The sequence below is a fragment of the Lacerta agilis genome, chromosome 17 (genome assembly GCF_009819535.1).
Source record: "Lacerta agilis isolate rLacAgi1 chromosome 17, rLacAgi1.pri, whole genome shotgun sequence".
NCBI classification, from domain to species: Eukaryota; Metazoa; Chordata; class Lepidosauria; order Squamata; family Lacertidae; genus Lacerta; species Lacerta agilis.
Genome location: NC_046328.1, coordinates 39875603 through 40013674, shown reverse-complemented (window position 1 = coordinate 40013674; position 138072 = coordinate 39875603). Strand labels below are relative to the sequence as shown.

The window sequence follows — 138072 nt, the reverse complement described above, 5'->3', positions numbered from 1 at the left end:
AGCCCCGCGTAGAGCGAGTTGCAATAATCAAGTCTGGAGGTGACCGTCGCATGGATCACTGTGGCCAGATCAGGGCGAGAGAGGTAGGGGGCCAACTGCCTAATACGGCGGAGATGGAAAAATTCCACCTTTGCTGTGGCTGTAACCTGCGCCTCCATAGAAATTGAGGCATCAAAGGTTACACCCAAACTCCTGACAGAAGGCACTGTCACTAATTGCACCCCAGCAAGAGATGGGAGTTGCCCCCCCAACCCCATGTCGTCTCGACCCAGCCAGAGGACCTCTGTCTTCGAAGGGTTTAACTTCAACTGGCTCCCACGCATCCATACAGCCACAGCCTCCAAGCACCTGGTCAGTGTGTCCGGGACCGAGTCAGGGCAGCCTTCCATCAATAGATAAAGAAGAAGAAGAAGAAGAAGAAGAGTTTGGATTTGATATCCCGCTTTTCACTACCCGAAGGAGTCTCAAAGCGGCTAACATTCTCCTTTCCCTTCCTCCCCCACAACAAACACTCTGTGAGGTGAGTGGGGCTGAGAGACTTCAGAGAAGTGTGACAAGCCCAAGGTCACCCAGCAGCTGCATGTGGAGGAGTGGAGACGCGAACCCGGTTCCCCAGATAACGAGTCTACCGCTCTTAACCACTACACCACACTGGCTCTCTAAAGCTGGGTGTCATCAGCATATTGATGACAGCCCAGCCCGAAGCTCCAGACAATCTGGGCGAGAGGGCGCATAAAGATATTAAAAAGCATCGGGGAAAGGATTGCGCCCTGCGGAACTCCACACACCAAGGAGTGTCTGACCTCCCTAGTGCCACTCCCTCCCTAGCGCCACTCTCTGTCCCCGGTCTGAGATAAAGGAGCGCAGCCATAGTCGGACTGTGCCCTGAATCCCCACGTCGGCAAGACGGTGGTCCAAAGGATCGTGGTCGACCATATCAAAGGCTGCTGATAAATCTAAAAGGATCAGCAGGCCCGATCCGCCTCGATCCAGCTGCCTACGGAGATCATCCATTAGCGCCACCAAAGCTGTCTCGGTCCCATAACCAGGGCGGAAGCCGGACTGGAATGGATCCAGAGCCAATGTTTCATCCAGAGATCCGCTAAGCTGTTCAGCGACCGCTCTCTCAATTACCATACCCAGGTATGGAAGATTCGAAACCGGGCGGTAATTGGATAGATCTAAAGGATCTAGAGATGTTTTCTTTAAGAGCGGACGCACCACTGCCTCCTTCAGCTCCCGTGGGAAAGTCCGTGTGCCAAGGGACAAGTTGATGATGTCACCTCGTCTGGACACGCTCTAATCAGCCAAGACAGGCACGGGTCAAGGGGGCAAGTGGTGGGCCTTCCAGCTCGGAGGAGTCCGTCTACATCGGCAGGGAGCATCACTGGCCCCACAAGCAGCACCTACCTGGGACAACTCTTGTGTCAAAGGCAGGGACAGCCCTGCCCTGGGAGAAAGGATGGCTTACCTTGGCTGGAGCCTGGCCACCAAAGCCCTGCAGCTGGTGAAACTGAGGCACAGAGGGACTAAGGCAGGAACTTGCCTGCAGTGTAGAGCTCCACCTTTGGGTTGAGGCACCAGACTTGGGGCAGGTGACTAAAGCCTTGAGTCATAGAACAGCTTTGTGGTTTAGGCAACCTGCAATGGAGTCAGCCCAAGGAAGGTACTGCTGTGAATGTTGCCCACCATCCCAAATCTTGCAAAAGCAAAATTCCTGGGGGTCCCAGGTGCTCACCTAGGTTCATGTTCCTGTTGGGAATTCAGGCACGTCAGAGACTGTAGTGTTTTAAGATGTACGGTTTATTTTACACCTATATGCACCCAGGTCTAGATGGAGAAAGAGAGTTCACAGCATTACATCTCAAGAGGGACTCGTTCCTCCCAGCAGCGCAGCACTAGAGTCCAAGGCAACCTGGACTTTTCCAATACGCAGTGACTGCAGCTAGGATTTTGCTAGCACAAAGGTGGAAACAAGAAGAATTACCGACGAAGGAAGAATGGACAGTGAAACTGATGGAATATGCAGAACTGGACAAAATGACGGGAAGAATCCGGGAACAGCGGGACCAGAAATTCATCAAAGACTGGTTAAAGTTTACGAATTATTTAAAAGACAATTTACAATTGAATATGCTAATAGGACTTCAAGAAGTTTTGTAGTTAATGTGTAGAAATATTATTGTAAGTATGGTAGTTAGAGTAAGCAGGAATTTTATGATAATGTAAGCAATGGTTGATTAAAGAAGTATATAATACTAAGATATAATTTTGAAAGCCATGTGGAAGGACTGAGGGAAGTCATGGCTATGTCAGCCAAAATTGAAAAATGTATGAGATGTATGTTGGATTTGTTTTGTAGTAGTATAGTATAAAAAATAATAAAAAACTATTTATAAAAAAAGAGTCCAAGGCAACCGGCATGCCCCCTCTGTGCCTCAGCCTGCCAAGATGGCTCTGGCCAGCACGCCTCTGCCTCCCCTCCTGGCACCTCCTTTCTCCTTCCCAAGAACCTTTGCCAAGTGTCTGCTCACCTTCTCCAAACCTCTCTTTTAATAGGGAAACCTTTTTCCTGTGTCACACCATGCCCCCCATCACCTTGGGAACCTCCCAAATATCCTGTCTCTGTCCACTCCTTGGAGCAGGGGGAAGGATACCGTTTTGCATTGCCAATGGCCTTCAATGGCCCAGTGTCTGGTTCCCCATTGTTTCTCAGTGGCTCTTCACCTAACTAGACTGGCCAGGCAGGTTTGCATAAGCTAACCCTGGAATTTCTTGTCTGGCACAGTTCTGCAGTTTATATTTTCCATTCATATCCCAAATATTATCCAAATGCTACCATTTATTAATTTCTACCGTTCACTGACAGACTCCAGATCTATGACAGTGTTGTCTCACTTGGTTCGCCGGGTGCCCCTTCCGGGATGCCCAAAAGCAGAGCCTGAGGGCTCTCCCTGCCAGGGATGCCCAGCATCTACCATTCAGAAGCACTGAGGGACTCCAAGGTCATTCAGTCAGATCTCCTGCCAAAACTGCTGTTGGCCAGGCAAATGTCAGGCAGGAAATGTGCACAATTTATTTCAAGTGCAGAATTTGGGGTTTTCCACCCTGCAACCAGAGAGTCAGAGATCAAAATCTTGAAGCATCAGAGAGCAGGGCAGAATTGGGGAGAGACCCTGAATCCCTGGGAGCCTTTAGGGGAGGGGCATGCTGTGGTCACCCCAGCCCCATCTGCCTCTTGGGGTCCAGGGTTCTGACCCACTCATTGCCCACAAAGCCCCTGCTCCTCTCAGGTTGCCTCTTGCTTCACTCTGCCACAGCTACCATAGTCAATCAACCCTGCTCTCTCTCCACCCCCCTTCTGCTGTGAGCATCTGTTTCAGGGCAGACCGAAATACCCAGGAAACTTGACTCAGCCCAGGGGAGCAGCTCTCAAGCTTCCCTGCTATGGGCAGGCAGGGCCCAAACAAATCTTTTTCTCTGTGACCCCCATCTCTGCCATCCCTGCCCCTGAATCTGTGCGGCAAAGAAGAGTCAGCAATGGATGAGCCTAGAGTGGGGTCAAGTTTCCGAGATCATCCCTTCATGCTTGCGATGTTGATAGATGACACTCAAACCTCAGAGGCGGCTGCAGATGCCAAAGGAGCTGTGAGCCTCTGCCAAATGGGATCAAGTGGAAATCAAAAGGAAATGCCCTCTCAGAGCCCCCTTGAACACGCATGGGGAGGGAGAGGAGGCAGTGGTGTGCAGGGGAGATATCATCACTCATGGATATTGATAGGAAGAAGCAGCCAGAGATCAGCTCCAAGGGAGGAAGGCAGCAGCACTGGAGAAACCACAATAGAAAGAAATGCCTTTTTCAGCCTTCTTAGAATCATAGAATTGCAGAGTTTGAAGGGACCCAGAGGGTTATTGAGTTCAACCCGCCACAATGCAGGAATCTAAACTAAAGCATCCATGGCAGATGGCCATCCAACCTCTTGGGGGTTATCTAGATTGACAGGTGACCAATCAAGGACTCAACTTTCTGTAAAACACCATCTCTTTCTGTGACATGTTGTGATGTTTGTACTTTGTAATATGCTTTTGAGAGTGGATCATTGTGGGGAAACTGTACTTTTAAAAGAAGCTGCACCCTTTGTCCAGGGCTTCTTCATCTTTTGCTGTTTTAGAAGTAGAAAGCTTGTTGCCAACAATAAAGATCAGGCATACTGAGCTACCTTGTTTTCATATACCTAGTTGCAGCTTCTTACTTTGCTGTGACTGACAAGGGGACTGTGCAGAATCACGAGTCCTTTGGGCGAGAGGAGTGGACTGTAGCAGCCATCCCTGCATTCTTTAACACTGTCAACATCCTTCTTAAATTGCAGTGCCCAGAATTAGACACAGTATTCCAGGTGTGGCCTGACCAAGTCAGAATGATGCAGTACTATTACTTCCCTAGATCTGGACACTAGACTTCTGTTGATGCTGCCTAGAACAGCATTCACCTTTTTTGCTGCTGCATCACCCTGTGGACTCATGTTAAGTTTGTGGTCCACTAAGACCCCTAGATCCTTTTCACACGTATTACTGGCCAGATATTCCCCATCTTAAATTGGTACAGCTGGTTATTTCTGCCTAAGTGTAGAGCCTTCCATTTGTCCCTGTTGAAATCCCAAAGCCTAGAACTGGGTTGTGACTCGTGACTAAGTGTCAGAGCACCTGCCTCGCAGGCAGAAATTTCCAGGGTAAGTCCCAGGATCAGTGAATCATAGAACCGTAGGGTTGGAAGGGACCTCAGGGGTCAACTAACTTAACCCCCGCAATGCAGGAATCACAGCCAAAGAACCCCTGGCCATCCAGCCTCTATTTTTTAGTTTATTTATTTCATAAAATTTATACAATGCTTGATTGTAAACAACAACAACAACAACCTCAAAGAGGTTTACAAAACGATTAAACAATAAAATTATTGGTAGTAACTGTTAAGAACAAGTATCTGAAACATTCAGCTATTTAAAAGTGTTTCCCTTCTGGAGGCTCTCCTCTCCTCCTGTCCTGGAGTAGGGGGTCTGTCTCTGGAGGTGGGTCTTGTCCCCCCCATCCTCCTGGGGTGCCAGGCCTTGCCCAGGTCATCAAGCCCAGCCACGGATGGTACCAGGAGGCCCAGAGGCCAGAATGGAATGATGAGTGGCCTCTGACAGGGCACTCCTCTGTCAGGGCATTTCCTCTGCGTCCTCTCTGCTCTCAGTTGAACCCCAATCATATAACATATGTGGCCTTGACTGCCTATATGTGAGTAGCGGGGGGGGGGGGGCACACAGGTTTATTTTGTAGAGGAGAGTCCCCTGATTGAAGGGCTATCCAACCTAAGTCTGATTTAGATTTTTGTGTGTGGGGAGCTTAGAAGGCAGGCTGCAGGGGGATGAGTAGCCTAGAAGTTCCCTGGGCAAACAGGGGCCATGTTATGTACTGAACAATAGAATCCAGAATGCAGCAGTCTGATTGGTCCGCAGGAGCCACCCAATCCAGCTCCTGGAGGAAGTGAATCCGCAACCTGATTGGTCTACAGGAGTAGCCCGGAATTAGCCAATCACGTGGGGCCCATTGTGTAAATAATGTATATATAGCAGACGTTTTGGGGAATGAAGAAGAATAGTTTGGATTTGATATCCCGCTTTTCACTACCCGAAGGAGTCTCAACACAACAAACACTCTGTGAGGTGAGTGGGGCTGAGAGACTTCAAAGAAGTGTGACTAGCCCAAGGTCACCCAGCAGCTGCATGTGGAGGAGTGGAGACACGAACCCGGTTCCCCAGATTACCAGTCTACCGTTCTTAACCACTACACCACACTGGCTCTCCTTGCTACTATGAGCTGAATAAAGAGCATGAAATTCACACTTGACTCCGAGTATATTTCAGGCCAGGTCCCCCACCCCCACCCCAGGTGGCTGCATTGCAGGTGGAGGGGCCTAGCAGCTGCCTCCATGGTGGGCTCCTCTAAAAGGAGCTACCTTAGCAGATCTCGAATGAGGTCAACGCAAACTGAATCAAAGCAGCACAAAACGTTTCAAGCAGGGCAGAGAATTTCAGTGGGGCTGTGAATGTAACAACAAAAGAAAGGGGGAAAGACTCTGAGCTGCCATTCCTGTGAAAATGCTCAGTGCATGCTGGAGATGCAAAGAGGTTGAGGGAACATTCTTTCATATGTGGTGGACTTGTAAAAGGGTAAGAGTATTCGGAAATGATCCATAAAGTACTTTCCCCAAAAAACCAGTCCTTTCTGTTGGGAATAATTCAGACTGAAATTCCCAGGTGCCAAAAAAGGTTATTTATGTGATAACGGAGGTTTTTCAAGGGTTTGGCTTGGACAAAACGAGGCACAGGCTAGGAGATGGAGCAAAACAGCAGCCAGTAGGCTTGGCCTTTATTGAAAGGAAAATACGGTCGCGACCGGTCCTCCACCCACCCAAAGAAGCAAGATGGAAGCCCCGAACAGGAAGGTATTGCGGCCTGTGTTTTGTTAGCCCCAAAATGGACAACGAGCGAGGTCCTAACCAAAGAAGAGTGGCAACTTAAGTTGACAGAATATGCGCAGCTTGCAGACTTAACATATAGAATAAGAGAACAAGAAGAACATATGTTTAGAGAAGAAAGACTGGAAAACGTTTATTGAATATATGGGAAATAACTATGTACAGCTGAAAACGCTGGCAGCATTAAGATAAATTCAACAGTGTAAATAACCCCCCCCCACACACACACACCCTTTGCATCCAGGCTTTGGCATTGGAGTTGCTCCCCTTCATTTCCAGCCTCTCTTGTCCATCTCTTGTGCAGGGGGTGGGTCTTCTTTTCTTCCCCCTCCTACACACACCCGTGGTCACTCTGGCCATGCCCCGTGGACAAGGCTAATGTGCTCAGGAGCTGAAGTTATTAATGTCTCCCAATATGACAAGGGCTGGGAGGGGGAGAGGAAAGTTATTGATTGTCATGTCAGAGGAGTCGATAGAAATTCCACAGGGAGGGGGGGGCAAGATCATGGCTGTTTCCATTTCAGAGCCACCACCTCCACCACCCGGCTGCCCAAGCTGCCTTTCCTGGCCACCCTTTCCAGGCTGCCTCTAGGCCAGCAAAGTATGCCATTGCAGGGTAGTGCCCCTGCACGGCTCCGACTGTCCACAGAGACACCCCACCCCCCAGCCAGCCTCTGCTGAAGATTTTTCCATCTTTCTGGCTTGGAAAACCTGGATAGACACAAACACACAGGATGTTGCTGTCATCTCCTTCCTGGAAGTGAAATGGCAAATGAGCAGGGGGGGGGGTTGGGGGTTGATAGTACAGTACTGCTAATGCACTAATTGGCAAGAGGGCTGGAAAATGGCTTTGTGAGGGGTGATTGTTTGCTTTCAGTTGCAGTTGGCACTTGGCAAGCTGAGCTGTGTGTGGCGGGGTGGAGGTTTCTCCAACCCAGAGACTGCTTCTCTTCCACAAGTGGTTCTGCAGGGAGGGGAGGAGTTTCACCCCACATTGCAGAGACGGCTTCATAGGCCCCCAACTCCTGTCCCAGGCGTGCACTTTGGGCAACATGGAAGCAGGGGGCATGTGGAAGAGCAGGGTCTTACCTGTGGTGGCCACCCAGTTTGGGGCCCAAATGGCTCATAGAGACCACAGAAACCACAGGCAGCTAAAATCCATGACTTGGCCCAAAACATTTCATTCTATTTACTTATTGCATTTCTACCCCCCACTTTTCCTCCAAGGAGCTCAAGGTGGTGTCTGTGGCTCTCTCTCTCTCTCTCTCTCTCTCTCTCTCTCTCTCTCTCTCCACTCCCCATTGAATCCCCTGGGTGGTAGGAGAGGCTAAGAGAGGCAGTGACTGGTCACACCCTGTAAGCTTCATGGGGAAGTAATAGGATTCGAATCCTGCTGTCTTCCAAGTCCAACTCCAAGCTGTACGTGTTTTACCAGTTTCTCTCTGCTGGAAAGCCCAAACACACCTTTTCATGCTAGGACCACTTTTAAAAAGTCCTGCTGCACCTTCCAAACACAATTCCAACCTTCATCCATCTGCACCCCCTCCCACCCCCCAACAAACCCACTGGTGGTGCCCTGTGGATCAGTCCCTGCCTGGGGGGGGGGGGTCTGCAAAGACATTCAAAAGGGGAAGCATGTGTTTGTGTTGGGGGCCTTCCTGAAGGGCCTCCCTTGAGAAGCCTCTGCAAAGCTCAGCTGCTGCTGCCACCAGTACAAGATGACACCCCCATCCATCACAGGCTCCCCCTGCAGTCAAGGGGGGGGGCAGATTGTGACCTCCATCCAGGCCAGACAGCTCCTGAGCAAGTGGCCATGGGGCAAGTAGCCCTCTTCTCCCCCTCCAGCCCTCTGGGCCACAGGCTGTCTGTGGTTGCCCAGTTGGGGGGGGGGGGAGAGAGATAGGAGAGCAGGTCGGTCTCTGCACTGCAAGAGGAGGGCTGGGGGCGGGGTGGATCCTAAGACTGCCTCCTCAAAGCCTAATGGAGAAGACAACGAAAAGTGTGAGTGGCCCACCTGGCAGGGCTGGAAGTGGGATACCTGGAGGAAGCAGAGGTGAGTGTTTCTGTGAGTTTGGGGACCCCAAGTGGTTGGGGAAGGGGCGTTGGCACTTCTTCAGCCAGTAATATTGAGCTCCACTCATCCGTGCAGTTTTGCTGTGGATGCTTCCCGTCCCAAGGGTCAACAGGGCACGATCAGCCTCGGGGCTGCGCTCATAAGAACTTCGAAAGTGTCTGCCAGCCTTCTCTTCTCACGCTGGCCGACCAGATGCCCATTATGGGAAACCCGCAAGCAGGATCCGAGCACGGTTACAGGGTCGCGACCGGCGCGGCCACACGGAGCGCCCTGCAGGGGGCGCCACAGCAACGCTTTACAACGGAGAAGCGGCAGAGGCAGACGGGGGGGGGCGGGGGCACCGCTGAAATCTGAGAGCTCAAAGTCCGCCATGGTCTCCCCCTTGTGGTTTCCAGCAACTGGCATTCGACCCGACTGTGGAGGCAGACCACAGCCATCTCTCCTTCTCCATGGGCTGTTGGTCTCATTCCCTTCCAAAGCCATCCCAGTTTGAGACGCGGCGGCGTTTCCCTTCCGCTTATGGCGGGTTGAGCGCGCCACCTGGTGGCCAAGCAGGGGCTCCGCTCCCGTCGCTTTCCGGATTCCGGTCCCGTGTTTGACGGTGCGAGGGACTCAGACGTGCTTGGTTTCAGCAGAGTCCCTGGTTTTCAAGGGAGAAGTGGAAGTGGCGGGGTGGGAAGAAGCCTCGAGGGGTCCATTGTCCCCATGGTGGACTCGGCAATAACTGTTTGCATTGTGTTACTTTGGTATTTCGTTGCATTTATCTTATTGTAACTAGTATTTAAGACGGTTCTGCAGTAAAACTTTGAAACTCGTTCTTCTGGGGGAAAAAATTCATTTCTACACAAGATCTGGATGAGGGATTTCTCTGAACTCCAACAATCGGATATTTTGGGATCCATATAGAGGTGCAAAACCCAGAGCTTATCATCCCATTTCTTAGTGTTTAAACAACTTTCTTTCTTTCTTTCTTTTTAAAAATGCCCCTTAATTAAACAGTTGGTGCATTTCAAAAATAACTTTCTCTCTCTTCCGCCGTCCCCCCCCCGCTCCCCGCGTCTTTCGCCCTCAGTTCCTTCCAGCACAAGCCTCCCTAGGCATTTGTTTCAGTTTCTTTGCAATTCTCCCCTTTCGCCTGCCTGGCAGCAAGGAGCCCCGTCCCCAGAAAAGAGAGAAGGGGGCGAGAGGCCCCAATCCTGGCACGGTGTCGTGTGAAAAGGGACTTTTAAAAAGAAGACGCATGCCATGCAATGATGCAAGCATCAAAGAAGGTGCTCCATCCTTTTCGTCTTGGGGTTCACGGGGGAGGAGCCCCCATCACCCTTTTGAGAGACAGATTACTCCCAGCAGCCCTGTAGGGTAGGCTTCCTTAGGGCCTTTGAAGTTTGGTTTGGTGGGGGTGGGAGGCGTACTAGCAACGCTTTTCTTTAATGCTTTATTAAGATTAAAAAGAAGTAACAAAGAAAGGGGTTATCCAGAAGAGAGAAATGAAAATGGTAATATTTGTTACATCACATCACATTACATTCTTCTTGAGTTTCTAGTGACTTCCTGTCACCCCATCATGTACCTACAACTTAGTCTATCTAGCGCACTGTTTAGTTTCATTTTCTTTTGTTAATTTTCATCAATATTATATTCTCTTATTATCCATCATGCCACAGAATTCATTCTAGGCCAGCCACTGACGTCATGTTATTACAGTAATCCTTGATATATTTTTAATACACGTCCCATTTCCTAGTAAATGTTTGATTAGTGTGACTTCTCAGTTTTTCTGTCATTTTTGCCAACTTGGCATATTCCAACAGTTTACTTTGCCACCAGCAAAGATAAGCGTGGCAGAAAAGACCAAAGGCAGTGGAGGCAACTTTTTCACTCTGTCCCGCCCCAAACAAACCCCTATGGGGTGTTGGGTCCCAGGGTGGTGGTCTGTATATGCTCAAAGGCACGCCATGCAAATCCAGTTACAGAGCTATAAAAAGAGAAAAGGGAGCTGCCTGTAGGAAGAAAGCGTGGCCTGCACTGCAGGGCTGCCGTGAGCCCCCTACCGCCACTCCATCTTTCAGCCACATGCACCAAGCTGCCTTAGGGGCAAAATGAGAGTGGACTACACCATGTGCTGTTGTAAACTCTTCTCAGCCGCAATCCTCCAAACAGCAATAGAGCATCATAATACAAGGGGTCTACACAACAGGGTTGTTCTATGTTACTCCCTCTTCCTGGCCACTGTGCAGTACAGAGAGCAGACTACACGGCAGGGCTGTTGTAGTCCACTGTCGCCCTCTGCACCTTAAAAAAAGTTGAATAATAATAATAATAATTTTTATTTATACCCCGCCCTTCCCCGCCAAACCAGGCTCAAGGCAGCTAACACCAATAAAATCACAACAAAAACATAAAACAATTCATTAAAAATACAGATTAAAATACAAGTTAAAATTTAATTTAGACTGCAGCCTCATTTTTAAGTAGCCCACCAATCACACCAAAAGAATGAAACATCAGGGTTAAACTGAAACCAGCCCAAAGGCCAGATGGAACAGCTCCGTCTTGCAGGCCCTGCGGAAAGATGCCAAATCCCGCAGGGCCCTGGTCTCTTGTCGCAGACTGTTCCACCAAGTCGGGGCCAGTACTGAGAAGGCCCTGGCCCTAGTTGAAGCCAACCTAGCATCCTTGTGGCTCAGGACCTCCAAAAAGTTATTATTTGAGGACCTTAAGGTCCTACCCGGGACATACCAGGAGAGGCGGTTCCTTAGGTACGAGGGTCCTAAGCCGCATAGGGCTTTAAAGGTCAAAACCAGCACCTTAAACCTGACCCTGTACTCCACCAGGAGCCAGTGCAGCTGGTAAAGCACTGGAAGAATGTGGTCCTGCGGCAAAGACCCCGTGAGGAGCCTCGCTGCAGCATTCTGCACCCGCTGGAGTTTCTGGGGCAGCTTCAGGGGCAGCCCCGCGTAGAGCGAGTTGCAATAATTAAGTCTGGAGGTGACCGTCACATGGATCACTGTGGCCAGATCAGGGCGAGAGAGGTAGGGGGCCAACTGCCTAATACGGCGGAGATGGGAAAATGCCACCTTTGCTGTGCCTGTAACCTGCGCCTCCATGGAAAGTGAGGCGTCAAAGGTTACACCCAAACTCCTGACAGAAGGCGCTGGCACTAATTGCGCCCCTGCAAGAGATGGGAGTTGGCCCCCCGACCCCATGTCGTCTCAACCCAGCCAGAGGACCTCTGCCTTTGAAGGATTTAACTTCCACCCGCTAAGCTGTTCAGCAACCGCTTTCTCAATTACCTTACCCAGGAAGATTCGAAACCGGGAGGTACCGGGTAATTGGAGAGATCTAAAGGATCTAGGGATATTTTTTTTAAGAGCAGATGCACCACTGCCTCCTTCAGCTCCTGTGGGAAAGTCCCCACACAAAGTAAAAGGCAAGTAAGGAAAAAAGGCAGGGTTTGATTTGATTTAATATTTGTATTTCGTTCATCCAAAAACAAATGTTGAGCTCAAAGTGTTTCACAATAATCACAAACAGCATTATTGAAATCTCTAACATAAAACACAGTATATGAATATAAATAAGACAAACAATGACAAATTCATTTTAAAAAATTGATGCAATGCAATAATGTCACAATAATGTCCTCTCTTTGGTGCTGCCTTTTTGTTTGCAGGGAGGGTGGACACGACAGCCAGTTGCCCAGCTGGTTCAATTTCACAGGTGGGGAAAACTGAGGCTGCTCAGAGCCTGCCACTCTTTTTTTTTTTTAAAAAATTTTTTTATTCATTTTATAAGATTAATGACTATTACATAATAAAACATAAACATAATAAAACATGAAAAATACAGAAATTCAAAAAAAGAAAAGAAAAAGAAAAAATGAAAAACAGAAAAAAGAAAACAGTATATACTTCTTATAATCACATAACTTAATTCTTAACATCAGTAGATGACTTCCCCCAATCCCCTCCCCATCTGAATTTCATTTCCTAATCTACTTTGGCAGTTTCCAAGGGCTAACATCTTATCCAATATTTTCTTCTAGAACATCTATATTTAACCTATTTCCTAAAAATATTGCGAAAAACCTATAGCTACTTCCTTAGGCAATATTAGATATTACAATAGTTTTTCAAATAAACTTTAAATTCCTTCCAATCTTCCTCCACCATCTCTTCTCCTTGATTGCGGAGTCTCCCAGTCAGTTTGGCAAGTTCCATAAAGTCTAACATCTTCATTTGCCATTCGTCTATAGTTGGTAAATCTTGACTCTTCCAGTTTTTTGCAAGTTGTAGCCTCGCAGCAGTTGTGGCATACTGAAAGAATGTTACCAGTAAGTCTTTTTTAGGGATTTCCTCTCCTACTTTTGCCAGTAAAAAGGCTTCTGGTTTCTTAATAAAAGTGGCTTTCAACACTTTTTTCATTTCATTATAAATCTTTTCCCAGAAGTCTTTTACCTTAGGGCACGTCCACCACATGTGGTAAAAGGTCCCTTCTTTTCCTTACATTTCCAACATTTGTTATCAGATGTGCGATACATTTTTGCAAGTTTTACAGGTGTTAAATACCATCTATACATCATTTTCATTATATTTTCTCTCAAAACAGTACATGCAGTAAACTTAATTCCCTTTTCCCACAATTTCTCCCAGTCTTTAAGCATAATGTTGTGCCCGACATCCTTAGCCCATCCTATCATTACAGATTTCACTTGTTCATCCTTCGTATGCCATTCCAACAATAAATTATACATCTTGGAAATATTTTTACTCTTTGTATCCAACAATTCTGTTTCCAATTTGGATTTTTCTGATTGAAAACCAGTATTTTTATTATCCACTTTAAACATTTCATTGATCTGATGATATTGCAACCAGTCATTTAAATTGTCTTTAAGCTGTTCATAAGACTTTAATTTAAAATTATTATCAACTTCCATCAAAAGGTCACTGTATTTCAGCCACTTGGTTTCCATATTTAACCTTTTGTGGGCCTTTGCCTCTAATGGTGAAATCCACCTAGGTGTTTTTCTTTCTAATAAATCTTTATACCTAATCCATACATTAAACAATGATTTTCTGATTATATAGTTTTTAAAACCACTGTGGGCCTTTATATTATAATACCACAGAGCCTGCCACTTTTCCCCCAGGCAACCTGTGATGGCTCTGACCAAGACCCTCCCTGCACCTCCTGCTCCCCCCTCTACTCTGGTCTTGAGCCCCACCAGCCTCCGTGGTCCCCTTTGCTCCTCCCTCATCTCTCAATGATTTCAGTTTCCTCCAGAGATTCTGTTTGGTGCTGATGTTTTAAGAACGCTTTTCAAAAAATCAACAGACCAGTATAATCCAAGAAGCAGCCCCCACTCCGGGGCCAGCGTTCGAAACTCCTATTGTTTTAGGTGCGTTTTGTGACAGGGGATTTCATTAGCGCAGTTTCTGAGCTCTGGGCGCAGTACTGCGCCTAAGATTTCAGATTAAAACTGCAGAGTGGAAGGAAAGGAGGACCTTTTTCTGCCTCCCCGCTTCTAGCTACTCTCTGAAGAATAGAGAAGAGTCCTTCTTAAGAATATTAGGGGAGTGGGCAGGAGAAGAACTAGACCATGCATAGCTGTCAACCTTTCCCCTTTTTGTGGGAAATTCCCTTATAGCATTGGGAAACAGCAGGGAGGGGTGACAGCTATGGACCATGTGAAAAAGGAACATAAGACTTTAGCTGCAGTTCATTCATTTTCAACTTTGTATTCTTGTTATAAAAAAGCGTGCCTAGACATGCCATTGTCGCACCCATAACCTAGGTTTAAGGTGCCATTTAGCTCCTAGCTTTCATATCTGAGGTCCCTCTGCTCAGAAGGTCCTGGGAAGTTTCTGATGACAGAGCAAAACTGAAGCTGATTCCTCTTTTCCCACCGACCCCCATCGCTGTCATGCTAGCCTTGGGGCCACCTCAGATGGTGGTTCAGACAGTGCTGAGGAGGGGCTGGCCGGGAGCTGTTTTCTCAGTGCATATTTTGTGTGTTCCAAACAATCTTGTTCTCTTGCCAAGAAAAAAAGCATGTTTTTATTATTCCTCTCCAAGCGCTCTGCTGAGTTTCCTTGTCAAAACTTCCTGAGGGCCGACAGCAGATCCCAGCCCCTTCCTGCCTTTCCTCCCTCCCTCCCTCCCTCTCTCCCTCCCATCTCACACTTCATCTTCTCTCACTCCCACTGAACCCCCAGAGCCAAACAGATCGGGCTGGGGAGAAAGAGGCAGCTGGGGGGGGGGGTCTCGCCTGTCCTATTCTGGCTAGAAACAGAGTGGCAGCTCTGAGTCTGGTTTCCTTTGCCCTCCTTGCATTGATAGGTTCTTGTAGAGGAGGAGGAGGAGGAGGATTCTCTGGCAGACCCTTGGCAAGAACCAGGTAAGTCCCAGGTGGGCCGGGCGCTTTGCAGGTAACCAGGGGTCCTGGCAGCTTCTCTCCTGGGCCAGCCAAGGCCACACGCTGCCAGGCCAGGGCACTGGAAGAAGGAGCTTTGGGCTGGATGGGAAGGCCTTGCAGCTTGGCCAGAGTGGCCTTGCGAGCACCAGAGGCTGGCCTTGGCTACCCTAGGAGGCCAAGAATGGTGACAGTTTCCCCTCCCAGGATGAGGTGGCAGGCCCAGGATCTTCTGTGGTGCGGAAAGCTGTGCCTGGTGGCAACATGCAGAGGGGCAACGGGAGCCCTCTAGGCTCTGGCAGTCATGTGCACAACTGACAGGCACTCTCTCCAGGATACTGATCTAAAAGTTTCTGCTAATGGTTCCTGCTTTCAAAGTTGCTTAGGCTTATCAATCCAAGCTGGATGAGAGGGGGGTTGTGCTCCTCTGAATGGGGGGAACTGGTGGAATTTGCTTTGTGTGCTGTGTCCATCCTTTTTGGGGGGTTGGCTGTCTAAATGCACTCCAGAAGCCCTTACAGTTTTGCCTCCCCCGTATCTCATGTTTTAATTGATTGCATGGGTAGCAGCCCCAACAAGGGTGGGCCGAGGGGTGGGTGGGCAAGACAAGGGTGGGAGCTTTGCTCCGGGGTCTTGCTTGCCTGTGGCTGTCTAGCATTTCCCAAGTATGTGCTGTCTTCTTCCTAAATTGAGACAGGGACTGGTTGGTTCCTCTTGCAGGAGCTGGTTCCTTCAGGCCACTAGGTGAGCTTGACCAGGAGACTCTCTCCAGGGGTGGCAGCAGGTGGAGGGGCTTGCTTTTGAAACCACCCACTTGAGTGTGCTGAGGAGACCTCCCAGAAGAGCAACTGGAGGTGGCCCAGGAATGAGCATGGAGAGAACAAGACGACTGGAAGAGGAAAGTCTCAGCTCTAGCGATGGGGGGGATTGTCCTCCCTGTAGCTTCTGTCCCGTGACTTCTCCCTGCTCCTTCTGTTGTCAGGCGCTTGGGCATGTGGGCGCCCTCTGGGGGTTGTGGAGCCTTCCAAGAGTATCTTCTCTTCCTCCTCCTATCTGCCAGGCCAGCAAAGGAAGTGCATCACTGTGGGCATTTGTGGGTGGGTGGAGGAGTCCCCCACTTTCCCTGACAGGATGGGACAGGAAGGTGGGGTGGGGGCAAAAGCTGCTTCACTGGCACTGTGTGCCAGAAAGTTCCTTTTCAAGGAGAGATGCCACTTTTTAGTGCCATTTTCTGAGTCTTTGGCCTGGTGGATAGAAGGGGTGTCCTCTCTGCCTCTGCCCTTCCCCCTCCTCCATTGTTGCTCCTCCCCCTCCCCCATGCCCACACAGTCACTGCCTTTAAGGTGCTGCTGGGACCCCAGGGCCTTTCCTGCTGCTGCTGCTGCTTCTGCTTCCCCTTCTCTTGCCCTGTGCAGGAGAACTGCATGCACTGCCTTAAATCTCAGGTGGCCTGCTCCTGTCAGGGGATTTGTAGCTGGTTGACTGACCAAACTCAGAGTACTCATTAATGGTTCCTTGTCATCCCTGGAAAAAAGTGACAAGTGGGGTGCTGCAGGGTTCTGCCCTGGGCCCGTTGTTGTTCAACGTCTTTATAAATGACTTGGATTAAGGAATTGAGGGGAAGCTCGTCAAATTTGCAGATGACACCAAACTGGGAGGGGTAGCTAATGCCGCAGAAGACAGAAACAAAATTAAAAATCACCAGAATTAAAAAAAAAAAAAAAAGCTAATGCTATTCTAGGCTGCATCAACAGAAGTCTAGTGTCCAGATCAAGGGAAGTAATAGTCCCCTTTATTCTGCCTTGGTCAGACCAGACTTGGAATACTGTGTCCAATTCTGGGCACCACAATTTAAGAAGGATGTTGACAAGCTGGAAGGTGTGCAGAGGAGGGCAACCAAGAGGATCAAGGGTCTGGAAACGAAGCCTTAGGAGGAACAGTTGAAGGAGCTGGGTATGCTTAGCCTGGAAAAGAGGAGACTGAGAGGAGCTAGGAGAGCCATCTTCAACAAGGGCTGTCACATGGAGGAGGGAACATGCTTGTTTTCTCTTGCTCTGGAGGGGAGGACTCAAACCAATAGATTCAAGTTACAAGAAAGGAGATTCTGACTAAACACCAGGAAGAACTTTCTGACAGTAAGAGCTGTTTGGCAGTGGAACAGACTCCCAGGAGAGGTGGTGGACTCTCCTTCCTTGGAGGCTTTTAAGCGAAGGGTGGATGGCCATGTGGCATGGATGCTCCAGCTGAGATTCCTGCATTGCAGGGGTTGGACTAGATGACCCTTGAGGCCCCTTCCAACATTAAGATTCTATGATTCTGCCCCCGCCCTGGTCTTGGGCATCCTGGCCAGAGGCGGGTCGTGAGGCATCTCCTGGCAGCCAGTTGTCCTTTTGTTGAGCCGTGCTGTTGCCTTTCATGCGATCTCTCTTCTGCTGTTGACACTCGGTTGCTCACCATCCACTTGCTCATTTCCTATAAACAGGAAAATGGAGATGAGGGTCATGTGTGTTTTCCAAGTAAACAGCAGCTTCCTATCTCTGGGCGGGTGATGGAAGGGGTAGGAAATGGAGGGAGGGAGGGAGGGAGAGTGTGTAGGGGGAGCAGCAGGTGAATCCTGTGTAAGGCACTTGGAATCACCAAAGTCAGAGGAGTCAGGGCAGAAATGTGGTAACCCAGCAGCCCAGACTGATGCCTGTGTCCAGCCCCTGCTCCAAACACCTTTTGCCTCCTGGGGTGGCAGAGGCCCCACAGCTGGATTGGCTCTTGCCCTCAGGCCTTGTCTCCACATGTCTAGCCGAAATCTGCCCTTCTTGCCTCTTGGCCCCCCAGGAGATGCCCTGTGAAGGGCTTTCGTTTGCATGTGTGGGGCGTGGTGAGTGGTGCTTTGGACTTGGCCCGTTCCCAGATCCCAGGACTTTTGCTCATTCCCTTCTCCTGGGGCTTTTGGCTAATAAAGAAGAGATGTCTGATGCCGTGAGGTCCCTCTGGGCCTTGTCCTGCTGCTGAAGGCCAAAGGAGGGGTGCATGGAGGGGGGATTCTCAGTGGTGGGACCAAAACTGAGGCTGGCAGCTGTGTCCCCTCCACCGCAGCATTTAGAGCAAACTCGCAGATTCCCCTTCCAGCCTTCCTCATAAAAACTGAAGGCACTTCAGGGGACAGGCAAGAAGTCTTTGCCTGCTATTCTCCTCTCTCTCTTCCTTCCCACAATGACAAGGAAACCCAGGCCCCTGATCCTGAAAGGGTCTCCCTGTGGATGCTCACCAGAGCTTGAGCTATTGCCGGAAGCCTTTTGGTTGGAGGGGGAAACTTCAAGGGGGCCTGATCCTGCCCATTCCTTTCCCTCCTGGCACCTCCCAAAGGCACAGGCCACCATGGGGCTCAGCAGGGGCCTGTGCAGGCATCCCCAGCCATGCAATGGAGTTGGACTTGTTTAGTAGCTGGCTGGCAAGAAGGGCTTATGAAGTGGCACCAAGCCCCGAGGGTGAGGTGGCTCAAGGGTCAATCCTGCCTTTGCATCACTGCTTGGAAATGGGTCTTTCGCTTTCAGTGGTGCCTCCCAAAGACAGGGTCCTCAAAGGCAGCTGTCTCCCCTTCCCCTCAGCTTTCGGTCCATGAAACATCCTTCTTTGAATGTTGAATCAGAGGCGTAGATATAGATATACTCCCCACAGGTAAAGAAGGGAATGGGGACCCCCAGGTGGAAAGCTTCTAGTGGAATCAGATGTATGCTTGTGCCTCAATATTGCATGACTTATTTTGAACAGGGGTTTATCTTCCATGGGATGGTAATGGACAGGAGGGAGAGAGCAGCTGTTTACGTGGGTTCTGCATTGTATGAAATGGAAGCCTGCCTGGCTGCTCAAGGCTCCTTTCCTAGAGAGCCAGCCTGTGTGAGATCTGCCTCTGCCTGCCTCAGTCCACGTGCTCAGCAGATATGCAGCGTTCCTGGAAATGTGTTCCCTTGCAGGCATTTCCTGGCCACCCTCTGGCAGTGGAGCTCTGTCCCAAACTGTGCTTCCTGCAATGAAGTCATAGTGACAAAGAAGTGTGGCCTTGACGCAAGTGTGGCAAAGTCAGAGCAGAGCAGTCAGCAGCAGGTGGGGCTCTTGATGAGCTTCCCCCATGAGTGATGGGGAAGAGATAAGCAGCCCAGAACTTGGGGGGCACATTCTCAGGCTACAGTGGTGGCAGCTAGAGGGGCTCTGGGGACCCCTCTCTGCCTGAGGCCCTGGAGACTCATTGTGGGCAAGAGACACATACCTTCATCACTTTTCTCTCTCCTTTCCCTGATGATGATGATGATTTTATTATTTTTACCCTGTCCATTTGGATGGGTTTCCCCAGCCACTCTGGATGGTTTACAGCACATTAAAAACTGTAAAACATTAGACATAAAAAAAATTCCGATACAGGATTGCCTTCAGATGTCTTCTAAAAGTCAGACAGTTGTTTATTTCCTTGACATCTGATGGGAGAGCGTCCTTCTGCCATGAGGACCTGCCTCTTGCTGGTCTTTGCTTTATCTCCTGCAGTTCTCTCTCACTGGCTGCTAGAGTCACAAGGACGGCCAGTCTGGCCTTCCCTGTTCTTTGGTCACAGCCAGACAGAGGGGGTGGCTTGGCTGGCTTGGCTTGGCAAGGAGCGCGTGGTGAGGGAAGCAGGAAGAGCGTGCCCTGCCCAGCCGCTTGGGACAGGCCTTCAGAGTGAGGCCGTTCTCCTCTCAACACGTTTCTTCTGCTCTGACACTGTATGCTTGACCCTGACTCTTCAGCAAGCCAGGTTTTGCTGCAGCCCTGTCCCAGAGACCCCTCCAAGTTTTTGCAGGAGGAGAGAGTCCAGCTTTTCCTGCCCAACTGACTTTGGGCTTAGAGTTCTTTGATATCCAAATTTGCTTCCTGTTGTCTTGAACCTGTGGCCACAGGAGCCCTCTTCTCTGCCATATACTAAACGCATACCCTCCAACATTTCTCCAGTGAAAATAGGGACGTCCTATTCAATAGTAGTAGTAGTAGTAGTAGTAGTAGTAGTAGTAGTAATTGTTGTTGTTATTTTACTGTTTCTACCCCGCCCATCTGACTGGGTTGCCCCAGCCACTGTGGATGGCTTCCATCTTATATATATGCGTAACAAAACATTAACTTTTTTTTTAAACCATTCCCTATACAGGGCTGCCTTCAGATGTCTTCTAAAGGTTGCATAGTTACTTCATTCCACACACTCCAATATTTCTCAGATGAAAAGAGGGACATGCTATCATGCACTTCAACATTTTCCTGATTAAAATAGGGATGTCCTAAGGAAAAGTAAGACCACCTGGGATCAAATCAGAAATCAGGACAGCTTCTGTAAATCCAGGACTGTCCCTGGAAAATAGGGACACTTGGAGGGTCTGTAAGCTAAATGAGATGACATTCTGTCATTCTCGCTTGTGAATCCTGGGCTTCATTAATGCACATTTTTAAAAATAGGATTGGCTCCAAACAGTGCTTTTTTCTTTAAAAAAATGTTTTCGGGTACTTTCATTTTCCTGCTCATATTGAAATGTTGTTGTTGTTGTTGTTGTTGTTGTTGTTGTTGTTCAGTCATTCAGTTGTGTCTGACTGTTCGTGACCCCATGGACCAGAGCATGCCAGGCACCCCTATCCTCCACCGCCTCCCACAGTTTGGCCAAACTCATACCAGTATTTCATATTGAAATACTGCCCCTCAATGAGGCCAAACTTAGATTCACAAAATGTTTAGGGGTATGCATCCCCCTGCGTCCTCCCCCCCCAAAAAAAAGCACTGGCTCCAAGTAATATTAGGAGTGGGGGGGGGGAAGAATCATCTTATTTAGGATGAAAGCTGGGTGTCTGTTCTCTTAACTGAAAACTTCTACATTATTGGGGATTTGGAACCTTCTGCTTTTGCTGACTTCAGGCAAACAGGGCTGTGTTTCAGTTTTTTGTTTCAGATTTTTTGCCTGTTAAATTCATCTGGCTGCCTGGTGCCCTCCCTCAGGCTGGCAGCGCCATTCCTGTGGTTTGGAGCTCATCTCTTCAGCATTAAGATGAGCGACACAAAGGCGACAAGTGGGGGCGAAGGGAGGGTCTTCCTCTGAAGCATCAGTTAAGGAAGGCAGAAAGGTCCTTTTCAGGAATATGCAGCACCACGGCTGTCACACACACTCTGAGGAGCCTGGCACCAGTGCCTGTGCTTCTTCCCACTGCCGGCACACAGTGGCATGGAAGGGCGGGTGCTGGCAGGAGTTCCCTGGCTCTGAGCTGCCCAGGCCAGTCTGCTGACTGGCTGCAATTGGCAGGGGGCCTGTGGACTCCTGGGAGCCTCTGGCCGCTGGGCTTACCTGAGGGAACAGGCCTCTTGGGATCTGCCTCTGTCCCAGCTTAGGGAGAATGTTCAACTCTGGGATGCAATGGCCACATTGCAGGGGGTTGACTAGATGACCCTGGGGGTCCCTTCCAACTCTACAATTCTGTGGTCCTCTCTAAATCTAGCCTGCATGAGTGCAGGATGCTTTGGGGCTGGGCTGGTCTGTAGCGTAGGAGTTAAGCAGCTGCATTCAATTTGCTGGGTCTCTCAATTGGGGCAGCAGGCCAGCTGATCCACAAGCATTAAGGATGTCCCCGTGGGCCTTCAAGGAATGTTCTTGCTTGGAGATCCACCCTAGCCAGGGAAGCTGGGAAGTTCTGGCATCGCTGGGCTCTGACTGTGTGGGGGGGGGGCCCTCCTGGCAGGTTCCCTGCTTCCCACGCAGTGACAATTTAGCCGTAATTCAATTCAATTTAGCCGTAATTCAAGCCAACTTCTCTTCCCTCTCCACCCCATCTCACCACCACCACCAGGGCTGGGTGAGAGGCTCCCCAGACACCCTGCAGGCTGTTTTTTCCAGGCCAGCCAAGCGCCACCTCAATGCCCTCCAGGCCTCCCCTTCCCACTCTCCCCCTCAACTTTCCTCCTCTTCCCAGGTGTGTTGCTTCCTTTGAGCTGAGCAGGCAACTCTGCTTGGCAGAACCGGGCTCACCACCAAGGAAGCAAAAGCCCCCCTTTGCAGGCTTCTGGCACTACTTGGGGAATCACATTCTGGAATTTTTTCTCCCACAGGGGAGCAGCACCTCCCTCTTAACGCAGGGGCATACGAAGGGGGGCGGGGGCCCCCGGGCAGCACCCTGCTAGGGGTGACACTTTGGGAGGTAGCCCCAGCCCCTGGGCTTTTTTTTTTTTTAAAAAAAGGCTCTTTTCGGCACTGCTGGGGTGGAGCCGCAGGGGCGGCCAGCAAGGAGGGGTATCACCCCCCCTCGCTGCCTGATCCTGCAGCCCCGCCCCGGCAGCGCCGAAAATAGTCCCCCCCCTTCCAGCGGCACAGCTCGGTATGGAGGCAAGGGGCGGGCCAGCGAGGAGGGGTGCCACCCCGGGGGGTAGGTGGGGTGTTGCGTCGCGTCACATGCGTCATGACATCATGACGCACGCATGCGCCGCGATGCCCCGCCCCCAGGGGTGCCTCTTGGCTTCCTGCCCCGGGCAGCCAAGGGGCTAGAAGCGCCCCTATCTTAATGCCAAACAACATTCCCCTCTCTGGAGTGGGGTCTTGGGCAAGCAGTAGTCCCCGCTCAGTCCAGGCCTTTGCTTGTTGTTGTTGTTGTTCAGTTGTTCAGTTGTGTCTGACTCTTCGTGACCCCATGGACCAGAGCACGCCAGGCACCCCTATCCTCTATCCTTTGCTTGTAGTCCTGTACAAAATGAGCCTTTTTGTCTAAGGCCAAAACGAAAGGCCATAGTTGGGTGAGGAAGAGCTGCAGGGTGACAGTCCATAAGACCCTCCTGCCTCCCCATTCGGGCCCCACAGGTGACCTTTCGGCAGCTAACTCAGCAGTCACGGTGCTGTGTGGAAGTCTTGGCCTGGCTTCAGCGCACCCTGACATTTTTGTCTTTCAGGGCAACTCAAGAGCAGGCAGGGATGGGACAGCCCCATTTCTGGCCATCTTCTTCCTGGCGATTCCAAGCCACAAGGAAAGCTGCAGCGCTGGTGTCCTTGGCACAGCTGGGAAAGCGGCACAGTTAGGCAGCCCCTCTTTCCCACGCAGTGACCTCCAGCTGGTACTGGGATGGGGAAGCTCCAGGGGTCATTTCCTGTTTCCAGTCGGTTGCAGAAGGAACTAGAGAAATGCGCACCACAAACATTAATGGGAGGGGTATTTAAAAAGCCACAACAGGGTCTGATGCAGTCCAGATGTGGGCCTTGAAAGGGCAAGGCAGAGCTCAACTGCAGAGCTTCCAAGAAAGACTCTTGCAGCCACTGAATTTATTTCAGAACCTGGACCAGCCTCTGCGGAGTCTTAGCCACTTTGGACCTGCTTTGGGGGTCCCTCAGTCTCATCTTCTCTGGCTCCTGTGACGGGCATCTGGTTGGCCACTGTGAGGACAGGCTGGTGGGTCGAATTGGCTGCAGCTGCTCTTCTTAAGGTCTTCTTGCTACTAGATGCCGTCTCCGACTTCTTGTGTTGCATTGGCTGCAGCTTGCGTCATTCTGCCTCCGTCCCCCCTGCAGAGGGTCGGTCTGCAGGAAGCGTCTCTCAGGGTCTTCCTTGGCAGACTGTGATGCCCATGTCGAGGGAGGCAGAGTCAAGTTGCTCCTCACAATCAAGGGCCGGAACAGGAAAATCTTCCCGTCTTCCTAGATCTTTGGTGGGGCCGCTCCTCTCTATGTGCCTTTGGGGCTGCTGTAGCCGCAGGAATCTCGTTCTGTTCGTGAAGGCAATGCGGGGGCCGCATACAGGCAGGCTGAGCCCCTCCAGGGCCTGGACAAGCCCTGGAACGCCTGTGTGGGGTTCCAGCCAAGCTTCAGGGTGGGTCCAGCCACAGCCGGCCAGGAGCGCCTAGAAACCCCCAACCCCCCATCGGGAATCCACCCCCACCTGCCTCCCGCTCTCCATAAGCAACTTTTGGAGCTTTGCAAGGGCTGGGGGCTGGGAATGTAGCCTCCCACCAAGGGCGTCCCCTTCCCTCCTCCTCCATGGGTGGTCCCAGCACAGGAGGGGGGGAAGCAGAGGCTGGATTTGAATCTTCTACACAAAAGCAGGAGGAGCCCTCTGGTCTGATCGGATCCTGGATGTGTTTTCAAGGAATGTCCCCCCCCTCCCGCCCCGATTCTCTGTGGTGGAGTATACGTTGCCCAGCGAGGCAGGGGTGGAAGAAGAGGGCAGGGGGGCGGTCCGCCCCATGTGTCTTCGCTGAGGGGGTGACATTTGCCGCGCCACCCACCTGCGACTCCCAAGCCTACCCCAAGCCATCAGGGGAAGGGGGGAGCTGTGCGTTCCACCCCCCTCGGGAGCGTGCCCACCCTGGGCAATGCGGGCTTATGCTCTGCTGCTGCAGCGAGGGTCCTCCCTTGTGCCACTTGGGGGCTCTGGGCCATGCAGTCACCCCTTGAGCAGCCTCACCTCCCCCCTTCTGACCTAGGTCTTGGGCAATATTTTGAGCATCAATTCCCTGCCATAAGAACCAACTCCTAGGAGCCAAAGGGGATTCAGCTCCCCCAATAAAATATTTGATAGGCATTGCAATTCAAATAGTGTGTGTGCATCATGTCATGTGATCACTTGTGCAGGGCGGGGCTTACCTGCCCCCCCCCCATTTTATTCGAGTTGGCACCCGTGGTCCCTGCTGTCATTTGGCTGGCAGCTCTGTAATGCTTGTGAATGGTCCTGGATTCAATCCCTGGGAGCATCATCTCCCTCCCGCCGCTGCTCAAAAAACACACGGGCAGTGGCATTGCAATGGGGGGGGGGCGCGGTGCATTCCCGGTGGCAAGGTGCCGCCCCGCCACAGCACCGCGAGCAGCCATTGCACCCCTGCAGCCACATGTAGAGGATCCCGCCCCTCCCCAGCTCACTGCAAGCGGCTCCCACTTTGCCGCTTTACAGTGAGCCAGGGAGGGAGGAGGAGGACGGACCGGAGCCATGGCTCCCAAGAGGGCGCAGCTTTGCCAGTGCCCCGGCAAAGCGGTGGGGGGGGGGGTGACAAAAAAATATAATCCGCACCGGGTACCACCTGGGCTTGCTACGTCCCTGCATGGCGGGGGGGGGGGGGGCTTTCTTTTTCCTCCCTGGTTTCACAATTTCTGGACATATCCCCTCTCCAAAAAAGGCCTTCCCAGCTCAGATCCTGGAGTGGGTGGGGCTAACTGTGCAGAGCACCTTTGGGTGTTCCTAAGGGTCTCCTCCTATGCCACCCCACCCCACTTCCAGCATCAGGAGGACGAGGGATGAGGGAGGGGGGCACAAAGGCAAAAGCTTGCTCAGCAAATAACCCAGGAGAATTGCTGCCAAAGGGAGGGGGGCTTAGGGCAGCCACTTAGGGCGGCGGGTGAGCAGGTGCAAGTAACCCGTTCACAGCTGAGACCTGCTGACACCTCTCCTAACTGCAACAGAAGACCCTTTTTTCCTGTTTGACAGACCAAGGTAGTAAGTTTCCAGGAACTTAAAAACCCCTCCAATGTTTAACAGTGAGATAAAATGGAGTGTCTCTCTCTGTGTCTCTTTCTCACACATACACAAACACACATAGTGTTAATAGTGGAGGAGTCTTTCCTTTCATTTTTTAAAAATTTAATTTGTTCTAATAGAGTAACTGAAATCGTCTCTAAGCAGTGTGCAAGTTGTTGTTGTTGTTGTTGTTGTTTAGTCATTTAGTCATGTCCGACTCTTCGTGACCCCATGGACCAGAGCACGCCAGGCACTCCTGTCTTCCGCTGCTTCCCACAGTTTGGGCAGTGTGCAAGTAATTCAATGCAAAAAAAGAAAACCCAGTTAAAACGATGAAGTCAGAATTCAGTTTAAATTCCCGCTGGAATGGAGGGGGGGGTGAGGTCTACTGCAGGTGCCAGACGATCAACAGGGAGAGTGGGCCTGCCTGACCTCAACTAGCGCATCTGAGCCATTGGGGGTGGGGGGCCTGGGGGTGACAGTGGCCCCTAATGACCAGCTCATTGGCAGCAATGGCTGCTGCTGCCAGCTCGCTCTCCTTGTTCCCATAAACGAGAGGTGCTGCAGCCATCAGGGTGGCAAAAGGGCGCGTGAAGGAGACCCAAGAAACACGCTTTCCCCTGATGGCAGAACCTGTCCAGCTCAGGGCCGGTCGGGAAGGAGGCACGGGCAGGTGTTTGCAGTGCTGCCGCCGAAGGCTTGGCTGACCAAAAGACAAGCCACTGAGAAGCAGCAGCACTCAGGGCGTCTGGAGAAAGTCTGCTCAGCCTCCTTCAATGTGTTTGCATGGTTGAGGGGGACAACACAGAGACTCCTGGGCTCCTGGCGCAGCTTGCATTCCGGTTTGGAAAACAGGCTTTTGCAGGAAACGAGCAATCGGCTCAGAGATGAGCAGCTGCCGCATCAGGAGCCTGTGCTGCTGTGGAGGATGGATTTGCCATAGGGAGAGAGTGGCCCCATAACAGAGGCAGAGAGTCTGCCCAGCACAAGGCCAGGAAGGGGCTTCCCGCGTCCTGGGATGGGCTCAGCGAGTGGGATCTCTGTGGGAGAAATGTTTGGCAGGAGGTGAGATGCGAAGGAGCCATGAAGTTCCCCTCCAAGCCTGCTGCACTTTTCCTGTGTGTGGGTGGCTGCAGCTGGCCTGAAAGGTGTCCCTGAAGAAATGGGGTTTGGAGGGGCCATTCTGCTGCAGAATAAATGCCCTGCCCAGCAACCCCATCCTCGGAGAACATGGAGAGATGGAACTGCTTGGCTCCAGGGCTCATCTTGCCACCTGGGCATCTAGAGGTGGCCCCGGCTGGAGGTGAGACAGGAAATCCTTCTCTCTGTTCGCTTCCCGTTTTCACTGGGGGCTTCCTGTGTTTATCTCCGAGCTGGACAGCTAGCATTGGCATTGAGGGGTGGGGGCTTTAGAGGGCATCAAGGGAAATGTGGGAAGTTCTTCTTTTAGAACAGAACAGATGAGGGCAGCAATCCAGGGAATAATGTATGTTGCTTGGAAGAGTCAGGGGGCAACTTTTGCAGAGACCCAACATCACCAACCTCTTCACCTCTCTGCCGAGGGTCATCTAGTCTCCCCCTGCAATGAAGGATTCTCAGCCAAATCATGCACAACCGATGGCCATCCAACCTCTGAGTCTGAAGTTGCACTCATTTGTTTTAATTAAACAATTGGATTCGATGTGAAGCTGCTGGCTGGGCTGGACTTGGGAGGTGTGCAGAAATGTTCCTGGAGCTGAGTAGCTCACTGCAGGTGCAAAAGGAGTTTATCCTCCACCTGCCAGCATCCGGCATCAGCACAAGTAGCCTGATGGCCACAGGGAGGGAGCAGAGGAGGAGGATCTGTTGTCTCTCTGGATGTGGGGCAGGAATACCGGTATCTTCAGTACCCAAAATGTTTCTTTGTTTGGCCCTTCCTCAGTTTTGTGTTGCCTTGGCAACAGAGCATTCAGCACACTTGCAAGGCTGTATTTAGCCTTGATCAATCTCTCGTGCCAGATACAAGATAATTGTGACAGATGACTTTCCCCCTTTGGAACACGGTCCGCAGAGCCAAACGTGGGCCGTGGGGCACCAGCCCTGCCTCTCCTGGGCTGCCCCTCACTTCAGAGGCCAGGGCTGGAAGCTGAATTGTCAGGCAGCTTCCCTTGGATGGTGTTTGGGGGGAGGAGAAGGGTCTCTGGAGGCCCCTCCTGTCTCATCGCGACTGACCTGCCCTCCGCCCTCCTCCTCCTCAGGATGATTCAGTACTCCATTCTCTTGCTGTGGATGCGACTGGATTGGGGCCTCTTGCTCAGTCCCAGCGACCCCAACGTGTGCAGCTACTGGGAAAGGTGAGGAACTAGGGAGATTTGGAGTGTTTGTCTGGAAGGCATCAGGAAGTGGGTGGGAATGAGGATCACATGGCAGAGGGATCATGCGACTTATAATCACAGCCCAAATGCTGTTGTTGTTATTAAAATTTCTATACCGCCCTTCACCCAAGGCTCACAGGGCAGTTTACGATATATGATATACCAGTATATACGAGATGTGTGTATACAGATACACACACATACAACCTCCCAGAGGAGGCTGGGGAAGTGGGCCACATACAGAAGAACCTCTCTAGGAAGTTTAGGAACGCCCTGTGTACTAGCCCTGCGCTTGTCTATGAAAACATGCATTTCTGATTTGGCTGCAAACCCCATGGAAGGGACCCAAATGGTCCTCTAGTCCAACCGCACACAATGCACCAACCTCAGTTAAATAATCCTTGCCCATGAGACAAAAGTCTCAGGGCTTTTCTTTCAGCCCAGCCACCCCAAGGCCGCCACCCCTCTTCTTCTGGGGCTTCCACTGCATTTCAATGCCATTTGAGTAAAGATCTGAAATAAATCAGAGGTAAAAGGGTGCCTCCCTTTTCTTCTCAGGAGTAGAAATCTAAACAGAGCAAGTGTTTTGCAGGTGTTTATTTAAATGTGGTTGGGGAGCTTGTTTTTGCCTGTGAACTGTGGATCTGCTTCCGCTGAGTTCTCAGTGGCCCCTGGAGGATTCCCTTTCTCCTCCTTCTCCTCTCGCAGCTTCACAACCCCCTCCAAGGAGTCCTACGTGCAGCCCTACTCCCAGGCCTTCGAGGAGCCTTGCGACGGCTCGTGGCCCTTCGCCAAGACCTGCACTCGCCACAAGTAAGAGCCCAGCTCCTCCTTGTATTTTGCATTTCTCCAGCAGGGGAAGCAGAGTGGGCAACTGCAGGTGCTGGGTGCTGGCCTCAGGTCTCCTGGGTGAGCCAGGGGCCTATCCGCCTGGGAGGTGGGAGGGCGGGGATGCCGCGGGTGGGGAGGGGGCTGTCTTGCGGTGATAAGGCCTTGTGCCAGCTTAATGCATGGAGAGGTGGCCAGGCCAGGCTCCGATCTGAGGTTCCATGGCTTAAGCTTGATCCTTGCAGCAGGGAGTTCCAGAGGTCTACTCTGGTCAAGCGGGCAGGCCCAGCTGCAAGTGAGAGCAGGGAGATCTTCGCATTGAGGGCTTCCCCCTTCTGCAGCAGGGCTGTTGCCTCTCCCAGTCGCCCTTTGGCAATATCTCCCCCCCCGGGGGGGGGGACATCAGGAGGAAGGGAAGGAGAAGGAGGCGGGCAGCAACTTCCTTGGACCCTGGCTGCAGCAGCCCACCCTGCAAAGTAGGCCAGGCCCTGACCCCTTGGCCTCCTGCAGGGTTCTCTACAAGGCAGCCTATCGGCAAGGCGTGAAGATCGACTACAGGAGGCGCCATCACTGTTGCAATGGCTACTACGAGAGCGAGGAGCGCTGCGTCCGTGAGTCTGTCCGTCCATCCATCCCCCCCCACCCCCACCCCGGCCCAGCAGCCAACCCTTTTGCATAGGGAGGAAGGAAGGGGAGCAGCAGCAGAAGTTGCCGTGGGGGTGTGGGGGTCCCCAAATCAAACTCTGCCTTTGTGCCAACCTTCCACCTGTCCTGGCATAAACCAAAGAGGGGAGGGGGCCAAGCAGCAGGTGGGGGGGGTCGGCCATGGAGTCTTTGAGGCTGGTCCCCTGCAAGGGGTGGTTGGGAGGGGAGGGGAGGGGGCTCTGCTTGCTTTGGCAAGCCACAAAGGGGTGGGGTCTTTGTTTGTGGGCCTCCCTCCCTCCCTCCTGCTGCAGACCTCCTGACCATCCGGGTGGGGCCCTCCCCCCCCCCCCCGCTGCCTGAAGCCCCCTCCTTCCTCCACAAATGACTGGTCTCCCCCTGCCCTGCTTGACCAGCTCCCTCCTAGCCTCCCTGAGGTCCAAGAGGAGCTGCTTTTCCAGCAGCTGCCTGCAGACCTCAGAGCAGGCAGGATGTGTCCCTGACCCTGCACCTCCTCTCCCCACCCCACCCTGCAGCTAGCTGCGCCCAGGAGTGCGTCCACGGGAGGTGTGTGGCTCCGAACCAATGCCAGTGTGCCGATGGCTGGAAAGGCCCCGACTGCTCCAACGGTGAGTCTCCACGAGGCCTTTCCTTTGCTGCTGCAGAGCGAGGGCTGCCTGCTCATCCCCACCTGCTGCCCCTCTCAGAGGCTCCGGTGGTCACAGCAAGGCTTGGACTGCGATGGAGGAACCAGGCACCTCCCCACCCCATGCACATAAAGGGATGGGGGGCAGTGATGCCTCTCGGGTGGAGGTTGTGGGGCTCGCAGCTGTGAGCCTGGCAGGAGTGGCCAAGTGGGTCCTGTTTCCGCTGCACCATCCTGAGGCAACAGAGGGGCCTCTTCCTCCAAAGGTCGCGGAGGCAGCCGGTTCCCAGGCATCCCTCTGGGCCTGGAGTTGAAAGCAGGTCACTGGCTGGGAAACAAGCACTTCAGAGGGAACCAGGGGCGGGCGGAGAGCAGGGGCTGCCTGCAAAGGGGGCTGCAGGGGGGAGGATCCTGCCTAGGCTAGCAGCAGAGCCAGTCAGACGGGGACTGGCCTCAGTCCGGCTGCCACTGCTGTTGCTCCTCTGGGGCAAAGCCACAGCCCTAGAGTCTCTTCGCCCCACCCCCCCTTTGGGCTTCCTGGGAAAAAGAGAAGGGGCTTTTCATTTATTTATTTTTAACAGTTTATTATTACAATATCTTCCATACATTATGATATATCATACATAATACACAATTCATAGCATTTGCCCTTTCATCCCACCACCAAACCCACCCTTCTTACTTCCCTCCACTTCCAATCCAGTTTCCTTTAATTCTCTATTTTTGTAGAATATTTGTAAACATATGTGCATTCAGTTACTTCTTACAACTTATTATTTGCTCTTGACATGATGTAAAGAAGGGGCTTTTCATGGCTGGGGGGGGGGCGTGTTGGGAGCCTCAACTTCCCCTCCTCAGTGAGGGGAGCCGGCAGCCACCAAGGCAGTTGCGAACAAGATGAGGGGTCTGTCTGTCAGGCAGCAGCCTTGGGGTGTGACACACACTGCTTTCACCCTCCACCAGAAACCCTCACCCTGCTGTCCTCTGGGTGTTTGAGGGGGGGGGCCTGCCAAGCTCCTCATGTGCCTGCAGGAAGTCCCAAGTCCAGGCCCCGCTGGCAGCATTTCCAGGGATCTGGATCAGGCCAATGAGCACCCACCTAGTCCAGCATCCCCCCGGGGCCACCGGCTAGATGCCCCAATAGGAAGCCCCCCCCCCACAGCAGGACATGAAAGCAGCAGCTGAAGCTGGCTAGCTGCTCCCTCAGGGTCACCTCTGGCCTCCTCCCAGCAGAAATTATTATTTCTGAAGGCAGCCCTGTACAATGAAGTTTTCGGTGTCTGAGGTTTTATTATATGTTTTTAGTATTTTGTTGAGGGGCAACGCAGTCAGATGGGTGGCATGTAATTTTTATTTTTATTTTAAATATTATTAGGGCCTTGTGTGGGAAGACCCTCCCAACACTCACCCAGCTGGTGGGGTACCCCCATTTTGTGTGGCCACCCAGAGTTCTTGGCCATCCTTTGGTTGGTGCAGTCTGCCCTGAACCCCCCTTGCCTTTCCTCAGCTGCTCTCCCTTCTTCTTCTTCTTCCTCTTCCTCCTCCCCCTCCAGGGTGCAACCGCCTGTCCTGGGGGCCAGACTGCCAGCAACCCTGTGGGTGCCTGAACGGAGGCAGCTGCCACCCCCTGACTGGGGCCTGCCTTTGCCCACCAGGCTACAAGGGCCCCTCCTGCGAGGAGCCCTGCCACCCAGGTACCTACGGCCAGGGCTGCCAGCTGCGCTGCCACTGCGAAAATGGCGCCGAGTGCGACACGGAGACAGGGGCCTGCCTGTGCGCCCCAGGATTCAGTGGCCCACAGTGAGTAGCACCTCGGGGATGCAGGGTGGGCAGACAAAAGAGCTGGGGGGGGGCTGTAGACCTCTGGTGAACTGGGCTGAGGGCCATTGTGGTCTGGAGCTGGGTTCGAATCTCAGCTCAGGGCAAAACTTTGAATGAGTTTCTGAGAGTTGCTGTAAAGGTGTCTCTGGTGGCTCCTCCAAGATGTGCCTCTCTCTGCTGCCTCATCTCCCCGGGGGGGGGGGGGAGCAGAGGAGGACATTTCCTGGGCAAGGCCTATTCTCCCCCCCCCCTTCAGTGGCCACTTCCAGAAAGGCCTCTCCCCCCTCCCGAGACCCCCTGTGGAGGCCCAGCCAATGCCCACCCACCTCCCAGGCGCCCTGTGAGGGTCTGGGGTGCTGATTCTGGCTGCAAAAGACCAGCTTAACATGAGGAGCTGTGCAGGCAGGAGAGTGTTGGCTGCTGTTGCCCTGAAACCAGCATTTCCTGGGATGGCCCCTGGGCAGGACATGGGATGGAAGCAGCCATGGGCAACGGGGTGTGCCTGTCTGGTCTGACAGCGACCACCAGCTTGCATTCAATGAGAACCATGTCTTCCCACTTGGCTGCCTTGGGTGCTTCTCTCTGGGGCAGCTGCAAAGGGTGTGCCATGTAGTATGTTTTGGCCCAGCTCACTTGCTTTCCCGTAGCACATGTGGCTTGGCTCACTTTCCTGAGCAATCTATAGATTTCATAGGCTCCTGAGCATAAGATGAGCCTGCAGTTGGATCAGGCCACAGAGGGCCCATCTAGCCCAGCCTCCTGTCCTCACCGTGGCCAACCAGGTGCCTGATATGGGCGCCCCCAAGCAGGATCTGACAGCAGCGCCCCTCCTGGTGGCTGCTCCTCTGAGGCTGGAGCTTGGTGTTTCCAGGGTGGCTGAGGGGAAAGGTCCTTGCCAGCTGAGCCTCACCCTTCCTCATCTCTTGCAGCTGCGAGCAGCCCTGCCAAAACGACACCAGCGGCTTCCAGTGCCCAGCCCTGTGCCCTTGCCAGAACGGGGGCATCTGCCACCCCCCTGAGACCAGCAAGTGCGCCTGCCCTCCAGGGTGGATGGTACGTTTATGTGTGTGTGAGAGAGAGGAGGTGCCTGGGGCAGTTGTGGTTCCAGGCCCCTGTGTCTTGGGGGGGGGGGGTTCAGTAAGAGCTCCGTCTCTCTCTTCTCCCCAAAGATGTGGGGCAAGCGCAACCCCCAACCAGAGCATTATGGGATTATAGGATGGGGATGGGGGGAGTGGGCCTGCGCTGTCCGTCCAGCCACTGACCTGAGTGCCCACCTGCTCATTTGCCACCACAGGTGAGGAGAACACAGGGCTCTGCCTTTTCAGCTGAGCCCAACCCTGAGCGATGTGGGTTTCGCAGGGGGGTTGGGGCAGCATCCATTGCAACTTACTTTTGCTGCCTGTGGGAGGTGGGATTTCCTCCTGCCCCCTTGCTGCAGGGCAGGTGAGGGCCCTGGGCTTTCTGGCCTCACTTCCCCCCAGTTTGTATATTCCTTCTTTGCTTAGGGTGTGGCGAGAAATGCTCTGCAGCTCCAAAGCGACCACCTCCTTCCTCATCTCCAGCTATCACCCTCTTTCATTGCAGGCCACCTGCCTTCTCCCCCCCCCCCCGCAAGAGGGTCCTCAGGGACCCTTGAACTGTCCCTGCAGGGAGGCTTTTGGGGGTCAGGAGGAGAGCCCCCCTCTTTCTCTGTGCGCCCCATTGAGAGAGTCATTCCTGCTTCGACAGAGTCAAGCCCAGGCATGATTTCATTTATTTTATTATTACTTTTGCATCCCGCCTTTCCTCCAAGGGGCTCTCTCTCTCTCCCCATTTACCCCCCCCCCAACAACCCTGTGAGGTAGGTTAGGCTGAGAGGTGGTGACCGACCCAAGGTCATGCCCAGTGAGCTTCATGGCTGGGGTGGGGGAACTGAACTCTGGCTTCCCCCCAATCCCAGTCCAGTGCGCTAACCACTACACCACACTGTGCCATTAGGTGCCCCAGGGCTCCATCCAGGCAGGGAGTTGGTCTTGTGGATGAGCAGGATTGATCCTTGGGGGGCAGGGTTTGTGCTTGGCGCCACTGTGATCGGGGCTCTCTCTCTGCCCCCCCCCTCTCCATGCAGGGTACCATCTGCTCCTTCCGCTGCCCCGAAGGGCGCTTTGGCTCCAGCTGCCAAGGGGAGTGCAGGTGCCACAACGGAGGCCTCTGCAACCAGGAATCTGGGCAGTGCCAGTGTGCGCCAGGCTACACTGGGGAAAGGTGAGTAGACTCCATCATTTTGAGTACCAGGAAAAGGGCAGCAAAGGAAATAAAGGCATCTTTAGAAAACCCACTTACTGTTGACATTTCACAGCAGTTGATGGTAGAACAAGCAAAATCTCTTCAAGAGATGAGTGAAATTAGAAATGATATTAAAAATGATACGGACAGTTTGGATTTTAAAAATGACCAAAAAAATTGGCAAGACTAGAAGGAACAGTTAATAAAATAGAAGAAAGGATTATTCTGTTGTCTGGAGAAATGAGGTAACTAAATGATAGTGAAAACTTTGTTTTTGTTGTTGTTTTTTTAAAAGAATTTATTGGTATTTCCACATTAAACACAAAATACAAACCTACAAACTACAAAAAATACAAATACAAATATAAAAACACTACAATTACAACTAATAAAAACAAAGAAAAACTTATACATACCTAACAATACACGAACACTGGAACACACGATAGTGAAAACTTTGGAAAGTAAAAGTGAAGTAATACACAGAGAGAGGGAAATATATTTGGATAATTTGGCATTAATGGAGCTGAGAGAAAAGAGTTAAGGATACTGACAAGCTTGAACGTGTCCAGAAGAGGGCAACCAAAATGGTCAAAGCCCTGGAAACGATGCCTTAGGAGGAATGGCTTAGGGAGCTGGGTATGTTTAGCCTGGAGAAGAGAAGGTTATGATAGCCATGTTCAAAGATATAAAAGGATGTCATCTAGAGGAGGGAGAAAGGTTGTTTTCTGCTGTTCCAGAGAAGCGGACGCGGAGCAATGGATTCAAACTACAAGAAAGAAGATTCCACCTAAACATTAGGAAGAACTTCCTGACAGTGAGAGCTGTTGGCAGTGGAATTTGCTGCCAAGGAGTGTGGTGGAGTCTCCTTCTTTGGAGGTCTTTAAGTGGAGGCTTGACAGCCATCTGTCAGGAATGCTTTGATGGTGTTTCCTGCTTGGCAGGGGGTTGGACTGGATGGCCCTTGGGGTCTCTTCCAACTCTATGATTCTACCTAAAATTTAGGAGGGTGAAGACATTGGGGACAAAGTTATTAATTGCTTTGCATCCTTTTTTGGGGTGGGAGTGGATGATCCTGAGGCAGAAATAAACAAAACCTACAGAATTAATACAAATTCGAATGGGAAATGGAGAAATTCAAATGGGAAATGGAAGAAATGCTAACGGATGAGAATGAAGGAATGGAATTGGGAGCTGTAGGTTAACATTGAAATGAAGCCAAAACTTTTCCTTCTAGGAGTAATGGATATATAATTAGAAGGACCATGGAACATTATTTCAATATATGACCACAGCAGCGAGACTTTTATTTGCACAAAGATAGAAAGATTCATCATTACCGAGGAATGGTTGCTAAAATTATTGGACTTGGCTGAGATGTCAAATCTGATGTGTTTAATTAGAGAAAAATAATTGTTGGTATTTACTAAAGACTGGAAATCCCTTTTGGACTTTTTGCATGAAAAAGAAAATGAACTTATGATATCTGGATCTGAGAATTGAATAGTTGGGTGGATGTTCTTAATAACTTTCTATATATAGCAGAAAAACAAAGAATCAGAAGTTTTCCTTTTATTCTTTCCCCCTTTTCTTTCTTCTCTCCCCCCCCCCTTTTCTGTTCCTCTTTTTGGCTTGTGTTTATATTTTATTTCATCTTTGGGATTCTAAAAAGATATTGGATATTAGCTTTTGTATATCTTTTTTCGACTTTAATAAAACCTATGGGAAATAAAAAAAAATTATGATGGGAAGACAAGGGATACCTAAGTAGCAGACTGTACAAGGGTCTCTGTCAGGGGGTGGGCCAAGGCGAGTGGGGAACTGGTGCCCCTGGATGCCCAGCAGCCCCTCCCCTGGACAGGCTGGCCCCACGTGGCCCCTTCTTCTGCCTCCCCAGCCCCTCCTCCCGGGGCCTTTGGTGGGTCTTCACCCTGCTGTGCGGCTTAGCAGCTGCAGCCCCAGTTGGTGAGTATTTGTGGAGGAAGCCAGTTGGGCCCCCCCTTGGCGAGTGGATCTTTCCCCCTGGGTGAGTAAAGGATGCAGCCTGGAGGGGAAGGAAACTCTGCTCTCTGCCAGCTTTTTAATGCAGACAATGGAGGAGAAAAATTAAGCCCCTGATGGGTTTCCCATCTAAGTCAGAGGAAGGGGGAGGCCAGGGGATGCAGGGGGCTTCAGGCACACCTGGGGGGCATTTATAGCACCCCCATGGAGCCTGCCTTAGCCCCATTCATGGCAAAAGAGGCTGAGCTGAGGGGCTCCTTTCTCCTGGGCACCTTCCCTGCACCAGCAAACATTCCCATTTCAGGAAATTAAATTGTTATCCTTAACACCCCATGTCTCTTTCTCCCCATACTCTCAGGTGCCGCGAGAAGTGCCCCATCGGCCGCTACGGGCAGGACTGCAGGCAGGAGTGCGACTGCGCCAACGGCGGGCTCTGCTTCCACATCAACGGAGCCTGCCTCTGCGAAGCCGGTTTCGTGGGCAGCCGCTGCGAGGAGCAAAAGTGCCTGCCAGGTCTCCACGGCCTCTCCTGCAACCTGCCCTGCTTCTGCCACCCACGCCACACACAGAGGTAGGCAGGCAGGTGCCCCCCTCTCTCCTTTTGGTCACCTGCAAACCGGAAGCCTAGAATGAGACTTCTAGGGGGGAAGGAAGCTACGGAAACTCCCCTCGCCCCCCCCTGCCCTCTTTATTTTTACAGAGGCTGCCTGATCTCTCTTTGCCCAGCCCTCCTTCCAGGGGTGTAGCGAGCGGCTTTCCAGGGCGGCAAAGCGGGGGCACCCCCCTAGCGCGCGCACGGCGTGACATCACGGCGCGCGCGCACAGCATCCCAGGTGGACTTACCGTGCCACCGCCGCCACACGGTCGGAAGGGGTGCCGGCCGCTTGCGCCCGCCATCTTGGGTGGACTGCGCATGTCCATCCAAGATGGCAGGCGCGAGTGGCTGGCACCCCTTCCGTGCAGCGGCACGGCAAGTTTTAAGGCTGCAGTGCGCAAACACACGCGCTGCAGCCTCAAAAGTTGCCATGCGCCAGCAGCGCCAATCGCAGGGGCGGGGCGCCGCCCCAAGTGTCACCCCCCCGGGGCGGTACCCAGGGTGGACTGCCCCCCGCCCCCTTGCTCCGCCCTTGCCTCCTCCAACAGCAAGGTCCCACCTGAGTCCTACTGCTCTGCCCCCTGCCACTGGGGTCCCTGCGGGAGATGGGCTTCTCCACTGATCTGTCCCCATTTGGCAGATGGGGAAGATTTGCCTTTTGCCCCCCTTGCCCCCCACAAAGCCCTTCTTCTCTGGGCCTCCCCCCCCCCCCGGCCTCCAGGCTCAGAGAAGATAGCAGCTGTCGAGGGAAGATGTCCGGGAGCAGCCACCATCTCCTTGTTTGCCCCCCAGCTGCCACCCACTCTCTGGAGAATGCACCTGCAAGCCGGGATGGGCAGGACTCTTCTGCAACGAGACCTGCCCCCCTGGGAACCATGGCTTTGGCTGCCAGGAGCCCTGTTTGTGCCTGAACGGAGGGACCTGCGACGGCGAGACGGGGCTCTGCGCTTGCCCGCCAGGCTACATGGTGAGTCCCCCTTGGAGGTCCCTGGGTTTCCGTCCTAGGCTACATCTAGCAAGGGCAGGAAAGGGTTGTGCCCCACTGGCAAGCAGAGCCTGCTGCGGCTTTCTTGGATCGTGTATTTGAAGGGGAGGGCAGGGGCGGAGGAAGCCTCCTCGGTACCTGGGGTGGCAACCGGAGGCACCCCTGGGGGCGGGGCATTGTGACGTCGTGTTGTGACGTCGCGACGCAACGTCACTGCGGCTCCACCCTGGCAGCGGGAGAAAAAGCCCTTTTAAAAAAAGCAAAGCAAAAGCAAGCAGCTTGCTTGCCTTGGCTTTTCTTTTTTTAAAAGGGCATTTTTTGCCGCCCGCAGGGGCAAGGGGCGGGGCAGGCCAGTGAGGATGGGGTGTCACCCTTGTGACAAGCGTGACACCCCTCCTCCTCGCTGGCCGCCCCGGCAGCTCTGTTCCGGCAGCGGGGAGAAAAGCCCTTTAATAATAATAAAAAAAAGGAAAGCAGGCGCCGGCGTCTGGCTAAGCAAGCAAGGAAGCCAGCCACTGCCCGCCGAGCCATGCTTTCGGTTCCTCCAATCGCGGGGGGCGGTGCCCCCCACCCCGAGTGTCACCCCCCACCCCAGGATGCTGCCCGGGGCGGCCCGCCCCCCTCACTACGCCCCTGGGAGAGGGTGTGACAAATTGGAACTGCAAGTAAAATCGCTCTCCTAACCCATGGCCTGATGGCCGCTCTGAAGGCCCCGTGGGCTTGCATTGCCAGGTGGGACAGGCAGGTAACAATTGGGGGGGGGGGGTGTCTCAAAATATTTAAAGGTCCATTTGCAGGAGAGAGAAACTTGGGCATCCTGCTAGGGGGTCTCACCCCTGGTTCTGTGCTGGAATATTTTCCTCCCCTTGCCGCCAGTGTTAAAGGAAAACTCCTGGCTCACTTGGATTTACCAGACAAAGACACCACCAGCTAAGAGAATTGGAGCAAAACAGCAGCCTGTAGGCCTGATTTTTATTCAAGGAACTGTTGCAACAGGACTTCCAACTACCACATGGAAGAAGCAGAAAGAAGCCCCAAACAAAGGATGGCTCCCTGTTTTATAAGTTTCCCCTTTTACCCACAACACCCTGAGTGAAACATCACACATACATCACATACACAGCTATGTCATAATCTGGGTGGGGTCTTCTGGCATAAACCTGAGCATCAGGTTTGCCCCCATCCCTCCCTTGACCTCCACCTCACACCCATTAAGTAAAACAAAAGGTGAGTATGTCAAGTTAAGCACACCCCTTTATCTTGACCAAGATCCTAATAAACTGAAGTTGGGTTTCTGTTGTTTCTGGAATGGCTACCTTTGTCTGGCACTCAGAGGCCAGGATGCCAGTGATTATCACCCGGGCAAAGAGGCTGCTGAGTACCATGGTCTCAGGCTTGAGGGATTATGGCTGCCGACATCCCAGACTCCCCTCTTGGTAGCCATTTCCTTCATGAACAGAACCAAGTTGGAATGGTGCAGATCCAATACTGACTTTCTGAAGTTTTCCAATATATACTGGTAGGTACATTTATCAGTGAACTGTTGTCTTTTGTGATGTGCAGCAGAGGCCCTTTGAATAGAGACAGGAAGAAACTGTGTGATGAAGTGTTTTGTGGGAACATTTGCAGGAGTGATTGTGTTGAGTTTGGTAGTCGGGGGGGGGGGGTGGTATGATGTCTGCTGGAGGGGCAACCCCCCAACCTTTCCATAAATTCAGGTAACACCAGAAAGGAAAGAGGTGCATTGGGGGGATTGTCCCCCGCAGCTGTGCATGGCCCCCTCTTTCCCCTCACGCCCATCTTGTGCCCTCAGGGTGCCCACTGCTCCAGCCACTGCCCTCCTGAAACCTTTGGGGTTAACTGCTCCCTGCCTTGCACCTGCCACAACGCCCTCGCCTGCTCTCCCATTGACGGGACCTGTGTCTGCAAGGAAGGTAGGAAAGGTTGTGGGGAGACATGGGGAGCGGGGAGGCAGCAGGCTATGGGAACCCGCCCTTAGGGATCCCTTGAGGTCATCCAGAGTTATTTCCCTTGGCCAGGCTTGGCATGTTCTGCTGGTGCAAAGCATAAGGAGGGGGCAGAAAATCCAAGCTCAACTTTGGCCTCCAAGGTGCATTTCTGAGTGTACCTCTTTTCTCCCTCTCTCCCCCTCCCTGTCTTGGGCACCTTGTTTTCTGCCAATTTTGCCTCCCCAGGTTGGCAAGGCGCAGACTGCTCCTTCCCCTGCCCCGCAGGCACCTGGGGCGCTGCTTGCAACGAGACCTGCCGCTGCGCCAACGGAGCTTCTTGCAGCCCGGTCAGTGGGGCGTGCGCATGCGCGGCAGGCTGGCATGGCCGCCAGTGTGAGGAGCCCTGCCCGGTAGGTGGCTCTTGGGGAAGGGGGGGGGGTAAGGAGCAGGGTTAAGCTGCCACCAATATATACACAGATTCCTTTGAGGGGCTGCTGTGGCTGTCCCAGGAGAGGCACTGAGTGGGGGGCTCCACTTCCTTTTCCAGGTACCCCCACCCCACCATGTGGGCAGTTTCCCCTCCCCTCAACTTGGGGTATTGGAGCTGGGCATTGCCCTGCTTCCGGCAAATGGATTGTAGCGGGGTGGGCAATGGCCCCTGGCTGCCAGCTCCTTGTGTGCCCAGTCGGGGTGATCCAGGATCCGCCTCTGACCTGTCTCAGTGCAGAGCTGGGAGTGGCCCCCTATGGAGTGGCCTCCTGCCTTGGCATCTGGGCGGCTGGAAGAGGGCTATACCTCCTGTGCATGAGACGGCTTGCCTGGCGGGTGGGGGAGCAGGGACCTGCCAGAGTTGTGTAGGGGATGGTGGCGGGAAGTCCCTCCTTTCCAAATCCAGGGGTGGCCAGCTAAGAGGGATACAACCACTGGTGCCTTCCTGTCCACTGCATGGCTGAGCAAGCCCCCCTCTCTCTCCCTCCTTCCCCCAGGAAGGCTTCTACGGCCTCAGCTGCAGCAGCAGGTGCTCCTGCCAGAACGCAGAACGCTGTGATCCTGTTCTGGGGCAGTGCCACTGCCTACCTGGGTGGACAGGTGAGCAGGGGCGGGGCTCTGTAAATCTCCCACCTGCCGTGGGTCCTGGGCTGGAGAGGGTTAGGGGTTGTCAGGCAAGGCTGGGGTTCCAGCCTCCTGTGAGTTGCCTAAGGGCAAGGCAGGCCTGCTGGAGCAACCCTTCCTTTCAGGGTGATCTGAAAGTGGGGGATATTGACATCAGTCCCTTGTCATGGTCAGATCGCTTCCTGTTGAGATTGAGGCTTTCAGCACCTTTTCACCTTTGCAGAGGTGCGCAGGGTGCAGACCCCTATGGGGACCTTCCACCCTCGGAGGCTGATGGAACCAGTGGGTTTCCAGACAGCTCAGGGGGATTTTCCATGACTGGGGCTCCTGTTGAAGCCCTGGCTGGAATGTGGAATATCCTGATAGGCAGCTCAAATGCTAGTGGAGGGAAAGTCTGGTGAAATGCAACTGAACACTGGTGAGGGAGCCTCCCGAGCGAGCGGCAAGGAGAGCAGCAAAGGCCTCCTCACTCGGCTGACGCGCAGGGATTTCTTACAATCTGGCCTGACGAAGGTGGCAGAGTCTGCGGGATCTCACTGTGACTTGTTTGCGAAGCCTTTTCAGTGTAAAATCTCTTGGCTCCACCAGAATCTTGACTCTGCTGTTAAAGCAGATGAATCTCATGGGGTGTCCAGAGCACAGTCTAGCCCTGTTGTGATGGATGAGTTTCAGTTAGTAAGACTTGAAAATGTGGAGAAGGTACTTGGACTGGTCAGAGTGACCACTTGCCCTCTGGACCCTTGCCCCTCTTGGCTCATAAAAAAGGTGGTTTGGAAACTTCAGCTGGGGCAGAAGTTGGTGGTCAGGCTAAACTACCCTGTGCTCCTCAGCTGAGGGGCAGTATAGAAATTCAGTAAAATCATAAATATATACATTTCCCCCCAAGCTTTGCTTGCTAAACCATGACTTGCATTTCCTTCAGTGCCTCAAAAAAGCAATTGTCCTAAGGCCATGTGATGATGATGATGATGATGATGATGATTGTAATTAATAATACTAATAATACTAATAATAGCCTAAAGGTCTGTCACAGGGAAGATGAAACAAGCTTGTTTTCTGCTGCTCCAGAGGGGAGAACCTGAACCAATGGATTCAAAATGCAAGACAGGAGTTTCCAACTAAATATTAGGAATTACTTTTAGTTCTCCACTGACATAAGATAATTATGTGGTTACTGATCTATTAAATCAGTCTGGAGATCAGAGTGATCATGGAGAACCTCAAATGTTTTGATGAAGGCTGTTTCCTGCTGTCTGCGCCTGGGGGCTTGGGCAAGGGCTAAAAGATCTGGCAAGCTGAAGAGCATCCGACACCACGTAAGCACCCTTCGTGGGTGGAAAGATTGGCATCCTCTCTTAATAAATTGTGGGACAAGAAAAATGGCAAATTAGAGATTTATCTGTCTGCTGGTGAAAATCTACAATCGGAAAACTGGTAATAGCCGTTTTCTGTCTCTACAAAGAAGAAAGGGGAAACTGGTTGTTAATGTGTCTAAGGCAGGCTGCAGCACTACTATGGGTAAAAGAATGGATAACATTAAAGAACCCCAAACTATTAGATCTTGAAGGATTTGACGACAGGTTTAGCTGGCACTCCTATTTGTTATATGATAAAGTCAAGGTCCACAGGTTTTTTTTAGTTACAGGTTTTTTTAAATCATCTAGTAAGAAAATCACTTTATAACACCTGGCTAAAGTATAGAGGAATATTGGAACCCAAGATACCCCTGTGGACTTCGCCAGTGGAAATAATTACGGTCAAAAAAACAAATATGGAGGGAAGATGGGCCACGTATGAAATGCTATTAGAGAAAAAACAAGAGGATTGGTCTTTGAAAAAATATGAAGTGATAAAAGAACACCTGGCTGACTGGTTGCAATACTTTCAAATCCACCAAAGATTTATCATAGATAAAAATACAGGTCTGGCTAAAGAAAAATCTAAATTTGAAAAGGAATTGATACAAAGTAAAGGCAGATACATTTCACGCATATACAATCTTTTGTTAGAATGGGATCTTAAGGAGGAAGAGGTGAAATCCGTAATGGTGAAATGGGCCCAAGATTTGGGCCATAACATCATGATGGATCAATGGGAAAGGCTTTGGCGGGTAGATATAAAGTTTACAGCATGTTACAGCCTCAGAGAGAATATATTAAAGATGATGTACAGGTGGCACCATATGCCAGAGAAATTAGCTAAAATGTACAGGAATAGATCTCCACTGTGCTGGAGATGTGAGAAAGAAAATGGATCGTATATGCATATGTGGTGGTATTGTCCGGAGGTTAGTGTTTTTTGGAACAACGTATACGAAGAATTGAAGAAACTATTAAAATGTACATTTAGGAAAAAACCAGAACTATTTCTATTAAGTATGGTGCCAATAGAACTCAAAGAACCAAAAAGGATATTAATTTTATATGGCATAACAGCTGCCAGGATACTACTAATAGCCAGAAATTGGAAAAACAAAGAGTTACCAAAAATTTTGGATTGGCAGATATTAATGGTGGAATATGTACAACTAGCGAAGAGTACTGGAAGAATAAGAGGACAAACGAGACAAAAAGTCCATAAAGAATGGAAATTATTTAAGGAGTATTTGGTAAATAATGGCGTAGGTAGTTTCCATACAGCAGATCTAGACTGAGCCCAATGGAAAATTAAGATAAATTAAGAGATTTTTAAAAAGAATAAAATAAAATTGAATAAATGTGCGATAATGTAGAAAAAAGAGTTATATACAGCAAGATTAATTGGAAGTCATTTTTTATTTTTTTGTGAAGATGCGGAACCGATTGTAAGTTATGTATAATATGTAGATTTTTCTTCCTTTCTGTTAATTGTTTTGTGTTGTCTTGTCTTGTTTTGAGTTGCTTGATGTTTGTCAATTTTTTTTTAGTGTTATTTGTATTTTTTTTAAATAATAATAAATACTTATTTAAAAAAAAATAAAGTGTCTAAGGCAGAGTGAAAAGCCTGATTGGGGGTGTTGGGCTGGATGATCCTTGGCATCCCACCCAACTCTACAATTCTGATGCTAGTCTAAGGCTATGATCATGCCTCTAGGATTCCCTCCCTGCTGTCAGCCACTCGCAGTTGCCTGCCAGACCGTGGGTGGTGCTGAGCTGCTTCCTGGTCCTTTCACCCCCAGGCCCCAATTGCAGCCAGGAGTGCCCAGGCGGCCTGTGGGGGCCCAACTGCAGCCAGCTGTGTCTCTGCAAGAACGGGGCCACCTGCTCCCCCAAGGATGGGAGCTGTGACTGCCCCCCGGGCTTCCGGGGTGCCACTTGCCAGCGCCGTAAGTAAGCTAGCCAGCCTACCAAGAGAGCAAGCCCAGTGGCAGGGGAGGGGGGTGTCAGAGGGGCTGAGTCTTGGTGGGCCCTTGGAGGCCAATGCCCAAGGTGGCCCTGGCTGCCTGGGCAGACTGCCTTCCCCACGGGGACAGGTGGAGGGAAGCCCAAGAAGTCTGCTGCTCTGGCACTGAGCTCCCTCTCCCACCCCACAGCCTGTCAGCCAGGGCGTTATGGCAAGAAATGCTCTGTGCCCTGCAAGTGTGCCAACCACTCCATCTGCCACCCTGTGGACGGTTTGTGTGATTGCCCTCTTGGCTGGACGGGCAGTGACTGCTCTGAACGTGAGTTATCCACTTGTTGGAAGGGGACAATGCGGAGAGAAAGGGGCACACGGCCAGTCCTGGGCACAATCCTCTTGCTGGCTGCTGTGCCCCAAGGGAGGGTGCCTCTGCCACTTGGCTGTGGAGGAGGAGGACCTACCTCTGCCTACATTTCAAATGACGGGCGACCCACCCGCTGCCTCTGTGCCTGCTCTGCTTTCTCCACAGGCTGCCCTGCAGGGTTCTTTGGTGCCAGCTGCACCCAGCGGTGCCAGTGTTGGTGGGAGGCCCCCTGCGAGCCGGACTCCGGGAGGTGCCTGTGCCCCTCTGGCTACACTGGAGCCCACTGTGAGACCCGTAAGTACGAAGAGGCCCCCGCTTCCCCCTCCCGCTCCCATGGGGTGAAAGGGGCTCTCAACTGCGAGGAGGAGAAGAATGCTTCAGCTGTGATTCCTGCATTACAGGGTGGGAGGTTTGGACTGGATGAGCCTTGGAGATCCCTTCCAATGCCAAAGCTCTATGGTTGGAGGAGGAGGAGGAGGAAGAAGGGGGGTGGCAGGTCAAAGTGCCCATAGGGCATCCACCACAATAGACTTTTGTGAGCAGAGACAGGTGCAGAGAGACTGAAATGGCTCTGCTCAGGTGGGGAGGTGAGAAGATCTCCTCCTCTCTGCCAGTCTCTAAATGGTGGAGGGTAGGTGGTTCCCTCTGAACTCCGGAGCAGAGCAGCTCTTGGAAGGGGGGAGCAAAGCAAGCTGGTCAGGTCAGAAAAAGTACTCTTGGCTTGTCCACCCTCTTCAAGAGATGGGGGTCCCCATTTCTGGCAAGAAGGTGCCACTCTCCTGCCTCCATGTGCAGGGACACTCGACCCGCCCCCCCTGACCATGGTTCCCGCCATTCCTGCTGGCAACCCCTCCCCGGGGGCCGTGATGGGCATCGTCACCCTGGCTGTCCTGCTGGTGGGCGTGCTAGTGGCCTTCCTCTGCTACCGGCACTGGCAGAAGGACAAGGAACATCGCCACATGGCTGTGGCCTACACCACAGCGAGGATGGATGCCTCAGAGTACGCCGTGCCAGGTGAGTGCCAGGCGCTCTCTTCATGCCACCCTCTCAAAGCAAGACTCAAGTCAGTCAGTTATTTGGAGAACTTTCTGACAGGAAGAGCTGCTCGACAGTGGAACGGACTCCCTTGGAAGGTGAAGAGGTCTCCTTGGAGGTTTTTAAGCAGAGGTTGGGCAGTCACCTGCCAGGATGGCCAGTTTTGTAGGGGGTTGGACTAGTTGGCACTTGGGATCCCTTCCAACTCTGCTATTCTGTGATTCAACTCTTCAGTATCTATGAAATTGGGCTGGGTGGGAGAATGGTGAGGGCGGTGAATTTCCAGAGCATGGGGGGCTTTTGTACTGACCTGTCTCCATCTGCCTTTCTGCCTAGACGTCCCTCCCAGCTGCACCCACTACTACTCCAACCCCAGCTACCACACCCTGTCGCCCTGCTGCCCCAGCCTCCCCTGCCCCAGCCCCCCTGAGCAGCCTGGCTCCAGCAAGGTAAGGATCTCTCCCGAGAGACAGTGCAGCACCAGCACCACTGGGGGCTGGCCGTGGCCTTGGGCCTTTCACCTGGCGAGGGTGGGGGGGTATTCATTATGCAGTAGGCCCACAACTTACATGGGGGCTACATTCTGGGGGGTTGTGCACAAAGGCAAAATCGCACAAAGTCAGGAAGACCCCTGGAAGGGACATGGCTCCTTGATGAGATCTCAGGCGGCCCTTTTTCAACTGCTCTCTCCCTACTTTGCATTCATTCATTCATTCATTTATTCCTGGACCACTCACACAAAGCTGCCATTTCGTAAGTAAATCACACGTTAAGTTGTGGGTCTACTGTAATTTACAGCATAGGATTACAAAATTGTCAGGAAGTTTATTGTGCTGTCATATGTGCGCTTTTAGAGTTTGAAAATAATGAAAAGCATGTATACATTTCCTCTCCCATTTCGGAGAGGTGCACAGGGATCAGGCTCTTTGCTGCAGGAGGGAGAACTTCCACAGTGGTGGCGGGCATCAGTTTCCTCCTTTTTTGCTGCACAAAAAGTCCGCTCACCAGTCTGGGCACCTGTGTGGAAACCAAAACCCAAGTAGCTGTAATGTTTGTCTTCTTCTGATTTGCACCCCTGGAGGGAGCCAGTTGTGGTGCCAAGTGTGGCTTCTGCAGAGTACAATTTTGGTCGCTTGCAAACCGCAGCTGGCATGGGACGGTTCCATGTTGCTGAGCCCCACTTGACTGTGGTCAGTAATAAAGACAAACACTTTCCGAGGTAGGTTTTAAACAGGGAGATGTGCCTGGAGCGCAGAAGCCAAGTGCTTAAACATGGACCCGGAAAGGGAGCCCCATAACAAGCCCCACCCCAAGGCAGGAATATCATCTGCCAGGCCCTTGCCCATTCCACCCCTAGCCTTCGCAGATGTCTTGGATAAAGAATCTTAATTGTTGGAGAGAAACTTTTGTTCAAGTTAGGGTCCCACGCGGCCTGGCGCCAGGGTGACTCTGCCTCTTTTCTTCCCTCTCCCCAGCTGATCAGCAGTACAAAGAGCCTAGAGCGAGACTGGCTGGGAGTGTGTGGGGCTGACTGCAATGCCACGCTGCCCGCTGACTGGAAGCACCACAGGGCCACTCCAGCGGAGCCAGGTGAGGCTGCGGCATCTGCCCACTGCTCCGCAACGAACACTGGGCTGAGGCAAAGAGACTCATCTGTGCCCATCCCTCAGGAACACGGCCACTTTTCCTCAAAGCACCCGGCGCCTGTCCCCATCCCCCTCCTGGTCAGTTTGCCGCTCCTGTAGAGACCCTTCCCCAAAGGGCAGCCACCCCAGCACACATTTCTCCCTAAGGGTTTTTGTCTTTCCTGCAAACCTGGAGGCCTCCCTGGAAATGGGGGAGCAACGAATGTTCCAGAACCGCCATCAGCAACTTGATGGACCCCAAATGGCAGCAGGTGTCGCTGTGAGCCTTCACATGAGTCTGTTTCCTCCATCAGCTAGTCAGGGTGTCCTCTCCTCCACCCCACCCCGTCTTATTGCTGCTTCACATGCGCTATGCCAGGTCTGAACCCCACTGATAGGTTCTCAGGCTCAGTCCCAGTGAGCTTCACCCAACAGAATCCCCCCCCCTCCTGGACTCTGTTTCCTTTTCTGCAGGAGGCCCCCAGATGGACCGCAGCTACAGCTACACTAACGGACTTGGAAGGTATTACAGTAAAGGTAAGACAGCATTGCCTGCCTGGGGAGGGCAGAGCATAGCCATCCTGGGGAGTAGTCACTGAGAGCCCTCTCCTCCACAAATTTGTCTTATCCTTCATCCATGTTGGTGGTTCTCACCTCCTCCTGTGGGAGGGACTTCCACTGCAAGAGGAAACTCTTTTATCTGTCCTGCATCATTTTATAAACTCCAATCATCTCTCCACCTCCACCTCCTCCTCCTTTCTCTAAACTGAAAAGCCCCAAATGCTGCAACCTTCCCTCATAGGGGGGTCGCTCCAACCCCTGGATCGTTCTGGTGGCCCCTTTCTGGCCTCACTTCTGCTTGGGGCCAGGGCAGGCCTGGTGCCACCAAGTCCTGGGCGGGGTCTGCGGCTGCCATTGCAGGGGGCCCGTGGTACTGCTCAAAGCCCCTCCCTAACCCCTCCACCCTCCTCCCCTTCCAGGCTACGCCAAGGAGGAGACCTTGTACCGACGGAGCGACAGTTCCCTGAGCAGCGAGAACCCCTATGCCACCATCAAGGACCTGCCCGTCCTCACAGGGAAGCAGCCCTCGGAGGGAAGCTACATGGAGATGAAGTCCCCCGTCAAGCGCGAGATGTCCTATGCCGAGATCGGCCTCTTTGAGGAGGCTGCCCAGAGCCTGGAGGAGGAGGAAAAGGAGGAGGCAGGAGGTATTGGGGGGGGGGGGGCGTTTTATGGCTCACATTTCCCTTCCTGTTTGGTGCCAAGGGATGCAGCTCAATGCCTGGCACTTCCAGACTGGGCAGAGAGGGACTCCCTGCCTGGACTCCTGGAGAGCTGCGGCTGCCAGTCAGTGTAGACAAGCCTGAGATGGGCTGTTGGTCTGATTCAGCAGATGGCAGCTTCCTCCGTTCCTCAACATTTCCATTTTTGCAACTGGGCCGAGGTTCCCCGTGCCCTCACTTTGCGCCCTCCTCTGTGTCCTGTGGAAACGCTGACCTCCTCCTTCCTCTCCCTTCCCATTCCAGGCAGCTGCTCGGCTGGCGCAGGAGGAATCTCTTCACATGCAGCCTCCACCATTCCCCCCAACCACTACGACTCCCCCAAAAACAGCCACATCCCTGCCCACTACGACGTGCCCCCGGTCAGGCACTACCCACCATCGCCCCCCCTTTGCAGGCAGGACCGGTGAGGAGGGCCAGAGCCCCCTGCCCCCCGCCTTCTCAGGGAAGGACTGAGTTCCAACCGGCTCAGCAGCAGCAGGACCTTCATCCCTCCCGACACCAGCAGGCTTCCTCGCAGCTGCCAGGGGGGCAGGATGTGGCAGATCTGGGCCCCAGGGCCACTGGGGGAACCCCTTTGCCCAGTCTCCTGGGCTGGTGTTTTGAATAGCTGTGAATAGCATCAAGGGGGGGTCTTGGGGTTGTTGGGCTGCTTGGCTCATTTCCAGAGCTTCTTGGGTAGGGGCAGATCTCTCTGTATCCTCCCCGCCCCCCAACTTTGACAGAGACTAGTCACTTCAGTCCCATAAAAGAAAGCTAAGTGGGGCAGGGGGAAAGCACCTTATAGGCCAACAGGGGGTTGCCCCATGTACAGAGATCACCTTTCATTAGAATCATAGAACTATAGAGTTGGAATGGACCAGGGGTCATCTAGTCCAACCCCCTGCAATGCAAGAATCTCAACTGGAGCATCCCTGCCAGGTGGCTATCCAACCTCTGCTTTAAAACCTCCAAGGCCAGAGAGCTGCCACGTTCTGAGGGAGTCCGTTCCACTGTCAAACAGTTCTTGCCATCAAAAAGCTCTTCATCTCAGTGAATTCCTATGTACAAAGGAATTGTCTCACCCCCCCCCCCCTCTGCATTTTGTACTTTTCCATCTCAGAAGGTATGGCAGCCACCTTCTTGGGGCCTCCTGCGTGTTTGCACTGTCAGTCGCTCTGGATTACGAGGTGCAACAAGGACTACCCTTTGCTTCAAGAATCCCTTTCCCCAACCACAGCTTGCAATCTGCCTTCCCAAAACTGTCTCCTGGAAGTCCAAGCAGGCAGTTTCAGTGTTGCATATTTTGCAACAGGAAAGGGCTTAACTGAGGATGAGCCAGCAGGACTCATAAGCCTGACTTCCTTGCATGTACATCCATGTGCAAATGGGTCACATACTCTCTGTAAGCCAAGTTTTGCACTGTCAGAAATTCTTGAAAAGTCTTCAAAGATCAATGCACCAGGGAAACAGGGCACCTTTTTCAGTCAAAAGCCCACATTCCTTTATGAACCTTAGAGGCGCCACATGAGCACAGTGGGGACACCCAGAGCTGGAGCAGATGCACTTATATCACACACATGTTTTTGTGTGTGTCCGTGAGAGGGAAAAATCTTCATGGAGCCAGCAGCTGATGCAGAGGAATGACCCCTCTCACCGCAGCAACAGCCTCTTAACACACACCGCTGCAGTTGGGCAAATTATAAAACCACCTGGTCCCATTAGAAACTTAATTCCTATGGGAGGGAGGTTGGTTTCAGTTCTTCACGCTGGAAGCAAGTTTTAGCAGAGCTGCCTCTCGCAATGCTGATTTGTACCAATAAAAGGTGCCCATCGTGCTCCCCTGGACATCTCTACAGGAAAACAAACTGGTTTATTCAGAGTTCAAGGGCTTGCACTTCACTTTGTGGAAGCAGCCGATCACATCCAGCAGTAACGAAAGCACCTTTGCAGTAATGGGGGAGAGGAGGAGCAGCTCATGCATCCCACCCACCCACAGCCAGCTCCAGAGATGGGGCTTTGACGTTTATACCCAACTTTTCTTCCAGCACGGAATCCAAAGCAGCCCAAATGGTTGCATGGAGAGAGGATCCCCCCCCATCCAGGGTGTGACCTCACCTGGACCCGCTCAGCTTCAGCATAATACTGACCTCCCAGTGCTTCTAGTCCACATCTGGGGAGGCCAGTGAAACTGCAGAATCTCCTATATCACAAGAAGCAGGTGTTAGGACTGAAGTTTCCACTTGGTCTGAAGAGATCCTTGCAACAGCTGGGAAAGTGCGGTGGGGAGGAGGCCCCGGCTGCAGGGCCAGAATCTGGGGCTTTGCAAAGTAAGGCCACACTGGATGGGCGACCTCCCAGGAAGCCTCTCTCAAGGCAGTTAGTTACTCTTTTATTTATTTATTTTAAAAAAAAGTATGCCAGTCTGGGTGCCATTCTGGAAGAGAGGTGAGATATAAAGGAAAGAGCATAACCTCCTCTGGAGTGGCTGTGGGGATGAACACATTTGTGGTCCCTCATCCCCAACACACACCCAGAGGCAGGAGTGGGCTGTGGGAAAGTCTGCCGGTCCTTCGACCTTCCCAAGGCCAGGGAGCTCTTCAGCCAGTCCATTTTAGCCCCATGGCCCAGGAGTTCCCTTGTGCACCAGTCCCACAAAGGCAAGGCTGCCACAGCGACCCACTTCAAGGGAGCGTAAGTGTATCTCTGTCTCCTGGGCCGCTGCATGCGCAGTCCCTCTGAGGAGAGCCAGTTCGCCCCCAGCCAAAGGATTGCAAATGCTCCCCACAAAGCCACAGCCCACAGTGGCAGGGGGCAGGGAGGAGGCTGCCCACAAGCACCCCCCTCCATGACCAAAGTGCCTGAAGGGAGAAATGCCTGCAAGGCAACCCGCAGGCTGCCAGAACAGGCCAAGGCCCTTGGGAAGAAAATGAGCGCCCAGCAAAGTCATCTGCTCCTAAACAGAGACTCCATCCTGCCACCCTGAGGGGAGTGTCACAAAGTGGTTCTCTTCCTGGAAGGGGTCCTTTCTCCGCTCCAGCCGCCATAGCAGGCAACCAAGAAGCATCCTGGCTTTCCAGCAGGTCCCAAAGAGGGCAATGGAGGTCTCCTGTGAGGTGGGCCCCAGGGTGGCACCCTTCTTCAGAGGCCCACCTTCCCATTGGGTTGGCAGCAGTTTGTAGGCTGGCTCTGCAAGGGGTCCCTGCCGAGGCCCAGAGTGAGGAGTGGGCTGCCGTTGGGGATGGGGGCGCCCTGGGGTGGGGCCGGCTCAGGTGCTGCTTCCTCCTCCCCCCTCAGAAGTAGCTGCTCCGTCTCTGTGTCCGAAGCCTCCCAGGAGCTGCAGCATTTGTTCTCCAGGCTGTAGAAGAAGGAGTGGGTGCGGAAGGCGGTGCTCATGTCCTCCTTGATGCTCTCCAGGATCTGGGCGAAGGTGGGGCGGAGGCGGGGGTTCTGCTGCCAGCACCAGGTCATCAGCTCGTGGCTGGAAGATTCACAAGGGGGGGGGGAGAGAGAGAAGGGCAGGGGGTCACTCTCCACTACTGCAGTGTTTTTCAACCACTGTTCCGCGGCACACTAGTGTGCCGCGAGATGTTGCCTGGTGTGCCGTGGGAAAATTACTTTATATATAGTCAATATAGGCACAGAGTTAATTTTTTTAACATTTTCTAATGGTGGTGTGCCTCGTGATTTTTTTCATGAAACAAGTGTGCCTTTGCCCAAAAAAGGTTGAAAAACACTGCACTACTGCACCACCCCCACCCCAAAAGCTCCACAAGGCAGCCTTGGCATCAGCCTGCTGCTGGCTCCCAAGAGGAGGATTGTTTCAAGCCGCCTTGCTGTGGGGGCAGGCAGGGAGGGGGGCACTGCAGCCCAGATGGGGCCATGTACAGGTGAGGGAAGGGGGAGGGAGGCGCACCTGCCTTTGCACAGCCCAAGTGCTACCTGGATGGACTGACACTGGTGGGGCACTTACAGCTTCTGGGGACAGTTCTCTGGCTTCTCCAGGACCCCGTTGTCCATCACGAAGTGCAGGACCTGCTCGTTGGACATGCCCTGGTAGGGCTGCTCTGCCAGCGTCGCAATTTCCCACAGCACCACCCCAAAGGACCTGCAACAGAAGAGCCAGTCTCTTCCTCCTTGCCTCTTGCCACAGGGCACAGTTGAGGAGAGGCGCCCAGGACAGTCATGGTGCACAGCTGCTCTTCACAAGGTTTACGGTGGGAGAGAAGACAGGCCCCACACACGAGGGTCCAAGCCAAGATGCTGCTCAAGTGCAGGGCCTCCGCCTCCTCCCTCTGCCCCACAAAGAGCAGCTCTCCCTGCTGCTCAGACAAGCAAGCAAGACGTTGCTCGCAAGAGAGTGCCATGAGCAGGAACCACACCTCCACCCTCAGCCTCGGTCACACACTGTCCTTGAAAGTACATGCTTCCAGTCCCAGATTATCCTCGAGTGAAAATGCCATGGAAGGGTTTATATAGTGGTGACAAAGGTGCACCAGAACTCCCTGGGACTGGAAACCTGCCACCCCCACCCCCACTCCTGCTGCTCTGGAGGACAGTGTGGGTTGGAGCAAGCAAGCCTGCCCCTTCCTCTCCCAAACACCCACCAGATGTCCGAGTGTGTGTTGAAGAGGCCGTCCTTCAGGGCTTCCGGGGACATCCAGCGGACAGGCAGCAGACCTTTCCCCCCTTTGCGGTAATAGTCCGTCTCATAGATGTCCCTGGTCATGCCGAAATCTTTTGAGGGGAACCAAGATGAAGAGAATTTGGCAGGGAGGGAGACATGCATCCACCTGGCAGCCAGAGGAGCTGCAGGGAGCCCTCATGGCAACAGATCTAGTGTGTGGCAGGAGGTCTGGTCCAGGGAGGCCGGTGCCACCAGAAATGGGCAAGGGGATTGTTGCTGCAGCAAACAAACGCTGCTGCCCTCCTGGGCACCCTAGCTTCAACCACTACTTCCTCTACTCGTAGAGAATGACAATGATAACACCCCTGAACCCCAACCGGGCCTCACCCCCAATCTTCACAGTGAAGTCCTCTGACACCATGCAGTTACGGGCAGCAAGATCCCGGTGGACAAACTTCTTGGCATTCAGGTAGGCCATGCCATCCGCGATCTCGCCTGCCATCTGGATCATGTCCCTCAGCGATGGGGGAGGCAGGCCAGGGTTATTCTAGAGAGAAAGAACCACAAAATAGCCTGTCCCAGGGCAGGGGGAAAGAGACCAATAGGACTACTTCTCTGGGGAAATTTCCTCAGCTACTCCTGGAGAATGCCATGCACTCAGTCTGTCTCCATACTTTGGTTTTGTCTCCCAGCTACTATTGAAGCTGGCAAAAGCCGGCAGGCAAGGAGACCCCTGACTGGATGCAACCCTCCAAGATGGGAAAGGAGTTTATTAACTCCCTCAATGCCCTGGGCTATGAAACTTCAGCACAAATGAAAGCCCAGCTTCCCATAGCGTAATGTGGGCAATCGCCACCCTCTGGCTTTGGACTGGATTGGCAACATTTTGCTCTGCTGCAAACAGGTGCAACTGCTTCTCCACCCAAGCAGGCTGCTTTGCTGGAGCCCTGGAGGAAAGCCTAGGGGAGGCTCTGCAAGTCACTCACCTCAGCCTCCGGCCTGAGGGAACGGAGGTAGCTTTTCAGGTCCCCCCTCGTCATCAGCTCCATGATAACCAAGGCAGGCTGGCCCTGGGAGACTACACCAAGAAGACGGACCTGAGAGCCAACAGAGATAAGAGAGGCCAGCTGGCATGTAGAGGGCGCTCAACGCGCACACAGGAGGGGGGGTCCAGGAACCCTAACGCCACCCCCACAGAGTAGGCCAGTATTAGCATTCCCACTCTGCAGAGTTGAATGGGGCAGGATGAGTACCTGGCAGATCACCTCCGACCCTTTAGCGGAGCAAGACGGGGCAACGACTTTCCCTCTTTGCATTGCTGCAATTGGTCATCCAAACACCAACTGTGGCACACTCACCACCCCTTGTCATGGAAGCTGAAATCTAGCCTGTTCCTCTCTGGGAATCTGGGCAGGGCTGCCCTGAGGTATTTTACAACAGACGCTGCCAGCCCACCAACCCACAGATCAAGCTGCATAATCCCCGAGGCTGATCTAGTTATTTTGGCACCCTGGGAGAACAAAGCACAACAATAGCTGCACTGGTACCATATATATGCTGCTTTTCCTGACGCCGAAACTCAGCTGTCCAGCGGGAGGGCCAGCCCACTTACCACGTGGTGGCACCTGAAGGCTTTCATGACTGAGGCCTCATTCAGGAACTCGATGCGCTCCCGCGTGGTGGCCAACTCGTTGACCGTCTTCAGTGCCACTCTGGTCTTCTCCCCCTCCTGCTCGATGTCCTTGGCAAGCCCTTCGTAGACCATCCCAAAGGAGCCCTGGCCCAGCTCCCGCAGCACCGTGATCTTCTCCCGCGGCACCTCCCACTCGTCCGGGACGTACACTAGCCAAGGAGAGGCACCGAAGGAAAAGCACAGAGCGCTCGGTGTGGGGCACACACATACGCCCCCGGAGGCAAGGCTGGGGGACCTGGAGGGTGGCGGAGTGGCAAGGCCAAGGGCAGAATCAGGCGGGGGGTCCTCCTGCACAAGCCCTGCTGCAATGGGGGGCACAGCTGCTGCTGCTAGGAGCCCACGCCAGCCTACCCCAACCTGGTGCCCTCTAAAAGATCTGGACCAAAACTCCCATCAGTCCCAGCACGGTCAGGGATGATGATGATGCAAGCCGGGAGTCCAGGAAAACCTGGAGAGCCCCCAGCTAGGGACAGGGTAGGCTTAGGGCATCATCAGTCCATTCCATAGCAATGCTCCATCTCTGTGAAAATGGCGTCCTGCCCGCCTCTGCCTCGGGGTGCCTCGCGGCTTCGAAAGGTGAGCCATACTCACTGTTTGAGGTGCTGAAGTATTCAGGGTTGACTGAGGCGTACAGCGTGCCACTGGGGTATCCCTCTGTGCTCCTGGGAGGGAGAGACAAAGGGCTCAAGGTCCTTTGCATGGCAGGGACCACAGTGGCAGTGAGTTCCCCTCCCCCTTAGGACCCAACACCATTGCTGACCTGGTCCATGTCAAGTTAAGTGTGAGCTGACCCTTCCCCAGAGAATGTTCTGGAAGGGACACACACTGACCATCAGCCATGCTGGCTCTTGGGGGCTGGAGACCCATAACATAAGGAGGGCCACAGACCTCTAACAGCACCAGTGTCCTGCCAGTTCCATATTACCTTTTCTTGTTGTATAAGAAAACAAAGACGGCCAGGCAAGTGATCCCCACCATCAAGACAACGGGCATCAGCGTCAAGAGCACATAGAAGTTTCCGGGCTCCTCTTCCTCTACTTGTAAGGGGGTTAATGATGGAAGTAAGTTGGGGGGGGCAGAGAAAGAAAGACGTAATTATTACATAACTATTTAACATTGATCAAACAACAAGCCCCAACTGGGTTTGTTTGTGTGTTTTTAATATCCCAATCAGGGATCCTGGGCCATTTCAGGCTCTTAGAAATGACATGTACACAACTCACAGTCCACCACTGCAACGGCTGCTCTGAATTCCATTTTGTCTGCTTTCCTTTGGCACCACATGATAAAAAGGATTCGAAATTTACGCACTAAATGACCCACAGCATTTTGGTACAACTGCTGGCCATCATGTGGGCCCCCCAATTAAGTGGATGGGACATGCTAAGCCTCTGAGGAATAGAAATATTGTCCCCATAAACATCCTCCCTTCTGCGCTCCCAGGGGTAGAGAGACCTACATCGCTTTCTGCACAAAGGCAGCCTTGATTACTTGAGACATAAAGCATTTGCTCCCTTTTCTATCTGTTAATCTCTAGACACTTGGACTGGAGTATATTGTTTTGGGAGGGCGGTGTTAAGGAGGGTTGTTACTGATTTTTTAAATCTTTATTTTAGATTTTATAATGATTTATGTGGAAATTGTCCAATTTGGCTGTGTATTTTTTGATGTTGTATTTATTATTGGTGATTACTTCTGTAATGCTGTATTTTTTCATGTTGTAAGTCACCTCGAGCATGGTTTGAACTATGGGAAGGCAGCATACAAATAAAATTACGTATGTATTATTGTGAGTTTGTGGGTGCCAGACTACTCTAATCCCTGCAAGTGTTAGCAAGTGTTAAAATTTAATAACTATAATAGCAATAATAATAATTTATTATTTATACCCCGCTCATCTGGCTGGGTTCCCCCAGCCACTCTGGGCAGCTCCCAACAGAATAATAGTAATAATAATAATAATAATAATAATAATAATAATAATAATAATAATAATAATACAATAAAAGATCAAACATTGAAAACTTCCCTAAACAGGGCTGCTTTCAGATGTCTTCAGTCAGATAATTGTTTATTTCCTTAACATGTGATGGGAGGGTGTTCCACAGGGTAGGAGCCATCACCAAGAAGGCCCTCTGCCTGGTTCTCTGTAATCTCACATCTCACAGGGAGGGAACCACCAGAAGGCCTTCGGAGCTGGACCTCAGTGTCCGGGCTGGACGATGGGAGTGGAGATGCTCCTTCAGGTCTACTGGGCCAAGGTCGTGTGGGGCTTTAAAGGTCAGCACCAACACTTTGAATTGTGCTCGGAAACGTACTGGGAGCCAATGTAGGTCTTCAGGACTGGTGTTTTATGGTCCCAGTGGCTGTTCCCAGTCACCAGTCTAGCTGCTGCATTCAGGATTAGTTGTAGTTTCTGGGTCACTCTACGTAGCCCCACGTAGAGTGCCAGGCTAGGTTCCTCTTGAGGTGATAAGCCCTGGGTGATGCTCACTTTGGGGGCTGAATAGTCTCCTTTTGTCACCAAGGCCCACAATGCCACCATCTATTTATGGAAGGGGGTGAGGGCTGTGTGATGACTACAGCTCCTACCAGGTTTTCAGGCAGCTGGTCCTGCCGTCTCCTGGGGCTGAAGCCCAGGAACGGCAGCAGGTTCCCCTCCCTGCATGCTTCTCTCTGCCCTGAAGGGATCTCTTTCACCATTAGCCCCCAAGGTTGCTCTGAAAGTGGCCTAAAGGAAAACTCGCTGCCTGCCTGCACTTTTTTCTGGAGTTCCCCATAACATCCCACCTGCCAGCATCTGGGGCCACATTTCCACGAGATGTTAACCCAGAGACACAAACGCCCAAACCGTTCCAGGTGTCCTTGCTTGCCCTGCCTTCCCCCCACCCAGCACCATCACAGGGTTTCTCATTGTGTCACCAGATGACCCTCCCTGAACTGCCAGGGTTGCTTAGTCCAAGTCAAACCATGCTCTTCCTTCTCTCTTCTGCTTGCCTTGCCTACCATTCTCTTCCACCACTTACCCGGCCCCAGGATGTAAAACTTGATCAGTCCGGTCCACGAGCCGTTCCCTGACAGTGAAGTGGCCCGGACCTTGGCAGAGTAATTTCCAGGCTGGAGGAGGTCGAGGAGGTAGCCCCCGTTCCGAGTGTAGCGGTGGCGAGAGACGCAGACAACCGAGGTGACTTTCTGCGCGAGAGGAAGAAGGAAGCCAAGGAGGAGACAGGCGTGAGCGGTGCCTCCGGGGCCTGTGGGTCACTCTTTACAGTAGGCCGGGAGGTGGGGAAGTTTGACACCCTGGGCTTGTGGCTGCGGGGGGCGGGGGGGGGGAGAATGCAGTGATGGCAAGTGGCAGGGTCTAGTTAACCAGAGCCAGAATGCTACTGCTGCTGGATCAGGCCAAAGGGGGACCAACCAGTCCAGCGTCCTGCTCTTTCTCACAGTCACCGACCAGATGCCTCCAAGGAGGCCCACAAGCACGCTGCCTGTGATCCATCACGACTACTCGTAACATTCGAGAGCCTTATCCTCTATTAACATGCCTGGTCCCTCTTTTAAGTCAGTCGCCATCACTACCTTGTGCGGCAGCAAATTCCTCCCTCCTGCCTGTCTGTCCTGAATCTCCAAACCTTCAGTCTCCTGCTGCCACCACTAGGCCTCCAGCCCCTTCCTCACCTCACTCTCCCGGCTGTACTTGATCTCGTACTTGAGGATGAGCCCGTTGGGATTCTTTGGCTCCTCCCACTTGAGGAGGACTCGGTTTTTCCCCGCTGGCTCCCAGGTCACATTGCCAGGGATGTTGTCTGCTTGAGCTGAGCAGAGAGAGAGCAAAGCAAAGGAACTCCTGAGGCGGCTTCCAATGGAGTCGGGTGTGGGAAGCCCATCACACTCCCCCTTCCATCCACCCTTTGCCCAGGCAGGATGAGAATGAGCACGGAGCTCTTCATAGCTCATGGGACACCTTATGCAAAATGCTCCTTCCTGGATCACATTTGCATCATTCCCAGACTACGGCAACTGCCTCGGGTGGCCTCAAGTGGCAGAATCCAAAGTGTGACTCCACAAACGAGCCCCTGCCACTGTCACCACCAGAGAAGCGGTTACAGCAGCTTCCAAGTTCCGGCAAGATCTCATGAGACCCCAGGAAGTGAGATGGAGTGCCTTGCTGAATGAAGTCTTGGGAAGCTGGCGTGTGGCCTCTGCGTGATCTCGTCAGAACCTGGAAGCCACAGCCACACAACTCCAGTAATCGAGGCATCGGCAGGGGCAGCAAGGGCGACACCTTCCCATTTCACCGCAGGCCGCCCCTGATCATTCCAGTAGGGAAGAGTCAGTTGATTCAGACGGTGGACTGCACAGGCTACTTACCCGCTACCCATGGGGACGGGAGTTGCAGGACCAGAGCTGGCCTTACCGTGAGGCAAAGCAGGGTAGACAGGCCAGGGACATAAAGGGGCAGCTGAGCTCTCTGCTCCTGCCTGGGACTGATTCCCCCCCCCCCCACGTGGCTTGCTGGGGGTGCTCTCTGGCACTTACGTTCCGGCATGGTTCTGGCAAAGACGAAGGTGGCAGCACTGCAGCCCACAGTCTGTGCAGCATGGTTGCAGGCGTGGATGTCGATGCGGTACTCAGTAAAATGGCGCAGGTTAGAGATGGCCGTCCGATCCCGGACCACTTTATCCTCAAAGATGCGGAAATCCTTCTCAGTTTTGGAGCTGCTGGACCCTGTGCGGTTTGGGGTCACTCCATTCCCCAGGACTTCTGGGGACGATGTGTTGGCAAAGGCGTGGCCAGGAACAGGGGTTACGGCAAAGGTGTCCCTGCGCCTCTTTGGGATCCTATCACAGCAGAGGAAGCAGAGCGCTGAGGCCTTGGGCGCATAGTGTGGGGTAGGGCAGGCCTGTCTGCTGGGAGTTGCTGTTTTCCCTACACCTCAAGGTAGATGACAAGTGTCATGCCCAGCGCTTAGTCCATGGAGGACAAACCAGACACAGTCGGGTTAGGGTCCAAACCTAGTCCAGCCCCCAAACGTATTACAATAGAAAGCTGGGCAGGAGTTTCCACAGTCCTTCTGCCTGTGATACTGATTTTCCCAGGATCCACCCAACAGTTAAGAGTGTGGGGATGTTTGAGTGCCTGGGACTTGGTAGGCAAAGGCAGGCAATAGGAAGAAGGGAAACTTCTGGTCCTGCAGGGGTGGGGGAGAGGGGAAGAGAGCCCCTTTTCTTCCTAAAATGGGTCCATTCTCTGCACCCCAATATTGCAACCTGATAGTCTGCACTGTCTGTGCATTTTGAGAGAGCCTACAGATGGTGGGGCAAACTTGAGGCATCCCTTTAAAAAAACGTTTCTGGTCCTCAGGAAAAGCCTGAAAATGTGTGAACATTCCTTTTCATTTTCGGCTACATTCTGCAGCTTACCTGTAAGAGATCTTGTTGATGGAAGTGACTTTCCAGGGGGGTCTGAAAAAGGACAAAGAAGGTGAAAATCTCCGCTTACTACCCCCTGGCTCCAGCCTTCTCCACTGCCTCTGGTGAATATTTTAGCTGATGAGAGTGCAGCTACAGTGGTGGGAGCAGGTGAGAGTTGGTGGCCCAAAACATCCAGAAGGTACAAGGTGGGAGGAGACGGAGGTCGCATGTCACTGAGGAGGAGACTCCCCACCCCCATCTCTGCCTCAGACAATATTGGAGAGCTGCTGTTGCTGCCAGTCAGAGTAGACATTACCAGGCAAGATAGGTAAAACCACCCTGACCTAGAATAAGTCAACTCATGCCAGTCTTTTTAAACTTTTTCAGACTAGCCCTGCAGGACACTTGTGGAAATAAGGCTCGGGAATCTCCTGAGCCCCAGTTTGGGAGGGGGGGGGGGTTGTTGGGCTTGCAAACAGTTGACAGTGCCATTCCTGCCTAACATTTTCAGGCTCAAGATGGCTGCTCTCCAGTTGGGGAAGGAGCGCTGGGAGTCAGTGGAAGGTTTGGAGTACCAAGACAGCAGAGAGAGCCACCCACCAGTTCTGACAGGCTCTCCCACCTGCTGACCATTGCTGCTATCAGCCCTGACTTCCGCCCGCCCGCCCGCCCGCCCGCCCATGGAGTCACAACCCCAAACCCCACAGCCTGGCCTGCACAGCTCTAGCCCCGGTCACCTGGGGATGATGATGGAATTATGCAGGAAGTTTTCAAACTTCTTCTGGAAAGAGACGGTTTCATCCCTCAGGGGGGTTTGTCCCACAGGGCTTTGACACGGGCAGCACTGCTGCTCCTCCCCATCCTCCTGGCCTTCGCCATCGTCTGTGTCAAAGCGAGTGTCTGCGCTGCTGGTGGGCAGGCGGAGGCCTGGCAGGGCGAGAGGAGAGAGAGTGTGAGCAAAGGCCCTTTGGGGGCTGCGTGAGGCCCATGCGCCACGGAGCAGGCCAGCCACCTCACCTTTGTGGCAATAGTCATTGACAAACAGCTCAGAGTCCTCAGCCAGCTGCTGCCACAAGACCAGGTAGTAGGTGATGTTGCCATTGGGCTGGCTGGGTGGCTTCCACCGGACAATGAGGTGGGACGAGGAGTTGGACATGGAGATGACGTCCCGGGGAACCGTCGGAGCTGGACATCGACAGGGGGGCAGGGGAGTGTAATTGAAAGAGAGAGAAAAAGAGGGGGGGAGAGAGGGAGAGAGAACCAAAATACAGAGCCAGTTTTGTTGTAGTGGCTAGAGTGTCAGACTACAACCTGAGAGAGACCAGGGTTCAAGTCCCCATTCAGCTATGAAGCTGAGCCAGTCACTGCATCTCTCAGTCTAACCTAATCTCAGCCATCTTTAAAGTTTTGAGGTGGCCGCAGCGCAGGAAGGATCACAGCCCTCCATCTCATGCTAGGCCTCTTCTGCCTCCACAGAAGGGAGAGCTCCTTTCAAGGTCCCTCTGCTGCAGGCCCAGAAACCCCACTGCATCCCAGCAACTCTACTCAGAGCCCAGTCCCAGCCCAAGGAGCAGCTCTGGCCCCCAGGGGTGGATGACATTGGTCACAGGCTCCTGCTCCTGCTCCTCTCGCTCGCCCGCCCGCCCGCCCACCCGCGTTACCTGCAGGCATGGTACGGATGTAAACCACCTCGCTCTGAGCCCCGTAGTTGCGCCTCTCCTCGGCGGTGGTGAGGGTGATGGCCCGCACAAAGATGGCATACTGGGTCCAGGGCTTGAGGCTCTGAAGCACCACCCCCGGCTCCTGCTCGTTGTTCAGGGGCGGCTCCACATCCACCACGTTCCAGCTGTTGGCACCGCAGGCGTCCTGCCCAATGTATTCCGTCACGTTCTGGAAGGGCCTGGGGGATGAGGCACCCAAGGGAGGGTCAGGCCTGCAGGAGCAGCCGGGAAGGCAGCTTGGCTCCCCTCCTGCCACCTCCACTGGCTCTCCAACTGCCGGGCTCTTGGCAGACCAAGAAGGATGCGCAAAGAGGTCCATTTCAGTTTCTCACTTTCCCCACCTTCAGTTCAGTTCTCCACATTTCCACATCAGTTTGTGGATATATATTTTTTAAAAGGTTCTCATTAAAATTCACAAGCATTTTAGTATGAGTTTCTCCTAATACACACATTCTTGCAAAGCAAGGTTCCCAATAAAAGGCATTTCCTTTGGTCTTTTCACTAATATATTAATTTTTATGCACACTGTACCCTCAGTACACATTCACGTTGCACTGCAAACTTCAGAGAGTCTTGAAGGACAGCAGGGTCTTGGTTCACATACGGTTCCAGAAGGGGCAGATCTGGAATCTTCCCCTTCAGGTGTGCTGGGTGTCCCCTGCAGCAGCAGCAGCAGCAGAAAAGAGCAAAGCCCACCCCCACCCCCAGGCTCCCCAAGGACTTACGATTCCTTGTAGTAGATGATGAAGCTCAGGCGGTCATGATACTCTGGGGGCCAGTAGCGCTCCCACTTGAGAAAGATGCGATCTGACTCAGTGGTGTTGGACACAAAGCGCAGGGTTTGGGTCTTACCTGAAATATAAGGGGGGTGTAAAACCTGGAAGGAGTCTTGAAAACTGGCATGGGCGAGGAGTGGGGGAGGAACACGAGTGGCTTTAGGGAGCAACAGTGGAGCTGGCAAAGAACCCTGGAAAATTTCATGAGCAAAGGTCAAAACATCTATTCCCTTTCTAGCAGTGCAAATGACAAAAAATCCCAAACCCTGTTTTCACTGAAAATGTTATGGGAGAAAAGACCTGGAATAAAAGTGGGCTGGGGGAGGGGAGGGGTTGGGATGACAGCTGCTGCTGCCATTGGGGTTGCAGGTTTTGACTGCGGCACCCTAAAGATTTAACAGTTTGAAGGTCTCTTGCTGTTTTGATGCAGCAGATGAACAGGGCTGCTGCCCCTCTGAAATGGGAGACAGACCAATGAACGAAAAAGCCGGGCTCCATGAGCTCTGGTGGTGGCCAGTTTTATGCAGTGAAGCCAAAAGGACCAACCACCCCACAAGTCCAGCCTTTCCCCAACTTGGTCCCCCCCCACCAGATGTTGCTAGACTCAAGTTCACCTCATCATCACCCCTGACCCTTGGCTGTACTGGCTGTTGGAGCGGCTGGGGGACAAGAGCAACAACAGCTGGGGGCACCAGTTTGGGAAAGGCACCCCTGCTTCCTTGTGGGGCAATCCCCCTCTCCATCTCCGATTGCCACTGCTACCCTCATTTCTGCCTACGAGATGCCCACCAGGGTCCCTCGATGCTGTGCCCCCAAGCCCTCTGCCCCCCAGAGCAACTCACAGGAGGCTCGGTCGCCGTTGGTCCGGGGATTGATTTCTGCTTTGTTTTGTCTGCCCTTTGTCCCTGTGATCTCCTCCATGCGGTAAATCTCTGACAGGCAGAGCCTGGGGTTGAAGGCAAAGTACATCTTGCCAACGGGGATGGAGAGGGTGTGGTGGCTCCAGTCCCAGAGCTGCTGGAGGTTCTGGTTATCCAGCACGTAGAGCGTGTAGTTCCTGGAGGCGAAACGGAGGAGGGTGTTTTACAGCCCGCCCTGCCGGGGTGGAGCCGTGCCCTTGCCCCAGACTCACCCGTCCACCATGGAGTCCCCTCGGATGAGCTTGAGGTTCTTGAAGAAGGACAAAGAGATGAGGGCAAAGGAGTGCTTGATCTTCAGGAAGCCCGTGATGGTCTCAATCAGGCCAAGACTGCCCTGCAGGGCAGAGGCCAGGTTATCTGCAGGAAGGGAGAAGCAGCTTTTAGGCTTTTTGCATGTCTGAAATGATTGCCTGGTGCTGTGCTGTGTTCTTTCTTCAAGCACCTTATGCTTCTCAACACACATGTCTTTTACTCTTTTAAAAATCTGTCCCAAGAAAGGGGAGGTGGCTTCCTAACTGGCATGATAAATGGTCCTTCAGCTGCAAAGGAAAAGAACACAGCCCCCCCCCCCCCCGAGTTAAATCTGAGGAAATCTGAATGCATGGCAGGATCACCCCTCAAGTCATCCCTCTAAAGATTCAGTCCCTCAGTGGGCAGAGGCCAGACCTCCCTCCCTGGAGGGCCCAGCACCCTGGGGCACAAAGCCAGCCACTCACCTCCCCGGCGGATGTTCAGGATGAGATTGCCCTCGATGAGGGTGCAGCCAGCCAGGTCCTTGGCTGCCCTAGTGGAGTCAATGGTCTTGGTGCCCACTTTGCATTCCTTTGGGCAAAGCCCCTCACACTTGTGGCAGAAGATGCTGAAAGAAGGGGGGTTGGGGAAAAGACCTGGGGATGATGCACCCACAATCCATGGAGAAGCTTCTCTCCATCCCTCACACCTCAGAAGCACCACAGAGGAAGCTCTCAGCTGACCTGCACCAACGTCTTCCTTCCCCCAAAGAATCCCTTAGCAAACCACAGTTCCTGTTAGTATTTGTAATGTAATTTCATTGGAACTGCATTTCACAAAGACGAAACGGTAATGGGGAAAGGAGGTGGCAGTTGGCAAGTGGCAGTTGGGAGTTGGCTGGTTCTCTCTGGGAGTCCTATCCTGACTGGGAAGGTGAGAAGTGAGGGACTTCTTGCAGACACTGTCTGCAGGAGTCTGTAAATAATACTTGTGGTTCAACTGTAGCCAACCTGTCAAGTAAAAAGATTTATCTTCAGCTATCTGCATAAGGCATTTTTTAAATCACAAATAGCTAACAGTTCCCAGGATTTCTTTGACAGACAGGAATGTCTCTTAAATGGATAGCAGGGCGGCAACAGCAGCCACAGAGAACCAACTTTGGGTCATGTTCACACACTTTCATTCACACACACACACACTATCAGCCAGGCAGGCCCACAGCAGGCAGGATCAGGGTAGGACCCAGACGGTGCACATTTCCTATCCCTGGCCATGTGAGTTTGTGTGTAACCTGTACTTGTTTTTAGGATGAATGGATGGAAAATGAGATTCTGATTCAGCATTAGGAAGAACTTTCTGGTGACAGGAGCTGTTTGAGGGTGGAATGGGCTCCCTCGGAAGCTGGTGGACTCTCCTTCAGTGGAAGTAGTCAGACACACACTCTGGACTTCAAAAAGCTGAAGGAGCTACTGGGTGTGAGAAGGGAGTCCACGTAGGATGGGAATTTCTAAAAGGAGAAATATTGAGGCATCTAAGGAAACCGGTGTGGCTGCATAAGGAGCTTTCAGATGAGCTGAGAGTTAAGAAGGGCATGTATACAAAATGGAAGAAAGGGGAAATCACAAAGGAAGAGTATACACGTGAAGCCAACAGTTGCAGGGAGAAGGTCAGGCAGGCTAAAGCTCAGAATGAGCTCAGGCTTCCAAGAGAGGTTAAAAATAATTGTAAAAGGTTTCTTTGGCTATGTCTGAAGTAAGAGGAAGAACAAGCAAGTGGTAAATGTGGGTTGAATGAGGTAACTGTCAAATTTGCAGATGACACCAAACTGGGAGAGGTAGCTAATGCCACAGAAGACAGAATCAGAATTCAAAATGACCTTAACAGATTGGAGAACTGGGCGCAAGCTAAAGAAATGAATTTCAATAGGGACAAATGTCAGGCTCTGCACTTAGGCAAGAAGAACCGGATGCACAAATATAGGATGGGGAACCCCTGGCTTACTAGCAGTAGATGTGAAAAGGATCTAGAGGTCTAGGTAACCCTAGCTTAACATGACTCAACAGTGTGATGCAGCAGCAAAAACAGCTAATGCTATTCTAGGCTGCATCAACAGAAGTCTAGTGTCCAGATCAAGGGAAGTAATAAAATCACTCTATTCTGCCTTATTCAGACCACACTTGGAAAATTGTGTCCAATTCTGGGCACCACAATTTAGGAAGGATGTTGACAAGCTGGAAGGTGTGCAGAGGAGGGCAACCAAGAGGATCAAGGGTCTGGAAACTAAGCCTTACGGTGAGCGCTTGAAGAAGCTGGGTATGCTTAGCCTGGAAAAGAGGAGACTGATAAGAGAAAGGAGAGCCATCTTCAACAAGGGCAGTCACTTGGAGGAGGGAGCATACTTGTTTTCTCCCACTCTGGAGTTAGAACTCAAACCAATGGCTTCAAGTTGCAAGAAAGGAGATTCTGACTAAATATTCAGAGAAATTTTCTGACAGTAAGAGCTGTTCAGCAGTGCAAAAGACTCCCACGAGAGTGGTGGACTCTCCTTCCTTGAAAGTTTTTAAACAGAGGTTGGATGGCCATGTGTCCTGGATGCTTTAGCTGAGATTTCTGCATTGCAGGGGGTTGGACTAGATGACCCTTGGGTTCCTTCCAACTCTATGATTCTAAGTTTTTAAACAGAGGTTGGTTATCCACCCATAAGGATGGTCATCCTTTAGTTGTGATTCCTGCATTGCAGGGGGTTGGACTAGATGATTCTTGGGGTCCCTTCTGATTCTACAGTTTGATGATTCCTCATAGTCAACAAAAGAGTGGCGAAAGCTGTACTGGGATGCAATTTCAAAAATGATAGAATGATCTCGATACGAATCTAAGGCAGACATTTTAACATCACAGTAATCCAAGTTTATGCACCAACTACCAGTGCTGAAGAAACTGAAATTGATCAATTCTATGAAGACTTACAACACCTTATAGAAATGACACCAAAGAAGGATGTTCTTCTCATTATAGGGGATTGGAATGCTAAAGTAGAGAGTCAAGAGATAAAAGGAACAACTGGCAAGTTTGCCCTTGGAGTTCAAAATGAAGCAGGGCAAAGGCTAATAGAGTTCTGTCAAGAGAACAAGCTGGTCATCACAAACACTCTTTTCCAACAACACAAGAGACAACTCTACACATGGACATCACCAGATGGGCAACATCAAAATCAGATTGATTATATTCTCTGCAGCCAAAGATGGAGAAGCTCTATACACTCAGCACTCAGCAAAAACAAGACCTGGAGCTGACTGTGGCTCAGATCATCAGCTTCTTATAGCAAAATTCCAGCTTAAACTGAAGAAAGTAGGAAAAACCACTGGGCCAGTAAGATACAATCTAAATCAAATTCCTTATGAATACACAGTTGAAGTGAAGAACAGGTTTAAGGATTTAGATTTGGTGGATAGAGTGCCTGAAGAACTGTGGATGGAGGCTCGTAACATTATACAGGAGACAGCAATGAAAACCATCCCAATGAAAAAGAAATGCAAGAAAGCAAAGTGGCTGTCCAATGAGGCCTTACAAATAGCGGGGGAGAGAAGGCAAGCAAAATGCGAGGGAGATAGTGAAAGATACAGGAAATTGAATGCAGATTTCCAAAGAATAGCAAGGAGAGACAAGAGGGCCTTTCTAAACGAGCAATGCAAAGAAATAGAGGAAAATAACAGAATGGGAAAAACCAGAGATTTGTTCAAGAAAATTGGAGATATGAAAGGAACATTTTGCACAAAGATTACCACAATTAAGGACAAAAGTGGAAAGGACCTAACGGAAGCAGAAGACATCAAGAAGAGGTGGCAAGAATACACAGAGGAATTATACCAGAAAGATATGGAGGTCTCATACACCCCAGGTAATGTGGTTGCTGACCTTGAGCCAGACATCCTGGAGAGTGAAGTCAAATGGGCCTTAGAAAGCCTTGCTAACAACAAGGCCAGTGGAAGTGATGATATTCCAGCTGAACTATTTAAAATTTTAAAAGATGAGAAGGGGACGACAGAGGATGAGATGGTTGGACAGTGTTCTCGAAGCTACTAACATGAGTTTGGCCAAACTGTGAGAGGCAGTGAAGAATAGGCATGCCTGGCGTGCTCTGGTCCATGGGGTCATGAAGAGTCGGACACGACTGAACAACTGAACAACAACATGATTCTGTGAAAACTGGGGCAAAAGTGTTTTAAGTGACCGGATCAGTCCAGCACTCGGCGGAACACAACTGAAATCTCAGGCCTTTGAAAAGTGTGGGACCAGCAGGCTGGCCCCCTCACCTGCTCTCATTCCTCTTGTAACCCGAGGGGCACTCGGCAAGGCACTGCCTCTGGTGGATGACAAACTTGGAGGAGTCGCGGGGGTTCTCTGACACCTTGCGCAGGCTGGCACAGTGCTCCGCGGTCACGCAGCGCCACCCCTCGTATTCGTAGGTCAGCTCCGGGCAGGAGCTCAGGCAGTGCCCGTTGAAGTAGAAGTGGTGGCAGGCGGTGCAGGCATGCCTGTCTCCCGGGCGGTGGCAGCTCCCCAGGCATTCCCGGTGGCAGCACTCGGAGGAGCTGGTGCAGGCAGCACCCCCCACTTTGCAGGGACACACTGCAAGGGAGAGAAAGGGGGCGGAAGTCGGAGGGTGAGGCAACAGCAGCACTGGGAGAGAGGTGATGCGCCACCCCTCAGCTTCTCATTTCCCCCCAATCTTAATTTTAGCTCCCCTTATTCCACACACACACACACGTCTGCACATTTTTAAAAAGAGCCACATGAAAACCACAGAGGCATTTTTTGCGCACATTTCACCTTAATATATGTATTTTTTGTACACAATTTTGCTTGTATGCCTCTTAGCAAACAATTCCCCCCTTAGCCAGTTCATTTTTTGTATATTTCCACTAACACATGCATTTTTGTGTGTATATTTCACTAACACAGTAGACACACAATGTGATCTAAGTTACAGGTGGGTAGCCGTGTTGGTCTGCCATAGTCAAAACAAAATAGAAAATTCAGATATCTGAAGAAGTGTGCATGCACACGAAAGCTCATACCAGGAACAAACTCAGTTGGTCTCTAAGGTGCTACTAGAAAGAATGTGATCTAAACCACAGAGCCTTGGGCTTGCTGATCAGAAGGTCGGCGGTTCGAATCCCCGCGACGGGGTGAGCTCCCGTTGTTCGGTCCCTGCTCCTGCCAACCTAGCAGTTTGAAAGCACCTCAAAGTGCAAGTAGATAAATAGGTACCACTCCGGTGGGAAGGTAAACAGCGTTTCCGTGTGCTCTGGTTTCACCAGAAGCTGCTTAGTCCTGCTGGCCACATCACCCGGAAGCTGTACGCCGGGTCCCTCGGTCAGTAAAGCGAGATGAGTGCCGCAACCCCAGAGTTGTCCATGACTGGACCTAATGGTCAAGGGTCCCTTTACCTTTTAACTTGTGTGCATTCAAGAAAAATTGAAAAATTGAAAGGGAGTAGAAAGACTTGCCATTGCACCCAATGTGTTTTGACTATACGTGATATTGGCTTTATTTGCTACCAGTATCTCTGTAATGTAACCTCTGTGTAAGTTGCAAATCTACTGTATAAGCATTGGAGGAGTGAGAATTTCAAAAAGCAAGCTGAGTTTTTTAAATACTGGTTCAGGAAGTGTGGATTTGGGAGTTTCAAAACAAAAATCTCTTTCCCGCCCCCGCCCCATCCTTAGTTGAGAGCCTGGCCCTAGCCCAGTGTTCATCTGACTAAATTCCATTCTGCTCTTTTATGCTTTGTTTTAGTAATATTCTATTATGTCATCTTGGAAAAACATTTCTAATTTGAAAAGTGCCCTAGAAGTCGGGGCCGGGCCACCCATGAGACAATGAGAGGTGAATGCCTCAGGCGGCAGGATCCACAAGGGGCAGTAGAACACAATGTAGTTCTTTATTTCCTGCCTTGTTTCTGATGTCATCAGCATATAAACTGAGAGTAAACTCCACCCTGTCTTAACACTTTTTAGTATTTCAAATCATAAAGCTTCAACTAACAGCCCTGTGGATACAGCAAACAGCAAGGCAGGAGCAGGCAACCTTGCCAAGCATAATTTAAGCTAGTTGCCTCCATTTGCTGGCACGTAGACATTTGGGTTTGTATGGATCATCTTAATTCATACCACAAATTGACCTCCCAATCTGCATGAGTCTGTTAATGAGTTAATGAACCAGAGGAGCCCTCCTGGCCCAGGCACAGAGGCCTCTTTCACCCTCTCCGCGGCCCTAGAGATGGCCCAGCCCAGCAGGAGGTTGGCCAGGTGGTGCTGGACAGTGATGCAGAAGGGGGAATCTCAGCCGAATCTCAGCTGCAGCTCTTGAAACATTGCACATCTACACAGCAGCCCTGAGAGGCACAGCTGGCTGCCCCGCCCAGCGAGACAGGAGGAGGCAAAAGACCCGTCCAAGAGGGAGCTGGAGGGGGCAGTTGCATGCGCACGATAACCATCTGCCTGTTTGCACTGTATATTTCATTAGCAGCTCTCTTGTTGACAGCAAACAAGCCCAGGAGACTCACATACTTTTATGAGTTTCACAACGGTGAGACAGGGCTGCAGCTGATGGGGGGGGGGTCTCCCCCAAAGGACAATACAAAGGAGACCAGGAGGGCACCAAGGGCTGATTCTAAAGGAGTAGCTCTTCTCAGTTCACTTACTAGATACTACACTGGCCTAAGCTTGCTGCCTTTCCAAAGATACAGCCAAGTTCATCCCACAGAGAACAGATTCCACAGATCAGCTGGGATACTGCTCTGCCATTTGGCAGCACAGAGCATTTCTCTAAGGAATCCTGAAGGAGCCTGAAAGGGTCCAGAAACTCGCCAAGGTGATGCTGGGAACGCCGGACCAGCAGCAGAGAAAGAGCCTATGGGATCAGACCAAAGGGAGCCCTTTCAGTGCAGCACCCTGTTCTCACAGCGGCCACCCAGGTGCCTTTGGGGAGCCCACAAGCAGAACCTGAAAGCAACAGCAACCCCCCCCCCCCATGACTCCCAGTGACTGGTATTATTCAGAGGCACACAGTTTCCAGAATAGCCATCATGGTTTAAGCCTAAGGCCAAGCTAGGAGTCATCACAGGACCTTTTCAGTGGCTGCTCCCAGATTCTGCAATTCCCTCCCTGGAGAAGCCACACTGGCTCCCTCTTTGCTGTCCCTCCACCGGCAGGTGAAGACTTTCCTTTTCCAATATGCTTTTGGGAACAGACTGCTTTTAATGAAACGGCTGGGGCCATGTGGTTGTATTGTAATTATTTGCACAGGTGACAACCATTTTGGGAGTGTCCAATTGATGCGCAATCACCAATGTGCAGGTCCTTTTGGAACTGGAAGAGGGCGGAATGGGGGGCAGGATGGGGCATGCATAGACATGCTCTGCCGACACATGCAGGGGCCTGAAACAAAACCCTCGCACGAAATGGTTGCCGCCTATATGTTCTAAACAGATTATGTATATGTAAATAGTTTTAATTCTATCCATGTTTTTAAAAAAATTATTGTTGCTTTTTTGTTGTTTTTAACTGTAAGCTGCCTTGAGCCCCGTTGGGGGAAAGGTGGGGTATAAATAAATGTGGTGTCATCGTCGTCGTCATCACTACTGCCTGTGGGAAATGAACAGAATTGGGGATCTGTCCTTCTGTGGTGGCATGTTTAAAAAACCAAGGCGCTAGAGGGCAGGCGTGAAACGCAAGCACCCAGGAGGGAAATTAATGACATCGCCAGAGTACCTAACTTGCTCACCTCATGCCTCCGATTTTGGAGAGCTCCTAAAAATAGGCCACAAAAGAATTTAAAAGTAAAGCACCTGTTTCCTAATAATAGTTCATCTGTGTAAACACAGGAAAGAACAAAGTTTATTGGGTCCTTGTTTTGAGGAGACTTATGCAGAAGCTCCCAGGCTGGATCATACTAGCCACACCTGTGTGTATCTAGGCAAATAGCCAGCCAGGCTCCCAGGATAGCCATGAGCCTTCAGTGTGTAAGGAGGCAGGTGCAGGGAGGGAGGGAAGGAGGGCATTTCCAGCTCAGGCAGCGGCAGCGTGAAAGGAAGGGGTTAAAAAGACACAGGCATGTCCTGTTTCCATGGGCGGTGGGGGCTTTTGTAGAGCCTGGCGGCAGCTGGATCAACCCCATGGGAGCTGATCTAGCTCAGCATTCTGTCCCCACAGGGGTCCAGCAGATCATAAGAACATCAGAAGAGCCTGCTGGATCAGGGCAAGGGCTCATCCAGCCCAGCATCCTGTTCTCACAGGGGCCAAACATTTCCCTGTGGGAAGGCAGCAAGCAGGACCCGAGCACGAGAGCCCTCTGCCCTCGTGTGGTTTCCAGCACCCATGGCTAGAAGCCACCCGCAGCCACCTCATTTGAGAGCCGCAGCAGGACCTGTGCCCTCAACACCCAGCACTATTCACAGCAGCCATTGACAGCCTTGTCCTCCATGAATTTGTCTAATCCCCTCTTCAAGCCACGGCAACTTCAACCCACCGTGCCTTGTTTGGTCCTGATTCTCCACTGCCCTTGGCAACAGCTAGTTATATGATAACTGTTGGATTTGTGGTTGATGGACTATAAATAAATTATATTTGCGTTTGGATTAACCATTGTTTTTGCTGTTCTCGTGCCAAGGAACTCTTTCTGAAGCACAATGGGAATCAAGCTAACCATAAAGCCCTTTGGCTCCCTTACGAAGCTCAGCCGTTCACAAGCCCCCTCTCAAGGCAGCCGCAGGCACCACCCGCCCAGGGGTGACCTGGGTCAACCGACCTTTCTGGCAGTTGCTGGAGGTCCAGCAGCGATACTCCAGCTGCCCCTTGAGGCTGGTCTGGGTCTGGACGCAGGGCTTCTCCACATCCAGGATGCCCGGGCATACATCGGCACACTCCTCCGCGGGCTTGTTGTGCAAGATGATGTTTTGCTCGAGGGCGTGGGGGGTCTGCATCAGTCCCCAGTCGATGGTGGAGATGTGGCAGAGCTCCTGGTTGCGCTCGATGCGCACGGAGCCGTTCAGGATGTTGGTCAGGCTGTGCAGGCCGATGTCACGCAGGTGCGGCATTTCAAAGATGACCAGGGCATAGTTGAAGAAGAGGCTGGTCCCCCGGATGACCGCCAGGTTGGGGAAGAGGTCGCGCAAGCTCTCCAGCCCGTAGACACGGAAGAGCAGGAGGTACTCCGTGATCATGACCAGGCGGGGGAAGCTGAAGGGGTGGAAATCCTCGCTGCTGGTGGTGAACAACAGGAGGATCTGCAGGTTGCCCTCGATGATGGTGCAGTTCTCCAGATTCCGCAGCTGGGAGACATCAACGCGGATATCCATGCTCTCGCAGACTGCAAAAACAGGGAATGGCAGAGAAAGAAAATGAGATTCACCAGGACATGAAGGGGAAAACAAGAACAGCTCATGCTCTTCACCTCCCGCACTGTTCCAGCACATAGGAATCTCTTCAGACTGCAGCATTTGACCCACACAAACACCCCTCAGGCTCTTAGACTCACAGAGTTGGAAGGGAGCCCAAGAGTCATCTAGTCCAGCCCCCTGCAATGAAGGAATCTCTCTCTTTTTTTTTTAAATAAGAATTTATTGGCATTTTCATAACAAAACATAAACCCACACCCACACCTACATATATAAATCAAATACAAACACAAATACAATTCTTCTTGTTTACACACTTAAGAAAATATTCTAGTTCCAAATCTTGACAATTGACTTCCCCCACCCTCTCTCCTTCGGTTTTATATCCATATTCTACTTTAATAACTTCCTTTCTCTAAAAAATTTATTCACTTAATAAAATTCAAACCTTAAACAACAATCTTAATAACAATTCTTTGGATCTTAACAAATTATTCTTATATTAAATCTAAACTATTCTTCTTCCCTTAAACTGCTGCTAATATCAAAAAATTTCAAAATATCCCTTTTCTTATTAAAAGTTAAAATAAAGCTTAATGTCTTAACCCTCCGATTTCAGATTACCATAACAGAGCATTTATATTTTATACTTAATAGAGTTCACCCTATCCCCCCTCTATCCAATGTCCTTCTCCATCTTTCACCGGAACCGCTCCTCAGATTGTCCTCTTTTCTTATACGCCCGCAGAACCAGACACAGAACCAGACACCGTCCCCAACAGTCCTTGCATCGAGCATCAGGATACACTGTTCATCTTCTCTCGGCTTCTCCCATTCAATGCTGCATTCTTCTATTTGTAAATATCTTAATTTCTTGACCATCGCTCCCGAGCTCACACCTCGGGGGCTGGATATAACATTCCTCGCTTCTTTTTCCGGGGATCGCCATGCCAACTCACTCAATTTTCCAATCAACTCCCTCAGCTCTTTGCCCAGACTTTCTTCCATAGTATCGAGTATCTGGAAGGTCTCCTCTGTGGGAAATAGATTTTTCTTCAAATCCCCACTCAAAACCTTCAATTTCCGATTAATCAGTTCCAGTTTCAGTATAATAATCCTTTCTTCATCAGTTAGTCCAGAGTCCAAAACAGTTTCAAAAACAAAGCCCAACATGGTGAGGACGGGCATAGGTATCAAATTTCAGTTTCTATTTCAGTGTTATTCATCATGTAGCAGTAATTTTCCACTTCGGTTCAGAGTCTTCGCAGCCATTTTCTCTGAAACCGGGGCGCAAAGACCAAAACTTTCAAATGGAATATTTTCCATCCTCTTCCTCCCCCAAGGGAGATCTGTAAAGTCTCACTCCTAAAAAAGTCTTAACAATATATCCATCCAATAGCAACAGTATCACAATCTGTTATTTCTCTTGCCTCCGAAGGGAGACAGGCAGACTTCCTTTATCTACAGCCTCCAGGGTCGTTAAGTCGTTAAGTCTTTAAACTCAGCAGTTAATCCAATCAAGTACTTACGACCTCCTGCTTCTTTCCCTTTCATCTCTCAGGGAGAAAGTCGTCGCTCACCACGGCCAGTTCTCGCCGCTTTTCCGCCCGGTTGGGGCATTTCCCCTAATGGCCCGGCTCCGCGTTCCCTTCACCCCCACTCCCCCTTTACAGGGGGAGCGAGGGAAGGGTGCGTAGCCTAGCGGGCCCGCCGGGGAGCCCGAGGCACGGGACGCTCTTCCCGGCCTCACCGGAGCCCCGCGTAGCGGTGGCGGGGCTCCAACCCCCGGGCTGGACTGAGTGGCCTCACAGCCGAGGCAACCCAGCGACCGCCCGCGATGGCGACCTCGCCGGAAGTCCGCAATGAAGGAATCTCAACATTCTTGCACCGCCTGTTCATGTGAATGGCCCAGGAGGAGAGGCTGCTCCTTTCAACCGCCTCAGAGGGCCCTCTGTCTGACACAAGGAGCCTCTGTCTGTCTGAACAGCCAAAAGAAGAGAGGATGGACAGACCTCTCAAATTTGCTTTCCCATTTCCCCAATCTTACATTCAGCTAACTCCATTTCCTCAACAGTTCTTAAGCCCTCGTGAAGCCCACCAGCACTTTATTTATTTGGAAAAGTATTTATATGCTGCCAACTCAGTTGGCCACAACAGGGGGCAGATGAGATGTATATCTCACCATTAAAAAGCAGGACAAAACAATCGTTAAAAGGACTGTCCTGAAGTTGAGGCTCCAGTACTTTGGCCACTTCATGAGAAGAGAAGACTCCCTGGAAAAGACCCTGATGTTGGGAAAGATGGAGGGCACAAGGAGAAGGGGACGACAGAGGATGGATGGTTGGACAGTGTTCTCGAAGCTACTAACATGAGTTTGGCCAAACTGCGGGAGGCAGTGGAGGATAGGGGTGCCTGGCGTGCTCTGGTCCACGGGGTCACGAAGAGTCGGACACGACTGAACGACTGAACAACAAAAACTCTCCTAGTTTCCCCCGATGCTGCATTTTATGTTATTTTCACTAATACATAACAACTTATGCACGCTTTCTCCTAACATATTGTTATAGGTTTGTGGGTGCCAAACCCCTCTAATCCTTGGATCCAGCAAGTGTTAAAGCTAAGCCAGGAGAGCTTCCTGTTGAGGAGACTGACTGAGTGATGGCCTGGGCCATTAAGAGAACAAAGGAAAGGGGGATCTGTGCCAGACAATAAGTGGGTGGGGGCCCTACTTCAACTCTTAGATAGCTAGAAGGAAAAGGCCTGAGTTTTACAGCAGAGTTTGCTATGGTGTGAGCTTGAAATAAAGCAGCAAGGAGAGGCTCAGAAAGCAATGTTTGATTTCTGATGGAATCCAAGGCTGTGACTATGGGAGGAGAAGAAGCAAGACCTTTTGGGGGGTGTAGGCTCAGTTTGTATATATGTGTAAATAAACCACATATCATAAAGACACCGCAGTCTCCTCTGTGCCTCATTCCAAAGGGAAACACAAACTCTGGGAAAGCATCCAAAATCCCTGGGATCTCTCAGCGCTCAGAGATTGGGGTGGCCTGAAACAATACGGTACGGTATGCGCTTTTGAAAACAGAAGAGGAATTACAAGGAAAAGAGACGGCAAAGAGGCCACATCGCTCCTATCCCCACACCCTCCACCAGGGAGAGGCCCAAGACCCCTGCTGGGCACAGACAGCCCATTTTCAACACCCGTCTTGTTGCACCTGATGGAAGGAAAAACCCTCCTCCCAGACCCTGAAGCAGCTTGGCTTATGGATCCATTAGTCGTATTTCTCAGACTACAGGGGGCTTCTTCTCTTGTCACAGTGGCTAAGCAGGACACATTGAGCAGAAAAATAAAACAATACTATAGTAAAACAACAACAACAATAACCCTACAAGAAGCTTTAAAATAAGCTTTGTCCCACGTGTCCTCTGAATTGCTTTGCTCGGCAGAATTGGCACTGCTACAGGTGCCACGCAGTACCCGTTCTGCATTTACAGGGTATTTGTTCTTGTTTCTATTATCTATTTTGTTTTTATCTTGTATTTTTATACTGTGAGCCACCCTGAGAACTATGGAGGAATGGCAGTATACGGATTTAATATGAATAAATAAAGGAAGCAGGTCATTTAGGGTGGCACCAGCACTTTGGAACTCCCTGCCTATTGAGATCAAGCAGGTGTCTCTGCTGGACTCTTTGGCTCCTGCTAAAAAAAATTGCTTAGACAAGCCTACCCAGATGCTTAGAAATACTGCTGTGAATTTTTTACCTGTTTTAGTATTTTAACTTCTTGCATGTTTTAAAGTATTGGAAATCTTTCTTAATTTTCTCATTTAATCATTTTGTAAACCACTCTGAGGTTCTGTTTTTCCTTTTTTTACAATCAATATTATTATTAATGCTTTATACTGTTGTAAACTGCTAAGAGGTGGGAGGTTATATTTAAAAAATCAAGTGGTGTTTTTATTTAAGTACTGTACATAGTCTGATCCCAGTGATGCCTGACGGTTGAAGCAGTTTCCCTGAAATGCACTGGGTCATCATAAAGTGATTTCTTATGAATTTTGGGTGTTTAAGGTGTGTGTGTGTGTGTGTGTGTGTGTGTGTGTGTGTGAAGTCTTACTTTGTGAAGAGTTTCTCACTGGAAAAGCAGTCTGTCAAGTTATTAATTTAAAACCCCCTACAAATTATCTACTTTTGCATTCATTTGAAATTCCTCCCTTCCTTCCTTTCCCCAGAAGACACCCCCACCCCCCCGGCAACAAAAAGTTAAATTCACTTCAGTTCAACATGGTTCTGTGCAAAACTCTCACACAACCAACCCATAATAAACACACATTTTTATAAATAAATAAAAAGCATTCCTTTGATCTTGATCTCTCTTTCAACCTTTCTTAGCCCACGAGAAACCCTCGTCACAACCCTCATCCTGGCCTTCCTCGCAGAGTTGTTGGAAAGATGGAAAGAACCAGCTACAAACAGGAGGTTCAGGTACCAAAGTGGTGTGCGATGTGCATGTTTATGACGCGGTGCAGGGATGCCTGAGATGGCCATTTTAAGCTTTCCCATGCGGGTCTTTTCCCACCTACTACACCTTTCACTCTGAGGTTTGCCATCCGCTCCCCTTGGCATTCTGCACAGGCAGAGGTGGGCCTTGTGGGAATCCTGGCTGCACACTGTGGATCTGCTGCAAATGGACACCTGCTCCTCTGCAGCAGCCTTTGGGCCCATGGCAATGGCTCCCTTTCAAGGCCTTGGGCCAGATCCGGCAGGCTTCCTGGTGTTGGCCGAGAGGCCGGTCCCAGTCTCTCCCCAGAGAAAGGCAGATAAGGAAGGAAGAGAGGAAGGGCGCCTGCCAGGGCACAGAAGAAGGCCTGGCACCAGCCCAGCTCTAATCTCTGTCCCTGCATGCCAGTATTTACTTGGAGGTGGGGGCAGGCCCTCAGAGGTCATTTTCATTTCCTCCTGGGCAACATGAACAGCAAAGCAAAGGGACACAGCTGCCTGATTCCCACCAGCGGTAAATTTCATCATGGCAGCTGCCACAGCCATGCCCAGAAGGAGGCTCCAAGAGCTTGTGTCAATCCACTTTACAGTAAAACTGGCCCCTGGGTTTGTTATCTCCTCCTCCCTCCCCAACCACTTTCCTTTGGTGTCACGGCTTTTTAGATGGTAGAGATCTGCAAGCTGCTCTGGGCCCTTTTGGGGCTGGAAAATGGGATCTAAAAAATATTTAAATAGGATATCACTGCATATACTGTACTCCCTGCCCCTCCAACAGCAGCTGTATGCAGTTAGCATCAGCTCACGGTTGTAGGGTAAAGTCAGGCCCCAGAGTCAGGAGCAGGTCAGCAATAAAACACCCGGTGTGAGTGAAGTTAACTCTTTATTCAAAGAAAGCGAAACAGTGCAGGCCTAGAGATCACAGCAACTCTTCCCAGTAGACCTTGGCCCAATGAGGCCATTCTGAGGACTTCCCACGGCTCTGTAAGGCTCCTTCCACAAATTAAACCAGGGACCTTCTGCATGCAAAGCCTGGGCTCTGTACCACCAACCCCAGCCGTCCACTAAAAATAAAGCAAATGACAGTCCTCAAAGTTTCCATTTAAACAGAAACAGAAAACGTTGCTTTTTACCAAGATCTATTTGTTTAACATTGTCTGCACTGGCCGGCAGCTGCTCCACAGGGTTTCAGAAACAGGAGGCATTCCCAGACCATCCTGAAAATACCAGGGATTGAACCTGGGGCCTCCTGTGTGCAAATCATGTACTCTGCTGCCAAGCATTGAACTGGTGGCTCTTTGAACTCTCCCTGAAATAGCTCCCCAATTGCTTTGCTGTCCGTTTGCTGTACCGAGTGGCTGGAAAACTAATGGTCCCGAAAGGGGCCTGGCATCCTGGCGGTGGGGGTGCAGCTTCCCAAGTGCTCAGCTTCCATCTTTCACAAAAGGAGAATCTGGCACCTGCCCAGACTTGCTGCTTCCTTTCTGCTGCTAATGGTACCTTTGTGGTACATGGACAAAGGCAAGAAGCCTTACAAAGCTCAGCAAAGGCACAAGAGGAGCAGCCCAGAGAGATGTGGAGGAGAAGGCGCTGCGCTCAGGCATCAGGTCCAGGAAAAAAGCCCTGTTTGATCACCTGTTTAAACAGTTCCGTTTCTGTTCCGGAAGGTCTGAATAGCCACGGGAAATATTTGCTCACAGTATTTTGATATCTCAGTGTTTGCTAAGTATGACAAAACACTCACTAAGGTGGGGTGGGGGGCTGTGAGGAGAACCGGGAAGGGATCCTCCAGCTTTGTTTGTCAAAATGGCAAGGGAAGGGTGGTGCTTGGGAGGTGAGGGGCCATTTTGATAGAGCTACCTGCCACGAGGCTCCTTCTCCTGCCCACCTGGCACACATGGGGGCTTGAGGTGCTCTTGGCCCTGAACTGGAGCAAGTCAGCAAGGCCTCAGGACTGGCTGCAAATCGTCTGCCCCAGGTGGTAGTGGGGGCGGTCAAAGGATCCCATCCCGTCCCCAGTAGGCACCGCCAGTGCTATTTTTCTAGAAAAAAGAGGTGCCGGAACTCACCATGAGCCCCTCTCTTGTTCTCTTAGAATGGCAAATGGCGCCCACCGGAGAGGTGCCAGAACGGAGTTCCGGCTGACAAAAAGCTCTGGTCACCACCACCTTTGTGTAAAAGGCTTCCCTGGGAACGTGCAGAAAAAGACAACCTGCTCAGAAGTGCCCCCCCCCATGGCTACAAAGGGCAGCAAAGGAGCCCCTGTCTTGGCATGGCTGCGCTGCTGCTCCTGCCCATGCTCCTCTCTCATGGTGTGTGCATGTGAAACCTGAAGCCAAATTATCACCTCCAGAGCAACGTCTCAGTCCAAACTGACATTTACTATAAACACAGGGGCTAAATTCTGTAAACGCAAATTTCAAACCCCAAACACTCTGCCTGGCAACAAGAGAGGATCAGCCTGGTGCTCTTGGGAGGCACAAAGGGAAGGGGAGCAAAGGGGAGTCCGGCTGCATTCAGAGACCGCCAAGCGCCCACCGGGACTCTAGCTTGCCCAGGGAGCTGGAAAAGGCAAGCTCACGCCTGGAACAGAGGCACTTGCTTGGCACAATGGACTAGAAGCCGCAATCACCTCTCTTCAGATGTGGGTTTTCATGAGTGAGAGATGCCATGGGTAAGCAGGAGCTATAAAGGCTGCAGCTCAGCGGCAGAACAGCTGCTTGGCATGCAGAAGGTCCCAGGTCTGTTTCCCTCTGGCACTGCCAGGTAGAGCTGAGAGAGGACCCTGAGTGTGAAACCCTGGAAAGCCACAGCCACAAAGTGTAGACACTACTGAACTAGGCAGATCAATGGTCTGACTCAGAATAAGGCAGCCTTCTCCCTATACAGGGGTGCCTGTGATCTGATAAAGACCATCATTACGCTGATTGAGCAGCTACAGCGAGTCCACAGCTTTGTCCTCCCAACACCTCAGCCCCTGCTGCCTTACTCTGCCTAATGGTGGGGCCAGTCCTGTGCACACAGCAAGGTCTTACGCCAGCTTACCCAGTTAAACACCACCATCCCAGTAGGCTGGTGGGGATGGGGTGGGGGCTTCTCTTCAGCTAAAATTGTGGTGCTTGGGGCATGAGCTGCTTTGAGCTTTCCAAGGCAAAACCAGCACCAGGTTAACAAAGGGAGGCCGCCTGGTGGGCAGATGCTGGCTGGACTCAACCTGGTCCCAGCTTCCTCTTCCAGGTCTCCGTTCCTGCCTTTCCCACCTGGAGCTAGCTGGAAGCTGCCCCCCATCTCTGGTCTAGGGCTCTCCTGTTGCCACCCAGGCCTCCTGTGACTCCCCTCCATCCCCTCCCCTCCCTACAGTCTTTTATGCCCCTGGAATCCAGCAAAGGGGCACAGGAAGCGCCTTCTCCCCACCAAAGGTTCTCTCAGGCAGCAATATCTAGGAACAGAGGAAGCTGCCTCACAACAAGTCAGACCCAGGGAAGGATTTACGTATACCAGTAAGCTAAAACAAGCTCTAGATTAGGGCCCCACTCTCTTGGGGCCCCCAAACAAAATTAAAGGGGGGAAAACCTGGATGTACATTTCAAAAATAAAAGATAAAAACAAATAAAATAAAACCTACATACAGGAACAGTGTTTTGTGTTGTGTAGGCTCCTATGATGTGAGTAATGGGCCCTGCCTGCTCCCTAAAATATCACTGGTTTGCTCATTTCTATATACAGGGTGCCTACATTCTGCATGTGCAAATGGCTTTAGATACCTATTAGGTCCATAAATGACCATAAAGCATATATTCAACACAAAAAACAGCAACAATTTGTTGTTGACAAAGGACAGCTGTGGTGTAGTGGTTAAGAGTGGTAGACTCGTAATCTGGGGAACCGGGTTCGTGTCTCCGCTCCTCCACATGCAGCTGCTGGGTGACCTTGGGCTAGTCACACTTCTCTGAAGTCTCTCAGCCCCACTCACCTCACAGAGTGTTTGTTGTGGGGGAGGAAGGGAAAGGAGAATGTGAGCTGCTTTGAGACTCCTTCGGGTAGTGAAAAGCGGGGTATCAAATCCAAACTCTTCTTCTCTTCTTCTTCAGCTGGACATAGAAAGGGCCCCATTACCTTCAGTTTAGGTTTGATGAGGCTTAGGGCCTCATCAAACCAAAATCCGGCCCTGGTCAGATCACTGGGGCCCATTTAGTACAGCAATATCTACCCTGGCCAGCAGCAGCTACCCAGGGTTTCAGGCAGGGAATCTTTAACTTGTTGTGAACACCCAATGAAACTGATTATTGGAAAATTCAGGTTTGACAAAAGGAAGGACTTCTTTGCACAGAGTGCAGTTAAATCATAGAACTCTCTCCAACAAGAAGGAACGGCTTAGGGAGCTGGGTATGTTTAGCCTGGAGAAGAGAAGGTTAAGGGGTGATATGATAGCCATGTTCAAAGATATAAAAGGATGTCATCTAGAGGAGGGAGAAAGATTGTTTTCTGCTGCTCCAGAGAAGCGGACACGGGGCAATGGATTCAAACTACAAGAAAGAAGATTCCACCTAAACATTAGGAAGAACTTCCTGACAGAGCTGTTCGGCAGTGGAATTTGCTACCAAGGAGTGTGGTGGAGTCTCCTTCTTTGGAGGTCTTTAAGCAGAGGCTTGACAGCCATCTGTCAGGAATGCTTTGATGGTGTTTCCTGCTTGGCAGGGGGTTGGACTGGATGGCCCTTGTGGTCTCTCCCAACTCTAGGATTCTAAGAGGAGGTTATGGCCAACAGCTGTAGAAGAGGATTAGACATATTCAGGGAGGCTAGGCATGATGGCTGTGTGCTGCCTTCATTACCAAAGGGAGCAATCGCCTTTGAATAATACCAGTTTCTGGGGAACACAAGTGGGAAGAGTGGCTTGGGTTGACCTCATTATACACCAGTCGACTCAAGCAGGGCTGGGAAGAGCAAGGTTACGTTTCCAGTTTGCAGCTCTGTGAAACCTGACGGTCCTGGGGGGCTTAAGAGCCACACAACCTGGTTTCTGCCATTCTGCTTACAGCAACAATGCCCCGGGATCCCTCCCTGCCCACTGCTGGCTCAGCTGCTGGGGGTCTTGTTAAATCCCCACAATTGCCCATTTCCAGGGACTCCTGCTGCCACTTACTAGCATCAGACCATCTATTCCTCCAACCTTTTGCTCCTCACTCAGTGGGCTGGGGGTTGAGGGGTGGTTTCCCCTCATATGTGGGGCAAATTCTTCCCTTAGTTGAGCCAAACACAACCTGCTTTGCAACAACCTCTGTGTTTTGGTTCTGCTCTGTTTGCCAACAGAGAAAGTTACTTTTGTGTGCCTGGCCTATAAATCCGGCCAGTTTACACAAGATACTTTGGTCCCTGTTCCCTCACACACCTGCTGTCCTCACTTTATCCACAACAGCACAGGTAGGTAGATGCCAAGGGTTGTAGTCCAACAACAGCTGGAGACCCAAGTTAGAGAAATACTGTGTGACTAGGTTGTCAAAGTCTGGCATAAGTGCACTTGTGGATTACAGTCCATTCACATCTGACAAAGTAGACTGTTGTGCATGAAAGCTTAGGCCATAATAAATGTGTTAAGTCTCTAAGGTGCACAAAGTTATTCATTCACTCACTCATCCACCCACCCACCCACCCACCCTTTCTTCCCAAGGAGCCCAGGGCAGCAAGCAGCAAGCAAACAGTTTATTGTTTTAGCACATCTAAAAATATATATTTAAAACAATTCCAGTACAGATGCAGACTTTTTATTGAATTTCCCCAGAGGAAAAAAATTAATACTTATGCTCAGCGAAGACCAATAAAACAAACATGCAAAGTAATTCTCCCTTCTAGCAGCTAACACACACGATAAACACATCAGTAATTGTGACTCTCTCTTGGCCAAATCATCTATTTAGAAACAAAACACGCAGAAATATGAACACACTCAAGACAACATGAGTCAAACATTTTCTTCCTCTCTTAAATCTTATCCAGAGAGCCAGTTTCACCACCAGCAGGGGGCTTCATAGCTGCTCTCGGGGGGGGGGGTTTACGGAGTTTTAATTCTAGCTGCAATTTTATCAGTCAAGAGTTTTCCTGCCTTACATCATTCTTAATAAGCGGATCAGGACAACGGATGGGTTAAATACCAGGAGCTCTTGCCCAGTGAGATCCTTTATTACAATAATTAACACTCTCCAAAGAGAAGCTCTTTCCCCCTTCAGACAAGCCCCTCAAATGTGGAACCCAGCAGCCCTGGGGGCTCTCAGCACCCCCAGCAATCACCCAGCTGCCCATAATAGACATTCTGAGAACAACCCCTGAGCACCCTGCATTTATCTGCCATAGTCCTGCACTGTTTGTCCTGGCCCACGGTTGACTCTTGAGAGTGGACTTTGAGATACACAAACTCTGCTCTGGGCCAGTTTACAGGGTGCTTGGTGAGGTGAGCAAGTCGGGTGCTTCTTCCTACTTGGGCTGACGGCTTTGGGGAGGAGGGGGCAGAGAGTTGAGTCTGCAGCAAAGCAGCCATCACCACCTAGGCACCACTCCCCCCCCCCACAAAGCACTTCTGCACACACACACACACACACCCCAGCAACTGCCCAGCTCAGGAGGCACTTACTTTCTGCTGCAACGGGTTCAGGCGGAGCCAGCCAGAAGAGGCAAAGGATGAGCAGGGCTTCCTTGGCATGCCAGAAGGCGAGAGCAGGGCGCCCTCCCTTCACCTTCCGCTCCATGGTCCATGAACAACCCAGTTCTCGAGGGCAAAGGAGGAGAGGAGGGGGCAACACTGGGGAGGGGGGGAGGTGGAAATGTTGGCTGGGCTCCACTCTCAGTCTCAAGAGGTCAGGGTTTCTCTTTCATGGGGGGGGTAGAGAGCCCCCCTCTCACCACAGAGGGTCAGGTCCACTGCAGAGGTGTGAGCAGCAGCCCCTGGGCTCTGGCTGGTCTCTCCCGGTGGTGGCAGCGTCTGCTCTCCATCCTACTGCCCAGAAGCCTCTGGCACCCTGGGGACTCCCGCACCTGGGCACCGAGAAAGCAGGCAGAGTGGAAACATCCCCAGCCAGGGCAGCTCAGGGGTGGAGCCAGTCTGTCTTTCTTGCACAGGCAACACACAAGACCTTGCACACAAACACTGCTTGCCCGTTGGGGTTGTGTGTGGCTGGGGGGTGGGGGGAGAGAAGCAGCCCGCCTCTTGCTGGAGGGCTGGAGAGCCAGAATTGGGCCAGTTCCAACGGTTTGTTTTCGGTTGTTACTTCAAAATATTTAGCCTGACAACTGGAGCAAGATGAGGTTGGACGAAGGAACTGGCTTCCCTTTCTTGTTTGGGAAATAAGGAAAGGAGTGAGGAGCAGCCACTGGAGGGAGAGAAAGTGGGGGGCAATCAGGAGGGGTGGGGGGCAGGGAAAGCACCTCATTGCAGGAACGGGATGCAGAGGAGATGGTGAGAAGAGCTGGGTTCAAAAGTGGAGCAATGAAAGAGGAACAGAGGGGAAATCAGGGCAGGAAACGGGGGGGGGGGCGCTTCACCTGGGACCACAGACCATTGGTCCACCGGGCAGAAGATCAACAGCACTAACTGGCAGCAGCTCTTCCTGTTTGGGAAGGAAAGGCGGAAGCTCAGGGGCAGAGCAGTTGCTTGGCATGCAGGTACCACTGTAAGTAAAATTTAAGCTGCTACCTTGAATTGCACCCTGAAGGGCTGCCCAACTTGCTTTAGTCAAGACTGAGGGCATGACTGACAGACTGACAGCTGTTAACAGAAAAGGCATTGGATTATTCAACACGATGAGGGAGTCTGCAACTGCCATGCTAGTAATTGGGTGGCTGTTTAGTCGCTCCCTGTCTCACCGCGGCTTTTCAAAAGCCAGCCTTTTCAACTTGCTCAATTAAGGACTTTAGGTAATGATTTCAAACAGTTCACCCCTGGCAAAACAGGTTGCCTGTGAAGTATCAAGCAATTGACTAAGTAACGAGCCGCAGAGCTGATAATAATCAATCAGGCACAACTTGACAGACCATACAAACACTTTAATCCCCGGACAGCCTTTGCCAAAATCTACGGCAGCCAAAGCTGAAACAATGAACAGGCCACACAAAAATCCTGCGTCCCCAGTCCTGCATTGAAGTAAGCGTTGCGTCTGTGATGACTTATGCTCTTTAAAACTATGTGCATATATATATTGCATGATGCACACACTCCCTCTCCTGCTGGCCTTCGTGCTCAGTTGGGGCACATGATGGGCAAGAACTGACGAAGGAGGGCGGTCGCTTAGGTCTGCTCTGGTGTGCGCATGCAGAGAGTCGTCTTGGCCAAGTGAAATATTGCAAGCAGGTCTCTTCTCCGGCCTGCTCCAAAGGGTACTTCCACAAACACAAGCAGGCAGGTCAGCTCAAAACACAAGCCTTGGGCCAGAGTCACGCACCAGGACAGCAGCAAAGGCAGCTTGAGGAGAAGAGGCTCCAGAGCAGCGGGCGGGAGAGGAGGTGCGACCGCTTGCCAAAGAGGAGGAGGAGGAGGCAGCCCTCTGCCCCAAAGCAAAAGGAACAGAAGAATCTTGCGGCACCTTAAAGACTAACAAATTTATTATGCATAATAAACTTTTGTGGGCCATGGAGGCCTTGTGCAAAACTGTCAGCTGTCCAGTAAAGTCACAAGCGGTGTACGGACATTTAAGACATACAAAATGTATCAAACAAAGCGGCATCAAAGTTGTAAACAGTGGGGTCAGAGGAAATGAAACACAAGGCATTACAAACAGTGATAGCTGCATAATTAACAGAAGCACTTCACCATGTTGGTAATACTTTTTACAATTCTCTCTACCACGCAAACACACGAGTACGAGTGTGTGTGTGTGTGTGTGTGTGTGTGTGTGTGTGTGTGTGTGAATATCTAGAAGACCAGAATCCTTATATACTGGAGCACCCTCTGCTGACCACAAGAGGACCCTTTTTACCTCACTCCACAAAGACCAACCACCCTGAACTCTTAACACTGGACCTCCTGACCTCCATCCCTAGTCTCAGTCCTTGCATTGGCGTGCCCTCTGGTGGCCAAATCTGCCCACTGCAGCTTCCAGAATGATTTTAACCTCCCTTTGAGGTTTATCTGGCATTGACCTCTGCTGTCTACTCTGGGAAGAGGACAACCGTGGCTCAGTGGCAGGGTGTCCAAGGGGCATGCAGAAGGGCTCCACTGACAGCATCTCCAGGTGGCGGTGGGAAAGTCTTCTCATCAGAAACCTTGGCAGGCCACTGCTGCCAGTCAGTGCAGGCAACACTGAGCTAGATGAACCCCAATGGCAGCTTTCTATGCTGAACTAGTTAAACTACAGGGGGGCCACTGAACCATCGAGGCAGGATCTCTGCAAGGTGGGCAGGTATTACTTTTTCCACAGTGCAGACTGTGTGGGTGGGAGATTATAGGTGCTGAGAGAGATAGAGGAGAGAACTTATCTACAGTCTCTTCATGAAATCCTAGAAAGAGGTGACATCTGAATCCTTAAGAATCACACACAAACCACTTTGTGAAGCAGTCATTTAGCTGCTTGACCTTTTAACTTGAACCAAATTCAGCAAAAACAAAAAGCAGCATAGCAGGAAGGCACGTTATTAAAAACTGACCAGGGACCTTTTTTGGTCACGAATTCCTGGAGGAAGGGATGGCTAGTGGGGGGGGGGATGCTGGCATGGGGGTGGTGGAGTTCTGTTCCCCAAGTAGGTCAGAAATAGTTGGGAAGTAAATTTCCCCCTCCCCAAAAGCAAGCATACATACAAAGCATTTTTTTAAAGAAGGCCCAAATGGTTGCCTCTGCTGGAAGCCAACTGATGAAAACGCCAAGCCCCAGGGTGCTGGAGGCAGAGGCAGAGAGAGAGCTGTCACCTACCCAACATGGGAGCCCTCCCTCTTGGCACAGCATGAGTGTGGGGCAACGCAGGCATTTCATGCTGGGCTCCCTCCCGGCAAGCCCCTTCCCTGTCCACACTGCAGCAACCATGGGCTGGTTGTCGAAGGCTGGAGCGTGCCCGAGATGCTGTGCCACACTCTCCTGGGTTGGTGAATGGATGGGGTTGGAAGAGCAGGGTGCCTCCTCCCTCCCGGTGTCCCTGATTCACGAGCAGCTGCTCCTTCGCCTGCGGAAGAGGGTGACAGGGCTGCTGGCCTCCCCCTCCTGGTCGCTCTCGCAGCCGCGCTGTTTGGGGGGCAGAGGAGGGCAGAGTGAAGGGGACGAAGGCCAGGCAAGGGTGGCTTGGGAGGGAAGACGTGGGGGTCAGAGGCAGGGAAGGGTCCCCGGGACAGGCCCCCTCCTCTTCATCAGGATTTGAGAAGCAGGACAAGGAGGCCATCGCCTAGGAAAGGGCACTCACCAAGTTCTCCTCATCCCTCTTCTGCTGGCACAGGAGGCCCATCCGGCAGAGGCGGTTGCAGGCCGAAACCATGTTGTAGGAGAGCTGGAGAGGAAATGCAGAGATGAGGCGCGCCCACGACTCAGGCACACAGAGCCTCTCGCAGGAAGACATTGTGCACCTCCCTCACAGCCCACAGACATCTCTTTCAAAAAGCCTTTGAAGGGGAGATTGTGAGCTGTTGGGATTTGTCCTGGATTTGAAACTGGGCTTAAATACACTCATACAGTCATGCCTCTAGATGCGAACGCTGCGCGTTGCATTTGTCATGGGTTACGAACACGCCGAACCCGGAAGTACAGGAACGGGCTACTTCCGGGTTTGGCAGTTTGCGCATGCACAGAAGCGCCGAATCGCGCTTTGTGCATGCGCTGAATCGCGTCGCGCACATGCGCAAATGCGGTGCTTCAGGTTGCACGCTGCTCATGTTGCAAACGGGGCTCCGGAATGGATCCCATTCGCAACCAGAGGTATGACTGTACTTTGGTTTGCAAACAGAATCCGTGCACTCAATCGGAAGCTGCGGAAGCCCTGTCAGATGTTCGGGTTGCAAAGAACGTTGGCAAACCGGAACATTCACTTCCGGGTTTGCAGTGTTCGGGAGCCAAAACGTTCGAGTCGCAAGGCACAACTGTATGCAATTTCTGAATTGTTTCTATGTGTGCAAGCAACTGTTTTTAGATAGGCTTTTGTTTCACTGCAAATCACTTCAAGTGCCTCGTAGGAAGCAATTCATAAATGAAACTAATAATAATAATGGTTCAGGTCAGATTAGGGCACCCCCCCCCTGCCAAGGGACAGATGTCCCGCACCCTCCGGCTTCTTTTTGCTGACTGGCTTTGAGGGTGCAGGTTGGGGGGGGGGGAGGTTGCTCAATTTACCTTCCACTTCCGGCGAGCATTGAACTTGCGGAAGTTCTTCATGTTGATGGAGGAGCGGCTCCGGTTCGCAACCTGCTTCCGGGTCAGGGGCTGGAAAAAACAGGCACCTGCAGCTCTGCCCATAACCAAAATCCTCCTGCCTCCCCTCCCCCCTCAGTTCAGGCCAGGATGGGGTCAGAGAAGAAACCAAGGAGGGTTCCAGAAAAACTCGACCAAGATCTCAAGGGCTAATCCTGAGCTGGACAGATCCCAAAGGTCTGGCTCAGTCTAAGACAGCTTCACCAGCTGCCTCCCTGAAGCCAGCCTCCCCTCCCATGCTCTGACCTTGATCCAGGGGTGGATGAGGCATTCCTCTGCCGACATTCGGTCTCTGAAACACAGAGGAAAAAACGCATATCTGACTTTCTGTCATTTCCCCGCTGGAGGGGAGAGAGGGAGGCCTGCAGGAGAATCCCTCTGGGGACTGAGCCAAGGTCCCACTAGGAGGAAGAGAAGGAGGGGGAGAATCTCAGCCTAGTTTGCACTCAAAGGCAAACCTCCCTTGTTTGCACTTTCCAGAACAATTTGAGGAGCAAAAGGTAGCCATCCTTCAAAATTTGCACGCCTCTGAATTCAGCTTCCAGCCAAGTCGTGTGTTCATTAGAAACACGCATATTAGTAAAAGTAAGACACAAAAAAATGCATTATGGAAGCATTGCCAAAATGTGTCCATTAGGAGAAATTCATCCCAAAATGCTGATGAGGAGGGCTTTTTTCCATTGTAGATTGCTGTTGAAATGTGGAGAATTGAATTTAAGACAGGAAAAATGAGAACCTGAGAGAACCACCATGGAGAGATTCACCCCTGGTGGGCCATTACCCAGGTTCCTTCACCAACAGCTGCCGGATGAAGTCCTTGGCCAGCTCGGATGTTTGGCTGAAGTACTTGTCCTCAAACTCATAGGTGCCGGAGACGACGCTGGTCAGGGTCTCTGCGTCCGTCTCTCCCTGGAAAGGGGACATGCCGCTCAGTCTGCAAAAGGCAGAGAAGGCAGGATAAAAAGGAAGGCTCACAGCGGGGATCAGGCAGGCATTACTGAGAGCAGGCAAGCATGGGTGGGCGGGCGGGCGTGCAATCATTTAAAGTTATTTAAAACCCTGAATTCTTCCAAGGGAGCTTGCACTTACTGAAGGAGCCTTATGAGCCCACTGCAAAATCAACAAATGTCCTCCTAAAAAATCAACAGCCCACATGCCACGGAGAGTAGCAAATGAGGACCAATAAAGTGGGGAGGTCTTCTGCACTCCAAGTGCCATTTCCTCCATTGCTCCATCAGTGCTGGCAACCTCCAGAACGGAGGGGCATCTGGGAAGAGCCAGCTTCCTTTATTTATTTATAGACTGCCCTTCATTACATTGTGATCGCAGAAGAGCTTCCAGTAAAGGTGCAATGAAAACATATTATACAACACAAAAGGGGGGGAGGGGGGGTCCAATATAAAACCATGGCCAGTAGGAGAGCAGCAAAGCAACAACGACGCCAGACCTTGAGACCAGATTTTGGAATCAAGCCATTCAGGTCATCCAAAGGCCTGAGACAACAGCGAGTCATTGTCTTTAGCACTATTTGAAAAAGTATTTTCTAATTGTTCTTTTCCTCTAAGGACGAATTAATTTTTTTAAGGAATTAAAATCCATCCTAGACGTAAGTAATTCTGGGGCCCTGCACTGCCATCACCAGCACTGCCAACTGCCACCCTCAACCTCAAATACAGGGAGTCTCAGGGTACTTACAAGATGTAGGTAATCACCCCGATGCTCCTGGAAGAAAAAGGGAGAGAGAGAGAGAGAGAAGCTGAAGGGAGCACCCACCAAGTACATTCCTTGACAGGACACCTGGTGACTGGGTAGGCATGCAAAATCCAACACGGAGGGCTGGGCCATCCCAACTAGACAGAGGGAAGACTCAGGGAGGACTGGTGGGACTGGAGGAAGGCCTCAGCCCAGTGGCAAGTGTGGGTGGGTGTCTTCATATTTGACAGGTAAAACACAAACCCAACATGAGCTTAGCTTGTGCACCATTTTCCCTGCGGTGCTTTGGAGGACTGGAGACACAGAGAGAGTCTGGCACGTGAGCACTTCCTGGAGGGCCCTGCTCACTCCATTAGTCTCTCTCTCTTCCCCCACCTGCCCCAGCCACCCAAGGGCATGCAGGATGTTGGCACAGAGTCTCGCGCTCTCGCTCACACACACACACTTGCTACCGCTTCTTACCACATGTCCGTTGCTGTGCCCAGAGCCTCGTAGTTGATCACTTCAGGAGCTGAGGGAGAAGAAATGGGCAAAACGGTATCAGTGTTGAGAAACCAAAAAGGGGGTCCCCATTAAACCAGGGAGACAGGACACTTCCCTGGCCTCCGGGCCCCAGAGAGCCACCACAGCCTCCTCCTGGATTTATTATCATCAGCTTTAAAAAGGAGCCCCTCCTAACCCAAACTCAGGTGCCCTCCAGCTGCTGCTGGAGACCCCACCACCTCCACCACCCTTGACTCTTGGCTGCTGGGCGTCAGAGCCCCACCCCCGACTGGGGTTGGCTTCCCTGCTCTAGACGTCTGGCCCTCTCTGGATGTCGCAGGACTAAAACTCCCGTCCTGCTCCTGGCCACTGGCTGGCTGCGGCTGATGGCAGTTGGAGCTCAACTGCCTCTGGAGGGCCCCACGATGAACAGCACTGCCCTTACCCTCTGGAGCTCATGGGCTGCACTGCCTTAATGGGGAAGTCTCTGGGAGAAGGTTGCTCCCAAAACAAGAGCAAGCAGCAGCAGGCAAGAAGCGGGACGCCCTTTGGGACGCTCTTGCTTCACTGCCCAAACGTTTGTTTTCATTAATTGCGGGTGTTTCTTTTATCAGGTATGCTTAAGCTTTTAAAAATGTTAAGTCGTTTGGAGACCATTTTTTTTTTATAAGAAGCAACTAAGAAGTCTGACTATCAACAACATCATTTTCTCTCTCCACTTTGAACACCTCTGCTGTGGCAAAGTCCACCCAGGCCCACAGCAGGGGCTGAGCTGCTGGTTTGAGGGCATGGGAAATTCCTCCGCTGGGGGCTCTGGGACAGGAGAGGACCCCAGCTTGCTCTACCCTCTTACCAATGTACTGGGGAGTCCCACACAAACTTTTGAAAGTCACGCCTTCCTCGAGCTTCTGGGCCAGGCCAAAATCGATGATCTTGATCAGGGGGTTGGGGACATCCTTCTGGAAGAGCATGATGTTCTCTGGCTGCAGAAGAGATCAGGGAAGGAGATAGGACCAACGCACCCTCAAAAGCCTCCAGAGGGATGCAGGAAGCACCTCACAGGGCTGGCGTACCTTGAGGTCAAAGTGAGCAATGCGCCGGGAATGCATGTAGGTCAGGCCAAGCAGGATCTGCTGCAGGAACTGGATGGCTTCTGTCTCCGTCAGAAGCTCCTTCTCTGCGATGAAGTCAAACAGCTCCCCACCGTGGATGCTGGAGGGAGAGGAAGGGTGGATTTGGGGCAGCTGGCCTGGCGCATGTCCCGGGGCATGCCGCCTCTTCCCTAAGCTGCCTCACTTTGGGAATTATGAGGGGGCGAGAAACATGAGGTGCTACAAAATCAATATTTATTTTGCAGCCTTCTCAAAGGTGTCATGAGACCTGGCGTTTCCCCCCGCCCGGATAGTAGTGGCACCCCCAGTTTTATGAGCAACTGGGAGACAGAGGTCTCCTTCCCCTTGTACAGGGTGTGTCTATGCCTTCCCTTTAGCCATTTGTTCACCTCATGCTTTTCTATGCATTTCTCCATCACCTTCCAAACCATGAACAGCCCGTTCATTTTTAAAAGTTGATTTGCTGTGCAAAGGTGACAGAGCCCTCTGACTCCACCCTTAATTGTGCAAACCAGAAGTGTGGTCCGTGCAACTGAACCCCTCCTGCAAAATGCTGACAGCCTGAAGGCTTCCAAACAGGTTTATTGTTAAAGGAGTTTTTGTGGCCCGGAGGTCACTTTGCAGTCATTTGCATGGAGGTTTCCTTGTTAAAGCTAGGAATCTTTTCAGGCACCACAAGGCAACTTGTTGCTTCTGCTGCAGCAGACTAAGCCAGAGTCCCGCAGTTGGAGCCCCCAATCAGCGCCCCCTCCCCTCCGACACTCACAGCTCCAGGATCAGGACCATCTCGCCCTTCCCGACAAAGACGTCATGGAGGTGCATGATGTTGGGGTGCTGGAGCTGCTGGAGAATAGAGACCTCTCGCTCCACTTGCTCGCGGTCCAGGCCCAGGCGGCTCCCCTTTCGCTTCCGCACCTTCACAGACTTGGCGGCATAGAAGGAGCCTGTGCAGCGCTCCTGGCAGCGCCTGACCACCCCAAAATGCCCACTGAGTGGGGAGAGAAGGAGGAGAAGGGCAGCAACGATAAGAACACAGCAAGAGACCTTTGGTCAGGTCAGAGCAGCAGCGGCCATCAAGCTCTGCACTGTCTACACTGACTGGCAGCAGCTGTCAGGAGCCTCCCCCAGCTTCCCTCTGAGATGCCGCTGGGGGATGGGCCCAGAAGACCTGTTCTGTTGTCCCCAGACCCTCCTGGCCCTGCTCTTCCTACCAGCTGCCGGTGCTCCTGGCTCCTCACCTGCCCAGCTTCTCCAGCAGCTCGTAAAGCTCATCCACGCTGCAGTGGCGGAAGGTGGCTGACGTGGCCCAGCCCGGCCGTGGGCCTTGGCTGTCGGGGCTCTCAAAGACCTCGTCATTGTCCTCATCATCCAGGCTGCACAGGGCCTCCTGCAGAGAACAGGGATGGAGGGCAAGGTCAAAGGATGCCACCCCTCTCCACCTGCCACCCCCAGCAGGACCCCGCCTGCTCTGGAGCCGTGTGACTTCACCACAGAAGCTGACAGACCCACTCCCCACATTCTGCCTGCTGTTGGTGTGCAAGGCACCCATTTCCCTGAGCGCAAGGTGGAGGGGAGGAACTTGGCAAGGTTCACTGTAGGTGGCAGCAGCAATGAGGGCTGAGGGGGAGCTCTCAGGACATCCAGGCTGGGGGGAAACTGGACCTTGTAGAACAGAACCAGCCCCCACTCAAGGATAGAGCGGAAGCAGGTGGCTGTGTCCCTTTAAAGCCCACTATGTGTTAACAGAAGATGTGGTGGGGAAATGCTGCACGGTCTGCCCGACTCTTATCGGCAGCCCCTGCAGTGGGGGGGGGGCACCCTGGTCTCAGCCCTTTCCTACCACCCACCCCACAGTCGTAATTAAACTCTGCCAACTGTAGTGCAACTAGGCCATTTTGGACCTGGGACTTTATGGTCTTCTGCAAGTTCCCCAACTTCTTTAGACATTAATATTGTTATGTGTTTGTGGGTGCCAGACTCCCCTAAATCCCTGGACCCAGTTAAGTGTTAGAATTTAATCAAGGTTCTTGGTAGAAGGGTAAGAAAGCAGGAAAAAAATTCACATCCTGCAACCAATGTGCCCCTTTGGTTTCAGATAATACATGGGTAAACAAGTCTAAAAAGCCAGGGACACAATTTTTCACGGCCCTCTAGTGACTCTGGTGGCTCATTGACCAAAAGTAATGTATTTAGTGTTAACTCTGGAAGTGTAGACCCAATTCTGACCAAACTAAACTTCCTAGAGCAAAATATACATCATGTCAGGAATGAACCCTGAGTGTGTCTGAAACCCCTGACATCTAGCAGAGCTCAGAGATTAGGGCAACAGGCAACAATATGCATTAAATCTGCTCTGACACACACAATTTTCTCCCACCCCCTATGCTTTACAAACAAATAAACACACTTGGCCAACCCTGATTTTAAAAGAAAATAAGCACCCTGAGCACACGATGTGAAATGTTTAAAACTTCCTGGAATCACAGAAGTCTCTGGGGACTAAAGGAAGGGCTCTTGTGTCACCCAACTCTGTTAACTGAGCATGCTGGGAACCAAAGCTGGGACGGGGAGGGCGCAGCCCTGGATGCCCCCACACCCACTTACCTTGGGGCTTCTGGCTAGGCCCCCCACCTCACCACTGGCAAGGACCTCGCCCCCTCCATCCTTGGCCATCAGCTGCAAAAGGAAAGGAACCGGTCAGCTCCTGCCGTGGGAGGGGTTGCTTTCCGCCCCCATCAGTTGCGGGCGAGCCAGACCCACTGTCGAGCAGTCAGGCGGTGCTTTGGAGGCAGAGAAACGTCGGGCAGTGGGCAGTGGGGCAGTCTCACGGCGGGGGTGGGCGGCTCCAGTATCTCTGCCAGGACCGAGGCGGCCCTTCCCCACCCGCACCGGGGAATTTCATATCTGCTTCCAGCCCCCACTGCCATCCATGTCCCACACTTTCTCACGGCCCTTCAACACGTGCGCGCGCGGGAGGGGCCTCTCCCAGGCCGGCCCCCGCCCCGCAGCCCCGCTCCCTCCGCGCAGATCTCTGCCTCCCCGCCGGGGGAACGGTCGCGATTCTGCTCCGCGGGCCTAGTCGACCGGAGAGAGGACCAACTTCCTCATTTGGGGGTCTCGCTCTCTGCAGACAGGCCAGATTCCCCCCCCCCCCGCCGCAGCACCCAGCGGGGCGATCCGAGGCTGCAAGAGACGGAGCCCCCTTTTCCGGGACCCAGCGCTCAGCTCCGCGCACTCACGCGCTCCTTCTCACGGGCTCCCACCCGCGCGGCCCCTCTTGCTGCTGCTGCTGCTGCTGCTGCTGCCGCCGGCGCCGGCGCCTCTGAGCTCCGGGAGGCACCTGCAGGCGACCATCGCGACCTCCGGGCGCTTCCACTTCCTCCTCCTCCTCTTCGTGCTCCGGCAGCGGCGGCAGCCAAGTCCCCTCCCAGCCGAGGAGCCTCGCCCTCCTGCGGAAGGAGCCCTCGGCACACCTGGCGGGAAGGGGCGGAGAAGAGCGCGGACGCGGCGCCCCGCCGCTGCCCAGAGCCCAAGCGCTCCCCGTAGGCGCCCGAAGCTGCTTTCCACGCACCCGATCCACCCCAGGGGGAAGCGGGGCAGCGGCAACAGGGCCGCCACTTCCTGCAGGAACCCAGCAGGTTTTCGCTGCGCGATGGGCAAGAGTTGCCCCTCCAGGCGGCAGCCGCAGAAAAAACGAGCAAAGCGGGATGTGGTGCGGACGGGCCACTCTCAAGCAGCTGCCAATGCGATAGCGGCCTGCTGCATAAGAAAGCACAACCCCGCCGCCTATGAGGTGCAGGTCGGGGCCTCTGCATGCACACATATATACTGTATGTGGCTCTGAATGCCCGTCCTAGGGGTCACAACAGCAGGAGGCGGCGGCGACTGGGTTCAGACCGTGCTTGCAGGTTTCTCTGGAAGGTCGGACGCTGCCTTATCTGCCGAGTCACAGCACTGAGTGTGGCTCTTCGGGCTTTCAGATACGGGGGCCTTTCTCAGCTGCTCTGCACCAAACTCCGGCAGTCCACCCCTTTGCCAGGAGAGAGACCCAAGGCTCGTCCATCTCCGGGGTGATGTAAAGGGGGAGGGGGCGAAATGCCGGGCAAGGGGGCCGCCATTGCCCAGGCAACTAAAGCGAAAGGCAGAAACAGGAGGTGGCGGCAGAAGCAAGAGGGGAGCATGCCAGGAGGAGAGAAAGGGAGGGGGGGCCTTGCTTCACGGCGCCCCGACCCAGAAAGAAGCCTGCTGCGCGTTCAGAAGCTGCCCCGCGTAAACGGGCCACGGGAGGGAAGCGAAAGAGTCTCGCTGGTGCGTCGTTTGAGCGGGCTGTCTCTGTGCAACAAGCCGCGGCCGGCCAGCCAGCCATGCCAACAATCCCACGAGCCAGGCCGGGTCCCTGGAGCATCAGCAGCCAGCGGGTGGAGGCGCCTCATTCCCGTCTCGAACAGCCAGAGGATCCTCGCCCTGGAGACGGGAAGGAGCAGGGCGGGCCAACGCATCCATCCCGGCGGACACATTCCTTCCCCGCCTGGAGCTGCTCCGGGCGCGCATTTGTCTTTCCAGCTGGCCTCGGATGCCCCAAACGCAGCAGCACAAACACCTTATTTGAGGCAGGAGGAAAAATCGGGGCGAGGGCGGTGGAAATATGTCGCAAGCGGCAAATTCCTGGACTCGGAGGGAGGGAGGGAGGGAAGCGCGCCTCCCAACACGCAGGCTCGGGGGAAGGAGGGCGGATAATCCCAGGCAAGCTAGTCCAAGGAACCAGCCAGGCGGCGTTGGTCCGTGCTGAGAAAAGGTCCTGGGGCCCCTGGAACAGACCCTCCAGGGCGGATCGTCTCCCCGCCCCGTGGAGCTGTTCCCTCCAGACACCTCAGTTGCGCTCTCGAGGCGGGAGGAAGGCGGGCCGGCGGTGCCTCCGGCTTGGGATAGCGCGCTAGAGCAGCCGAGTTGCGATCCTCTGCCGCCGCTTTCCTGGGAGAAAAGCCCGCCTGACAGGGCGGCAGAAAGGGTCTTACTCCCGAGGAAGGAGCTGCCTAGTGGGACCGTCGTCTCCGGGGAGGCACAGAGGGACTCCGCGGGGGTCCCCTGCTTCAGGGACGAAGGAGACTTGCCTGGCCTTGGTTGCGGCGCAGCTCCACTGCGGGTGGGGGAAGGAGGCTGACAAAGGAAAAGGTCCAATATAGGGTCCACTTGGACAAAACAACGAGGCACAGGCTAGGAGATGGAGCAAAACAGCAGCCAGTAGGCTTGGCCTTTATTGAAAGAAAATACGGTCGCGACCGGTCCTCCACCCACCCAAGAGAAGCAAAATGGAAGGCCCCGAGCAGGGGGGGCACTTTCCTTATATTACCTACCCCATCACCAAGGTACGCCCCTAGAAACGTAATTTTAATATTCACAAGACGGGAGGGGTTGAGAGGAGGTTACAGTAAAATTTACATAGGGGAAAAACAAGTTTGCATATCAGGAAGGATGGCAGGAACCGGTGAATGGATCTAGGGTGGGTGTAATACACATTGAAGGTTTCTTCTGCGTCAGGACAATGAGAAAGCTCCTAGGAGGATGTCTGCTGCCATGGTAGCTGATGGATGGGTGCTTGACTGGATTATCGGGAGGGGTGTATCTCCTCCTGCGGACGTGACTCGCTGCTTAGGGGATTATGAAAGCCACTGAGTGGAGAGTCCAAAAATTATGCAGTATCGAAATAATATACTTCTGATGATCGGAGGATGGCGGGGACCGAGGGGTTAGAAAGGTTATTTTACAAGGAGCAAATAGACACCCGAACCAGGCAAATCGGACACTGCGTTCAGGAGTTGTGGATTTTTACAATAATAAATATTTCGAGCTGTCAAAATTGGCCACCCAGCGTCTAAATTGTCCATTTGATACATTGTTGCAAGTTATAATTAATAGTTTCCCCAACTGGTTACATTTTGGTTTCGATTCCATTGTTCTCCCAGCAGGGAGCCTGTCAAAACCCACTTAGTGTTCAGTCAAGCGTGAAGGTGATGATTGAATCATAGTAGCTGGTCTGAACGTTCCATTTTGCAGGCTGAGCTGAATGCATGCTCCTGATTGGTGGGTTGTATGTTCATTGAAGAAAATGGCGTGTAGGAGAAGCGATTTTGACAGCAGCGCTTCTCGGGGCTAATTTCGGGGTGCAGATCGGGACTTTTGGGGAAACCCTTTATCGCGAGGGCTTGTGTAGGTGCTTGTGCGACTTGTGAGGGGGAAAATTCTGCAACAGTTCCCCCCCTCGGAGATAAGATCGCAAACGGGGTCTTTGCGATCCTTTTCTCCGCACAAGTTGAGGGCTTCTTTAAAGGGCGAATTCCTTATTGCGCAGGGCAATTACGGGTCTCATTTCAACGTATTCGGATTGGTCATACCGCAGGTCGCATTCCCTGATAGTTGTGGAAGGGGACAAAGGTGAGGGGAAACATGCTCTACCCGTACGGCAGCACATAGGGAAACAATGCATGGCGCAGCAAAATAGAGTGATACATAGAGTAACGGCACACAAGACAAGGAGGATATTGCCCACCAGTTGCTTCAACCACCCCGTCCCTGGCAACCAGTCCCACAGAGAGACATCAGATAGACCCTCATGCTGAATACCCTTCAAGTCCTTGGTCAGTTCATGGATGTTGTTTAGGTGGCCAGTGATATTTAGGGTTTGATCAGAGACAAACGTACAACATTCTGCCCCCACCAGGGCACAAACCCCGCCCGTCGATGCCAGAACATAGTCGAGAGCCAATTTATTCTGTAGCGCCACCTGGCGGACTTCCGATAGTTCAGTGAGCATAGATTGGGTGGCAGCATTCGATTCTTCCATAAAAGTCAGTAGGATGTCTGTCAGCTTGAGAATATCTACATGGTTGGCACCTGCCCCATATGGAGGAAAAAGGGCTCTACCGTAGGTTTCCCCATTGGCCTCCACTTGGGAGTGGTCAGACAGAGATTTTTCTCTTTTGTTTCGCCGTCTCCCGGTAGGTAGTTCAGGGGTAACACGTATGCCAGGTAGTATAAGTCCTAAGTAGCAGGTGCCGCGAGAATGGGGGCTGGCCCAGACATAACCCCTGTGCCCACATAGCCAGAACAGTCCTTGCAGGCATGTACCAATATGGCCAGTGGTGAATGTGCGGAGGAAACATCTGGCCGTGGGGTTAGGGACCCAGGAGTCAGGGAGATTCATTACCGTCCTCCAGGCAGAGGTGAGGTCTGTCTGGGGCTTGGGAGCATTATTGTGCCAAAGGGTTACCCTCCCCGATAGAGAAATGTCAATAGTGTACTCACAGGAGCTGTCCCCTATCATACGATCGTCGCCAGTGAATTTGCGGCATAAGTCTCCATAGGTAGGTCCAGTTAGGTATATGTATTGGTTGGTCAAGTTTACTGCTGTCAGGTTCCATGCTGTCACGTTGGCAGTGAGGTATTGTTGTAACGTCAGGGGAATCCCGAGGAAGGGAATTCCGCTCTGGATGTGGGCAGGTGTGTTAGCGCAAATCCAGCAATTATCCATTTTGGCCTGTTCGGCTACCTTGGCAAGTAACTTGACATAAGAATTTGAATGCCAAGTGGACAGGAGGTTTCTATTGATATTTGACAACAGTTCCCCCTTTTGGCGAGGGGCCGTTCCCACGGGGTGAAGGGGGTCTTGACGGTGGAGTAAGGGCAGGGAGGAAGCCAGTCCGCCACAACGTTGGGGTCCGGTGTTGTCCCAGACCTGCAAGTCAGGTGAGGTGGAATGGTGCCACCCTTCTAGGTATGCCTTTCCGTCCCAATATTGAGCGACACCAATGTCCCAAACACAACAAAAGCGGCGGAGGCATACCCCTTGTAGAGTGGTCTTTCGGGGCGCGGTATCGACTCTCTGACAGTAGAAGCCATACAATAGCCGAGACGAAGGGTGATGTTTGTCGGTGTATGTGACCTCCCCACCCCCAATGTCCAACAAAGTCCAGTTCAGGGATTGCAGGGTTTCCCCATCCTGGAAGCGATTGTAAGATCCATTTTGGCAACGTGCTCGGAACCAGGAGTCGTCCAGGGTAAGTGTAAATTTACCCAGGGGAACAAAAGAAGAGGAGCGTATAAAGAGTTCCCAGCTTTGCAGTGGTGTGAGGTTGGGAAAAACAGAGTGTCGAAGGAGGACACGGGTTTCGGGAAGGCAAAAATCAAAATCTCCCAAGCGGTCCAATGTGCCTTTCCGGACCATATCGACAGTCCCATAATCCAGGTATTGTTGGGTAACATTTAGTCCAGGGCACCAATTGACGGCCGGTGAGGTGGGGGCAAAGGTAGCGGAGGTCAAAGAGGCAAAAAGAAGTGGAAATAGGAGCGGTCCCATTCTCTAGCTGAGCCGTCAGGAACTGTCAGTTGAGCTGTCAGTTGAGAGCTGTCAGTTGAGCTGTCAGTTGAGAGCTGTCAGTTGAGCTGTCAGTTGAGAGCTGTCAGTTGAGCTGTCAGTTGAGAGCTGTCAGTTGTACGGATGCGCATGCGGATGGGTGGTCTCGCAGTGTTGCCTGAATGCGGTAGCAGTTCGGAAGTCCAACGGGACGTCGGGGCGTCTGGTGGTGAGGCGGAAGCTGGTCCGGTCTGTTGGGCCCGATCCCTCGGCCCCGATTCTGGTCCGGTCTGTTGAGCCCGATCCCTCGGCCCCGATTCTGGTCCGGTCTGTTGGGCCCGATCCCTCGGCCCCGATTCTGGTCCGGTCTGTGCTGTGTCGGCCGGTGACTGGTCAGAGGTTGGTCCTGTCTGTTGGGCCCGATCCTTTGGCCCCGATCCTGGTCCGGAGGGTGCCGATTCCTCGTCGTCGCTGTCAGTGCAGGGGATGGGCGGCCGGGAGAAGGTCGGGTCGGTCGAGTCCTCGGGTTCCGCAGGTTCCGCAGGGGGGGGCACGGCCTTGCAGCGCGTATGGTGTAACCAAGAGGATTTCTCTGCAACCTTAAGAGAGGTGAGAGTCGTTAGAAGTACCTGGTAGGGACCTTCCCAAGTCGGTTCCAGAGGTGTCTTGAGGTAGGTCTTGGTGAGGATCCAGTCTCCCGGGTGGAAGGAATGAACGGTCTCATCCAGTGGAAGGTTCTGGCTGGCAGCTGCATATTTATGGAGAGAGGTTAGTTGCTGTTGAAGTTGAATGACATATTGCGTTAGTTCGGACTCCCCTACTTCAAGCTCAGAAGGGGGAAATTGGGTGGTGTAGACAGGGGAAGGTCTCCCGAAGAGTAGTTCATAAGGGGAAAGATTTAGTCTCCCGGCAGGGCAACCACGGATGTTATGTAGTACCAGAGGTAATGCGTTGATCCACTTGATGCCTGCGGTTTTACAGAGCTTACCCAATTGCAGTTTTATTTGTTGGTTAGCCCTTTCTACCTGGCCAGAGGAAGGTGGATGGTAAGGGGTATGTAGTTTCCACTTTATACCCAGGGCTTTCGCTGTCTGCTGTACAATGTCGGAGGTAAAATGTGTGCCCCTATCAGAGTCTATCTGTCGAGGTACCCCAAAGCGAGGGATGATTTCGTGTAGCAGGATTTTAGCTACCACCTGGGCAGTCGCACGTCGGGATGGAAAGCATTCTACCCAACCGGTTAGTTTGTCAATTATCACAACAGCATGCTTATAGCCCTGGCACGGGGGTAGATCAATGAAGTCTATTTGTAAGCTCTCAAATGGCACAAAAGCCCATGGTCGTGCTCCCGGTGGGCATCTAGCTGTATGCTTTGGATTAAAACTCTGGCAGGTGTGACAGTTCTTCACTGCTGCTTTTGCCGCTAGTGCCAACCCCGGTGCATACCAGTGACGTTGCATGCATTCTACCAACTTGTCACGTCCCCAGTGAGTGCAGTGGTGGAGGACCCGTAGGTGTTTAGGTACCCAGAGCTTTGGCATAATGAGCCTGTTGTCAGGGAGGTGCCAAACCCCGTTCTTGTAGACAGCCCCATGCTCTTTCCATCCCTCTATTTCTTCAGGTGTAGCGGTTCGGTACATTTGTCCAAAGTCTACGTCTGCAGGGATGTGGGGTCCTAGGAAGTCATGGGTGGGTAGTAGACTGAGTAATGCAGCTTCCTGTGCCGTATGGTCAGCGCGCCGATTTCCCACAGATATGGGATCCCTCCCTTTAGTGTGGGCTTTGCAGTGCACCACGGCAATGGCTTCAGGGAGGTGGATGGCAGTCATAAGACGTTCCACCAGAGGTGCATGGGCGATTTGGGTGCCTGATGAAGTTAGGAAGCCCCTTTGCAGCCATATCTGTCCCGTTGCATGCACCAGGCCGAAACAGTATTTTGAGTCCGTATGAATGGTGACTTTCTTCCCAGCGGCTAGTTCGCAAGCCCGTATTAATGCAATTAATTCCGCGGCTTGGGCACTGTATTTAGGACTAATTGGGTTAGCCTCTAAGATGTCGTCCTGTGTCACCACTGCGTACCCACTCTTCCGCTCCCCCCCTATCATCTTGGAGCTACCGTCTGTATAAAGGATTAAATCAGACTCCGGTAGCGGGAGGTAGTCGAGGTCTTCCCGCGGTTTATCGGCGTGGCGGACGACTTTGGAACAGTCGTGGTGAGGGGTCCCATCCTCAGGGAGAGGTAGCAGGGTGGCAGGGTTCAAAGTGTTTACCCTCTTAATGGTGACGTTTGAGGGGCTAAGGAGTATTGCTTCATACCTATTAAGCCTCTGAATGGTAAAGCGTTGGCACCCTTTCAGATTAAGTAGGGTAGCCACGGCGTGCGGGACATTTATGGTCAGGTCATGTCCTAACACTGTTTCCTGAGCCTTCTCCAGGAGTAATGCTGCTGCTGCTACTGCCCTGAGACACCCGACATTCCCCAAAGCGGTAGTGTCCAGTTGGAGACTATAATACGCGACTGGCCGGTTCCTCCCCTGGAAGGGTTGGGTAAGGACACCAGAAGCGACTCCCTTGTGTTCGTGGACAAACAGGGAGAACGGCAGACGGTAGTCTGGGAGACCCAGGGCTGGGGAGGACCTCAGTTCCCTCTTTATACATTCAAAGGATTCCAAAGCCTCTGCTGACCAGTCGAGGCGGTCTGGAGCTTTCTCATGGGTCATGGCAGTGAGTGGGCGGGTGAGTTCGCCATATCGGGGGACCCACGCACGGCAAAATCCGCTCATGCCTATAAAAGATCGCAATTGCTTCTTTGTCTTGGGCAAGGGTAGCTTAATGATGGCGTCGATCCTGTCCGTTGTTAGGGCTCGGGTTCCCTCCCCTAGGATGTGGCCAAGGTATTTTACTTCCCTTTGGCAGTATTGGATCTTCTTTGGTGACACCTTGTGCCCCTTATAGGCCAGATTCGTGAGCAGTGTTATGGTGTCTAATTTGCATGATTCGTGGTCCTTAGCGCATAACAAAAGATCATCTACATAAAGTAAGAGCGTGGACCCCCCCGGCAAAGTGATGTCCAGTAGGTCTTGGTAGAGGATAGTGGAGAAGATAGCAGGAGATTCCACGTATCCCTGAGGCAGTCTAGTCCACGTGAGTTGACCAGTTTGCCAGGTAAACGCGAAAAGAAACTGGCTGTTGACATGTATAGGGATGCTAAAAAAGGCAGAGCATAGGTCCACGACCGTGTAAACTATAGTTCCCCCAGGTATAGAGCTGAGCAGGTGGTGGGGGTTTGCCACTACCGCATGTCTAGGTATCACAAAGGAGTTAATTAATCGGAGGTCTTGGACTAAGCGCCATTTTACTGGGTTGGTGTTTGGTTTGCGGATAGGGAGCAAAGGGGTATTGCACGGTGAAGCACAGGGCACTAGAACTCCCATCCGCAGAAATTCGTCAATCATGGGGGTTAGTCCATCTATGGCCTCTTTGGGTAATGTATACTGCTTGGTGCAAGGAAAAGGGCGATCTTTCCGGTAATTAATTTGTACTGGGGTAGCAGATTTTAATAAACCCACTGAGGTAGACTCCATGCCCCATAACCAAGGGGGAACCGCATCCAGTAGCTCTTTGGGTAGGTCAATATTTAGAGTGTTTATTCCATCATCATGCAGGAGTACTCCTTGAAAGTTGAGCACGGATTCCTCAGGCATGTGCAAATAGATCTTATCTTGGCCGCATTGAATAGTGGTGTTTAGTTTGCAAAGCAGATCCCGTCCCAATAGGTTTACCGGACTAGATGTTAACAGAAAGGCATGGTGGACCGTCAAATGTCCGACTGTGACTGTGGCTAGTTTAGAAAGGGGACAAACTCTTGGGATACCGTCCAGCCCCATAACAGTTTTGGACTCGTCTCCTGCAGTTAGATGGCTATTTGTTAACGTGGAGTAAGTCGCCCCAGTGTCCAGAAGGCAGTCGTACAAATGCCCGTCAATTTCTATAGTGCAGATTGGGTCCGTAGCCGACAATGGTAGAACCGGACATAATAGTGTACCGGGATAGGGATCTGCGGCTGATTGTCAGTATTCTGGATATTCTTCCATTACCATTTCGCGTTGAATGTTAGGACCGCGAGCTGGTGGTTGGCTGAATGGGTTGGGGTTTTGGGTAGCGTGTCCACCAGAGTTTCTAGGAAGGGGCGAAGGGGGTATTGAGGAGTATCCGAGGTTCTGGACCCTGGCTGGATTATGCTCATGAACGGGTCCAGATCCCTTGTGTCTGTAATCCTTGTAGTCCTGCCTAGTGTGTGGAGGGAAGCTAGGCTGGGTAGGTCGGTGTTCTGGGACATCCATTCCTGAAGTCCGTTGCATTAAGAGTGGACAATTTCTGCGTAGATGGCCCTTTTGTAAGCAGTTGAAGCAGGTACGCGTGTCCATCTGGCGGGGGTCAGACTGATCGTACCATGGCCCCCTCCGTGGTTCCCGTTGGGCAGGGACTGCAGCCGAGTATGCTAGCACCCTGGGGTTATCCAATTTTGGGTCCTTACGCTTCCTATCGTCTCGGGAGTTAAAAACAGATTTCGCTATCGACAGGATCTCATTTACGGATTTCCCATCGTAGCCTAGATGGGCGTTTAAAGCCTTTCGTATATCATGGGTAGCCTGATCCTTGAAGAAGCCTTTAACGATTACTTCGTTTTGCGGGCTTTCCGGGTCTATGCCACCCCAAGTTTTTATGGCTGACACCAGACGGGTGTAATAATCGGAGGGGTGTTCCTCTGGCCCTTGAAGGACGGATTGGACTTTCGTCCAGTTAACAGTTCTTTGTCCTGCTGCTTGGAGGCCGTCCAAAATGGCCCTTTTAAATGTCTTGAGGTACCATATCCCTGCAGTGGTGTTATAATCCCAGGTGGGGTCGACAGTAAGGTTTTGAGGAGTCAAAGGGCTAGTACCTTCGGGTCTATCGGTCTGATAATTGTCCTTAATTAAGATTTCTCCCGCCTTGGTTATGATCTCCTTCTTTTCTGCATCGTTAAAAAGGGCACCGAGCAGCATGTGCACGTCGGCCCAGGTTGGGTTATGTGTTGAGAATATAGTGGCGACCTGTCGGTAGCATTTATCAGGGTCGTCCCTTAAGGAAGGCATTTTATCTGACCAATTCATCAAATCGGAGGTAAGGAATGGTTGATGTGTAAACACCATGCGGGGTGGATCTCCTGCTCTAGCCGGAGGAATGGGCAAGGCGCGCAAAGGGAGTACAGTATCCACTTCACCTTCGGTTTTACTGCGCAGCCTGCTGGAAACGGGGGGCGATGCGGGGGATGTATCCTCCTCTTCATCAGGGGCGCTTGCTAGACCCCCCTCTGCTCCGGTTGCAGCCTCACGAGGCAGTGATATAGAACTCGGAGGGTTAACGATTGGATTGGCTGTGGCAGGTTGCCTATTTACCTCCCCCGCAAGAGCGTTAAGGTTCTCCGGTCTAGGGGGTCGAGTAGGTTCAGGGTAATAAAACGAAATAAGTGACCGGTCCAATTGTTCTTCTTCAGTCCGGATCTCATCATATGGGGGTGGCCTGGTGGGGCTTAATACAGCCATCTGTCGGGCCACGTGTAATTGTTGAGCCTTAAAGATCTCTCGGGCTTCTAAGAATGCATTCAGGTAGTACAGCTGTCTGGGTTTTTCATCAGCTAAGTAGAGTTTGAGCGCTTGTATCTTTGCTTCATTAAAGGAGCCCTGAGGTGGCCATCGGGATCCTTGTTCCAAATGTTGGGTGTAGGCAACCCAGGAAAGGTTGCATAGATCACGCAATTTGGACTTGGACAAGCCCTCCTTGCCTTTCAGTCTCTTCCATTGAGACAAAACAAACTTAAGTGGGGTGTCTGAGTCCACCTTAGCACAAGCAAGCTTCAGGGAAGCCTGGTTGTCAGGGGGAATCCACCCTGTCTCTTTGGACGATTGGGATCCCATCTTTCCTTTGAGAAGAAAGCTACTGACTAATCCTCACACTGAAGGAAGTGAAGGGAGACAAAAGAGGGGGAAGGGGAGAGAAGAAAGAAAAAAACCTTTCAGTACAACGGTTCTATCTGAGTCGCAGCGTTTCCTCAGTCCGAACTGGGCATCCTCCGACGGAACGTACTGAGGAAAACACTGCGAAGGGGAACCTCTAACTCTGGATTTCCAATTTCTTATATACAGCAGCCACCGTCCACACAATCAACAAGACCTGGGTCTATCACCCACAAACACTTTGTCAACCCCCTTTTCTTGCCATGAGCTCTTTTCCTAGTGTGGGGCCCTTTTCATGCATATTTACCTCCCATTCTACAGCCACGACAGTCCTACCTAGCGTGTCACAGCTAAGGGTTTCCTACTGGACGCTCGCGCAGTGCGATGCCAGATCAAAAACCCAGGAAGGAAAACGCGGGAAACAGAACAAACGACCTTGCGTTCTCACATACACGGGTCATCCTTTAACAAAAAGTCGCCGTGTAGGAGGGGCGGCTTCGTTTGGGATAGAATATAGAGAAAGACATAGATAAAGAGCCTCCCAGGACCGTTCTGGGCATCCTCCGACGGAACGTCCTGGGAGCAGGAAAGGAGGAAAAAGCAACTGTCGTGGCTTATCCCAGTCAACCCACCACCCTCTGTGTCTAGTCTTTCACCATACTCACGTCCGAAGAACGTCCCCTGTCGATCCCGGGATCCTTGTCAGCCGGCTAGACCTTGCCTTTGCTCCCCTGTCCTGGGCCTCAGGTAACAGTTGATTACCGCCCGGGAAAAAGGGAAGGGAGGAAAAGGGAAGATCCCGGGCAATTTGCCCAGTGGCGCCCGATCTCCCTCAGCACCCCCTCACCTCTTCACAGGAGAACCAAGAGTCCCTTCGTGGTCGCCATCTGACAAAGGAAAAGGTCCAATATAGGGTCCACTTGGACAAAACAACGAGGCACAGGCTAGGAGATGGAGCAAAACAGCAGCCAGTAGGCTTGGCCTTTATTGAAAGAAAATACGGTCGCGACCGGTCCTCCACCCACCCAAGAGAAGCAAAATGGAAGGCCCCGAGCAGGGGGGGCACTTTCCTTATATTACCTACCCCATCACCAAGGTACGCCCCTAGAAACGTAATTTTAATATTCACAAGACGGGAGGGGTTGAGAGGAGGTTACAGTAAAATTTACATAGGGGAAAAACAAGTTTGCATATCAGGAAGGATGGCAGGAACCGGTGAATGGATCTAGGGTGGGTGTAATACACATTGAAGGTTTCTTCTGCGTCAGGACAATGAGAAAGCTCCTAGGAGGATGTCTGCTGCCATGGTAGCTGATGGATGGGTGCTTGACTGGATTATCGGGAGGGGTGTATCTCCTCCTGCGGACGTGACTCGCTGCTTAGGGGATTATGAAAGCCACTGAGTGGAGAGTCCAAAAATTATGCAGTATCGAAATAATATACTTCTGATGATCGGAGGATGGCGGGGACCGAGGGGTTAGAAAGGTTATTTTACAAGGAGCAAATAGACACCCGAACCAGGCAAATCGGACACTGCGTTCAGGAGTTGTGGATTTTTACAATAATAAATATTTCGAGCTGTCAAAATTGGCCACCCAGCGTCTAAATTGTCCATTTGATACATTGTTGCAAGTTATAATTAATAGTTTCCCCAACTGGTTACATTTTGGTTTCGATTCCATTGTTCTCCCAGCAGGGAGCCTGTCAAAACCCACTTAGTGTTCAGTCAAGCGTGAAGGTGATGATTGAATCATAGTAGCTGGTCTGAACGTTCCATTTTGCAGGCTGAGCTGAATGCATGCTCCTGATTGGTGGGTTGTATGTTCATTGAAGAAAATGGCGTGTAGGAGAAGCGATTTTGACAGCAGCGCTTCTCGGGGCTAATTTCGGGGTGCAGATCGGGACTTTTGGGGAAACCCTTTATCGCGAGGGCTTGTGTAGGTGCTTGTGCGACTTGTGAGGGGGAAAATTCTGCGGGTGGGGGAAGGAGGCAGAGTCGACCCCCTGCTCTCGGGCTCCGTAGTAGCCCCAGACCCCCCAAACCCCCACTTGCCCTGCCCTTCGCAGAGCAGCGGCACGGGGCGAGTTCCTAAGAAAGGCAACGATCCCCCCTCGGCGGGACCGAAGCACAGCCGCCCGCCGCGCGCACCTGGAGAGTGGCGCTCTCCGCCCTCCTTCCCACAGCCCTGCGCGGGAGGCCAGCGAGCCCCGAAGGGGGCATAGACAGGGCGCTTCCCTCCGCCGCCGCCCCGCTTACCTCCGGTCCAGCAGCGCTGGCCCGAGAGAGAGCAATCCAGCCTTCCTGCTCCGGCCGCAGCTCCGACGGTCTGGTCCTGGCTCCCTCCGAAGAGGAGGAGCCGCCCCGCCGGCCCGGGACCCTTTCCTTCCCGTGGGCACCTCGGGGGCTGCTGCAGGGCGCGCTCCGGCTGGAGAGTCCCTTCCAAGGGGCATCTCCGAAAGACACCTCTGACTCCCTCCTCGCAGGTCGGCCGCGAGCAGCCCAGCCTGCGGAGGGCCCTTTTCCGCTTGCAAGGAGAGCCCCTCCAAAGAGGCAGCCCTCTTCCTGACCAGGCCTCCCAGCCGCTGCCCAGTGAGGAGGACCTTCCATCCTTCCAGCTGAGAAGCCAGGAGGCCTCTCCCCTGCACGCTCCCAACTGCAGCTCGCATAGAGCCCCCTGGAGCAAGGCAGTCAACCAGCTGTTGGGTGTGTAGAACAGGGAAGGTTTCTTGCGGACTTCCCATCCCCCAAGGACCCACCTGGACATGCATGCACGTTGCTTCCAGCAGCCTGGGCACATACCCTTCCTTCAAGAGGGTGGACACGGGTGACCCAAGCTTGAAGAACTGTCACCCAGACTGAAAGCAAAGTTAAAACACTCTGGAGTTCCTGGGGTCAGCCATGGCGTCCCTCAGACCATGTGGTGGGCAGGACTATATTTTGGGGGGAAATATGAACAAATTCCTATGCCTAGAGATGCATTTTAAATAAAAGCACACATTCTATTCATGTAAAAACACGCTGATTCCCGGACCATCGGTGGGCTGGATTTAGGCGGCGATTGGGCTGCATCCGGCCCATGGGCCTTAGGTTGCCTACCCTGAACCCTCCCCACTCTGCTTTTCTCTGCCTCCCTTGACCAGCTGCAAGGCGGCAGGTATCCTTTTGAGAGACTGGTGGTGCTTTTGCAGTTATCAAAAGGCTGTAGCAAACTTGGGGAAAGTGCTGTCTGCACACAGTAACCAGCCCTGGAAGCTGAATACCAAACAGGGGGGGGGGAGTGTTATTGCCTTCATATCGTGCTAGAAACGCTTCCGTGGGCCAGGGCTGCTCTGATTTCTGCAGAAATCCCACCCTCAATTCTCAGGGGTCAGTTTGGATGATGCTGGAGAGCGATTACCTCCTGTCTTTGTGTTCGTGTAGCTGCAGCTTTGAAAAATCCAGGCTAAGGTCAGGCAAGGTGAAGCTGTTGTTACACAGGCACAGAACATAAGAGAAGTCTGGCTGCAGCTGGACCCAGCCAAAGGCCTGCATCCTGTTCTCATGGTCAACCACAAGGACCTTAAGGGGAAGCCCAGAAGCAGGACCTGAGCTGAACAGCAGTGACAGGAGTTCAGAAATGCATGGTGTCTGAGCCGGGCCAGAGCCCCATTGCCCAGTGGGATAGCTGGCCCACTGTGCCTTCTCTGGCTGCCTCCTCCAGCCCCCAACTGGCTGCTCTTGCACACCTCCTAGTGCTTCCTGACCTGGGGCAGGAGAGGAGTTATTTTTAATCCGTCTGAACTGGCCTAGCGCCTGCTGCCCACTTCTGCTTGGCTGGGACTCCTTATCAGAACGGACAGGAAGGCAGACGCTCCCCCAAGACGTGGCTGGTGACAGGAGAAGGAACATGGCTTCTCAGGGCCGGATGGGAGAGAGCAATGGGGAAGAGGAGGCAGCGCAGGCCTTTGCCCCTTTTCTGCCCCTGGGCCAGAAAGAGAGATTCAACCACAGCCTCCTGGCGTTGATTGTTAAGGGGGCCGTGAGCTGTTAGGAGAAATCTCCCGCACCCTATTCTGCCCACAGATAAAACTTGCAAAATTCATTGGGGAGAGTCAAATGCAAACTGTATCTCAGAGGATCTCCCAACCGCTATGAGCACCCTGCCCAAACTACAGTTCCCAGGATTCCTGGGGGAAATCCATGACTGCTCAAAGTGCTTCTCCACCCCACATCCGGGCCCAGCTGTCACCCTGCAAGCCCCTCGGAGGCATGAAGCATCCCCAGGAAACACAGAAGCTGCCTGAGGCCCCTTGGTTTGAAAGGGAGGAAAAGGAGTCCAAAGGGAGTCGGAGGGTGGAGACTGAGGGGAGCCCAAACAAACCATACTAAAATGTTCTGAGGGAGGGGAAGTTCATTTAAAAGTTTTATTCTTTTATAAAATCTCTTTCCAGACAGTTTCATAAGATAACGAATAAATTACTGAATGAGAGCTTTATTTTGGAATACTGAAAAAAGAGAGGCTTTTCTAAGTACTAAAATGTTAAGGGAAAAAAACTAGAAATTGCTTTTTTTGTTTCTGTTTAGAAAAAAATAATAATACCCTAAATACAGAGACATCATCATTCACCCAGAAATTCTGCCACAGTGAGGGGGACACGCCCTCCAAAAATGGAAAACGGGCTCCAATTTGAAAGACAACAACAACAATGAAGAGAACACAACAACCCCACGGTGGAGGATGTGAGACCAGAAGGCCGGGGATTTCGAGGGCCGCTTGATCAGGCCCAGCAGCAGAAGAATCTGAGGTGGGGCGGCCAGGGGAGGGGAGGGGTGGCAAGAGAGGGCCCACCCCACAGTCACAATGGGGTCTGGGCAGAGGCCCCAGAAGCCAAGAGAGTGGGAAGCCCAGGTTCATCCAGGGGTGGAAGCCCAGAGGGTGGGTGATGCCACAGGCCTTGGGGCAGGCACCGCTTGCCACCCTCACCCTCACCCTGGGCTGGGGGCCCCTGAAAAGCAGCCAGCCTCCTGGAAGTGCACGGATCCCGCTAGCACTTAGCCCAAGTACTGTTAACAGTGATGTGTCCTTATGGCTTTGGGGGAGAAATCACAGGCCACGCACCTTCCAGCCCTGTCTTGTGCTGAAACCCAAACACTGTCACTGAGGAGGCTGCCAGGAAAGCTTCCAACGAGAAACAAGGAGGGGGCTGCCCCAAACCCACAGAAGATGAGAACTCTCCTCATCCCGGAAGGGGAGGGCAAATGGTCTGGAGCACAAACACAGAGAGACACCAGAAGAACAGGGTGGGGGGCAGGGTGGGGCAGCTACAGAAGAGCACTCAGAGACAGTCCTGCCCCTCACCCCGTGGTTGGGTGGACTGCCTGGGCTGCCCCACCCACTGCAAGGTGGGCAGTTCCAAGGGAGTGGGCAGTTCCAAGTGAGCAACGCTGGTCTCCCCCCAGCTGATGTGGGCCTTGTCCGTGTCGCGTTCGCTACTGGAAAGAAAAGGGGCTTGGAGGGTGCCAGGCAGCCTAGTGGGCCTTCTTGGGGGGCCAGAGCACTCCTCTGCATCCCTCTGCCAAAGATGCCTGCCTGGGAGGCAGCGGAGGCCACCCAGGCACATGGCCTCGCACCCTCCTTCCCTCCGCAGGCCCCTCTCTTCCTTTCACACAACATGGTCTGGGGCTGGCAGCTTTTGCCTGGAGGGGTTCAGAGGAGGCAGGCAGGCAGGCAGGCCCTAGAATCCATACTTGGCCTGCGTCTGACGCCGACTGAGCTTGTTCTCGGCCCACGTGTTCTTCAGCTCCAGCTCGCGCTCTTTTGCCTGCCCCAGAAAGAGAGGGAAGAGGCGGAGGCTCAGAAGCAGGGCCCTTCGCTTGGCAGGGCACCTGTCCCACCCGCACCACCAAGAGTGGACACCAAGACACCATTACTGCCCCAGTGGCCTGACCCACTCTTGAAAACAGGGCTTGGTCTGGGGCTTCTGGACTTCAGCCGCAAAAGGGCAGCAATGCTGAGCATCAGGCAGGACACATGATTTTCCTCCCAGAGGATGCTGGACTGCATCTCCCATCAGCCCCAGCGGTCAGCCTGGAGGTGATGGATGTTGCAGTCGCAAAGTGTCTAATTGGTAATAGTTTGGAAAATCAATAACAATAATTGGCAAAGTGTCTGCCCACGGCCCCTGCTCTAGAGCAAGCCCCGCAGGAGCCCTGGGCAGGGTCTTGATAGCAGGGCAGAAGAGGACCCACTTTGCCAACTGCTGTGGCTTCCGGGGCACAAGACCCAAACTAGGGTGACCAGGGGGGCAGGGAGGGGGTAGCCCAGCAGCCTCACCTGGTGAATCAGGTATGTGATCTGGTGCTTCCTCCGCTGTTGCCCCGTGGGCTGCTCCCCTTTTTTCTGGAGAGAAACAGAGACAGAAGTTGTGATTACCAGCAGAGCAGGAGGGGAGAGGGAAGGCTCCCCCTGCAAGGGGACGGAGGGGCCCCCTCACCTTGCTGAAGGACTTCATGTTCTGCTCCTCTGTCAAAGACTTGGTCAGCCACTGCTGGGCGCCGCTCAGCTGGTCGTCCCCCTTGATCTCCACAAAGTTGATCTCTTCCCGCCCGCGGTTCCGCTTGCCTTGCAGACGCTTGAACTGGGCAAGGGACGGGAGGAGGGAAGAGGGATTCAGTCTGCTGAGCATCCCAAACACAATCAATCCCAGGCCCATTGAGGCTGGGCTGGAGCTGAAACAGCCAGAAGCCCATTTTGCGGTGTCCACAGCCGACCAGCCCCCCCCCCCCACGCAGAAGAGCAAGTGGATGCAGATGAGCTGCCTCCTTTGAGCAGTCCCAAACAAACCTCTAGCCCTCGCTTCCGGGGGGGGGGGGACACTTTCTGCTCACTCAGTGGACAGAAATGGGGGTGGGAATTGGGAGGGAGAGGCCATCCTTTCATAAGACCAGAGAACAAAATCTTCCACTTCTGGGGGTCCTATCCTGCCCCCAGTTTCTAAGCACAAGGTCCTGTTTAGAGTTGCTGACAGCTAGAAGCCAAGCAGAGATGTCAGACCCACACCCACACCCCTTGGGTGGGGCTGCTTGTCCCTACCTGCCCGGCAGCCTTGAAATCCAAGTTCTGCAGTCGCTGCCAAGTACCAGAGACCCCCTCACCCCCAAATGCTGGCAGGGCCACCACAGCCGGAGGAGAGGGTGCCCTGCCCCATCCCACCCCACCAGTAAAGGGGGCCCTGAAAGCAGCTTCTCACCGCTTCATCGTCCATGAAGGAGGAAGAAGCACCTTCACTGCTCATCTCTTGGGGCGGGCCCAGCTCCGGGTCTGTGTCCGAGTAGTAGCTGCTGCTGTAGTAATCTTGCTGCAGAGGAAGCCAGGTGGGGGAAAGGATTTCCTCAGCACCAGGAGAGGAATCTACTGCAGGACCAGCCACTTCGCCGGTCACCCATCCCCAAGCCACCCCCCATCCCAGCTCCCCTTGCCCACCCCAGCCTCCTTCCCAGAAGCCACTTGCCTTCCCCACTGTGCCAATGCTACCAGAAGGAGCCTCTGGATCGGCCCTCTCACCTGGTAGTAGGGGCTGGGGCCACCTGCATCGCTGCGGCCAGGGTAGAGCGCATAGTGCTGCCCACCATAGTCTTCACCAGGCTTTGGGGCCCAGCCGTGAGAAGCTGAGCTGGCCCCCGGCCCTGTCTTGAACTCCAGCGGGGCGTTGGCAGCTGCGTCCTGGCTCTCGGGCTCAGGGTCTGGCTCTGTCCCAGGGGGCAGATCGTCCGGTACCACGGGGCCAGGGTAGGCATAGGCCTCTGGACTGAGGGCTGGCACATCGCTCCGGTCGGACAGGGAGAAGTAGTTCTCAGGGGCCACCTCCTCGTCACTGTCATTCTCCTCCTGCGTGATCTGCTTGGTCACCTGCAGGGCAGCGCTCTTGGCAGCCGCCTTGATGGCTGATGGGGAGGGAGTCGTGGTTGTTGTCACAGCCGAGGGTGCCTTGAGGGGAGGCTTTGGCTTGGAGGAGGGGGGAGGGCCTTTGGCAGGCTTGGCTTCTGGGGGGCTTTCGACAGCGGCAGCCGCTTTCCTAGAGAAAGCATAAGGGAGCAGCAGCCGGTTCGTCTCTTTCACCGTCAGGTTCTTGGGCTGAGGAAGTAGAGCAGACAAGCCGGAGCCCTCGCTCTGGGCCTGGAGGGTGGGAAGACATAGGGGAAGGTGAGGCAGGGGCAGGAAGGACTACATCCACCTGGGCCCACTGGCAAGGGGACGGCGGGAGCCACAGCAGCCCCTCCTTCACCCAGGAAGCTGCACCATGAAGCAACACCAAGGCAGGCCACACAGCTTGCTGCTGCCACCTGCCTCAGGGAAGGAGCCAAGCAGGAACTAGCCATGCCTTCGTAGAAAGACACGAACTGTGGCTGACCGTGAAACCTGCACTGACTGATCGACTGAACTTTGTTTCACATGCAAGACTTCACTAACATGACTAATCCAGGGAGGCAACTCAACCCCAGAGGGCCAGGATGGATGTTCAGGGGCCTCTGCCTGACTAGGGGCAAACACTTTTCACTGAAAGCAAGGTGCTTCCCCCCCCCCTTTACTGGAGCACCACTTGCTCAAATCCTCACCTGTAAAGAGGGATGCTTCTTTGCTGGTTCATCTTCCTCGGAATCCGACTGAAAGAGAGAGAAAGAGAGAGAGAGAGCAGAACTGAGTGCAAGGAGAAGAGACCAGAAGGGCCCTGTCGCACCCAGTGGTATTTCTCTGTCAGGGCAAATATATAGATATAGATATAGATATATATACAGATACAGATATAGATATAGATATAGATAGATAGAGAGAGCACTATTTTGAATCCAATACAGATCCAGACTGGGACAGAGATAGACAATGCAAAAGGTCTCTACATTTTCAACTAATATATATGTCTACCTCTGTCCCAGTCTGCATCTGTATTGGATTCAAAATAGTTTTTTACACAGGAAATTGTGTGAACATGTGGAATTGTTTGTCATAGTTTGTATATATGAAATTGCTTCTAACACAGAGAAATTTTATGGGAATTAATCACAAAGGCCATAAAGTAACTAACAAGCCTTCTCTCCACTTAATTCGCTCAGATCTTAACACTGCTAGGCAGCATATGGACTGCAAAAACCTCTATTTGCAGGACAGCTTTTCCTTAAGTTACATTAGTTCTACTCTAGAATCACCTACTGAAGCTAATGGATGTGACTAAATAGGGTCCAATCATTTCAACTTGTCTACTTAGCTAAATAGAACCCAAGTATTGCTTGCATTGTGGACCTTGGATGACTTATGCATGAGAAGGGCACACATAAATTTTATTTAAAAAACAGTAAAAGGTTTCCCCTCGCATGGATAGGAAGAAACATTTGGCAACTCCTCCTCCCTTCCCTGCTGCTGCAAGTAAGTGATAAGGACAGACCCAGCAGCTCCTAGGAAGCAGAAACAGCAGCTGTCTTTGTGTGGAGCTTTGCAAGAGGGCCCAGTGAGCTCCTCCACCAGCAGCACTCCCTGAGAAGAGCGCCCTTATCACCACAGCCTTCCTTCTTCACCCTCCAGTTTTGCCTTAGAAGTGCGACCCAAAGGTCAAGGAAGGCAAACTTTTGCACTCCAGCCAAGCAGATGCTGAGCATCTTGGATTCCAAAAAAGCAGCAGGTTCCCAAGTTCTCACAAAACCTATCAGTGGCTGGGCAGCTCCCACTGCGGGTTCAGAGAGGTGGGGGCTTTGAGTTCATCAACTCTTCACCACTTGCCCATGTTTGCTCCCTTCATTTCCCTGCATATACACTGACTGGCACACAACATTCCCAGTCCTACTTGGAGAAGCCGCACCTGGGGATTGAGCCTCCTACCTTCTGCATGTAAAGCAGATACTCTAGCAATAGGCTGCAAGCCTTTACACCAAATAAAGTTAAGATTCTAGTCCTCATGTTTCTAAATAATACTGAGTCTAAATAATACCGAGTCCATCTTACTCAGTACTGTTCAGACTGGCAGGCGGCAGTTCCCCAGAGTTTCAGGCAGTGGACATTGCCAGTCCCACCTGGAGACAGCCCACCCAGACCCACTGAAGCAAATGGACTTGATAGCCACTGTCAGTCACAATGGGTCTCCTCTGAGTAGGACAAGACCCCGCTTGGGTCCAAAGTAACAAAATGAATTTCAATAAGGATAAATGTAAGGTTCTGCACTTAGGCAGCTGCACAAACATAAGATGGGGCCCCTTGGCTTGCCTGTAGTACCTGTGAGAAGGATCATGGGGTCTTCGGAGATCACATGGCCCAAAGGTGTGATGCAGCAGCAAAAAAAGCTAATGCTATTCTAGGCTGCATCAACAGAAGTCTAGTGTCCAGATCAAGGGAAGTAATAGTCCCACTCTATTCTGCCTTGGTCAGACCAGACTTGGAATACTGTGTCCAATTCTGGGCACCACAATTTAAGAAGGAAGTTGACAAGCTGGAAGGTGTGCAGAGGAGGGCAACCAAGAGGATCAAGGGTCTGGAAACGAAGCCTTAGGAGGAACAGTTGAAGGAGCTGGGTATGCTTAGCCTGGAAAAGAGGAGACTGAGAGGAGCTAGGAGAGCCATCTTCAACAAGGGCTGTCACATGGACGAGGGAACATGCTTGTTTTCTCTTGCTCTGGAGGGGAGGACTCAAACCAATAGATTCAAGTTACAAGAAAGGAGATTCTGACTAAACATCAGGAAGAACTTTCTGACAGTAAGAGCTGTTTGGCAGTGGAACAGACTCCCAGGAGAGGTGGTGGACTCTCCTTCCTTGGAGGTTTTTAAACAGAGGCTGGACGGCCATCTGACATGGATGCTCCAGCTGAGATTCCTGCATTGCAGGGGTTGGACTAGATGAGCCATGGTGTCCCTTCCAACTCCATGACTATTATTCTAATGCTCGATGATAGCTTTAATAAAGATACTAAATACTTCATTTACTATTTCATGCTGTGTATTTTGCTACAGTATTAAAAATTCCTTTCTGATTTAATAGCAAGTTCTTAAATTGTACATGTTTCTTGCAGGAAGATGTGGCAAGATGGGAAGATGCCAGCAGAGTCGGGTCAACTCCAAGCATATTGTTTTCAAAGTGCTACCGTAAGACCCTCTGGGCTGCATTGCACACCAGTCCTACTCAGGAGGAGACCCACTGACGATAACAGACAGGGCCAAACGGGGACGCCAGTGGCACCATGCCTCCGTTGCCATGGGTCTACTCGGGAGTCGGCCTTGCGGCCGCGGGCTCCTCTGCTCCCTCCCTGCCGAGGAAGCGGGTGGGCGGCGGGCCCGATCCTGCGCTCTTCCTCCACGAAGGGCCCCCAAGACACTCACGTCCCCCAGATGAGGCGCCGCGATCCGCACGGGCTGCGTCCTCTTCTTGCCCGGGGCCCGCTCGGAGGCGGCAGCGGCCGGAGCCAGAAGCGGCGGCGGGGAGGAGGCCGGGATTTGCCGCGGCGCGAAAGGAAGTGGAAGGCCGGCTGTGAGTGGCCGGTGGTGCTGTTGTTGCGAAGCAAAGCCCGCGCCGGCCTTGGGCGGCGGGAGGGCGGAGAAGAGTCCGTGGTCGCCTCCGCCTCGCCGGCCCAGCTCCCGGCTCCTCTCCTGCTCCTCTGTTGCTTCGTCGTCGTCGTCGTCGTCTCCGTCTGTTCCTCCTCCCTCCTCGGCCGCGTCGCTCTCCTCCTGCTCCTCCTCCTCGCTGCTGGCGTAGGCCACCAATGACATGGCCTCCCCCTCCTTACCACCGGCTGCTCCTGCTACGCGAGGCCGAGGCTGCGCCCGCCGCACTAGGCCGCGCTCGCTTGAGCGTGAAGCCCGCTAGGCCGCAGCGGTCGCCATGGCAACGCCCCCGCCGCCGGAAGGAAGGCCGGGTGAAGAGGCGGGCTCTGGACTCCCCCCGCCCCCTCTTTCCCTTCTTCCTTCCTTCTACAGAGGCGGCTCGCTCCAACCTCCGACTCGGCTCCGGGCAATGGCGGCCGCCGTGGAAGGAGGAGGCGGTGCGGGGGCTCTCGCCTTCTTCCTCCCTCAGTGCGGGGGCGGGGAGGGAGAAACTACCACTCCCAGGAGCAGCCGCGCCGGAAGTAGCCGCTGGGCCACCGGCATGGTGGCGCGCGGTGGCTGCCGGGAAGCAGAGTCCTGGGTGGCGTCCGCTCCGCTTCCCTTTCCTCCCTCGCCTCCGACCTCCAGGGAGGGAATGTCACGGCTCCCATCAGGCACTTCGCCCGCCCGCCCGCGCTCAAACCTGCCGCGAGAGGAATCAAAATGGCCGCGGGGGCGGGGCAGGGAGCCCGCGCGACGCGGGGGGCGGAGCTCCTTTGTCAGCCGCCTGGGGCGCCTCGGCGGAGGAAAGGCGCCCTCGAGAGTCGGAGGAAGCCTCGTCTCGGCCATGCTGACTTCTTGCAATGCTGCTGGTTTTTAAACTGGCCGAGCGGTTCATATTTCCGAGCCCCTTATGATCTCTGCCATCCACCCTGTATTAAAAACGAGCAGGCCCCGCGCTTTGCTGGCCCCCCAAGTCCGAGCATCGCCCTCCCGTTCTGCATGGGAGGCGGCAATACAAATCCCATCGCGGCGAGCGGTTGACAATAAAGAATCGCGTCTGAAGCGAAAGGGTTTCCCGGCGGCGGCGGCGGCTGCTGCCTCAAGGGTCCCACGTGCGCGGCGCACGGGCGGCCGTGAGGACCGCGTATCTTCCGCGCAGCAGCGGGCTCCCGGGGCGGGAGAGGCTCCCCGGTGGGGGCTGCCTCCCCCCGCCTCCCTTGGTGCGCCCTCGGCGGGCTCTCCAGGCGGCGCCTCCGCCTCCTTGCGGCCAGGGGGTGGGGAAAGGCAGGGGCCTCGTCGGCGAGCGCGAAGGCGGAGGAGGCGGAGCCCGGCCTCCCTCCCTCGGCAGCCAGCCTCGCCACCGCTTTTCAAACACAAACAAGCGCCCCCGGGGAGCCCTTGGCGCGCCTCCGGCAGCCAAACTGTTGCGCGGCGGCGGCCCGGAGAGCAGCGCCCGCCGCGAGGAGCAGCCGAAGCAGCAGCCGAAGCAGGAGGAGGAGGAGGAGGAGGCGCGGCGCTCTCCCTCGCCGTCTCCCGCTCGCTCGCGGAGGCAGAGGCAGGCCGCCCGCCGGCCCTCGCGGCGCGCCATGTCCCGCTCCAACCGGCAGCGCGAGTACAAGTGCGGCGACCTGGTCTTCGCCAAGATGAAGGGCTACCCGCACTGGCCCGCCCGGGTAAGGCGCTTGCAGGGGCCGGCGGCCAGGGCGGGAAGGGGCCTCGGGGCGCGCAGCCAAGGCAGCGCCGAGGTCGGGCAAGGCTGCTCCCGCGAGGGCGCCCTCGTCGCTCGGGCGGGCGGGCGGCGGGAAAGAGGCCGCGTGGCCCGGCGATGGCGGCGGCAGAAGAAGCAGGTCCCGGGCGCCCTGGCGGGCCGCAGATAAGCACCAGGCGGGCGGGCGGGCGCTGCCAGCCAGAGCCGCCCCTCCAGGGCCCTCGCCGCGCGGGCTTTTTGGGTTGCGTTCCTGGGCGGGCGGAGGGGCGCCTCGCGGCCTTTGTAGAGAAAGGGGGGCTACGCTCGCCGGAACGGCTCCGCGTGTGGCGGCGAAGCTGAGCCCGTTCGTGGCGGGGAGTTCCCAGGGCGGGTCCCGTGAGCTGCCTCGCACTGCCCAGGTTGCAGCACGAGGCGCAGGTGAGGCCTGCTCGAGGCAGCCGCGTTTCCTTCCGCGCGGGCCCGGCCACCTCACCTGCGCCCGGTTTCTGCTCTGGGGGGAACAGGAGACCCTTTCTTTCGTGATTGTCATTCATTCGGTAGAATTAGTTGCTTGCAATAATAGCAATATACTAATATTGAGGAGCTGAATTCTTTGGGATTGAAAAGCGTCCAGTTATTTGCTTAGAAACCTAAGTGGCCGCTGCCTGGTGCATTCTACCTAAAACTCTGTTTCCCAAAGTTTGGTCTCATCCCTGACCACTGGTCCTGTTTGCTACGGATGGTGGGAGTTGTAGTCCAAAAGGACCTGGGGACCCAAGTACTGTATGAGAAACACTGGCCTAAAAGGAGGAAGTGGTCATAAATGCCCTCTAGCTGTTGTTGGACTACAACTCCCATCATCTCTCACCATCTTCCATGGTGGCAGGCAGGGGCTGATAGGAATTGGAATCCAGCATTGTCTGCACCATGTTGGCCATTCCTGATCCAGAACATTGTTGGGTGGGCTGTACCCAGCTAAGGCCAAGCCATCTGAAAATAACAGACCCAAGTTAAGTCACAATCATTCATTTCAGTGAGTTGAACTCGGAGTAGGACTAACACTGTATACAGTTTGACGGACCCCCTCTGGAGGTGGTGAGATCTTCTTCCTTGGAGGTTTCTAAGCAGACGTTGGACAGCCATCTGGATGCTTTAGTTGAGATTCCTGCACTGCAAGGGGTTGAACTACATGACCCTTGGGGTCCCTTCCAACCAGACCATTCTATGATTCCAGCCCTTTCTGTTGAATCCCACTGATTTGTCATAGGCTGTTTACTACAAGGTGTGCTGTTTCTTTCCTTTTTACGGGTGTTCTTAGCCACCCTGGGCTGTGAATGAGGAAGGCTAGCATGCAAGAGGTGGCACTGATGTGTCTTCCAGGAATGCGGTTTCTGAGGTCAGAGGCTTCCTCCCATCAGCAGCCAAAACAACTAAGTTTCTCCCCCCACTATTTACATCAGATCTCCCTGTTCCAAAATTTCATCCTATATTGGTGCAGAGCTGGCTTCTACTCAGAGCTGCATGGCCTTCTCTGGCATGGCCCCAAGGCTGTGGAAATCTCCCTCGAGAGAGATCCACCAGGCCTCTTCTCTGCAGACATTTTGTTTCAGTTGACTTTCTTTGAACAACTTTATTTGCTGGCCTTGCTGTTTGTTTCAACCCCGCACCCCCTTTTTTGTTGAGTTGGATCATAGAATGGTAGAGTTGGAAGGGCCCCCTAGGGGTCATTGAACCCACCCCCACCCCAATGCTGGAATCACAGCTAAATAATTCTGGCAGGAACTCTGCGTAAAAACTTCCAAGTAAGGAGAGTACACTATCTTCCCATGGTGTTTTTTTTTTAAACATAATAATAGTTGTTAGTTGCTTTTAAAAAGAAATACTGTTGTTCCATGTTGGATGGTGTGTTGGGGGGGGTATCACTTTCCTCTCACACAGACTTCCTGTGCTGCCGCAGAGTTCCCCTGCATGATTTTAGGGAAAGGGTCTGCGCTGCCACATTGGCCTCTAAAAACCCCTTTACTACCTTTGCTTATGGCAGTTGGATTTGGGTAGGGTGTCACCCCATTTTGAATGAGAATACCTACGGGGGGGGGGGGAGTGTAGTGTTTGTTGGGTCAAGAGCAGTGTTAGAAACTGAGATATGAAAGCTAGGAGCTAAATGGCACCTTAAACCTAGGTTATGGGCGCAACAATGGAATGTCTAGCCATGATTTTTTTATAACATGAATACAAAGCTGAAAATGAATGAACTGCAGCTAAAACCTTGTGTTCATTTTTCACATGGTCTTGTCTTCATCTGAAGACTGCAAAAAACAAAGGCATACTTCCCTTGCCCACCTCCCCTAATATTCTTATGAGGGTCCCTTCTCCAATCCTCAAAGAGTGGTTGGAAGGGGGGAGGCAGAAAAAGGTCCTCCTTTCGTTCCAGCCGTGGCAGTTTTAATCTGAAATCTTAGGCGCAGAACTGCACATTAATGAAGGCACCTAGAACAATGGGAGTTTCGAACGCTGGTCAAGAGCATTAGCCAAAAGCTAAACCTCTCATTTCCTCCATCTGTAATAGTGCAGCGTTATACCAGCCTACCTTACAGGAATGTTAAGAGGATTCTTGACATAATGTTTGGATTTAAAAAGCTCTGTATAAGTACATGTGTGTCTTCTTTTTTCACTTGTTGCGTCTTCAGTTATTTAATTATTTCTGTTTATTCCTGTAACCATGAGGGCTAGAAGCTTGGGTTTTTCCTCAAAATGGGAAAAAGGGGAAATTGAGTAGTAGCTCGTTATATTAGAGTGTGGTGCTGATAATGCCAAGGTTGCAGGTTTGAACCCCGTATGAGATAGCTGCTTATTCCTTTATTGCAAAGGGTTGGACTAGATGATCCTCAGGCAGTGCTCAAAATTAGCCAGGCACGTTTTACTACTGGTGTGGATACAGTTGTGCCCATGTGGAGATTTCCGGGCGCCAGGTTTAAAAACCTCCATAGCCTTTCTCCATAGCTATTTCCATTTCCACCGTGTGTGTTCCTCCTTCTTGCACACTGGGACAAGTGAATTGTTGTAAGAGGAAGCTGCAGTCAAGCGATGTAGTTGAGCTCATAGAATTGTACCATTGGAAGGGGCCCTGAGGGTCATTTAGTCCAACCTCCTGGCAAAGAGATATTCCATTGCAGCAAGCGCAACCTGGATTCAAGTTGCCATTTGTCGCCTAGCTTACCGGTATATACTGTACCTGAGTTTCTAACAGGGTCACGTCTCTTCCAGCTAAACAATTCTATGGGTCTGTTGCTGTGAGAGAAACACTTTTGTATTTACCTCTGAGTAAACCTGCCTATAACTGGGCTCCATGGCCCTCAAATGCCCATTGACGTGAGCAGTGAAATCTGCATATATTTTCGTAAATATTTGTGTGGCTAAAGTTGGATACAGCCCATAAACTTTGTGTGTTTTGCCTGTCAATCTAGGATCCCCCTAGGGGGTGCCTTTAATCAATTAAATATTCCAGCTCCCGCAACGTTGCCAAAATCTTGTCACACCCACCCCTCCATGTTCACACAAACCAGCACAGCATGTTTCCAAAACTTCTCTACTGTTGGTTGTTAATTACATTATGTCCTGGCCCAAATCCCGCAGGGAGCTAGTCTGCCAGTGCCACATGCCCAGTCGCCAGGGATGGTGGGAGCACTGTCCCTGGTGTGGACAGTACTGAACTAGATACCCCAATGGCCCAACTCTGTTCCTATTTAAACCAGACTTTTGTGGGAAACCATGAGGACTAGAATCTTCCTCTTGCAGAAGGGATGCAGCTCAGCATTCAGAATTCGCCAAGCACATTTTGCACCTGGCTGTTGGCCACTTGTGACCAAGTGAAGATGCCCAGGTGCCAGGATGGCTCCTGACACTCCCACCATCCAGGGATCCTTGGGCCTTGCCTGTTTTCACCCACTAACAACACATCCTGTAGAATTCTGTCTGTTATATTTTATCTGCGTAATCGGAACAAATTTCGGAAACCAAAAAGTTGTTCTGACAAATATGACTTTCCAGCTGTCTGGCCCCTAAATGGCAACTAGACATTCTGTTTTGGCGACTGTCAACCTGGTTCAAGGAGCCATTTGGCTCCTCGCTTATATATCTGAGTTTCTAACACAGACGTTGTCGCAGCTCGATGCTTGGAGCACCTGCTTTGCATGCCAAGCAGTCCAGGTTCAATCCTCAGCATCTCCAGGGAGGACTGGGAGAGACCCGTGCCTGAAGCCCTGGTGAGCTGCTGCCAGTCAGTGTAAGCAGTACTGGGTTAGACGGACCAGCAGCCTGTATGAGGCAGCTTCCTATACAGGGAGTAGAATAGACCTTTCTAACCTAAAACTTCCTGATGGGGGTGGCTGGCCTGGAGCTCTCTAGATATTGCACAACGGGCTCCAACTCTCACAGTCCCTCAGCATTGGGGCCAATCCTGACTGGGTCCCACGGGAGCTGGAGTTCAGCATCATCGGGTGGGGGGTGTCGGATAAATGGCCAATTTAGGGAGGAGCATGAGAAGCTGCCTTATACTGACTCGGGCCATTCATCTGACGCTCATCTGACTGACTGGCAGGTGTTCTTCAGGGTCTCTGAATGGCAGGCTTCCCCAGCCCTTTCTGGTGATGCCAGGAGTCACAGCTGGCACGCTTTGCCTGCAGGGCATATGCCCCAGCGCTGAGCTTTCCCCCAGGGACTTATTTTCATTTTCACAGGTATTTAATTCCAATAATCAGGGTGGGATGTTTTACATCAGGGCCGTTTGCGATTTTAATTCAGTGTTTCTCCATCCCCCAAAGGCATCACTTTTAAATCCCTGGATCAAATAAACTTTCCAGTTTTCCACTCTAATATATGTATTCTGGAGTGGAAGCATGCACATCAACTGGGTATCTTGTTTCCAACCCAACTGAACCTTGAATGCTACCCAGGAGCATAATCTAGCACCTCTCCAGCATCGGAGCCCACAAAGGTTTTGCACTGCAAAATTTAATAGAATCGTAGGGTTGGAAGGGACCCCGAGGGTCATCTAGTCCAACCCCATATGATCACAGAACTTGTATCTGCTTAGGGGAGCTGTTGCGTATAAGGACACTAAGGAAGGTCCAGTGGTTTCACATGGGATGGGAAACTGCACGTTGCAGGGGGTTGGACTAGATGACCCTCAGGGGCCCCTTCCGATTCTTCCATTCTATGATTCTAAGCAATATCACTTTCTTGAAGGCAAGGTGCCAAGAACTTTCCAGAAGTAAGGGCGGCTGGTAGGTCCTGGGTAGAGGAGTGTTTCTCCATGATAAGGAAAGTAGATGGCCATGCTGTTCGTTTGGCATAAGCCAATACAAACAAAAGATCTAATAATAGACGGCCTCTTGTGTCATATTGATGATGCTAGACCTCAAGAGTCTCGTCTTTGCTCCCGATTCACTCTCTTACAAAGGAAATGGGGGCTGCACTGTGCTTGAAAGGCGGCCATGGATTCTGGCTACGCTGACAAGCTCCTGTTCCTTTTATATGTTATACCGATTAAACATTACATAAAGATAAACAATAAATGAGCTACTTGGGGAACGCAAAAAAGGTGAAATGAGTTATGACCTAAATGTGTTTCTTTTGCATTCGGGTATTTCAAACCAGGTTGTTAAGGAGCATTGAGGCTGCTATCCTACACCCAAAGCCACTTACCTGGGGGTAAGCCCCACTGAATTAAAGGAGACTTCTTCTTTTAAGTAGACATGCATAATAGGATTGTGCTAATGTTTCTCCACTTCTAAAATAATCCACCTTAAACTTCAGAAAAGCCTGGTTTGGTTTTTTTTTAATGCACCATTCCATGGGGCTGCTGCAGCTGGCCATGGGGGTCCTGAGTCGTCGTCTTCTTCCCCCCAGTCCTGGGGTGGCGCTTTCCCCCATGTTTCATTCCATGGGGCCTGGGTTTCCCCAGATCAGACAGCCAGCTCCCTCCGCTGCTCCAAAGGGAGCTGCGAGCCGCCACAAGTGTGGGGTGCCCCATGGCAGCGTCTGCCAGGCCTGTTAATTTGCCAGGGAACCTTCTCAGGGTCGTGGCTTGATTTGCTGCAACGGGCCAGGCACGCCCAGAGCGGTCAATGGGGAAACGGATTTCTAGGTTGCCCTGGCAGGAATCGCGTGGCCCTGTGTGTGCCCCTTTAGAAGACTTCCCAGCCACAAAGTGGAGGCTTGCTCAGGCCTCTTTTTGAAAGCAAGGGAATTATGGGCACCCAGTGAAAACTTTCTCCTCCAGGCTGGCCTCCCTTGGTGTGCAGCCATTTTTGCCTCTGCCTGCACCCGGCAGCTCGAAACCCTGCTGCCACGGGGCCTGGGAATGGCTGCCTTTTGTCATTGCCGCTCTTGCAAAACAAAACAGAAGCAGCCTGGCTCTCTTCTTCCTTGCTGTGGCCTGGCGGTTGGAGGAGATGGGGGGGGGGGGAAGGAGGCCTCTCTCCCAAGAGGGAGCCAGGAAAGCCTTGCGGTTTGGGGGGAGGGAAGGAGGGGAGGGCTCAGGGGATGGGTGGCTCTGTCCTCCACCGCACAGATGCTGTCTCTGCAAGAGGTGGGTGCTCCTGTTTCAGCACATCCAAGGGTCCTCTGGGCCCCCACCCCATGGAGGCCAGCAGAGCAGGACCCCTGGCCTGGCTTGGCTTCGGTGCCCCACAGGGCCTAGTGGATCTCCCTGGCCCCCACTTAGCGTGTGCATCCTCCTGATGCAATTTTATCTTCTACTTTCTATGTGCTTCTGTGTGTTCAGTTATAACACTTGCATCTTACATTACCAGCCCAAACAATTACAGTCTATTTTAAAACCCATCAGGAGTTTTAAATGAGCACAGGCGCTTCACCCAGCAGACCCGATTTAACCGGCTCCATTTAGGCAGCTCAGAAGTGTTCGTTGTTTCAACGCTGAGCGAATCAACCTGTTTGGAGGGTTTCTTAGCAAAAGGATGCAATTTATAGAGCTGAGCTCCATGGGGGGATGACCTAACATTGCATTCCTTATTGCAGCTATATTGGAGCTGTTCAGTTTACAATTTGCAGAGTTTCAAAAGCCAAAACTGGGCAGGTCCTGTCCTCAAATGGCTTACAGTCCAAAGCAGAAAATGCAGAAGACCTGGAGAGATTGAGAGGAAAGAAAAATGGATGTTACTGCTATTGCTATTATTATTATTATTATTATTATTATTATTATTATTAAAATACCCAAATACACAAAGTTGGGTTAAGAAGGGAATAAACAAAGCAGTCAAAATCGAGCAAAGTTGAATAAGAAATGAAGCAGAACGTAACTAAGATCAAACAAGCTAGTGATCTAAATGCAGTGAATGTTAAAAGCATGTTGAAATAAAAAGGATTTATTCAGTGGAAGAAGTCTACTTGTGGGTCTGCACGGGGGGGGGGGGCGGGAGGATTGGAGCTGCTGCCACATCAGGGGCAGGATCCAACCATGCAGGGCAAGGAGGGGCTTTCATAGAGAGTTGGACAAATTTATGCAGGAGGGAGAGGGCCATGGAGGGCTACTAGCCAGGATAGCTGGGCTCTGCCTCCACAACTGGAAGCAGCATTGCTGCTGAATGCCAGTGGCTGGAAGATGCAGGAAGGGAGGGGGCCCGGTGCTTAGGTCCTGCTTGTGGGTTTTCTGAAAGATGCATCTGGTTGGCCCTCTTGGGCCTGATCCAGCAAACAGGCTCTTCTTCCTATGAGATGGTGGAAAACAAATAGGGCTTGTTTTCCCCTCTTGTGACTTTCTTGGAAAGGTGGCTAGTGGTTTCTGGAGATGGACTCGGGCCTCCTGACACCTGCCTTGCCAGGCTGGCGCTCTCTCTCTCTCTCTCTCTCTCTCTCTCTCTCCCTCTCCCCCCCCCCCCCCCCCGGTTTCCAGGCTTGCCTCCACTAGTCACTCTGTTCCAGGCTGCTTTTGAACCCTGCTCCTTTTGCAAAGAGCAAAAGGAAAGCAACTCCCTCTCCCCTTTGTGCAGGCTCTGCGCTTTAGGAGTGACACGGGCTTCATCCCTGCACATACTATTGCAGGGGGTTGGACCAGATGACCCTTGGAGGTCCTTTCCAACTCTACGATTTGGGTTGATCCAGGGCCCGGTCTGGTTGCATTTGGGATCAACCAGGGAGTGGGGAAAGGGGCTTCTCTGGTACCCATTCCACACACCCACGCTGGGCACCTTGAAGGCCCCTGCCTGCTGGCCTGCCCTGTCGCAATCAGGCTCTGCCCCCCCCCCCAAGCCAGGGAAACCTGTTTCCTAGCCGGCCTTTCCTGTTGGCCCAGATGGTCATCTCCATCGCCCGCCACCCACCAGAGACCGGGGGGGGGGTTGCAGGTGCTCCTTTGGGTGTCCTCCCCACCTGCACAGATTTGTTAGGCTGATGTCACACATGTACCCCATCACTTTCCAGATAATGCTGATCAGGCTCCCCAAAAACCTTGGGTGGAAAGGAGTGTTTGGGAGGGGAAACTGCCCCTCCTTCTGCCCCTGCCTGGCTGCATGGTTGCCCCACAGTGGGCAAGCCCCAGGTGGAGAGGCATGGGGCTGGCAGGGCGGAGCTGGATTTGTGCTGGAAGGTAGGCCTCTTTCTTTTGCTGCTGCTGCTGCTGCTGCTGCCAGGCTGAGTCTGCCTCTGGCACAGCCTCCTGGCGGAGGTGCCTGGCCTGTGTGTGCTTGCATGCGTGTGTTAATGTGGGGCCAGGGGCAGAGGGCAGAGGCCTGCTTTGCTTTGCTCTGGCCCTCTGCCCTCTGGCTGGGCTCCCCTCCCTCCCCTGTCAGGCCAAAGAGAGGCAGAGAAGAGAAAGTCCTTCACACACGGAGTTAAACTTTGGAACTCCCTCCCACAGGAGGCAGGGATGGCCGCCAACGTGGGTGGTTTATAAGAGGAAGGGACAAATTCATGGAGGTGGAGAGGGCTATTGAAGGCTGCGTTTTTGTGCTCAGATCCTGCTTGTCAGCCCCTGTGAGAACAGGAACCAGGCTCTTCTTGTGTTCTTATGAACCCTCCAGGTCCAGAGGCAGTCTGTCATAGGTTTTTAGATTATATTGAGCTGATGTGAGAACAGGAGGCTGGGCTAAATGCAGGTCCAGCAGCCAGGTTCTCCTTACGTTTATATGGAGTCTATCTGGATCCCTAGGTTCTTGCTGGTTTGGGAGGCTGGACTAGATGGGCCCCCTTTGGGCTGCTCCAGCAGGCTCATCTTAGAAAGGACTCCTGCCTGGGCGAGGTCCATCTTCGCACCCAGTCGCAGATTCCAGCCAACCTTTGCACCTGCCCCTTTGGAGTGGGTGAGGCTTCCCAGGTTGCCTTGGCAGGTGCTGGCGCTGTGGGTGCCCAGTCCCTTTGCACAGGCCCTGCTGGGGATCTTCTTCAGCCCTCCATGGCTGCTCTTGGGAGCCCAGAAGCCCCTTTGCTCATCCGTCTGCATGGGGCAGGGGGTGCCTTTCCCCATCTCCATTTGGAGGCATCAGGGATTGAACCCAGGACCCTTTGCAGGCCAGGCAGTCTGCTCCCCCGCTAATCTGTGGCCTTCCCTCTGGAAACACAGATATGGTCCCAGTCCTCACAGTTCCAAACATCGGGAGTTGCCTCCGGGTCAGTCTTGCTCAGTATTGTTGGCACTGGCCGGCAGCAGCTGCTCACTAGAGGGATTTGGGTTGGGGGAGGCATTCCCAGCCCTACCAGGAGATGCTGCCTGCGGAGAGGGAATCTGCAACCTTCTGCATGCCAAGCAGCTGCTCTGTGGCAGAGGGAGGCATTGTTGACCCTCAGTGGCTGCAGCGGTTGCTCCTCTCCTTCTCCTTCCACCCCAGTGATAATGGCGGAAGTCTGAATGAGGCCGGCCTGTTGGCCAGATCCTCAGGTGGGACAAAGGGCGTCCCCCCCCCCATGGTGCGTGTGTGGCCACTTCCCTCCCTCTGAGGAAACCCAAGCGAGGCTGAGAGGCAGGAAGGGGCCTCCTGGCGGTGACTCAGCAAGAGTGGCGGAGGGCGGCTAGCAGGGCAGGGCCAGAGGGAGAGCCTGCTGGATCAGGCCAGAGGCCCCTCTGCTCCAGCCTCCTCTTCTCCCAATGGCCAAACACCCCTCCAAACCAAGGAATCCAGATAGACTGCCTCTGGACTTGGAAGGTCCACAGGAACAGAAGGGGAGTCTGGCTGCTGGATCAGGCCTAAGGGAGCCCATCTGGCACAGCCTCTTGCCCTCACAGGGGCCGGCCAGAGGCTCCAAAAGAAAGCCCCCCCCCCCCCCGCCCCGCAAGAGCCTGTGAATTTTTCTCATCCTCTTTTAAAGCCATCACTGCTGCCTCTTGCAGGAGACATTGGCCTGACGCAACTGCAGCCTGTTGTGATGGAGCCTCCAGGTCCAGAGGCAGTCTATGTAGACTCCTAGGTTCTTGGGGGCATTTGGCCAGTGGGAGAGATGGGCCCCCTTTGGCCGGATCCTGCTGCAGGGCTCTTGCTGGGTTCTGAGGGTGGGGGCTGCAGCCCCCCCCCCGCCCTTTGGAGGCGCTGGGCCTCTTCCTCTTCCTCCTCTGCAGCCCACCTGCCTCCTTCCCTCTGAGAGCCTCCTTTGTTCCCCTTTGTGGTTGGGGGGTATTGGGTTTCCCTCCACACCTTCCCCCCCCCCAGAAGCAGCACCTGCCTCTTCCTGCAGCTCAGAAATGGCTCAGGGGACCTGAGAGCAGGATTAAGCCTTTTGTCTCTCTCCAACCTTTTTTTTTTTTAACAATCACCAGATTGGGGCGGGGGGGGGGGTTGTCCATGAGGAAGAATCAAGGGGGGAGGAGCCTGTTGTCTGGGCAAGAGAGGGGCCCACATGGAGGGGAGGGGCATTTCTCAAGCCAGGCTGCCAGCAAACAGCTTCTGGACAGAATCATAAAATAACTGTAGAGTTGGGAGGGACTCCAAAGGGTCATCTAGTCCAACCCCCAGCAATGCAGGGATGGCAGCTGAAGCATCCATGACAGGTGCCTGGAGGGGGCATTGAGGAGCCGAGAGGGGCAGACAGAGGCAACAAATTGTGTGTGTGTTTCTCCAAGTGCTTTGCTGGCCTTGGGGATCTGCCCATTCAGCAGTGCTTTAGTTAATGTTTGCTTTTAAGCATCATGACACACACACACACACACCCTTTAAGAAGCACCCATCTGGGTCAGAGGAAGACTCCTGCCTCCCCTCCTTTCGATGCGGGTCGGCCAAATGCCAGGCAGGCCATGGGAGTAGACGGGGGGAGGGCCACCATAGGGGCCCATGAGCCTACCACCCCGATTTCCAGTACCCTGAAGAACCTAGGAGTCAAGATAGACTGCCTCTGGACCTGGAGGTTCCCTAAGAACATAAGAGCCTTCTGGATCAGACCAATTGGCCACCAAGTCCAGCATGCTCTTCGCCTGCCTCCTGTGCAGAAGCCAGTCATTCGCTTGGGATAATGAGGACTAGAATATTACTTTGTGTTTAGGGTGAGAGCCTGTAGGGCAGCTGCTTTGCTTGCAGAAGTCCCTGGCTGTTGGCCAAGCCAGCTGGGGGTGATGGGAGCCAGGAGTCATGGTTTTTGGGTTTTGGTTTGCGGCTGGGTGCAAATCCTGTCCATTTGGAGGTGGCAAAAGGAGACCCTGGGGGCCAGCTGTGGAGATCAGAGCAGCCCCAAGCCAGCAGGTGGCTTTGCAGTGCCAAAATCACATGGGAGGGAGGGAGTTGGATGGCCTTTGTTAGGCGGAGAAGAAAATCCAGCAGGAATTTGGAAGTGCTCCTCCTCTCTTCCCATCTGCAGGGGCCGGTTGCCGCCTGGCCATTGTTCCTCCCTGCCCCCCCCCAATCCCTGCTGCAGAATCTGCTGAGCTAAATTGGTGCGGCAGTCTAGACAGGAGCTTACCATTGGCCAGAAGGGGGCGGGGGCAGGGAGCCCTTGTCCCCTTGCAATCCTGGCCCTGTGCCGAAATTAAGAGTGGCTGCCTGCCAGATCCATGCCCCCCCCCCCCGTAAGACGGGGCCTTTTAAACAGAACCCAACTGCTGGGCTTTTCGTTTCAACATTCAGTGTTAATTTGTCTACCATCTTCCTCTATTGCCACACCTGAGGCAGTTTGCAATCCGAAGAAACAACAGCATATGCAATAAAAGTCACAGATCCAAACCAATGTCAAAAAGTCATAATTTAAAAATATGACTTTAAGCAACTTAAACAGTTGAGATTCCGGCCTTGCAGGAGGTTGGACTAGATGACCTGTGGGGTCCCTTCCAGCTCTACAATTCTGTGGTTTTTTGAACTTTTATCAAATAATGTCCTATAATCCATTTGAAATATTGTAATACACAATAAGATTAACTCAAAAAAATCAGTGATTTATAATAGAGAAGAAGAGTTGGAACAAATCATTAATAAATTATAGCTGATAAAAAATAACAGCAAGTTGCAATACATAAAATGGTGGAATACATTAAAAAATACAAAATGATCACACTGAGCAACAAATTCACATAACTTATTTTTTAAAATCCCAAAAATATATTTATCCCCCCCCCCCCCCGATAAGACCTGGGGGGTGGAGAATGTCCTGGTGCCCCCAGTGGCCCGTCAGCTTAATTCAGAGCCCTCCTGCAGGATGCAAAGTCCCCTCCCCACCCGCTTGCTGCTTTCCTTTCTTTTTCCAGTGGTCCTCTGCGCTAGACTGCCCCTGAGCCCAGAGGCTCCACTGCGGTCTGTAGCTCTCTCCTCTGTGGCTTTGCCCCTGTTTAGAGCTGCCTCCCAGTTGGGAGATATTCCCACCTTCTGCACACCAGGCACCTGTCCTCTCCAAATCTCTCACAGTTCATGGGATGCTACGTCTGCCCAGCTTTTCCCAACCTCAGTCTTATCGTCTGGACTTAATGCGCCTCCATCTTTTTGATGATACCAGCAGAGGTATATTGCCAAAAGAATTGGCCTTGTCTGTGATCTCAGCAGCTCAAATAGTCATTGCAACCTTAGTCCCAAAATCTGACACTGGGCGCTCAGCACCATTGTGGAGAAAATAAGGAAATACCTTGAGATTTCAATTCAGACTAGAACCTGCAGAACCTTTTTTTCTGGCTTCAAAATAATTTATTGCTACAAACTCATTTTTCTCCAGCCTGCGCATTCCATTCTGATAGGATGCTTGATACTCCCCCCAACTGACCAATATCATTTTCACCCCTGGGTGCTGCTCCAGAGCACTATGGGAGGGTGGCAGGAGGGGTTCTTTTTCATGCCCCCCCCCAAATGGGAACAGGTTTGTTTTGATCCAGGTGAATTGTTCTCCCTCCTGAAAAGGGGGCAAGTTTAAAAGTGCCAGGACATTCAGTCAGCAACATTGACTATAGATGCCGTGTGTGTGTCACACATTAAAAGCACATCGCTCCCCTCCCCCCGAATATTGATAACTGTAGTTTACCCTTCACAGAACAACAATTCTCAGGGCCCTTCAACCACAATTCTCAGGTGGTTGTTGTTTCAGAGGGGTGCTTTAAATGCATGGTGCGTATTACAGAGGTGATTACATTCAGCTATGGATCTTGTCTTCTTCCACTAACAAACAAAATTGTCAAAACAAAATAAAAAATAAAAAACCTCCCTCCAGTAGCACCCCAGAGACCAACCAAGTTTGCCCTTGGCATGCATGCACATGAAAGCTCATACCAAGAACAAACCCAGCCGGTCTCCAAGGCGCCACTGGAAGGAACCCCTCATTTTTTATTTTGTTTTGACTATGGCAGACCAACACGGCTACCTTCCTGTAACTGAAATAAAATTGTAGCAGCCTCATCCCCTTGCTTAGAGGGGGAATGGGAGAAAGAGACCAAAGGAAGAAAAATCCTTAGCCAAAAATGCTCTCCTCGTCACCACAGGACAGCTCACCCTTTTGTTACATATAAAGTGGAAGCATTGTTTTCAAGGCAGCCCTCCCAACATGCCTGGCCAATCTGGAGCTACAGGATAACCTGGTCCCTTCCGACTCCAGATTCTGTGACGCCAAAAAACTTCTTGTTTTCCTCTCTGTCCAGATCGATGAGATGCCAGAGTCCGCTGTGAAATCGGCTTCCAACAAGTACCAGGTCTTTTTCTTCGGGACCCATGAAACGTGAGTAGAAGGAAGCGCCCAGTTTTTCCTTTGCGAGGGGGATTTGCTTCTGCACCTGAGCAGAGCTGCGCGTGTGTGTGTGGATATCAGACTTTGGAGCTGCTGCTTCCTGTGTGATTTGGGGCTGGGGTCCAGCATGGGGGTGTCATGGGACAATTTAAAGTTGGGTTTTTTAAGGCATTCCACCACCACTGCTCCCTGGCCAGGGCTGTCAGACAAAATGTTGAAAGCCTATCAGAATTGTAGAGTTGGAAGGGACCCCCAGGGGCCACAGGTTCAGGGTCTCCCCTCTGGAGCAGCAGAAAACAGGCTGGCTTCATGGGATGGCCCTTCAGAGATTAGCTGGCCATCATGTCGCCTCTTGGCTGAGGAGCAGGCCATACAGATGCTCCAAAGAAACGCATAAATTAAAAAAACTTTAAGCTAGGCCTGCCACACCTATAGGCTTCTCCAGTGGGGCTTTCAGGGGCTGGTCTGGGCCAGCCCACGGCCCTTGTCTGTGTGTGTGACTCGCAGCTTCTCTCTCTCTCTCTCCACCCAGGGCGTTTCTGGGACCGAAGGACCTCTTCCCGTACGAAGAGTGCAAGGGGAAATTTGGGAAGGCCAACAAGCGGAAAGGCTTCAGCGAAGGCCTCTGGGAGATAGAGCATAACCCCACCGTCAAGGCATCCGGGTACCAGGTGCGCTGTGGGCAGCCACGCCTCAAAACACCCTCCGCCCCCCCCAGCAGAGCTGCAATTCCCAGTGGTCCAAACGCACTAGCGCTCCTGGGATCCCATGGGCCTTAAGTGTGGGGCCCGCTGCTCCTTCCTGGCCTCCGAGGCCCCAGAGATGGGAGGCCTTTTCGTGGTTCCAGCCGCAGTGGGGAAACCGAGGCTGAGTGTGCGCTTTTTGCCGCTTCCTCCACAGCCAACCCAGAAAAAGGGCCCCACGGAGGACGCGGGGGCCGAGCGGGAGCCGGAAGCAGGGCAGAAGAAGGAGACCCCCGAAGGGAGCAGCGACGAGGAGGGGAACCTGGTAATTGACGAGCAGTCCAAGGAGAAGAACGAGAAGGCCGGGAGCAAGAGGAAAGCAGAGGGGGCCCTCCTGGAGGTAGGCGGGGGGAGGCAACACGTAGCCCACCCCTCCAACACAGCCCTTTCACAGTGGCCGGCTGGGGTGCAAAGGGTTAAAAGTGAGGGCAGGAAAAGGATCTGTGGCACAGAGAACGTGGGGGCTCCTCTGTGGGGCACCCTTTCTCCTTCTCCCAGGATACGAGAGGGTTTTATTGATCAATCGATTGCGTTCCTTTCCTGCCTTCTCTCCTCCAAGGAACTAAAAGTGGGGTACATGGTTCTCCCCCCTCCCCATTTAATCCCCACAACCGCCCTGAAAGGTAGGTTAGACTGAGAGCCAGCGACTGGCCCCCAAGGTCACACCCAGTGAACTTCCTGGCCCCCCCACGGCCATTTGAGCAACCAAAGCAGGTGGCCAATTCCGGTGAGGCAAGGTCCCCCTCTGGGCTGGTGGCCCCTTGCAGATCTCCTGGGGATCTGCTCCTCTTGCGCTCTCACATGTGAGCTGGTGTCGGAAGCTGCTTCCATCCCAGCTCAGGCCAAGCATCCGTCCATGTCAGTGTTGCCTGCTCTGACTGGCAAGCAGCAGCAGCAGCAGCAGCAGCAGGGGCTCTCTGGGGCTCCAGGCACAAGTCTCCCTGCCGGCCCTGTCTAGAGGTGCCTCTGGTGTGGGATGTTGAGCCAGGGATCTTACTCAGGCAAGGCAGGCACGCCTGCCCCGATCGGCAGTGTTTTCCCATGGACGGATCCTGGGTGCTGTGTCTTGTGGGTCCCTGAGGTCCCCACATCCCGCTTTATCTCTTTATAGAAGTATTGCCTCGCCGCTAAATCACAAGACGTACCAAAGCGTTAAAATAGCGTTAAAAATATTTTTATGAAAGCATTAAAAAAATTAACAGCAATTTCAGAGTAAAAAAGGTTAAAAGCCAGGATTGACAAACAGTTGTGGGGATTGCATTCTTAATTGCCTGCATAGGAATAGAAACATTTTGGCAGGCATTGAGAAGTTGGCACAGAAGGCGACTGCTGCGTCTCAAGTGGCAGGGAGGTCCACAGACCGATGACACTCAAGGCTGGGTTTCTTGTCACGTTGTTCTGTGCTGCTGCTTTAGCATCTCCTGCATTTTAATTTTTTTGCGCCCAGCTTTTGGCCCCCCCCCCATATTAATAAGGGTTCCTAGTTGGAAGGGGATTCCCAAGGCTGATCCAACCCCCTGCAAGGCAGGAATCGCAGCTCAAGGATCCCCAACTTCTGCTGAAGAGCCTACAATGAACCATAAAACCGTAGTGTTGGAAGGGACCCCCGGGGCCATCTAGCCCAGCCCCTGCGGCGCAAGAAGCACCACAGCTCTTGAGCTGCACAGACGTGCTGGGGGGAGACATGTGGGTATTGGGGGGGCTGAACCTCCCTGACCCCCTCTGTCCGCCTTGCAGGACTCCTCCCCAAAGCGCGCCAAGGAGAGCGAGGACCAGGAGGGCGCTGGGGGGGAGAAGCCCAAAGGCTGTGAGGGAGACGCCCCCAAGGAGCCGGAGAAGCCCAAGAAGCAGCAGCCCAGCAGCCTCCTCCCAGATGGCGGGGAGAAGGAGGAGAACAGCAGCCGAGCCGCTGATGCGCCGGCAGGAGGCGAGGGGAAGGAGGAAGCCTCCGAGGAAGAGGACGAGGAGGAAGAGGACGAGGAGGAAGAGGAAGAGGAGGAGGCCAGCAGAGACCACAAGGAGAGGTGTGGGCAGGGGAACAGGAGGGGGGAGGGCTCCCTGACCCAGAGGCAGTCTGGCCTGGCCTGGCTTCTGCCAGTGCCCAGGGGTCAGAAGAAGGAAGGATCCTAGAGGGAGGAGGGACCCCCAGGGGTCATCCAGTCCAGCCCACTGCAATGTTACCCCTCTGCTCTCTCGTAGCCTGTAGCCGGCCGACCCGACCTGCTCTTCTTCTCCTTCTCCGGACCCAATCCCGGCCTGCTGGCAGTTTCCCTGGGTGCTCAGAACCAGACTCCGACCCGCTGCCTGTGCCACTCGTGGGGAGGGGGGTCAGGAGCCACATTTCTGCGGAAGGAAATTGCTCTGCCCAGCCGCCTCTCTCTCTCTCTCTCTCTCTCTCTCTCTCTCTCTCTCTCTCTCTCTCTCTCTCTCCCCTCTCCTCTCCTCTCCTGGCCCTGCCATTTTGCGGGTCCCGCGCTTTGAGTTAGTCCTTTCTAGGGGGTTGGGAAACGCTGGTCAGCCACTTTGAAATAAAAGCAGTTGAATGCCTTTTTAAAAAAAACAACCATGGGTTTGGATTTGCTTCCTGGCGCTCTGTGGTGAAATTGGGAGGGGGGAGGCTGGTCCTTTGCACCTTCTCAAAGCAGGGTGGGGTGGAATAAAGGGCATTTGGGTGTGCAAGGCCTCGCCCTCAACCCCAGGAAATGAGCCTCCAATGCTGCCATCTGCGTCCCCCTCCCCAGGTTGCCCCAACACAGGTGGCTGACGTCTGCTGTGCAGGGGACTCGCAGGGACTGCCTGCCAACGTGCCCCAGAGCGCGCACACCCACCCACCCACACCCCACTGGCCAAAAGGGGCTCCTGGGAGACTCTAGGCAAGGGCAGCGGTTGCTGGCTGGCCTTTCCCCCTTTCAAATAACTCGTTTTGTGGTGCTTTGGAGCCAGGGGGAAGATTCAGCCAAGGGCACCCGAAAGGATCAAGGGGGTGGAGTGACTTCCATGAGGAAAGGTTGCAACCTTTGGGACTTTTTAGTTACAGTGGTGTCCAGTCTTTTTTCAAAGAGGGCCAGATTTGATGAAGTGAGGGGCCGTGAGGGCCAAACAAAGGGCCAGCCATAGTTGTTGATCTTTTTCTAGGGTTGAAGTGTTTTTTAGGATTTTACCCCAGGAAATAAACTGCCACAGGTGCTGGATTAAACCGACTGGCGGGCCGGATTACGCCCCCGAAGCAGACTTTGGACATACCTGGTTGAGAAAAGAGGCGACATGATAGAAGTTTATATAATTGCACGTGGCACAGAGAAAAGATGGATGTTGGGAGGTAGGACAGGCGAAAGTCATGCCTAGTTAAAACTTTGGACCTCCTTCC

At 52.6% G+C, this 138072-nt stretch overlaps 5 protein-coding genes across 9 annotated transcripts; 2 read left to right on the top strand and 3 right to left on the bottom strand.

Annotated features, from left to right (window-relative positions):
• The first annotated feature begins 26517 nt into the window (after positions 1 to 26517).
• On the top strand, positions 26518 to 49203 carry PEAR1 (platelet endothelial aggregation receptor 1). The gene is made up of 22 exons (XM_033174368.1): positions 26518 to 26556; positions 27729 to 27824; positions 28554 to 28658; positions 29184 to 29284; positions 29852 to 29944; positions 31515 to 31761; positions 32712 to 32835; positions 33890 to 34026; positions 36407 to 36619; positions 37436 to 37610; positions 39442 to 39562; positions 39824 to 39987; positions 40564 to 40666; positions 43848 to 43994; positions 44202 to 44330; positions 44538 to 44666; positions 45168 to 45386; positions 45744 to 45856; positions 46883 to 46997; positions 47507 to 47569; positions 48013 to 48240; positions 48559 to 49203. Exons 1-22 carry the CDS (start codon positions 26543 to 26545, stop codon positions 48720 to 48722), a joined length of 3000 nt encoding a protein of 999 aa, XP_033030259.1. The 5' UTR covers positions 26518 to 26542; the 3' UTR covers positions 48723 to 49203.
• Positions 49204 to 51314: 2111 nt separating this feature from the next.
• INSRR (insulin receptor related receptor) lies at positions 51315 to 84377 on the bottom strand. Its single transcript, XM_033174367.1, has 22 exons — positions 84199 to 84377; positions 72485 to 73045; positions 67987 to 68302; positions 64159 to 64301; positions 63655 to 63799; positions 63365 to 63579; positions 62472 to 62598; positions 61687 to 61925; positions 61043 to 61210; positions 60763 to 60952; positions 60035 to 60076; positions 59151 to 59452; positions 58290 to 58426; positions 57638 to 57803; positions 55537 to 55645; positions 55203 to 55273; positions 54531 to 54760; positions 53905 to 54015; positions 53306 to 53465; positions 52899 to 53028; positions 52265 to 52399; positions 51315 to 51772 (listed from the first exon to the last, which is right to left on the bottom strand). The coding sequence occupies exons 1-22, from the start codon at positions 84311 to 84313 to the stop codon at positions 51433 to 51435; spliced, it is 4152 nt and encodes a 1383-aa protein (XP_033030258.1). The 5' UTR covers positions 84314 to 84377; the 3' UTR covers positions 51315 to 51432.
• Positions 84378 to 85590: 1213 nt separating this feature from the next.
• Positions 85591 to 109222, bottom strand: LOC117061821 (death-associated protein kinase 2-like). 4 transcript variants are annotated; one of them, XM_033174798.1, is made up of 13 exons: positions 108857 to 109222; positions 94858 to 94929; positions 93492 to 93640; positions 93020 to 93241; positions 92215 to 92353; positions 91995 to 92124; positions 91121 to 91169; positions 90641 to 90667; positions 89727 to 89879; positions 89192 to 89237; positions 88868 to 88957; positions 87948 to 88031; positions 85591 to 87772 (listed from the first exon to the last, which is right to left on the bottom strand). In XM_033174798.1, exons 1-13 carry the CDS (start codon positions 109205 to 109207, stop codon positions 87692 to 87694), a joined length of 1593 nt encoding a protein of 530 aa, XP_033030689.1. In that variant the 5' UTR covers positions 109208 to 109222; the 3' UTR covers positions 85591 to 87691. The 4 variants fall into 4 exon arrangements, with proteins under 4 accessions (XP_033030689.1, XP_033030692.1, XP_033030691.1 ...); XM_033174801.1 differs by lacking the exon at positions 108857 to 109222 and adding an exon at positions 95594 to 95790; XM_033174800.1 differs by lacking the exon at positions 108857 to 109222 and adding an exon at positions 95493 to 95537.
• Positions 109223 to 112027: 2805 nt separating this feature from the next.
• PRCC (proline rich mitotic checkpoint control factor) lies at positions 112028 to 118846 on the bottom strand. Of its 2 annotated transcripts, none has more exons than XM_033174618.1 (7): positions 117939 to 118846; positions 115196 to 115243; positions 114144 to 114755; positions 113830 to 113937; positions 113074 to 113217; positions 112914 to 112979; positions 112028 to 112401 (listed from the first exon to the last, which is right to left on the bottom strand). In XM_033174618.1, exons 1-7 carry the CDS (start codon positions 118323 to 118325, stop codon positions 112315 to 112317), a joined length of 1452 nt encoding a protein of 483 aa, XP_033030509.1. In that variant the 5' UTR covers positions 118326 to 118846; the 3' UTR covers positions 112028 to 112314. The 2 variants fall into 2 exon arrangements, with proteins under 2 accessions (XP_033030509.1, XP_033030510.1); XM_033174619.1 differs by having other exon boundaries at positions 113830 to 113934.
• Positions 118847 to 119662: 816 nt separating this feature from the next.
• On the top strand, positions 119663 to 137089 carry HDGF (heparin binding growth factor). Its single transcript, XM_033174686.1, has 6 exons — positions 119663 to 119815; positions 133877 to 133953; positions 134495 to 134633; positions 134863 to 135045; positions 136443 to 136729; positions 136905 to 137089. The coding sequence occupies exons 1-6, from the start codon at positions 119729 to 119731 to the stop codon at positions 136909 to 136911; spliced, it is 780 nt and encodes a 259-aa protein (XP_033030577.1). The 5' UTR covers positions 119663 to 119728; the 3' UTR covers positions 136912 to 137089.
• Positions 137090 to 138072: the final 983 nt, after the last annotated feature.

Bases quoted from the DNA above. Each gene is read 5' to 3' on its own strand.
- PEAR1 (XM_033174368.1), top strand. The intron at 34,027-36,406 runs GTGAGTAGACTC...CCATACTCTCAG, and splicing joins CCAGGCTACACTGGGGAAAG to GTGCCGCGAGAAGTGCCCCA. The intron at 40,667-43,847 runs GTGAGCAGGGGC...TTTCACCCCCAG, and splicing joins CTGCCTACCTGGGTGGACAG to GCCCCAATTGCAGCCAGGAG.
- INSRR (XM_033174367.1), bottom strand. From the start codon at position 84,313: ATGGAGCGGAAGGTGAAGGGAGGGCGCCCTGCTCTCGCCTTCTGGCAT. The intron at 57,804-58,289 runs GTGAGGAAGGGG...CCTCTCGCGCAG, and splicing joins AGTACAGCCGGGAGAGTGAG to AAAGTCACCTCGGTTGTCTG. The intron at 54,016-54,530 runs GTAAGTGGGCTG...GTTGGCTCTCAG, and splicing joins CCTTCAGGTGCCACCACGTG to GTCCGTCTTCTTGGTGTAGT.
- LOC117061821 (XM_033174798.1), bottom strand. From the start codon at position 109,207: ATGGAAGGTCCTCCTCACTGGGCAGCGGCTGGGAGGCCTGGTCAGGAA. The intron at 91,170-91,994 runs GTAAGAGGGTAG...CTTCTCCCTCAG, and splicing joins TGGGACTCCCCAGTACATTG to CTCCTGAAGTGATCAACTAC. The intron at 88,032-88,867 runs GTAAATTGAGCA...TTTCCTCTCCAG, and splicing joins ATGCTCGCCGGAAGTGGAAG to CTCTCCTACAACATGGTTTC.
- PRCC (XM_033174618.1), bottom strand. From the start codon at position 118,325: ATGTCATTGGTGGCCTACGCCAGCAGCGAGGAGGAGGAGCAGGAGGAG. The intron at 114,756-115,195 runs GTGAGGATTTGA...CCCACCCTCCAG, and splicing joins AGAAGCATCCCTCTTTACAG to GCCCAGAGCGAGGGCTCCGG. The intron at 113,938-114,143 runs GTGAGAGGGCCG...CTTCCTCTGCAG, and splicing joins GCCCCAGCCCCTACTACCAG to CAAGATTACTACAGCAGCAG.
- HDGF (XM_033174686.1), top strand. From the start codon at position 119,729: ATGTCCCGCTCCAACCGGCAGCGCGAGTACAAGTGCGGCGACCTGGTC. The intron at 133,954-134,494 runs GTGAGTAGAAGG...CTCTCCACCCAG, and splicing joins TTCTTCGGGACCCATGAAAC to GGCGTTTCTGGGACCGAAGG. The intron at 135,046-136,442 runs GTAGGCGGGGGG...TCCGCCTTGCAG, and splicing joins CAGAGGGGGCCCTCCTGGAG to GACTCCTCCCCAAAGCGCGC.